Raw genomic sequence first — 144,179 nt, forward strand, 5'->3', positions numbered from 1 at the left:
CAGTGGCCACAGGACTGGAAAGTTCAGTTTTCATTCCAATTCCAAAGAAAGACAATGCCAAAGAATGCTCAAACTACTGCACAATTGCACTCAACTCAAACTCTAGTAAAGTGATGCTCAAAATTCTCCAAGCCAGGCTTCAGCAATACATGAACCATGAACTTCCAGATGTTCAAGCTGGTTTCAGAAAAGGAAGAGGAACCGGAGATCAAATTGCCAACATCCGATGGATCACCAAAAAAGCAAGGGAGTTCCAGAAAACATCTATTTCTGCTTTATTGACTATGTCAAATAATTTGGCTGTGTGGATTACAATAAACTGTGGAAAATTCTTAAAGATATGGGAATACCAGACCATCTGACCTGCATCTTGAGAAACCTATATGCAGGTCAAGAAGCAACAGTTAGAACTGGACATGAAACAGCAGACTGGTTCCAAACAGAAAAAGGGGTATGTCAAGGCTGTATATTGTCACCCTGATTATTTAACTTGTATGCAGAGTACATCATGAGAAAAGCTGGGCTGGAAGAAGCGCAAGCTGGAATCAAGACGGCTGGGAGAAATATCAATAACCTCAGATATGCAGATGACACCACCCTTATGGTAAAAATTGAAGAGGAACTAAATCCTCTTGATGCAAGTGAAAGAAGAGAGTGAAAATGTTGGCTTAAAGCTCAACATTCAGGAAACGAAGATCATGGCATCTGGTCCCATCACTTCATGGGAAATAGATGGGGAAACAGTGGAAACAGTGTCAGACTTTCTTTCTTTCTTCCTTTCTTTCTTTCTTTCTTTCTCTCTTTCTTTCTTTCTTTCTTTCTTTCTTTCTTTCTTTCTTTCTTTCTTTCTTTCTTTCTTTCTTTCTTTCTTTCTTTCTTTCTTTTTCTTTCTTTCTTTTTGGCTCCTTAAATCACTGCAGATGATGATTGAAGTCATTAAGTTAAAAGACCCTTACTCCTTGGAAGGAAAGTTATGACCAACTTAGATAGCATATTCAAAAGCAGAGACATTCGTTTGCCAACAAAGTTCGGTCTAGTCAAGGCTATGGTTTTACCAGTGGTCACGTATGGATGTGGGAGTTGGACTGTGAAGAAAGCTGAGTGCCGAAGAATTGATGCTTTTGAACTGTGGTGCTGGAGAAGACTCTTAAGAGTCCCTTGGTCTACAAGGAAATCTGACCAGTCCATTCTAAAGGAGATCAGTCCTGGGTGTTTATTGGAAGGACTGATGGTAAAGCTGAAACTCCAATACTTTGGCCACCTCATGGGAAGAGTTGACTCATTGGAAAAGACCCTGATGCTGGGATGGATTGGGCACAGGTGGAGAAGGGGATGACAGAGGATGAGATGGCTGGATGGCATCACCGACTTGATGGACACGAGTCTGAGTGAACTCCGGGAGTTGGTGATGGACAGGGAGGCCTGGTGTGCTGTAATTCATGGGGTTGCCAAGAGTAAGACTGGACTGAGGGACTGAACTGAATTGAATTGAACTGTTTGTATCCTGCCTGAGGACAGTTTCTCCTTAAAAACCTTCTGCCTAATCCTGTTATCTTAAAATGTAAATTGTGGGAGTGGATCTGGTAAAATTTCTACAACCTTGAAACATTCTTTTGATTTATTGTGATAACTATTTTAAAAGTATAGAGCTAACTTGCTGAAGACTAGCAAGTGCGACACTCTCCACCCTCTTTTGATATCTATGCCAGAAGCTTTCTCTTTTCATTTTCACTATAAAAAAACCTTCTGCCACAGAAGAGCTTTGAGTGGTCATGCCTGATCTCTAGTTCCAAAGGTAAATCTTCTTTGGAGATCAAGAATCAGATATCAACATCATTCTCCCTAAGTTATCAAGTGTACAAGGATAGCTTTGGCTGGGTGGACAGAGAGTGGAAATCTTCTCATTGCTCCTATTTTTATCCGGAAAGAGTAAATAAGCAAGATAAAAATAGAATGATTAAGAGAAAAGGAGAAAGGGCTGAATTTTTGAAGGGAAAGAAGTAATGCAATAATCTCCTCTAAAATAGTTCTTTGAAATTCTTACTTCAAACATTTTTAAGTTAACATTCATAATTCTTCACTGGAATTTTAAGAAGTTGTTTAAGATGCAATGTCTGATACATTGCAAATGTAGATATTTTAAGCAAATCTTTTATATTACTTTTTAAAATGGTTCTTTTTGCTTTTTCATACTGATCATGGGGTTCTCAAGGCAAGAATACTGAAATGGTTTGCCATTCCCTTCTCTCTTCCAAAAACACAAAAGAAGACTGTACACATGGATATTACTATATGGTCAATACTGAAATCAGATTGATTATACTCTTTGCAGTCAAAGATGGAGAAGATTTATAGAGTCAGCAAAAAAAAAAAAAAAAAAAAAAGACTAGGAGCTGACTGTGGCTCTGATCCTGAACTGCTTAATGCAAAATGCAAACAAATTGAAGAAAGTAGGGAAAACCACAGACCATTCACGTATGACCTAAATCAAATCCCTTGTGATTATACAGTGGAAGTGACAAACATATTCAAGGGGTTATATCTGATTGATAGAGTGCCTGAAGAACTATGCAAGGAGGTTCATGACATTGTACAGGAGACAGTGATCAAGACCATCCCCAAGAAAAAGAAATGCACAAAGGCAAAATGTCTGTCTTGTTGGTAAGGAAGTCTTACAAATAGCTGAGAAAAGAAGAGAAGCTTAAGGCAAAGGAAAAAAGGAAAGATATACCCATCTGAATGCAGAGTTTCAAAAAATAGCAAGGAGAGATAAGAAAGCCTTCCTCAGTAACCAATGCAAAAAAATAGAGGAAAACAATAAAATGGGAAAGACAAGAGATCTCTTCAAGAAAACTAGAGATATGAAGGAACATTTCATGCAAAGATGGACAAAATAAGGACAGAAATCATATGAACCTAAGAGAAGTTAAAGATGTTAAGAAGTGGCAAGGAAAAAGAATAGAAAAACCCCAAAATTAGTAGAAAGAAAGAAATTGTAAATATCCAAGCAGAAGTAAATGAAAAAAAAAAAAAAAACTAAAATAAAAGAAATAAACATTTGGAAAGATTAATACAACTAAAAGCAGTTTGTTTGAGAAGATAAACAAAATTGGCAAAACTTTTGCCAGATTCAAGACGAAAAGAGACAAGAATCAAATAAAAAAAAAATTAGAAATGAAAAAGAGATTACACCAGGCAATGCAGAAATACAAAGGATTATGAGACTATTATGGAAAACTATATGGCAATAAAACAGATAACCTGGAAGAAATAAAAATTGTGAACAACCCAATTACAAGCAGTGAAATTCAAGTTGTGACCAAAAATTCCCCCCAAAACAAAAGCCCAAGGCTAGATGGCTTCACAGGAGAATTCTGTCAAACATTTAGAGAAGAGCTAATGTGTATCCTTCTAAAATTCTTTCCAAAGATTGCAGAGGAAGGAACACTTCCAAACATGGAGAAATTCCTTAACAACTCTTAATAAATAGCAGTAATTTTGGGCCACCCCACGTGAGGAGATACCCCACATCCAACATAAGGAGCAGCAGCTTAGTTGGAGGAGCTGTGAAGAGATACCCCACGTCCAAGGTAACAGAAATCCCAGTAAGACAGTAAGCGCTGAGAGAGGGCATCAGAGGACAGGCAGACTGAAAACTCAATCACAGAAAACTAACCAACCTGATCATATGGACCATAGCCTTGTCTAACTCAATGAAACTATGCTATGTAGGGCCACCTAAGATGGATGGGTCAAGGTGGAGAGTTCTGACAAAACGTGGTCCACTGGAGAAGGGAATGACAAAGTACTTCAGTATTCTTGTCTTGAGAACCCCGTGAACAGTATGAAAAGGCACAAAGATAGGGCATTGAAAGAGGAACTCCCGAGGTCATTAGGTGCCCAATATGCTACTGGAGATCAGTGGAGAAATAACTCCAGAAAGAATGAAGGGATGGAGCCAAAGCAAAAACAACATCCTGCTGTGGACGATGATAGAAGCAAAGTTTGATGCTGTAAAGAGCAGTATTGCATAGGGACCTGGAATCAAGGCAAATTGGAAGTGGTCAAACGAGATGGCAAGAGAGAATGTTAGCATTCTAGGAATCAGTGACTAAAATGGACTGGAATGGGTGAATTTAAATCAGATGGCCATTATATCTACTGTTGTGGGCAAGAATCTCTTAGAAGAAAAGGAGTAACCATCATAGTCAACAAGAGTCTGAAATACAATACTTGGATGCAATGTCAAAAACGACAGAACGGTCTCTGTTCGTTTCCAAGGCAAACCATTCAATATCATGGTAATCCAAGTCTATGCTCCAAACAGTAAAACAGAAGAAGCTGAAGTTGAAAGGTTCCGTGAAGACATACAAGACCTTCTAGAACTAACACACACACACACACACACACACACACAAAAGTTATTTTCATTACAGGGGCTGGAATGCAAAAGTAGGAAGTCAAGAAACACCTGGAGTAACAGGCAAGTTTGACCTTGGGGTATGGAATGAAGCATGGCAAAGGCTAATAGAGTTCTGTCAAGAGGACACACTGGTCATAGCAAACACTCTCTTTCAACAACACAAGAGAACACTCTACACATGGACATTACAAGATGGTCAACAGTGAAATCAGACTGATTATATTCTTTGCAACCAAAGATGGAGAAGCTCTATATAGTCAGCATAAAGAAGACTGGGAGCTGACTGTGGCTCAGATCATGAACTCCTTATTGCCAAATTCAGACTTAAATTTAAGAACATGGGGAAAACCACTAGCCACTCAGGTATGGCCTAAATCAAATCCCTCATGATTATACAGAGGAGGTGAGAAATAGATTTAAGGGCCTAGATCTGAGAGACAGAGTGCCTGAAGAACTATGGACTGAGGTTTGTGAAATTGCCCAGGAAACATGGATCAAGACAATCCCCAACATAAAGAAATGCAGGAAAGCAAAATGGCTGTGTGAGGAGGCCTTGCAAATAACTGGAAAGAAGAGAAGCAAAAAGCAAAGGAGAAAAGGAAAGATATACCCATCTGAATGCAGAGTTCCAAAGAATAACAAGAAGAGATAAGAAAGCCTTCCTCAGTGATCAGTGCAAAGAAACAGAGTAAAATAACCAGAGATCTCTTCAGGAAAATTAGAGATACAAAGGGAACATTTCATGCAAAGATGGGCTCAGTAAAGGACAGAAATGGTATGGACCTAACAGAAGCAGAAGATAATGAGAAGAGGTGGCAAGAATACACAGAACTGTTCAGAGAAGATCTTCACGACCCAGGTTATCACGAACTTGTGATCATTCACCTAGAGCCAGACATCTTGGAATGTGAAGTCAAGTGAGCCTAGGAAACATCACTACAAACAAAGCTAGTGGAGGCGATGGAATTCCAGTTGAGCGGTTTCAAAACCTAAAGATGATGCTACGAAAGTGTTGTACTCAATATGCCAACAGTTCAGTTCAGTTCAGTTCAGTCGCTCAGTCGTGTCCGACTGTTTGAGACCCCATGAATCACAGCACGCCAGGCCTCCCTGTTCATCACCATCACCCGGAGTTCACTCAGACTCACATCCATTGAGTCTGTGATGCCATCCAGCCATCTCATCCTCTGTCGTCCCCTTCTTCTCCTGTCCCCAATCCCTCCCAGCGTCAGAGTCTTTTCCAATGAGTCAACTCTTCTCATGAGGTGGCCGAAGTACTGGAATTTCAGCTTTAGCAACAAGTTTGGCAAACTCAGCAGTGGCACAGGACTGGAAAACGTCAGTTTCCTTTCCAATCCCAAAGAAAGGCAATGCCAAAAAAAATGCTTAAATTACTGCTCAATTGCACACATCTCACACTCTAGCAAAGCAATGCTCAAATTTCTCCAAGCCAGGCTTCAGAAATACATAAACCATGAAATTCCAGATGTTCAAGCTGGTTTTTGAAAAGGCCAGAGATCAAATTTCTAACATCTGCTGGATCATCAAAAAAGCAAGAGAGTTGCAGAAAAATATCTACTTCTGCTTTATTGACTTTGCCAAAGCTTTTGACTGTGTGGATCACAATAAACTGTGCAGGATTCTGAAAGAGAGGGGAATACCAGACCACCTGACCTGCCTCTCGAGAAATCTATATGCAGGTGAGGAAGCAACAGTTAGAACTGGACAGGGAACAACAAACTTGTTCCAAATAGGAAAAGGAATATGGATGTGAATGTTGGACTGTAAGTAAGGCTGAGCACATAAGAATTGATGCTTTTGAACTGTGGTGTTGGAGAAGACTCTTGAGAGTCCCTTCAACTGCATGGAGATCCAACCAGTCCATTGTAGAGGAGATCAGTTCTTGGTGTTCATTGGAAGGACTGGTACTTTGGGCATCTGATGCTGGGAGCTAACTCATTTGAAAAGACCCCGATGCTGGGAAAGATTGAGGGCAGGAGGAGAAGGGGATTACAGAGGATGAGCTGGTTTGATGGTATCACTGACTCAATGGACATGAATTTGGGTAGTCTCCAAGAGTTGGTTATGGATAGGGAGGCCTGGCATGCTGCAGTCCATTGGGTCACAAATAGTCGGACACGACTGAGCAACTGAACCGAACAGAACTGGGCCACCCCCATCCTCCTTGCATTTGCCTTTACCCTGTTGCCACTCTATAGATACATCCATACTCATTTATTTGACGGTTGGTATTCCACATAAACAGGAACTATTTTTGTCTAATGTATCTTCTTTTCCTACCATAGTACTTAGTGTAGACTTAAGAGATCAATAAGGTTTTGTTAATTATTTAAACAAAAGAATATTTGCCTTAGTATTTGAACATGTATCTATTCTTTTTCAAACAGTCACACTCCACTGGTGTATGGAAGATATGGATGTGCCTTAATATATTTTACTAAGTCTCCAACCAAGAGATATTTAAGTTACAAAAGTATCTTTAAGTTACAAAAGTAACTTAAATATCATTCTTTTGTTAAAAAGACAATAATGAAAGTCACTCAGTTGTGTTAGACTCTTTGCAACCTCATGGACTGTAGTCTGCCTGGCTCCTCTGTCCGTAGAATATTCCAGGCCAGAATACTAAAGTGGGTAGCTCTTCCCTTCTCTATGGGTTCTTCCCAACCCAAGGATCGAACCTAAGTCTCCTGCATTGCAGGCAAATTCTTTACCATCTGAGCCACTAAGGAAACCCAAAAAGACAAAACTGCAAATAATAACTTTTTACATATATATTTTTTAAAAAACTACATTGCTAGTTTACTACAAAAGATTGTAATACAAGAACAGCTAGATGGAAGAAATGCATAGGGAAAGGTGTGGGGATAGGGCATGGGTCTATGTTTTCTGCGAGCCCATCTTTGTTCCCAAGCCTCCAAATGGTCACCAATCCAGAAACTCCATACATGCATCACTCAAAAATATGTAGATAATGTAGACTTATGGGATAATTTCCTTAAGCTAGAAATGCTAGGTCAAAGGGTTGTGTCTTTGTGACTTAATTAAATATTGCTAAATTGCCTTCCTTAGAGATTGTGTCAACATATAATTTTATTTGTCACAAACAAGAGTGTTTGTTTCTCCACACCTTCAACAATATCATGTTAAATTGTCCACATCTATTACATAAAACTTCTTTTCTAGGAAGACTTTCATATTATCAAAAGTTGAACAATTTCCGAGGGACATATGGAGAAATAGCATTTTCTAAATCAGCTCCTCAAGAAGTCGAAGAGACTAGAGAAAAGACAAACACCATGGCACATCAGATTAAAAAAAAAAAAAAAAGAAAAAAGTTGTTTATTGAGAAGATGATTATTAAGTGAAAAATTAATGAGAGAAATTATTGGAACCATGTATCAGCATAAACCTGACTCTAGTTAGTATAGAAAGAATGTGCAGAAATTAAAAAAAAAAAAAAAAAAAAACACCTTTTTACTTGTTATAAAAGTAAAATTCAGGTTAAGTTTTTCTACTGGTCTAGATATTCCTCCTAGTTTTCATCCTTCAAACCTGTCATAAATTTGAGGTAGACTTTCAGAGAGTGACAGCTTCTTTCTTGGATTATCATATTATTATTTTGCTTCAGTCAAATGGCAGGAAAATTTCTCAATGACATTCTGTGAAAGAATTAAACTAAATAACTAAGATGGAAGTCAACAAAACTTTTCTATAAAGGACCAGGTAGTAAAATATTTTTGGCCTTTAGGGTCGTGTGGTTTCTGGTATAACTATTCAATTCTACTATGGTAGCCCAAAATTAGCCATGGACAATACATAAATGAATATGATTATGTTACAATAAAGCTTCATTAACAAAAACAAGTTGGGTGACTGGGTTTTCCCTGTGTGATAGTAGTTTGTCAACACCTTCCCAAGAATCCCATTTCCCTAAGGCATTGATTAACATAAATAAATGAAACTCTCCAATGCAATCTCCCAACCATTGGGAAACTGAGAAAATAGTTACTGAAATAATTTTCTGTACTGTTAGTTCTCTCACGAATAACAGATAAGAAGGGCAATGGGATCTAGAGAACCACCTTGTATATTAATTGAAGTCAGCTAATCCCAGTGAAACCTAAAACCTGTGTTTCTGTCAATGGTCGGCAGCCGGTCCTTTTGATCCCTTTTTAGTGTCTTTGTTCAATGGCTCCTTTAATTCTTCCTTGCCCAGAGTTGAACTGAGGTTCAAAAATGCATGCTGCTGCATCCCATGTTCTCTAATTCCCTATTGCACCATAGCTTGATGTTCTCATACTTAATTGATGCCAACAGTATTTTAAAACAAACCTCTTATAGTTTATAGGAGCTATTTATGCTTGCTCCTCTAGTAGTTTTTGTTAGTTTTGTGCAGCGGGTGGAAAACTGATGGATAGAGCACTGGAGATATTTCTCATGCTAGGAGGCAGAGGGCACCATGTGGCTTCTGACAGAAAAATCACAAGCACAGTAGCATGAATATGGGGTCCAGATGGGCATGAGGGCTGGGTGAAGAGTTACCTTTGAATTATACAAGACAGTCTGAGACTGGGAAAAACACAGCTCACTTGCTTTTCACTTCTTCATTTCTATTTTTATTTTGTGCAAGCCTTCTAGCCTTTTCTTTGTACTTTTATATCTCTTCCAGAAGGATCTAGGCTTGAAAGAGGTAAAAGTTAAAACTTAAGCTAGTTGGTCTAGTTTGTGGTTAATCTTCAAATAATAGGTTAAGTTTGAGAGAAACTCAAAACCATTGAGTAAAGTTGGCTTTAGTATTATTTGTAAACTTTAGTAATTCTTTATTTACAGGTAGCACAAATAATGCATTGTTGGTTTTATTCTTAGAAACATTTACTTCAGTTTTCAAGTCAGTAGATAATGACTATTTTATTTGGGTGGATAAATGCAGAGGTAGCATTTAGGACCCATCTGTGTATTTTATCACTGCCATGAGTATCTGAAATTCAAAGACTTTCTTAAGAACAGAGTGACCCAGAATTCCTGTCCTTGGCCTTTCTTCCCAAATTCAGATAAAGAGAAATGAAATACTCTAGTCTTTGATCAGTCAAAATCCTGATAGTTGGGAAAACAACAAACAGTAGATTGATGTCTTACCCATCATGAAACGAAGCAAAATGTTTACCTATATGGGTCACTATATTGTCTTTAAGTCTCTCTATCTACTATCTTTCCTTCTTATTTTCTTGATGGACTCAGTCTCTTGCCTGAGCAAACATCTTTCTCTGTGTGGCTTCTATTCTCTGAGTGGACAGAACAGTGACCCATTAACTGCAGTGTGGGCTCTGACATTTTAAGGAGATGGAGTTTGAAATACTAGTCTTATCAATTCTCTCATCAAGAATCAACCATGGGAAGCTAGGAGAACAGGATTTCTTGAGAAGATACCAATACCTTTCAGTTTCTGCGAGACTCAGAAGAATGAATAACTCAATTTGTTATTTCTCTGGCTGTAAAACAGAAAGAAACAATAGAACCCTAAAAAACAAAACAAAAGACTACAACAATGAAACATTTGTTAAAACATTGAAAAAAAATTGTGCTTGATGAAGATAAAGCTTACAAAAATGCTATTTATCTGAGATAGTTTCTTTATCACTTTATGAAAACATGAAATGGCATACTTTCTATTTTTAGTGTAATGTCTCTGTTCTACAATAAAGGCAATGAGGGATAAGGCTGTTTCTGAAACACTTTGCATGGATTGGGTGGATTGATTATGCTCTAAATAACAAAATTATAGCCTGGGGGTACAGCAGTTACTCTATTGAGTGTTTTATTTCCTGTCTCTGCTTTGCCATCTGGCCTGAAATATTGCTGATTGATTGCTAAGCACTTTCCATTTCCAATCAATGCAATTAAGAAACCAAGTTCTGAGCTGGTGGCTCAGATGATAAATAATCTCCCTGCATTGCAGGAGGCCTGGGTTCGATCCCTGGGTTGGGAAGATCCTCTGGAAGAGGGCATGACAACTCACTCCAGTATTCTTGCCTGGAAAATCCCCATGGACAGAGGAACCTGGCAGATTATAGCCCATGGGATCACAGAGTCAGACATGACTAAGAACCCACAAAAAGACTTGAGGGAATATTTCTTTCTAATAATAGCAGATCAGTTCATTGAGAACTATCCAGGCACTGAATGGTCTTTTATCCATTCACCAAAGAGATAACTAGTAAAGACCTACTGTACAGCACATAGAACTCTACCCAGTACTCTGTAACAGCCTACAAGGGAAAATAATCTAAAAAAAGTATATAAACTGATCCACTTGGCTGTATAGCAGAAACTAACACAGCATTGTAAATCAACTATACTCCAATAAAGTGTTTTTTTTTTTTTAATCCAGCAAAGGAGATCTTTATTTTAATCTTCATTTTCCAGAGAGAATACCAAGGCTCAAAGAAATTAATTTCCTGAAAGATATGCAATAAGCAAAAGCTAGGACAATTTCAAATCTGGCTTTGTTAATCTTTAAGTACTTATTCTTTATGTGCCCCTTAATATTTTTAGTATTCTTACCTATGCTCTGGGTGACTGCTTGGGTAACTTTGCTAAACAGTTGTGCTAAGTTGCTTCAGTCATGTCTGACTCTTTGAGACTCTATGAACTGTAGCCCGCCAGGCTACTCTGTTCATGGAATTCTCCAGGCAAGAATACTGGAGTGGATTGCCATGCCCTCCTCCAGGGGATCTTCTCAACCCAGGAACTGAACCTGTATCTCTTATGTCTTCTGCATTGGCAGGTGGATTCTTTACTGATGAACCACAGGGAAAGCCCGCTAAACAGTATATTGATAGTAATATGCATATATATCTATGACATTCTCTTGAGAGTGAAGTATAGATGACAGGGACAAGTATGGATGAACTGGGCTTTTTACAAGACTGGAACTCACTAGCAAGAAGAAATGTAGACCTAAGCTATGATCTTTACCAGATGCAGGTTAGATATCTATGGTGGGCTTCCCTGGTGACTCAAATGGTAAAGAATCTCCCTCCAATGCAGGAGACCCAGGTTTAATCCCTGGGTTGGAAAGAAGGGAATGGTTATCCAGTCTAGTATTCTTGCCTGGACAATTCCATGGACAGAGGAGCCTGGGGAGCTATAGCCCATGAGGTTGCAAAGAGTCAGACACCACTGAAGCAATTTAGCATACATGCATGATAATTATGGAAATTTTAACTCTAGGGAAAAAATTAGACATGGAATGACATTTTTTCCTGGGTGTTTATACATTATAAATTTAAATTTAAATCATATTCTTTTGAAGAACTTAGACACTGGTGGTTTGAAACCCACTAAAGCAATAATATGAGCTTCCTCTGGTGGTTCAATAGTAAAGAATCCAGCTGTCAATGCAAGAGATGTGAGTTTGATCCTTGGGTTAGAAAGATCCCTTGGAGAAGGAAATGACAACCCACTGCGGTGTTCTTGCCTGGAAAATCCCATGGACAAAGAAGCCTGGGGGACTACAGTCCATGGGGTTGCAAAAGAGTCAGACATGACTTAGTGACTGAATACAACAAAAGCAATCTCAATATTTCCATTTTCTGTAAACACTTCAAATGTTCTGGTTTAAGGCTGTAAAAATGCATAGTTCCTTACCTTTCATGTTTATTTGATACGGAAACAGTATTACTGTCAATTATAGTTTTTCAACATCATGTGTTTGGAGAATTAAGGCCTATTGATTACTGTATGAGTCTTAAGTTTCTTTCTTTTTTTTTTTCTTTTCTTGGCAGATTTTAAATGTTTGGGCTCTTTTGGCCCTTTGTACTATGATATTACTATTTCTACTTCGGATATATTACTTTTTATAATTTGCTGCCCCTAGCATGATGCATTGCTCTTAATAAGTATAAGAAATTTTTTTTTCATAAAGCTGAGTCACAAAAATGTTACAGAATTATTTCCCCAGTATTCAGTTCATTAAAGGTTATGAGACCATCATGTCTAACAGTAAGTACATATTTTAATTTCCTTGATTTTCCCTTCATCTTTTTTTCTGTGGATAAGTGGCTCCCACAAGTCATTTCCTCCACATCCTCAGTAGGAAATATCTGTGGTTGTGGGATCAGGGGTGGCATCTCTCTTCTTCTTTCCAGACTTTTTTCTTTTATTTTCCTTTATTTGGTGTTCTTCCTCTATAGTTAAAAAAAAAAAAAAGAATTTAGGAAAAATAATTGAAAATTAACAATTTGGAAGAGCAGAAATTAATTTGGTTATGAAAGAACTTAGATACTCACTATCACAGCTTTTCCACTCTGCTGAAGAAAAGAATGACATCTAGAGAAAGAGGACAAAGCAAAGAGACAGCAGAAATCTGCCTACTGAGAAGAACTTACTGAGCCTTCATTTCTTCCCAAGTGATGTTCCTGTTCAATACCACAAAGGCTAATAATATCTTTTGTAAGATGTGAATTGTCTCTCAGATATATAAGCATTTACATTGATTTTTAAATTAACTTCATGTGAGAAACAGTCATCTATGAAAACAGAGGAGGCTATAGAGGGCTGGGTGCTTAAATCAATTGATGATGGGTTCCGGGATCCCACTGTGCTCTGATCCTGAGTCTGGGGTTCATTTGCATTTGTTCTGGTGGCTGGTCTCAGACTGTTGGGTGGGGGATCCTTGGAGCTGGTGTATGAGCTCTCAAGATGACATTTCTTTCGGCATTAGTCAACATATCTTGAGAGGAATAAGTTAAACACCATTTGAATATAATTATGACTGTCCTCCAGAGACTCAAGAAGTCTAGGTTAAGCTTAGAGGACAGCTAACAAAACCAGTGACGGACTGGGGAAGAGCACTAAACCAAAAAATCCAGAATTTTCTTATTCTTTGCCATAAACCAGCAGTATGATCTCTTTCATTTCTCTGGTGCTGTTTTCTAAATTTTGAAATGAGTTGTATTTTATAAACTTTAAAGCATCTTATGGTTCTGAAATTCTACTTCTATCACATTTGATCACTCATACTGTCCATTTTTATTATGTACAGCAGATGAGAATTAGCATTCCCTGGGGGCTCAGGTGGTAAAGAATCCACCTTCCAGTGCAAGAGATGCAAGAGACACAGGTTTAATCTCTAGATCAGGAAGATCCCCCAGAGAAAGGAATGGCTACCCACTCCAATATTCTTGCCTAGGAAATCCATGGACAGAGGAGACTGGTGGGCTACAGTCCATGGGGTTGCAAAGAGTCAGACACGACTGAATGAATAGCATTTTCAATATCTCATGAATTAGCATCACTGATCATTCATTCACTTACAGGAACGGAATGGCGCTCAGTTGTGTCTGACTCTTTGCTACCCCATGGACTGTAGCCTACCAGGCTCCTCTGTCCGTGGGATTTTCCAGGCAATAGTATTAGAGTGGATTGCCATTTCCTTCTCCAGTGGATCTTCCCCACCCAGGGATCAAACCCGGGTCTCTCGCATTGTAGACAGACGCTTTACTGTCTGAGCCACAGTTATTCAGTAGCCTTCATGCTTCAGACTCCGTTCTAGATACTTGGGATACATTAGTGAATAAAGTTCACAAGGACTCCTGCCCCTTTTCCCCATATCCCCTAAGGTCACATTCTTGTAAACAGAGAGAGACAAAATAACAATAAAAGATAATGACTTTTTAAAGAAATCTATGCTATATTATGGATTTCCCAGGTGGCTCAGATGGTAAAGAATATGGTTGCAATGCAGAAAACACAAGTTTGATCCCTGAGTTTGGAAGATCCCCTGGAGAAGGAAATGACAATCCACTTCAGTATTCTCGCCTGGAGAATTCTATGGACAGAGGAGCCTGGCAAGCTATAGTCCATGGGGTCACAAAGAGTTGGACATGATTGAGAAACTGACACTTTCACTTTCAGGCTATATTAAATATATATATATATATATATATATATATATATATATATATAGAGAGAGAGAGAGAGAGAGAGAGAGAGATAGAGATAGAGATAGAGATAGAGATAGAGATAGAGATAGAGATAGAGATATAGAGAGATATATATGGAAATTCCCCAGCCGTCCAGTGGTTAAGGCTCTGCCTTTCAACACAGGCAGTGTTGTTTCTGTCCCTGGTCGGGGGACTAAGATCCCACATGCCCTGGGGTATAGCCAAAAAGTAATTAAAACATAGTAGAACTTGGCCAAAAGGATCAGTAGTAGTGAGATGGAAGTCTAAAATTAAATGTGGCAGTTAGAATAAACCTTACTAAGAAGGTGACATTGAGAAAATACTTGAAGAAGGTGAAGGAGGGGGCCTTGTGGACATCAACTGTCAGACTGAATCAAGTAGAGAGAATGGCCAGTGGAAGGGCCCTGAGGCAGGTGCAAGCCCGTGTGTCACAAAAAGAGTCCAGATGGCTGTGTGGTCAGAAGGATCTGGGGAAACGAGGGGACAGGAGATCAAAGGCTGCAGGAAAGACTTTCAGCTCTGGAGCTCTAGGGGAGAGAGATAGCATAGGAGATCAAAGGCTGGTGATGGGGGTGGGGGTTCATTTAACTCTGTGACCTATGGCAGGAATGTTGGCTTTTACTGTGAATGAATTAGGGGTTTTCAGTAGAGAAGGACATCATCAGTTGTTGCAGTACTCCTGGTTAGAGAAGACAGTGGCTTAGGCCAGGGTGGTGGCAGTGGAAACTTAAAAAGATGTGACCAAATTCAGGTTATATTTTAAAGTTAGAGCCAACAGGCTTTACTGACCCTGTGTATGTGCAGACTGAGAGAAAGAGAGGTTTCTCTTGAGATACTGGAAAGATGGAGTTGCTGCTAACTTGGAAGGAAAGGTGACTGATGGAAGTAGGTTTGGGATCAATAACAGGAATTAGGTTTTGAAGTAGAGATGCTGAGCATAAACAAAGTCTATGAATATAAAGAGGATAGTTAAATAAACACTAGTATAGCTATATAATATAAGGTCATTCAGTAAAAAGTAAATTAAATAGAAGTATATGCTAGAAATATTTCTACAATCTTTGGTCTAAAAAAGCAATATAGACTTTAGCACAATCATATTATGGTAAATGAAAAACAAAAAATAAAGTAAATGAGTAAATAAATACAGAGAGGAAAAGAAAAAAAATATATATATATACATATGTATACATATACCTGAAAATATGCAGAATGAGCTATAGCTTCTTAACATAATAAACTCTAAAGAATGAAATTGGAAAAGGAGAACATTAATTTCTTCCCTTTTGTATATTGCAATGAGAAAATGAAATACTAATAAATCTCATTTCTATATTGAAAGTTCTAAATTCAGTTACCTGATTGTCCAAAACTTGTTACTGGAGGCAACGTGGTATCATGACTTCAAATTAGAAAGATCTAGTTTCAAGTCAAAGATTTGTTTTCTGACTCCTTGGATAAAATGCTCAATCTCCCTAAATCTCTGACTTTTCATCTATAAAAAGGAGCTGATGATAGTTACCATATAGTCTTGGATAGGAGAGCAAGTGCTTAATAAATAGGCTGCATTTTAATAAAGTCCATTAAATACATTCCTTCTGGTAGAGATGAAGTTGAAACTTTACAGTACATTGAAGACTTTGACTATGTGGATCACAAGAAACTCTGGAAAATTCTTCAAGAGATGGGAATACTAGACCACTTGACCTGCCTCTTGAGATATCCGTATGCAGTTCAGGAAGCAACAGTTAGAACTGGACGTGAAACAACAGACTGGTTCCAAATAGGAAAAGGAGTACGTCAAAGCTCTGTATTGCCACCCTGCTTATTTAACTTACATGCAGAGTTCATCATGCAAAAAGCTGGGCTGGATGAAACACAAGCTGAAATCAAGACTGCCGGGAATATCACTAGCCTCAGATATGCAGATGACACCACCCTTATGGCAGAAAGTGAAGAATAACTAAAGAGCTTCTTGATGAAAGTGAAAGAGGAGAGTGCAAAAGTTGGCTTAAAACTCAACATTCAGAAAACTAAGATCATGGCATCTGGTCCCATCACTTCATGTGAAACAGATGGGGAAACAGTGGAAAAAGTGTCAGACTTTATTTTTTGGGGCTCCAAAATCACTGCAGATGGTGACTGCAGCCATGAAATTAAAAGACGCTTACTTCTTGGAAGGAAAGTTATGACCAACCTAGATAGCATATTCAAAAGCAGAGACACTACTTTGCCAACAAAGGTCCATCTAGTCAAGGCTATGGTTTTTCCAGTGGTCATGTATGGATGTGAGAGCTGGACTGTGAAGAAAGCTGAGTGCCGAATAATTGATGCTTTTAAACTGTAGTGTTGGAGAAGACTCTTGAGTCCCTTAGACTTCAAGGGGATCCAACCAGTCCATTCTAAAGGAGATCAGTCCTGGGTTTTCTTTGGAAGGACTAATGCTAAAGCTGAAGCTCCAGTACTTCGGCCACCTCATGCGAAGAGTTGACTCTTTGGAAAAGACTCTGATGCTGGGAGGGATTGGGGGCAGGAGGAGAAGGGGACAACAAAGGATGCGGTGGCTGAATGGCATCACCGACTCTATGGACATGAGTTTGAGTGAACTGTGGGAGTTGGTGATAGACAGGGAGGCCTGGCATGCTGCGATTCATGGGGTCCCAAACAGCTGGACACGACTGAGCGGCCGAACTGAACTGATGACTACTGACATAATGAGTCGAACCTGATGCTTATTCACTTAATTTATAATCATAAGAATTCATAAATATTTGAGTGAAGTCACTGGAAGTGATTCGTATGTTGAAATTTATTGAATTACTCTAATAGGGTATTTGGAATCTGTAAAATAGGCAAATAACTCAATTTTCAGAGTTGTTTTAATACTTGAATGCAAAGCCATTTGTCAAGATCTTTAAAATACAGTGTCATTCAAACAAGTGATACCAGGTAAAGAAACTGCTTGGATTATAAGTTCTTCAAGTTTCCTCTTTAGGTGTTTTAGTCATAATAACTTAATTACTTAAAGAAAAAAAAATATTTACTTGATCACACTGGTTCTTAGTTGTGGCATACAGAATCTTTAGTTATGGCATGCATGTGGGATCTAGTTCCATGAAGAGATTAAATCCTGACCCCCTACATTGGGAGAGTGCAGTCTTAGCTACTGGACCACCAGGAAAGTCCCTCATACATATTTTCAAAAGTAAGAATTTTTCTTAGCGAAAAAGCCTACAAGAATCCTGATGCTGTATCAGCCTACTGACTGTTTCATGCTAATCTAACTGTCTTTTATATATTGTGAGACAGAAATAGTGTACCCTAAAGAAAAGGAAGCTGATGTAGTCTCCAAATGAGTGCATGGGAGATTCAGGGTCTTGAGTTCCCTTCTCAGTACAACAAGATGTTTTGTCTTTTGCTACATGTGAGGGAATATTCTGCATAAAAATGTTAGACTGGTCTGACACATCACAGAAACACTGAAGTAGGCACAGAGAATAAGGAACTTGGGAGAGAAACATGAACTTCAGTTTCATCAGAGAAGGATAAAAGATTAAAAATATAACTTGTTCTCAAGAATAACAACCATCTTCTCGCATTGCCTATCTTTGAGTTGCAGTAATGCTCTGTGAGGATGCAAACACATTGGTGAAAAAGCATCAGATTAATAAAGATTTAATTAAGCTCTTACATCTCTAGTAATGGCTATGAGGTAAAACTGATATACATTTGACTCTTTTTTAGTTATAAATCCTAAATATGTATGGTACTAAGACTCTATAAATACATATAAATATTTATATAAGTATAAATATGGATAAGACCAAGACAACTACAGACTGAGACCATCCTGCCACCCAATGATGTTTTATGCTTATGATAAGTTGTTCAGTCATGTCTGATTCTTTGTGACCCAGTGGACTGCAGCATGCCAGGGTTCCCTGTCCTTCACCATTTCCAAGACTTTACCCAAACTCATGTCCATTAAGTCACTGATGTCATCCAACCATCTCATCCTCTGTTGTCTCCTTCTCCTCCTACATTCAATCTCTCCTAGCATGAGGGTAGTTTTCAATAAGTCAGCTCTTCACATCAGGTGGCCAAAGTATTGGAACTTCAGTCTCAGCATCAGCCCTTCAAATGAATATTCGGGATTGATTTCCTTTAGGATTGACTGGTTTGATATCCTTGCTGTCTGAGGGACTCTCAAAAGTCATCGATAGCACAACAGTTAGAAGACATCAATTCTTCAGTGCTCAGCCTTCTTTAGGGTCTAGCTCTCACATCCCTACATGACTACTGGAGAAACCATAGCTTTGACTAGACGGATATTTGTAGCCAAAGTGATGTCTCTGTTTTTTAATAATACTGTTTAGATTTGCCATAGTTGCTCTTCCACGGAGTAAGGATCTTTTAATTTCATGGCTACAGTCACTGTTCACAGTGATTTTGGAGCCCAAGAAAATAAAGTCTGTCACTGTTTTCATTGTTTCCCCATCTATTTGCATGAAGTGATGAGACCAAATACCATGATGGGTAGTGTTTTGATTGTTGAGTTTTAAACCAGCTTTTTCACTCTTCTTTTTCACCTTCATCAAGAGGCACTTTAGTTCCTCTTCGCTATCTGCCATAAGGCTGGTGCTATCTGCATATCTGAGGTTATTGATATTTCTCCCCACAATCTTGATTCCTGCTTGTGATTCATCCAGCTTGGCATTTTGCATGATGTACTCTGCATATAAGTTATATAAGCAGGGTAACAAATACAGCCTTAATGTACTTCTTTCCCAATTTTGAGTCAGTCTGTTGTTCCATGTCTGGCTTTAACTGTTTCTTCTTGACCTGCATATCCAATGAAGTTTATTTTATTTAGAGTTGACAGATATTTTAGTAGATATGAATGCAAGTAAAATTATATAAAAAGTTTAGGATAAATAATAACATGACTTTTAAGTAAGGTCCAAATCATTAAGTTACTCCTTAATCTAATCCATGTAGATATTTGACAACATTGACTATGCCAAAGCCTTTGACTGTGTGGATCAAAATAAACTGTGGAAAACTCTGAAAGAGATGGGAATACCAGACCACCTAACCTGCCTCTTGAGAAATCTGTATGCAGGTCAGGAAGCAACAGTTAGAACTGGACATGGAACAACAGACTGGTTCCAAATAGGAAAAGGAGTATGTCAAGGCTGTATATTGTCACCCAGCTTATTTAACTTCTATGCAGAGTACATCATGAGAAACGCTGGACTGGAAGAAACACAAGCTGGAATCAAGATTGCTGGGAGAAATATCAATAAGCTCAGATATACAGATGACACCACCATTATGGCAGAAAGTTAAGAGGAGCTAAAAACCTCTTGATGAAAGTGAAAGAGGAGAGCAAAAAAGTTGGCTTAAAGCTCAACATTCAGAAAACGAAGATCATGGCATCTGGTCCCATCACTTCATGGGAAATAGATGGGAAAACAGTGGAAACAGTGTTAGACTTTATTTTTTGGGGCTCCAAAATCACTGCAGATAGTGACTGCAGCCATGAAATTAAAAGACGCTTACTCCTTGGAAGAAAAGTTATGAGTAACTTAGATAGTATATTCAAAAACAGAGATATTACTTTGCCGACTAAGGTCCGGCTAGTCAAGGCTATGGTTTTTCTTGTGGTCATGTATGGATGTGGGAGTTGGACTGTGAAGAAGGCTGAGCACTGAAGAATTGATGCTTTTGAACTGTAGTGTTGGAGACGACTCTTGAGAGTCCCTTGGACTGCAAGGAGATCCAACCAGTCCATCCTAAAGGAGATCAGTCCTGGGATTTCTTTGGAAGGAATAATGCTAAAGCTGAAGCTCCAGTGCTTTGGCCACCTCATGCGAAGAGTTGACTCATTGGAAAAGACTCTGATGCTGGGAGGGATTGGGGGCAGGAGGAGAAGGGGACGACTGAGGATGAGATGGCTGGATGGCATCACGGACTCGATGGACGTGAGTCTGAGTGAATTCCGGGAGATGGTGATGGACAGGGAGGCCTGGCGTGCTGCAATTCATGGAGTCACAAAGAGTCAGACATGATTGAGAGACTGAACTGAACTGAATAGAACTTAATACTGCATATGGAATGTTGGTATAGATAAAGAGAGAGAGTCCAGGTCTCTGCCTGAATGGATTTATCAAACTTCTGCTGCTTGAATCTCCTTCAACACCCTTAGAACTGATGCTCTGTTCTATACCGATGCACCTAGTTCTACATTTCAGAAACATCCAGTAACTCTGCCGATCCTGAGAATGTACAAACATTTGGAGGCTGCATTGAAGCTGCCTGAAAAACTCCTTATGATAAATTATTTTTAAATTCTTGCTGTCTACTTAAGGAAAAGAGTATCTAGGAATCATTTCTTTTGAGACATTTTGTAGGTCAATATAATTTTTCCACACAAGAACATCAGCATTGCACAAAAATTCAGGTTTTTTCGTTTGTTTTCTTTGCTTCCTAATTCTCAAGTTTCATGACTATCTCAGAACTTTCCAAATTTTCTGTTAAGACATAGTATCAAATGTTTTTGCTGTCAAAAAATGGTGAATTTTGTAAGATATAATTTAAGGCAAGGGTCCCCAGCCAGCAGGCCTCAGACTGGCCTGTTAAGCATCTGGCTGCAGAGTAGGAGGAAAATTGAGGGAGTGAGTGAAGGTTCATGTGTTCTCCATCACATTATCACTAGAACCATCCCCTTACCCCCATCCTTGGAAAAATTGTCTTCCATGAAACTGGTCCCTGGTGCTGAAAGGTTGGGGGCCACTTATCTAAGAACATTATAGAATACTATTTGAAAGTGTTTTCAAATTTCTGAAAAAGAGGGATTGAAATATTGTATGTGTTTCCTAAATATGGTTTAAGAAATGGACTTAATATCTTAGAAAAAAGGGATTTTATTGATTAAGACTGGACATTAGAAGTTAGTTGATTTAAAATATTTTTCCATCATTATTATTGCTAAGGTGCTAATTTCTGTGACTCTGTTTCTTTTTTTATACAATGGAAAATCTAATATTTTCCACAAATTTACCATATAGGAAAACAAAGAGCTGATATAAGATATTTGGGGAAAGGCCTTACTTATTTTTGTAAATAGTGTTACTTATCAGAAGAATAAGATCTAGTGAACCTGAACAGACAAGAGAGAGCAGTTATATTCAGTTCTCAATTATTTTTCTGAAGCATAAGTATTACACAGTATTGAAAAGCTCTGCCTAATCAGAACCAGTGGGTTAAATGAACACTGGCAATATTTGTATTACTTCTTAATAAAAGCAAGAAGTTGAAAAAACACCTGAAAGATATTTATGTCATCCTAAGTCTTTGTAATAGTACAAGAGTGAGGGTGGCAGGGAGAGTCTTTTAAAGGGATTGAACATGTGCTGCATGGTGCCTGAATTGGAGATGGTGTTATAGACCTGAAAAACTGCCCATGACAGATGCCCCAAACTCTTATGTATCACATAAATAACACTACCTAGGATTCTGAAGAACAAGTGTTGTTTAAACCAAAACTTGATGATATGTTCAAAGGCCATCTCTTAAATGTTGACTTAAGCACTAACAAGACTAGAATAGAGCAAGACCAAAAAAAAAAAAAACACAAAAAAAACAGATCTGTATTCTTGGGAAGCTAAGAATGTACATGTTTGCATAAAATGTATTTTTTCAATAGGCTGCAGTTTAAAAGTCAGGATTAAAAGTTCTAGAGTTTCTGTTATCCAAGTAAAGTGAGTTCTAGTTCATTAAAATTGAGAATCAATGTCAAGGAAAAAATAGTAAATATAACACTGGGTCGACTCAGACTTTATCCACTATTTTTGGCTTTTAAAAAGGGGGCCCAAAAACTTTTTTTTAATTTGGAATAAAAACAAATTATATAGAGGAAGAAAGTAAAAATGAGAGAGAAAGGAAGGAAAAAAGGAAACAAGGAGGGAAGAAAGAAAGGAAATTAAAACAACAGATAAATATTGAGTTGACTCATATCTGCAAGATTTTACAGAAAAATCTGAACAGATATTTGGCCTAGTCAATACTATGTTTATCCTCTGGAAAATATGCATTCCTTTCTCTAAATATCTTACAGAACTTTAGTATCTCCCCTCTTGTTGTTAAGGGATAATAACATTAAACCCAGTCAATATTTTATTTCTTAAAAAGTAGTTTTAAGAATTATTTAATGACAATTCTGAGACATAAATAAACAAACAACATTATAATATATTACACTTATCCCTGAAGATAGGATTTAATACCACTTCTTTTCCTTCATTTTCAGTCCTCAAAAGAAGAAAAAGAAAAAGAAAAACTCTCCCCAAAACAAACAAATGCTCAGGAGCAGTTGACAGTAGCAAAGATCTTTTTCTTCAAAGATACTCATAGCACTACATAAAATCAGCTGAATGAGACCAGCTGTGTGGCATATTCCTTTGAAATGGCCCCACAGTGATTCTTGTTTTGATTCTCAGGTGCATGAACAAGCTGCAGGATTCCCACACTAGACTTTTCTTATTTGCATCACAACATCTGAGAAAATAGACTGTTTGTGGATCTTACTTTTCCCAGCATCTTTTGTCCTCTCTTAAACAGGAGTAACAAACCGTATTCTTCAATTTATGAGTTTAGTGGGTTCCCATTCTTATGAAATTCATTAATGGAGTAGCGAATTCCACCTGTTTATAGTTATTGCAGCATCTTTTGGAAGTTTTTTCATACCCACCAAATATCATTTTATTCACTAGAAAATTAGTTTATCAATGTTAGCTGCAACTTCTGATATTAAAAATCAATGGCATCTAAAAGATTTATAACTGCAAATTCAACAGTTGTTTGTTTCAGAGTTCAAGCAGAGCTGTAGCTAGGCTAAGGACATCAGTCCACAATTCAAAGGCAGTCTTGGGAGTTGAGTATGGAATGTCTTTGTACTCTAATCATATATTTTACATCTCCCCAGGGAATGGTAAGGAAGAATTGATTTTCTCTTTCAGCTCCCACACTGTGTGTCTCATCTCCCAGAGGGGCTTCTGCCCTCATCTTTCTTCCCGCTTAACTCTACTTCAAATTTTTTATTTTTAGTGCCATCATTCTTAACTTTGCTTTTCAGCCAGTGGTGTGTGAACAGCAGAATTTATTTTGCCCAGGTCAGGGGAAATCATGCCTGGAATCCTGGTCATTTCCAAGTTCCTAAAATAATATTTTGCTTGTTAATTTTCTAAATGTTATGTTGCCAAAAGAGTAAATCTTAACAGTCCTCATCACAAGAAACATTTTTTTTTTCCTAACTATGAATGGTGGCAGATATTACTAATTTTTTTTATGGTGTTCATTTTGCAATGTGTACAAATAGTGAATCATTATATTGTGTACCTGGAACGAATATGCTATGTCAACTATAACTCAATTAAAAAATATATATGCATCATAAAGAAAATTGCTTCTCTAGTTAACATTTTCTAAGATTTTTCTGTATAAATAGCTATAGAGAAATTAATTCAAGTGAAGTGAAAATGGTTGTAGAGATCAAAAATTAATTACTTTTAATCTTTTTCTATAAAAATGTGAGGAATATACTTTTCTGTATTGATAATTTCTATTCAGAATTAATTCAAAGTAGCCAATAAATTCATTTGTTGAAATTACTGTAAGCAAATGATTATAATGTCTTTCAAAATTATCCTATATGAATCTCAGAGGGCAACATAACAACAAAAACAACAACAACAACACAGAATGTGTGCCTAACTACAACTACTTGTGGGGAAGCAGCTCAGACACTCGCCTCTGCCAGCAGTGAGTGGGGACACTGCAGGGAGATGCAGGCTACATCACTAGTCCTTAGGGTAGGGACTAGGCTTGAATGCCCTGAGGACAATCTGAGGGGGCTAACGTGAGATAGCAACGCCGCCCCCCCCCCCCCCCCCCCCCCCCCCCCCCCCCCCAACCCCCCCCCCCCGCCCACACACACAAAAAGCACTTTTCCCACAAAAGGTTCTTGCACTGCATGTTGACCCCTGGTGGGTTCACAGAGCAAAGGATTGTGCCCTAGCAAATACCAAAAGAGAGCAAGCTGTCTGCCATTTAGGGCCCTGACTCCCTGGAGACAGAGAGTCAGGTGTGTAACAGCCAGAGCTAGAAGTCAAGGGGCTGCTGCAATCATGGCCCCAGAGACCACATCTTCCACCAAACTGTGAGAAGGCTGCCAGTTGATAACTACATCTTCCTGAGATCCTGAACAGATCACATCTACCAGAGTGTTACAGCCTGAAATCAGCTCGCCAGAGGAGACACTCAGAACACCTAGGACTGTACCATCACAGCACATTTAGGAAACCAAGTTTCCTGGGACTGGGGAAGAGCAAAGGACACATGGCCTACCTGAGACAGTGCTCTCATCAAGCCCCCAGTTTCCTGAGTGGCATGGACCTGGGAAGGGGACAAAACAACACAGCCCATCTGGGTCTGTGCCCTTGCAGAGCACCTGAGAACCTGAGCAGCTTAGACCTGGGAAGTGCATGAAACACAGGGTCCTCTTGGGACAATACCCTGATGGAGCACCCTGGAGCCTGAGCAGTGTGGACCCAGGAAGTACACATCACTTTGGTCTGTGGCAAACCCAGTGTGGTCCATCCACTGCAAGGAATCCCCACACAGGCCAGTGGCATTTGTTTGCAGTATCCCTCCTTCCCCACAGCAAAACTGAACAAGTGAGCCTAAATAAGTGGCAACCTTCACCCCTTGTGTCAGGGCAGAAATTAGACACTGAAGAGAGTTGCAAACAAAGGAAGCCAAAGTAAACAAAGAAACGTTAACTGCCCCAGAAGTGACAAGTGCAACAGATTAAAACCCTGCAGTTCATGCTGAGACTATGTATTTGAGAGGCAACTATAGAACAAGCACAAACTGAAACAAGGGACAATCTGACATTGAACTGATGCCACACTGACCACAACAGCTCCAGAAACATTCCTAAGTATATATATCTTTTACTACTATAACTTTTAATTTTTTTAATTAGTTCTTTATTACTCCATTAACTTTCATTTTTATACCCTACTATTACCTTTCTACTGAGAAGGCAATGGCAACCCATTCCAGTACTCTTGCCTGGAAAGTCCCATGGACAGAGGAGCCTGGTGGGCTGCAGTCCATGCGGTCGCAAAGAGTCCGATGCGACTGAATGACTTCCCTTTCACTTTTCACTTTCATGCATTGGAGAAGTAAATGGCAACCCACTCCAGTGTTCTTGCCTGGAGAAACCCAGGGACGGTGGAGCCTGGTGGGCTGCTGTCTATGGCGTCGTACAGAGTCAGACACGACTGAAGCAACTTGGCAGCAGCAGCAGCATTACCTTTCTAAAAACAAAAACAAAACAAAAAAAAAAAACCCTATTTTTCTAAAGCAAATTCCATATATTTAAAAAAAAATTGTGATTGATTTTGTTTTATATTTTTTATATTGTATTTTTGAGAGTCTAAGCTCTGTCCTAGGTTTTTAATATTTGCTTTTTTATATTTGATATCAATTTTGTACCTTTAAGAGTCTAATCTTCAGTATCCATTTTCACTCAGGGATTTGATTACTGGCTAGATTGCTCTCCCCACTTTTGACTTTCCCTATTGCCCTCTGGGTCAGCTCTGTCTCCTTCCTTGATCTTCTCTATATATCTCTGTGACTCTCTGGGTGTTCCTGGCTGAGGAGAGCACTTAGGGATTTGATTACTGACTTGATTGCTCTCTCCCTCTTTGACTCTCACTTTTCTCCTCCTGGTCATGTCTATCTCTCTCCTCCCTCTTCTCTTCTCTATATAACTCTGTGAATCTCTCTGAGTGTTCCTGGGTATGGAGAATGATTTCACCATTAACCTAGTGGTTTTATCTTCTGTGCTGTATGGATGAAGGAGTCTTGAAGCGACTGTAAGAGGAGGACTGAAATCCAGAGAAGGAGGCTCAATTCCAGAACTTTATAACATTAGAGAACTCCAGACTCCAGGGAACATTAATAGACAAGAGCACACCCAAAAGTCTCCATACATACCCTGAAACCAAGCTCCCCACAAAAGCCAACAAATTTCAGTACAAGACAAACCATGCTAATTCTCCAGCAAAACAGGAACACAACCCTAACATTAAAAGATAGCCTTTGTCCAAAGCCATAAAAAACCCATAGAGACTTCACTGCACTACAGAGGGAAGAGATACAGCTAGAGCCACCATAACACAGACAGAAGTTTCCCCAACCAGAAAACCTTGAAAAGCCACTGCAAACACACCCACTGAGAGCAGAATTCACAATTAAGAGGAATCATGACCTTCCAGCCTGCAGAAAGGGCATCCCAAACACAGCAACCTAAACAAAATGAAAAGTCAGATAAATACTCAGCAGGTTACCAAACCCAACAAAAGAGGAGTAGATAGCGAGTCTACCCAAAAAAGAATTCATAAAAATGATAGTAAATAATATCCAAAATCTTGAAAACAAAATGGAGTTACAGATAAATAGACCAGAGACAAGGACTAAGAAGATGCAAGAAATGTTTAACAAGGACCTAGAAGAGATACAGAAAAGTTAAACAATAATGAACAATGCAATAACTTGGATTAGAAAAACTCTGGAGAGAACCAACAGTAGGATAACTGAGGCAGATGAGAGAGGATAAGTGAGGTGGAAGATAGAATGGTGGAAATAAATGAAAGAGAGAGGAAAAAAGAATTAAAAGAAATGAAGACAACCTCAGATACCTCTGGGCCAATGTTAAATGCCTCAAGACACATAGGTGTCCCAGAAGAAGACAAAAAGAAAGGCATGAGAAAATACTTGAGGAGATAATAGTTGAAAACTCTCATAAAATGGGGAAAGAAATAGCTCCCTGAGTCCAAGAAACCCAGAGTCCCAAACAGGATAAACCCAAGGCACATACTAATCAAATTAACAAAAGTTAAACACAAAGAGCAAATATTAAAATCAGCAAGGGAAAAGCAACAAATAACACACAAGGGGACCTCTATAATGATAACAACTGACCTTTCAGGTCAACTCTTTCAGATCATAAGGAAAACAGCTGATCTTTCAGGTCAACTCTTCAGGCCAGAAGGGAATGGCAGGAAATACTTAAAGTGATGAAAGAGAAAAACCTACAACCAAGATTATTCTACCCAGTAAGGATCTCATTTAGATATGAAAGAGAAATCAAAAGCTTTACAGAGAAACAAAAGCTAACAGAATTCAGTACAAGCAAACCAGCACTTCAACAAATCCTAAAGGAATTTCTCTAGACAGGAAACACAGAAAAGATTTATAAAAATGAGCTCAAAACAAGAAAGTAAATGGTAAGGATCATACTTAATAATTACTTTAAATGTACATGGGTTAGATGCTCCAGCCAAAAGATTAAGACTGGCTGAATGGACACAAAAATAAGACCTCCATATATCCTGTCTACAAGAGACCCACCTCAAACGTAGAGACACATGCAGACTAAAAGTGAAGGGCTGGAGAAAGACATGTAAATGGAGACCAAAAAAAAAAAAAAAAAAGCAGGAGTTGCAATACTCATATCAGATAAAATAGACTTTGAAAAGACGACCATGATAAGAGACAAAGAAGGACACTACGTAATGATCAAGGGATCAATCCAAGAGGAAGATATAACAATTATAAATATACGTGCATCCAACATAAGAACACTCCAACATGGAAGCCAAATGCTAACAAGTATGAAAGGAGAAATTAACAGTAACACAATATCAGTGTGGGCCTTTATGAATAGATCAACCAGACAGAAAATTAGCAAGGAAACACAGCTTTAAATGATACAATGGACCAGTTAGACCAAATAGGGCTCTTCACCCCAAACACAGGGCTTTTCACCCCAAAACAATGGATTTCACCTTTTGTTCAAGTGTGCCAAGAACATTCGACAGGATAAATCATATCCTGCACCACAAATCTAGCCTTGGTAAATTGAACCATGAAGAAACAGAAAATCTAAACAAACCAATCACAATTACAGAAATCAAAACTGTAATAAAAAATCTTCCAACAGACAAAAGCCCAGGACCAGATGGCTTCTTAGGTGAATTCTACCAAAAATTTAGAGAAGATTTAATATCTATAAAACTCAAGCTCTTCCAGAAAATTGCAGAGGAAGGTAAACTCCTAAACTCATTCTATGAGGCTACCATCACTCTAATACTAAAATCATACAAAGATGTCACACACACACACACACACACACACACACACACACACACAAACTACAGGCCAATATTACTGATGAATATAGATGCAAAAATCCTCAACAAAATTCTAGCAAATAGAATCCAACAACATATTAAATATATTATACATCATGATCAAGTGGACTTTATCCCAAGAGTGCAAGGATTCTTCAATATTTGCAAATCAATCAGTGTGATACACCATATTAACAAATTGAAAGATAAAAACCATATGATTATCTCAATAGATGCAGAGAAACCCTTTGATTAAATTCAACACCCATTTATGACAAACACTCTCCAGAAGCAGGCATAGAAGGAAAATATCTCAACATAACAAAAGTCATATATGACAAACCCGTAAAAAGCATTATACTCAATGGCGAAAACTAAAAGCATTTCCTCTAAAATTAGGAACAAGATAAGGGTGCCCACTGTCACCACTACTATTCAACATAGTTTGGAATTCTTGGCCACAGTAATTGGAGAAGAAAAAGAAATAACAGTTTGAAAAAGAAAAAGTAAAACTCTCACTGTTTGCAGATGATCTGAACCTTTACATAGAAAACCCTAAAGATATAGCCAGAAAGTTACTAGAGCTAATCAATGAATATAGTAAAGTTTCAAGATATAAAATTAATACACAGAAATCCCTTGCATTCCTAAACACTACCAACAGAAAACAGGAAGAGAAATTAAGAAAACAATTCCTTTCACCATTGCAACAAAAATAATAAAATAATTAGGGATAAATTTATGTAAAAAAACAAAAGACCTATATATAGAAAACTATAAGACACTGCTCAGTCATGTCCAACTCTTTGTGACCCCATGGACTGTAGCCTGCCAGGCTCCTCCATCCATGGGATTTTCCAGGCAAGGATACTGGAGTGGGTTGCCATTTTCTTTCTCCAGGTGATCTTCCCAACCAAGGGATCCAAGCCAGGTCTCCCGCATTGTAGGCAGATGCTTTTACCGTCTTAGCCACAAGGGGAGGCCTATAAGACACTGATGAAATAAGTCAAAGCACAAATAGATGGAGAAATATACCATGTTTGTGGATTGGAAGAATTTATATGAAAAATTAGTATACTACCTAAAGGAATCTATAGATTCAATGCAATTCCTATCAAGCTATCAATGGTATTTTTCACCAAACTAGAACAAGTAGTTTCACAATGTGCATGGAAACATGAAAAAAAAAAAAAAAAAAACTAAACTAAAATAGCCAAAATAGTGTTGAGAAAGAATAATGTACCTAGAGGAATCAACCTTCCTGACTTCAGACTGTACTACAAAGCTACAGTCATCAAGACAATTTGGTCCTGGCACATAGGCAGAAATATAGATCAATGGAACAAAATATAAAGTCCAGAGATAAATCCATACACCTATGGACACCTTATCTTTGAAAAAGGAGGCAAGAATATACAATGGAGAAAAGACAATCTCTTTAACAAGTGGTGGTAGCAAAACTGGTCAACCAGCTGTAAAAGAATGAAACTAGAACAGTTTCTAACACACTATACAAAAATAAACTAAAAATGGATTAAAGATCTAAATGTAAGACCAGAAACTATAAAACTCTTAGAGGAAAATATAAGAAGAACACTCTCTGACAAAAATCACAGCAAGATCCTCTATGATCCACCTCCCAGAGTAATGGAAATAAAAATAAGCAAATGAGACCTAATTAAACTTAAAAGCTTTTGCACAATGACAGAAACTATACTAATAATTTCTAACTCCCCAAAAGAATTTGCCTTTAGTAAGTCTAAAACATCTCATGCCTCTCAGATTGGGAGGCTGTAAACAATCACATGTGGCCGGACGAACCCATTCAGGTGGGCTAGATAACCTTCAGAGGAGTCCGTAAGCTGAAACATTCTTGTCACGCCCATTATACACAGTGAAGTTAAATCAGAAAGAGAAACACTAGTACAGTATATTAATGCATATATATGGAATTTAGAAAGATGGTAATCATGACCCTATATGCAAGGCAGCAAAAGAGACACAGGTGTGAAGAACAGACTTTTGGACTATGTGGGTAAAAATGAGGAAGGGATAATTTGAGAGACTAGCACTGAAACATGTATATCACCATATGTAAAATAGATGACCAGTGCAAGTTCAATGCATGAAGCAGGGCACTGAAAGCTGATACCCTGGGACAACCCAGAGGGATGGGGTGGAGAGGGAGGGGGTGGGGGTGCAGGATAGGAAGCCACATGTGCACCTGTGACTGATCATGTCAATGTATGGCAAAAACCACCACAATATTGTAAAGTAATTATCCTCCAATTAAAATAAATTAATTAACAAAAAAGAATAAAACACTCACACACGCAAAAAGAATCAGGGCATCCCCTGATACCAAAAATGACTACATCTCACTCAAGTCTCCCAGGAAAATGCTTTGCTAAGCCTGTCGAGAGTGCCAGCCAGCCCCTAGTCCCTCCAAAGCCAGTCACACACCCACCACACTTCAAGTGCTAATCTATCAATCGAGTTTCCTGGGGAAAGCCAGGTTTCCTGGGGAAACAGAACTCATTCTTAAACTCTCTTTCACCCAGAATTGATTTGAATGAATCAGTCTAATGCTCTCTCTGCAATGGAACCAACTGTAAAAGAAAAAAGAACAACTTTATTTGCTCAGTTCTGAAAGTAGTTGGAGCTTTCTTCTTCCCATTCCAGGGCTGATGGAAGAAAAGGAAGCACACATAATAAATTTGACAAAGGAGGAGTCCTCAAAAGGTGAGGACCCTCCCAGGATTCCCAGGCAAGGGCGTCCCCTAGGCCAGAGATGACTAATTGGGGTTTAACTGCTCCTGATGCCAATGTCTTTACAGGACACCTGCTGTGCTCAGCCAGAGGCTTGAGGAAGCAAGTCTTCCCTGAAAGCTCCTATTTTCCTGGCTCTTCTGATTTCTCCTGTCTCGGAAAAGACACAGAAGAGCTAACCTCCACTGAGTCCTGCCAACGTGCCTGGCACTGCATCAAATCTCAAAGGCATGTTCAGTTCAGGGATCCCGGTGATAATATCAGGCTTTCTTTCTATTCTACAAGTGCACCCAAAGTCTTGTCTTCCTCAGGTGGCTGCATCAGTTTATTTTGCATTCACCCCAGTAGCATGTGAATATTCCAGATATTCTGCTTTTTTGGTATTTTTATTGTTTGTTTCAATTTAGTCATTTTAGTATCTCATTGCGGCTTTCAGTTTGTCTGGTGAATTTTTAGAATTTTATAATCCAGTTCACATTTTTGAACTTACTAAAATCATGTTATATAAATGAAGTATTGATTAACTAGAACAAAGATTTTGCTGCCCATGGACCTTCACTCTGTTCTTCCTCACTTTAGAACTGCTGGTCCTTTTACAGCTTCTATTGTAAGAGAGATCAGTTTTACAATGTTAGGGTACTCTGTAGAGCCTTGAGCAAAAAAAAAAAGAAGCGAAAAGTCATGCCCTTTTTATGTATAACTAAGGAATTATCTGTCTGAATGGATGTCTTCCTCAGAGTTCACTGGGAAAAGGAAAGCTCAGTGTTCCTCAGTATCTCCCACAGTCTGGCGGGAAGTGAATTCCACAGAAGCAGTACCTGACAATAGAGCAGACTCTTTTTCTTAAATGCAAGTGTCTGTAAAACATTTCCCTCTACTGACTGGCTACTGAAAGTACTTCTAAGAAATTATAGAGGAAAAAATTTGCTATCTGCTCTTATTCCCCGGAGAAGGCAATGGCACCCCACTCCAGTACTCTTGCCTGGAGAATCTCATGGATGGAGGAGCCTGGTAGGCTGCAGTCCATGGGGTCACAAAGAGTCGGACATGACTAAGCGACTTCACTTTCACTTTTCACTTTCATGCATTGGAGAAGGAAATGGAAACCCACTCCAGTATTCTTGCCTGGAGACTCCCAGGGACAGAGGAGCCTGGTGGGCTGCCGTCTATGGGGTCGCACAGAGTCGGACACAATTGATGCGACTTAGCAGCAGCAGCTCTTATTCCCACTTCTAATGACTCACTATTAAATGCTTGCTTGCATCTTGTCCTTTTCAAATATCCCTTTGATCAAATATTAAATCGGTTCCCCTATTTCCCTGATTTAGGTGTGTCAGGAGTATCGATGCAGAGAGGATGCTATGATTTCATTTACAATGAATTTGAAATTTTCCCTCAGTGATAAGCAGCTGTAGTCCTAAATCGTCCCAGTCAGGCACTTGGCTTCCAGGTGGGAGAAACAGAGAGCATGACCCCCATTCTTGCCTTGGTCATGCCGTCTTAACCTGGAATGTGTGGTTCATAAGAGCACAAGATGCCCAATGGGAACAGAAAGATTGCAGAAAATTAGTCCTGAATCTATGTGCAAAAACAGTGAATCTACAGCCTGGCCAGCAGTCTTAAGTGGCCTATTATCAACAGCAACTTTTCTCATTTTTATAAAGTAAAATCAGAGGGGTCCAATTCGGGATCCAGGCATTTTACTTTAAACAATTCAACTGGAAACTTTGATGCCTTTGGCACCCGCAGTACCACTGTGAATATTGGTTCAGAATGTCCAGCAGTTCACCCACATGGCATGGAAATAGTCCAGGATGATCAACATGCCAATCCGACCTGAATTCCTAGAGAATCAGAAAGGAGCTCACACAGTCTTCACAAGCATTAGACATTCTTTAGGACCTCACTGCTATCCTAATGCTGAAATTCCCTGGGGCCAAAGGATGTTGTATTTACATTCCAATTTAAGCAATTTATTTTCAAGCATAGGTAATTGGAAACAAGACTTCAGAGGAACCAAAGAAGATGTAGTCAGTAAACTGGCTTTCCATTTGTATCATTTGTTTTCAATACTATTTTATATTTTTCCAGGGTGGGTTGGAAGCTACTGTTTATTTACAAAAAGTTTACTACTATAGTAAGTAATGGTTGTTGGTCTTTGCTCATGGAATTTAGGTGTGAGAGTTAATTTGACAACTCACCCTCAGACCCACAAGATCTGAATCAGTCTCACTTTCCACATTCATGTCTGACTCCCCTGTGCTGATTAAAAACAACAACCTGCAATCATGCACCAAACCAAGACATCACATCTCCTTAGCTGGGGCCTTGGGCATGCTGCTCCAGGGAGTTTTGTTTCCTTGTCTTTGAAGCAGAGATGATGATCCACATTTACTTTAAAACATGGTCATGAGTCTCAAATGAGGAATAAACATGTAAGCAAACACTCAAAATAGTGTTATTTGCTCTGCAGATATCATCAGTTCTTATTTTACAAACAACTCATATTCTGTATGAAAGATAAAAAAAGTTTTGTATCAAGTTATCAACTATAACTTGCTGAACGTGTTTTGGTACTTTCAGATTAACATAGTAATATTTGATGAATATGTCTATCATGCAACTGGAGTTGTTAATGCTTTGTGTTTCTTTGTTGTGGTTTTTGGAAAAAACTGTAGTGCTATTGTACCCTCCTGGTCACAATTACATGAGTAAAACCTGCATTCTCCCTGCACTGGTTTTGCCTCACTGCTCTTGAGCTCTAAGGTTTATGCCTTTGGGCTATTTGTTGACCCTGATTTGTAAGCCATGTCTAGAAAAAATGTACAGACTGTTTAATGATAAATGATCTTGGTGCTTGATTAGCATGGAATAATTGGGTGATTTTCCTTTACAAATAAATAAATTTAAATCAAACCTTCTTTATTGGCAGACTGATACAACTTGCAAAGCAGAGAAATTTTTTCAAAGATAAGAAATCTATTAACTTTGTGCTCATCTGACTTCATGGTTTTTGAAATTATTCTTTTGTTATTTCTATTTTTCATGAAATTGCTTTCAAAATTCCAGTAGTAAGTGGAAACACATCCATTGTCCCTTCCTTACCTAGTCTACTTCAGGCCAGCATTGTTTTTCCACTGTGGTCTCAATGACCTTTTAAAATGTATATCTAATCATATCTTCCCACCTCTCCACTTAAAATCATTAACTGTTGTACCCTTGCTTCATGGATAAAATCAGAAATCCTGAACTTGGGTTCCAGTTCCTTTGTCTCCCTTGTCCCAGACACCCTGATGACCCTCTATTGTCAAACCACACTAGACATCCTGTTAGTTCTCTGTGCCCCTTTCCACTGAATGGCCTGTCTGTTCAGTGACTTCAAATACAGAATGTTTTTCTTTTTCCTCCTTCTCTCCTCTTGCCTTACACTAAACTCCATCAACCCACAGCTTAAATGTCATTTGTTCAGAGGTGTTTTTCTGGATCTCTTCTGTCTAGTCAAATTTCCATATTATACACGCTTTGCCACCTTTTATTTCTTCTTAGCACAATGGTACCCCACTCCAGTACTCTTGCCTGGAAAATCCCATGGATGGAGGAGCCGGGTAGGCTGCAGTCCATGGGGTCGCTAAGAGTCAGACATGACTGAGCGACTTCATTTTCACTGTTCACTTATATGTAATAAAATAGTTACCTGGTTAAATATTTAGCGTCAAAGCTTAGAAATACTGTGCATGTACGTTTATGAGGGCAATTTTATTGATTGAAAGAGTCAATATCTGCCTAAATCAAATATTAGTGAACACAGGCTAAACTTTCAATCAATACTTGCCAAATGCATGATAGAATGGCATATTCAATACCATATTGTCAATGTCTAGAATACAGCAGATGTTCAATGAATATTTGTTAAATGACTGAATGAAAATGTTGTCTGTTCAGAAGGGAGCTATAGCAGTGTGGAACCAGCTGCAGGGAGTTACAGTGAGGAAGCCTCTGACATGAGGGCCAGAGATCTTGTCAGGGTGAGCATGAGTTCACAGGGTTTTTCAGGAGGAGATGTTTGCTTACTTGGAAGTATAGAGGTCATTGCATTTGTGTCAGGATATATGATCTGCTGCTTACTGGATGTGTAACTTCAGAAATCACATGTCTACTGTCCCAGCTCAGGAAGGACACAAGGCTCTTCCTGCCTCCCCAGGACTCAACGTCACAGGTTTATGCGAGTCCAGTGAAGAATGTGAAAGTACTTTGTAAATTTGAAGCAGCTCTATATGATTATTGAGCTGTGAAACATTTATAACATGCCAGGAGGAAAATCATCAACATTCAATCAGTTTAAAAGGGTCTGAAGCCCCTTCCTCCAACTCCTCTGTCCAGAGTTACTCTTGCCAGTTTTAGTGTGGCCTTATCATTGTCAATATGGTCAACGGATTGATTTACCTGTATTAACCTACAGATAAGCATAATACATCCTGGGAGAAGGAAGTGGCAACTCACTCCAGTATTCTTGCCTGGAAAATCCTATGGACAGAAGAGCTTGGTGAGCTACAGCCCATAAGGATGCAAAAGAGTCAGACATGACTGAGCACACACGCACTACACTGCAAACATATACATATGTATATATGCATGTTTGCAGTTACGTGCATACTCAGTTGTGTCTGTGTCTATGTGACCCCATGACTGTAGTCAGCCAGGCTCCTCTGTCCATGGAATTATCCAGGCAAGAATACTGGATGGGTTGCCATTTCCTCCTCCAGGCAAGCTTCCCAACCTGGGAATCTACTGCATTGGCAAGTGGATTCTTTACCACTATATATGCATATACCTCTTTGTATATGCATATATATATATATACATATACATATTTGTATATATACATATATACTTTTGTGTAGATATATACATATATGTATATTTGTATGTATATAAAAGCAGACTTACACACAAATACCTACATAAACCTAAAAGTGCAAGCCAGATCTTATCCCATTCAGCAGCATTCTGCTTCACTTAGTGAACTTCTGGGTATTTCAGTGACAGTGCATGTGGAAATTCCCCAGCTACTACACAGTATTCCTCTGTGCACTTGCTATGATTTGTCATGTTTTCACTTTCCATTACAATAACATGGCTTTATTGAACATCCTTGTCCGATTTGATTTCTTATCTTCTCTGTTTAAAATGATTGAATGCTTCCTACTTTTACAATCCACATTTAAATATTTGTCCATGTGGCAGAAGCCTGGTGCTTATTTATGGTATAGCTGTAGAACCAAGGTCTTCCCAGGAGGTTCAGTGGTAAAGAATCTGCCTGCCAATGCAAGAGACTAAGATTTGATCCCTTGATTGGGAAGATTCCCTGGAGGAATAAATGACAAACCAACCACACAGTATTCTTGCCTAGAAAATTCCATGGACAGAGAAGCCTCAGCAAATCTTTCCAGATTAAAGGAGGTATCTTTTCTTCTTTTGAGAACAGGTCATGTCTGCCACAGAGCTGAGAAGAAGGTTCTCAGCATATACTTTTATCTACTAGGGTCACCAAGAAAATCAAACCAAAACAAACAAACAAACAAGCAAAAAACACCAAAAGAACAAAATATATTATAGAAAAAAGACTAATTTCAACATAATTGTACTATGGAGCAAATGAGTGATTTGTAATAGGAGAAATGCCAAAAGAGTATTCTAGTAACAACAGCAAGCCATCAGCTTAGCAGACAGCAAGCTCCCTAACCATAGCAGGTTGGTGGTTACAAAGTCACTTGAACAACCTCACCCTACAAGCAGCAGATTACAGACTCAAAACAAAGAACAGTTTGAACAAGAAGAATAAGAATGAAATAATGAAAGCACTAGTTATGATTTCATTCTTAAAATATATAAGTGTGTTTTTTTAAAGTACTTTGTCATATTTTAAATTTTACAGCAGTTTTGTGCAGATAATTATTATTATATAGGTGAAGTGAGCCTTGGAGTATTTATGAAGTTTGTTCAAGTTACTGCAAGTGAGTAATAGGGTCAGGAGTCAATTCATTTCTCTCTGATGCTAACACATATATTCTAGCTGTTGCTTTCTAATGACCCTCCATCTAGTCTTTTCAAGTAGGAAGCATGGGAAAGATACACACTGACACTGTTGTATAACAGCAGCTGAAACATCTGGAGAAATTCTTAACAGAAAATGTTTTAGAATCTTACTAAGAGGTTTCAAAATAATCTGAAATTTATCTTTATGAGGAAGAGAGCTACCAGTGTTGGACTTAATATCTTTCAAACCCCATGCATCACTGTAGAGTCACAGGGCTCTCACCAGGTAGCTCCCACAGGGTCTGGTGTGGTGAGGGAGTGGTGAAGAGTTGGAAGCCCCTGTTTGTCAGGAGGCTGGACACTCCTTTGATGAAGGACCATTTCCTACCAAGGATACCCTTAAAATTCCCTGTTGGGTCACTTACATTTTACAGTTCCTATTGGTCATTAGAGCAGGCAGTTTTCAAAGACAAGGCCTGGTGCAGGTGGACAATATAATCCAGACAGGATATAGGCTGCATCACACCAAAGTCTTCTCTAAAGGTATGAGGAGGCAGTCACACTAAACTCTTCTAAAGCTGATACTGCAGCTTCACATCTTTCAACTTGAAAGCTAAAGAACAATAAAACTGGTAAAAATAAAACTCATTTTACTATTATAAACTTAATAAAACTTAATTCTCCATATTTCAAGGAAATAAGAGGAACCAGAAGTCTGAATGATATAAAAAAAATGGATATCCATAAAAATTTTTATATTTGACTTTGCCATGCACTAATAATTTCTTTTGTCCAGCAGGCATATGCATCCTTGTTATGTTTTGATTAAGGTTAAAATATATTTCTCCATTTATGGGTATATCAAATCTGAACATTATAAGAAATGATCCAATGTACATGGAGCACATGGAGAGCCTCTCTGTATTGAGTTCTGTTTTCTGAGGTCATTTGTGAAGTATATCAGTGAGTTTTCAAGAATGAGCCTTATAAATAGTTCACATCCTGTCTCTGTACATAAACCAGCTTCATCATGGCAGTTCTGTTCATTCAGAAGCTCATGGGTTAGGATCCTGTTTATAAATAGTATTCTAAGTTGCATTCTTTTGGTTTTTAGATACAGTACAGTGGAAATATCTACCTCAGAAGTTCAATATGGGGGTTAAATGATGAATATACATAAAACAGAGACATCCATGATGGCTCAGATGGTAAAGAATCTGCCTACAGTGCAGGAGACACAGGTTCGAGTCCTTGGTCAGGAAGATACCCTGGAGAAGGGAATGGATACTCACTCCAGTATTTTTGCCTGGAGAATTCCATGGACAGAGGAGCTTGGTGGGCTAAGAGTTGGACATGACTAAGCAACTAACACTTTCACTTTTTTCACACACATAAAACAATATCAGCTACTAGTAGTAGCAGTAGGAAAAGTTAGGGAATGAGTGAGATGATGTATTCTGCTTATAATATTTGGAGTTCATGTTAAACCTGTCTAAATAAACACTCTATGGGTATTTACTGATTTGGGACTTTCCTGGTGGTTCAGTGGTAAAGAATCAAGCCAGGAGACACAGGTTTGAACCCTGGGCTGGGAAGATCCCCTGGAGAAGGAAATGGCAAGCCACTCCAATATTCTTTCCTGGGAAATCTCATAGACAGAGGAGCCTGGCAGGCTACAGTCCATAGGGTCACAAAAGAGTAAGGCATGATTTAGCAACAAATAACAACAACATATTTATTAATTTACTCAGTATTTAATCATTGAAAAACAACTATGTCCCAAGTAGTGTTTGAAGTGCTGGAATGAAGCAGTGACTAAGATAGATCCAGTCTCTGCGTTACAAGATGATATACCAAGGGAATGCAAAGTGGCTTTTCTTTTCCTTTAAAACATTGTTTTTGGTGATTTACTATCATATTTTTCCTTTAATTTTTCAGGGAAAATTCATAAAAAGATAAAGGTATGTGTGCAAGAATTACTATTTTGTGCTTTTCTCTATCTACTTTATTTCTCTTATAAGTCTACAAAGTTTAAGGGTGTGACTGGAGACTGGAAAATTGTTTATTGACACTCCATGCCTAGTAGTGTCTTTCTGTACACAGAATGAAATAAAAATATATTTTTCTGAATAGTCAAGCAATTTCAGTAACAAGTTATGGAATTCTTATTATTTTGTAGCTGTATTTCCAATAAACAAAACAATTATATGTATATATATATGTGTGTGTGTATATATATATGTATATGTATATGTATATGTATATATATATACATACATACATAATTTTATTTTCTCCTCCAGGCACCAGATTTGGTTTACTGGTTTTCACCTTTAGACATTGAAATCTCTCCCTAGAAAATCAAAACTAGCTCTGTTTCTTAGTCTACTTGTGTTGAGTGTCATAGAAGAGGCAAAGATGGGCATGTGGCATTACTCCCTACAGGGCGATGCCTTCCTCAAATACACAAGAAAGAGGATTCTTCTTGCTTGACCATGTGACCCAGGGACTGGGAAGCAGTTCTTAGGGCCAGGCAAGGGGGGCACAAGGTGATAAAGATCAGTGTCATGTTAATAATATATAAAAGTTCCACAAGGAGAGTTCATTTTAGTTTGAGTGATTACAGAAGGAGAAAATGAATTTAAGTTTAAAAAATAAAATTCAGATAGAAGAGAAGGAGGAGAGCATTATTAGTAGGTAAAAGGAAAATTCCCACTTGGAAGAAACCAGGAGCCTTGGGAATTTTTACTTTGTTCTCTAGACAATGGTAAGTTAAACAAAGGTTTCTGCCTGGAAGATTGACTTGTACCTTGTGAAAATGGTTATGTACATTTACATTTCATTTGTGCATATACATTGCTATACTTGATGCTATTGCTGAATTTAGAATTGGGACGATTAAAATTTAATGGAATTTTATAGAACTTAATTGAAATTTAATATATCATGTGGTCTATTAGATGGATTGATGTCAGCTTTAAAAAGAAAGATAAAGTATTAAAAAGTATTATGCAAAGTACTATACAAAGTACTAAACTGTATTGCTTGCAGTGAGATTAAATATTGTCTTATGAAACTTTCAGTTGTGCACATGTAGGTAAGTGTGTAGGCGGCGAATCTGGAAGTGGTTTTCAGACAAAAAAAACGTTTAAAACCAACAAGTTAGAGTCTCTTATGAGATTCTTTACTAGTGAACGCATCTTTCTTTCCTTGATACTAGAAATAGTCATATTTCAATTAGCAACTATAGTTGCTAAAATATAGCATTATATTTTGTAGCTAAAATATAATTGCTAAAAATATATAGTATTTTTATCATATACATATCAGATTATCCTATTTAGGAAGGCAAAAACCAAAATAGGAATGATTTTGATTTTATTCAGAATCTTGTAATAGAGAAGTCACCCAAGGTCTGAGATCACTATGCCTCATCAGCTGGTTTCTCCTTAGCTTCATAGGGAGTAGTGAAGACATTCCAGGTGGTATGCTTTATTTTTTCTCATTGTTCTGTCATCAGTGGAGTTCCCCTTCAGTTAGCTGTGCAGGAAAAGTTTATCTTTGTGTGTTAGCTAATTCAGAGGGGGAAGGGACAAACGACTCTAATCTCAGCCAAGCCATCCATGAGACAAAGAACAAGGAGCTTTCTGTCCTCACCAACAGGTTCAGGTAAAAGGGGAAAGGTCTGTGTTTGTCCCAGCCCTAGGTAAACAACAGAGCCCTCAAGAATCTCTAGGCGTCAAGAGAAAGAATGGACAGCAAGTCCTTCCCACATTGTATGGAAAAAAATCTTCTTTGCAATGTTCCTGGAACACAAGAGGGAGGAGATTTTGGAAAACAAAAGCTTGGGGAATTTCCTAACTATAATTGCACAGGGCTCAGGTAAATATTGTCAGTTTCCTCCTCTGGTTTGGCTTTAAAGAAAGCATAGGACGAAATTTCACACCCACTTCCTACAAGTGGGAAGATTTAAGAGCATTCATCCAGCATGCTTGGATAAAAACTACTGACTGTATAATTCCATAACAGGAAACTTCTTTTCAATGATAGTAATAAATACTGGAAATGATTTGAAGTGAATCTCCTTCCAGGATAAAATTTAAGATAAGACAGCAAAAAAAAAAAAAAAAAAAAAAGTGAATGGACCTTTATCTTGAAAAATAAAACAAAACAGTAAAAATAAATGTATCATATCACTCATTTAATAAAAGGAAATTTGTAGTTGCAGCTATAAGCTAATTTTAACATAAAGAATGGAGGAGACATTGGTTTGGGGGACCGTAACTTCATACAACACTCTTTACTTGTGGTTTCCATAGCACAATTTTATGGAGGATACCTTTTGCAAAAAATATTCAAGGTTTCATTAGTTTTCTTAGATTTGTTTCTATCTTTTGATAGTCAGTTTATTTTTGAGGCTTCTGTACATCTTTCTTTTCCTCATCTGGTAGGCAGTATAACTCTATTAAATGTTCATTTGTGAATGGCTTTGTCTGAATGACTCCAAGAGTCTTTACCTTTCCCTGACATCATGTTTTTATCTTTTATATGTGATTTCATCTTGTAGTTGATGGGTATTGAATAAGTTATATTGATATATACTATATTTAAAACAAATATCTTGACCCAGTGCATGGGTTGCCTGAGGTAAATTTTCTTGGTTCTGTAGTAAATATTTTCCTTTAATTTATAATGACTCTAATTGCTCTGTTAAAATTCCTAATCATGAAGACTTCAAAAGAGAAAACTTCAATAGCAGCCACCCTTCTGCATTTCCATGCTTTAGTTCATGTACGTCTCACTTCAACTCTATGAGGCAAGTGTCATTTTGTATCTGTCACATGACAAACAAAGGCTTTGGGAACTTGGGCAATCTTCTGAAGTCACAGAGTAACCAATGGCAAAACCAGAACAGGAACACAGGCATCTTTAGTGACACAGTCTGTACTTTTCACTGAAATGGGATGCTAGTCTTCTCCTCGCCAAGACTATTCATTTCTATTTTCCTCACCTTTATTTTTCCCTTTGCTTGGATTTCTTTATCTACTTACTGAAAATTTAGCTTTATCTTATTATACATATTTTAGCCAATTTAAGTTCTTTGTAGGAAAAAAGAGAGGTACATGCACTTTTTTAAAAAGCAAATACCTTTTTCAAGGAAATCTGGAGAGAAAATGCACCAGGTTCTGGATCCTGTCTACTAGGGTCCCACCTGTACGCTTCACTCATTAGCCCAGTAGTCTGAAGTGAAAGCTAAAGCTTCAAAGTCCTCACTTGTAAACAATGAGGTTACTATTACCTTTATCATAAGGTTATTTTAAGATTAAACACATTAACAAAGTAATCTAAAGTGCTTGGCATCTTGCCTTTTACATGGAAGGCACCTAATAAACATTTCTGTCATTGTTGCTTTTATTCTGACAATGAGATAGGGAGTCCAGTAAACAATGTTCTGGGCTGGGAAAAAGTAGTCCTGCATTATTCTGGTTTCACTACCTTTATGACTAATTTTTCTCAATTTTTAAGTCATCAAGATAAGATAACCATTTTTTTTTTTCAGGTTGAGTGGATTCTTAAAACTTTTTTTGGAAATGCACAATCCAAGTTAATTCTATAATTATCAAGTGACAAATATTTTATTTTGTTACTTTGAAGATAGACAATATGACATTGAAATAAGCACATATGAATCTCAAAGGACATCAATAACGATCTGGGATGACTAATTCTGAGTGCTTGTGTAATGCAAGAATCTGTTGGTGTGATTAGAAAGTCCATGGGAGACAATACTTTTCATCACAGTGGTGGTAGGTGAAGCTTCCTTGCCCAGACAAGATTTCTTTTGGGCTACATGGTTTTCTACAGTGACTGAATTCTGCTTTTACTGGACTCAGATTTGCAAACAAGCACTATGTTAAGTTTCGACTTTAAATTTTAAAACATATCTTATGGTCTAGAAAAAAAGCAACATTCTTAATTACCTCTGAATATTCAAATGTAACCAAACTTCTTCCAAGAAGAAGAGTTGAATTGACAGTCTTTGAAAAACTTTTTCTGGAGACTTCTTACAATAATGGGGAAAAATGTGGGTTCTTGGTCAGTTTCTCAAAAAGTAAAATTTTCTGAAATGTCTCAGGGCTTTGTCATACCTTATACCCTCTTTCAATAAGAAAATTATCTTAACTATTCTCTTATAGAAGGACATAGAGTAAGAGAATTGAGAATGTTAATTACAAATGAGATAGTGGAGATGTACAAACTATTAAGAGTTTTAGAAATCTTACAATGCTAAAATTTTCTGATTTTTTTAAAGAATGACTCTCATAACCGGGACATATTGTATAGAACAGGGAACTATACTCAGTATTTTATCTGAGTATATAAGGGAAAATAATCTGAAAAAGTAGACCTATATAGCTGAATCACTGTGCTGTACTCCTGAAACTAACATAGCATTGTAAATCAATTGATTATGATTTTTTTTCCTAAAAAATAATTAAGAATGATTTTCAATGGTTCTCACATCTTCTAAAGACATAAAATATTTTTCTTAAATGTGAATTTACCCACTCTTGACGTGTTAGGACTTGAGACAAGACTGTACTGGAAGCTGAGACCATTTCCTCCTGTTCTAGGTGCCCTGTGCCATGTAACACCTTGATTGTTGGAACGCGGACAACCAGCCACATAGCCAAGCTCCCTCCTCCCCTGCTGCACACAGATGAGTCTGACTTCCTGAGGTCTGGGAGTGTCACATCTGTGGCTTGGTTAGTCTTCTGGATGATGACTATCACCTGGAAGCCTGTTAGAAATGCAGAAATGCCCCACCCAGACCTACTGAATGTAGTCTACTTTTTCATAAAATCTGTATATGATTTGCAGGCAAGTTAGAGCTTGATAGTCTCTGACCTCACATGGGAGGTTGAGGCATATGCTCACTTCTTTTAGGTTTAAGAAATACCTTATTAAAAAGTGTGGTTCCTCTTTTGACTTCTGAAGGGCTTCAGAAGATACTGGTCAATGATCAGTTCCATTCAATTCCTTTCTTGACTTGAGATGCATTCAATATAGCTAATTTTTAATCTCATATATTTAACTGTTCATTTCAGTAGCTTTCTTATTTGGAATTCACCCCATCCATCTTACTTTGTCAATATCAACTGCACCAGGGTGGTCATCTCTTCTATAAATCCCTCAATTCCCCTGAGGAAGAACTTCCATTATGATCTCATCGTCCTTAGTCAAAACCTCTGGTCAAACATTTACTGAGACTGGTCTGGTTATAGAACTGAATCCTGCATGAGACTATGCCAGTTCCTGACATAGGAACTGAGTCTCTTCAGCTTTAGATTCACCGTTACTCATAGCAGAACCTATTAGATCTTTAATAAACATGTGAAATTAAATGACTCTCAACTTTATTTTTAATGGCTCCTGTAATTCACTGCTTGTGCCATAAAGGAAATTAAAAGAGATCTGTTATTTTAATAAAAGTGTATTTTACTCATGGATCTTATGACATTTAAGAAAGCATATACATTTTGTACTTTCATGCAAAATTGTGCTTGTAACTGACCTGGTGGTTATGAAGGAAAGCAAGAGTGTTCTTTAATGGGAATCCTTGACCAGAATTCTAGTTCTGTTAGTGTAACAGTATTTAAAGGGAGGAATTGCTTTAGCTTAGAAAATAAACATCATATATAGGAGAAACAGAATTGAAGAAAAAGGAAATTATGAAAAATGGAGTATAAAAGTGTAATAGAAAGGTAAATTTCTATGACTGGCTCATACCATGGGTCAAAACTAGAGAGTCACAGGGGTCCAGACAGTGGACAGGAACTTGGGATTGTGAGCCTGTGCTCTAGTTTTAGCTTTTTTACTAACTGAACACTTGAGAAACTTGCTAAACATTTGTGGGTCTTGGATGTTGTCACATCTGAAAGTGCTTCTTAACCAAAGATGAAAGCTAGAAAAATCGGGAGTGGAGGAGGCTTTTTTTTTTTTTTTTTTTTAAGACACAGCCAAGTATAACATCCAGAGACACACATTTGATTGGCTTGTGATGGGTGCCAAGCATGATGCATCTTTCTGATATTTATTTCTTGTTAGGCATCAGTAAATTAGATGCTCTCTTAACATTCCTTCTAGCTCAAATGTTCCCTATTTAATGACTACCAGCCCTAGAGTGAATATGTGGTTATAAGTTTACATGTCTGGCAGACACTGCTGGTTGTACTCCTCCTCCTTTAGGAACAAACCCAAAGGTTTTGCTCAGTACATGACTTCTAAAATAGCTATTACATTTCCCAGTTTTCCTGTGGGTATGGCCATGGACTAAATTCTGGCCAAAGGGATGTGGTATATGTAGCTTCTGGCAGTGTCCTTAATATAGATTACCCTTCTTCCTTCCTACTGACTGACATCCAATGATACATTGGCCAGACTTAGGAGTTGTAGCAGAAGATTGGAGAGAACCAAGACAGTGTGGCCTGGGTCCAGGATGCCAGGGAGTGCATGTTGTCAGCAGGGAACTTACTACTCCCAGGTTTTCTTTATGTGTGAGAGAAAGACACTACTATTTAGTTAAAGTAATTGTTCAAATTACCACACAACCTCACATACTAGCAAAGTAATGCTCAAAATTCTCCAAATTAAGCTTTAATAGTACATGAACCATGAACTTCCAGATGTTCAAGCTGGATTTAAAAAAGGCAGAGGAATAAGAGATCAAATTGTCAACATCTGTTAAATCATCAAAAAAGCAAGAAAGTTCCAGAAAAATATCTACTTCTGCTTTATTGAGTATGTTAAAGCCTTTGACTGTGTGGATCACAGAAAACTGTGGAAAATACTTTAAGAGATGAGAATACCTGACCACCTGATCTGCCTCTTTAGAAATCTATATGCAGGTTAAGAAGCAATAGCTAGAACTGGACATGGAACAACAGACTGGTTCCAAATAAGGAAAGGAGTACATCAAGGCTGTATATTGTCACCTGCTTATTTAACTTTTATGCAGAATATATCCTGAGAAATGCTGGACTGGATGAAGCACAAGATGGAATCAAGATTGCTGGGAGAAATATTAATAACCTCAGATATGCAGATGATACCACCCTTATAGCAGAAAGTAAAACTAGAGAGCCTCTTGATGAAAGTGCAAGAGGAGAGTGCAAAAGCTGGCTTAAAACTCAACTTTCTGAAAACTAAGATCATGGCATCTGGTCCCATCACTTCATGGGAAATAAATGGGGAAACAATGGAAACAGTGACAGACTTAATTTTCTTAGGCTCCAAAATCATTGCAGATAGTGACTGTAGCCATGAAAGTAAAAGATGTTTGCTCCTTGGAGGAAACATTATGATCAAAAATTAAAAGGATACTAAACCACATATTAAAAAGCAGAGACATTACTTTGCCAGCAAATGTCCATCTAGTCAAGGCTATGGTTTTTTCAGTAGTCATGTATGAATGTGAAAGTTGGACTATAAAGAAAGCTGAGCACTGAAGGATTGATGCTTTTGAACTGCGGTGTTGGAGAAGAATCTTGAGAGTTCCTTGGACTGCAAGGAGATCCAACCAGTCCATTCTAAAGGAGATCAGTTCTGGGTGTCCATTTGAAGGACTGATGCTGAAGCTGAAACGCCAATACTTTGGCCACATGATTCAAAGAACTGACTTATTGGAAAAGACTCTGATGCTGGCAAAGGTTGAAGGCAGGAGAAGAAGGGGACGACAGAGGATGAGATGGTTGTATGGTATCACTAACTCAATGGAAATGAGTTTAAGTAAACTCCGAGAGTTGGTGATGAACAGGGAGGCCTGGCGTGCTGCAGTCCATGGTGTCACAAATAGTTGGACACCTCTGAATGACTGAACGGAACTGAACTGAACTGGTATTCTGGTTTTACTCTTTCTTTCAATCAAACCCATTAAACTAAAACAATATGGAGCATGAGAAATACTTTATAAACTTCAATTAATTGTCCTAATCTTCATGTCAACACAAAATGGAATGTCTATTTACAATGTTTTTTGTTTCTTTGTTTGTTTCCTACAAGTGTTGTATGTCTATAAGATAAAGAATAATAATGTGTTTAACAGACAGCACTTCGTTCATAGCCAGAAGCTAATAAAGAGATATCACAATTTTAAGAAACACAGTTTTCTTTTTGCAATTTTGTCTTATTCTCCTAAATTTTGTGTTATTTTCTTGGCATATATTATACATATATAAGTATACACATACACATACATATACACACACATTAAAATTTTTGACCTCAAAAATGGTCAGTTACCATTAATTTTCTATAAAACATGGTGAGCCCTGAACTATAGTAAAGTAACAGCCATTTCAATTATACGTTTAAATTATACTTGTTATTTTTGGCAATAAGGAAACATGGTGCTGAGTTATTTAAATACTTCCACGTATTTTTTTGAAAGATATTTGGGCTTTACAAGAGCTCATTAGTTAAAAACAAAACAAAACAAAACAAAACAAAAAACAACTTTAATTCTTTTTCCTATGTAGAGCTGAACAAAAATGCACACCCCACACACATGGTATACTTACAAAATAATGGAATTTGTTTCTTGTGAAAAATTACCTCTAAAGACTTTGAAAGACATTGGACTTTCTTGCACATTTTAAGTTTCTAATGGGCAACAGGGATGAGAGGCAGGAACAAAGGATGGTGAAAGAAAGATTTTATATATATATAAAATTTAGGGCATTAAGATCCATCAAATTCTGAGATTAAAAGTCATGTGAATAGTTGTTACCATTTCCAAATATTTCTTAATAAATAGGGACAAAATATTATAGTAGATATTTCAGGCTATTAAACAAGCAAACTCTCTCTCTCTCTCTCTCTCTCTCTCTCTCTCTCTCTCTCTCTCTCACACACACACACACACACACACCCTCAAACATACAATTAGAAACTGAATCAAATCAAATCATAGAGAAAGAAGATTGGGTGGGGAAAGGAAATTGAGACTATTATGAAGAGCTCTCTCTCCTTACCTTCATTCCTCTCATTGGGATTAGTGTAGATGGAAGCCAGGGTAAAAAAAGAAAAGATAACAAAAGCTAATAAAATGAATGCCATTTCCAGGTTGGTAAATGGAAGTTCCATGAAAGACCACAAACTTCTTTACCTGCAATAGAAAGCAGACACTCACATAATAAACTCTGGTCCATAGAGCGCTTGAGAAACTATTTATTTTGTATTGAGATTTACTGAAACTTAAGATATTTCTGTATACTTGGCGATAGCAAAAATGGAGTGTGGTCCCTCTTTTGGAAATTTGGCCTCACCATCTGTGTAATTTACTGTGTGGATTGGAAGAGAATGTGAGACTGTGAATGACAGTCAGTTTATGTTTTGTGAGTTTTAGGGACTCTGGCAGCAAAGATAGGATATATTTCATTTCATGAAGAAAAAAAATAATATGTTTTGGTTTCTGTCTCACAGATCACACCCAGGTTCATAGTAAGTCCTTGTTCTGGAAATTACCCAGCATTTGCCAACCAGGTGATAAATATACCATTGAAGCAATTTTTAGTGAAGAAACCAGAGTCTTCAGAGTTACTGATCTAACCTAACCCAGATAAGGATAAATGTGTTAACAAGTCAACCATAAGAAAGTCCAATCTCAGACTCAAAAAAGGAGAGCTCCTATATTTAGAAAGGAAATCATAGTTCCACTGGGGGAAATTATAACATTACCTAGTTGGAAGTAACCTCTTTTTGTATGTCTTTCAATATTCGCTATATAATGTAAAATATTTGAACCATTGTGGACATGTGTGGGAATGTTATAATTTTAAGGCACGGAGAAAGAGATTTTACACCCTTCTACTGCAACTCCTCTTAAATTTTTTATTTACCGCCTATTTTAGGAAGCAATTTATTGAAGTCTTTCATTTAAGTTCTCAGGTTCCTTTGAATGTATTTTTTAAATGAGTTCATTATACCCTGTAATTCCAACCACAGGACTGGAAGAGGTCAGTTTTCATTTCAATCCCCAAAAAGGGAAATGCCAAAGAATGCTCAAACTAGTGCACACTTGCACTTACTTCACATTCTGGCAAGGTAATGTTACAAATCCTTCAAGCTAGGCTTCAAATGTACGAGAATTTCCAGATGTACAGTCTGGATTTAGAAGAAGCAGAGGAATCAGAGATCAAATTGCCAACATTCATTGAATCATAGAAAAAGCAAGGGAATTCCAGAAAAATATCCACTTGTGTTTTATTGACCAGACTAAAGTCTTTGACTATGTGGATCACAACAAACTGTGGGAAATTCATAAAGAGATGGAAATACCAGACCAACTTACCTGTCTCCTGATAAAGCTGTATGCAGGACAAGAAGCAACAGCTAGAACTGAACATGGAACAATGGACTGGTTCAAAATTGAGAAAAGAGTATGTGAAGGCTGTATAGTATCACTGATATTTAACTTATATGCAGAGTTGTTGCTGTTCAGTTTCCCAGTCGTGTCTATGTGACCCTGCGGACCCCAGGAAGCATGCCTGCCCTCCCTGTCCCTCACCATCTCCCACATTTTACCCAAGTTCATGTTCATGTCTAGCCATCCCATCCTCTGATGCCCTCTTCTCTTTCTGCCATTGATCTTTCCCAGCATCAGGGACTTTTCCAAAGAGCCATCTGTACACATCAGATGACCAACATACTGGAGTTTCATCTTCAGCATCAGTCCTTCCAGTGAATGTTCAGGGTTGATCTCCCTTAAGATTGACTGGTTTGATCTCCTTGCTGTCCAAAGGACCTTCAGTAGTCTTCTCCAACACCACAGTTCGAAGGCATCAGTTCTTTGGCATTCTGCCTTCTTTATGGTCCACCTCTCACAACAGTATGTGAACACTGGGAAGACCATAGCCTTGGATATATGGCCCTTTGTCGGCAGAGTAATATCTCTGCTTTTCAACACACTGTCTAGGTTTGTTATCGCTTTCCATATGCAGAGTACATTGTGTGAAATGCTGGGCTGCATCAACTCACAAGCTGGAATCAAGATTTCCAGGTTGTTATTAATAATCTCAGATATGCAGATGATACCACTTTAATGGCAAAAAGCAGAGAGGAACTAAAAGCCTCTTGATGAAGGTGAAAGAGGAGTGTGAAAAAGCTAGGTTAAAGCTCAACATTCAAAAATGGAGATCATGACATCCTGTCCCATCACTTCATGGCAAAAATACGGGGAAACAACAGAAACAATGACAGACTTTATTTTATTGGGTTCCAAAATCACTGTAGATGGTGACTGCAGCCATGAAATTAAAAGATGTTTGCTTCTTGGAAGAAAAGCTATGACGAATCTAGACTATTTTCAAAAGCAGAGACATCACTTGGCCTACAAAGGTCCATATAGTCAAAGCTATGGTTTTTCCAGTAGTCATGTATGGATGTGAGAGTTGGACCCTAAAGAGGGCTAGGGACCAAAGAATTGATGGTTTTAAACTGTGGTGCTGGAGAAGATTCTTCTGAGTCCCTTGGACTGCAAGGAGATCAAACCAGTCAATCCCAAAGGACATCAACCCTGAGTATTCATTGGAAGGACTGATGCTGAAACTGAAACTTCAGTATTTTGGCCACCTGATGCAAGAGCTGACTCATTGGAAAAGATTCTGAGGCTGGAAAAGATTGAGGACAAGAGGAAAATGGGGCGACAGAGGATGGAATTGTTGTATGGCATCACTGACTCAAACAGGATGAGTTTGACAAAACCCCAGGAGATGGTGAAGGACAGGGAAACCTTGTGTGCTGCAGTCCATGGGGTCATGAAGAGTCAGACACTGCTGAGTGACTGAACTGAACTGGGCTGAACTGAATATCCTATAATTGACAGATAAGATTTGAGGTGGGAGTTAGCTTTGCTCTTTCTTACATGCAATCTTCTAGTCGTTGCCATAGCAGAAGAGAAGTGGGTGAGCAGACAACAAGCTCTTAAAAATCTGCTGTTTTTGAACATATTTCAGATTTTTTGAACATATTTCTTACAATTGACTGTATAGTTTGTGAGATATTGATCAGAAGTCTGTAGCTTTTTGTAGTTTTGTTGGACAGAAAATTGGACATGGAATTTATGTATCATAGGTATGCATATTTTAAAATAGATGAGTACTACCAAGTGGAGTGGTAAGATGTATCTTGGAATTTTTTACATCCATGAACACTGGTCGAGCTTATTTTGGTTACTTATTCTGAAGCTGAGTATTATTGAATATGGCTCCACTGTCACTTGTTTAACCATTTGTATTGTTGAGAATTTGGATTCCCTCTAATATTTTGTCATTGCTAACAATGCAGTAGAAAATATTTTTTGTACATACAACTTTGCACACTGGTATAGATTTCTCTAGGAAAGATTTACAGAAGCAAAACTGCTGGATCCATAAAATATTGAAATACTTCTTCACAAATTTCCCTGGATTTTACAACCATACCAATGCTATATGTAGATAACTGTTTTGCTATCCTTCCCAAACACTCCCTCTTTAGGATTCCCTCTCCCAATTTGAGTTTTAAAATACCATCTTGTGTTTAAATGAACTTTTTCCTGATTTCTGGTTAGATTAAACAGCTTTCCTATAATAATGCCTAGGTTCTTAAAAACAAAAAACAAAACTGTGTATTCATTTGGCTGTGCCAAGTCTTAGTTGAAGCATGTGAGGCCAGTTCCCTGACCAGATATTGAACCTGGGCCCCCTTCATTGGGAGCACAGAGTCTTAGCCACTGGGCCACTAGGGAAATTCCCTTCCCAGACTCTTAAAATCACCATGATTTGACAGATTCTGTCTCTACTGACAAACATACTCTTGGGTTTTGGAAACATGACAGTGATGAAAAAAATCAGGACATTTATAGAGAAATAGTACAATCTGTTCATTTTTATAAAATTATGGCTGTACCACAATAATAACATAATCACATTTTCCTACACTGATTTCCCTGAACCATCTAGAACACTCAGTTCCATTTTCTTAATCACTGTGTTGGACAACTCCTCCTCCTGTCATCTCCATCTGAATGTGTAAGTTAGCCAGGTTTCAGTAGGGCAGGGGATGGATGACAGAAGGCAAAAATAATGAGGTTGGATGTATAGGTATCATAGAGATTTTAACTATACACTGGCAGTCATAAGTAACAGCTAATCTCAAATCCCTACCTCAGGCATGACAAGATCACAGAAAGAACAAAGAATAGGCCCATAGATGGGCAAGGGTTTTCCAGTTAAGGTAGATTTAATTCTGTTAAAAATAAAATTTGAAAATATGAATAACAGAAAAGACCATAAATAAAGAGAAGAGGTAGATTTAATGACAATAGAATCTTTAATCCAAAGTATATAATGAGAGTCTACAAATTAGTGAGAAAATTACAAATGCCCAGTTTAAAAGTTAATGAAGGTTTCAGACAAGTTGTTCACAGAGCAAGCTATATAAGTAATTAATCAGCATATGATAAGACTCTTAGTGTCAACATGATTCCTATAATTCTGCTCACAAGCTAATAGTATATCACCTTAGCATAAATAAGCAGAACTTGATGGGATCTATTCAAATGCACAAATCTTTAAAATAAGTAATATACTAAAATAAGTAATATAGTTGTAAATAAGTTTATAATTTTTATAGTAAGTCAACATGTTATTGGCTGCCACCAAAATCACATATACTTTTTCGTTCTTCAGTTCAGTTCAGTTCAATCACTCAGTCATGTCCACCTTTTTGTGACTGCATGGACTACAGCACACTAGACTTCCCTGTCCACCACCAATTCCAAGAAATGCTCAAACTAATGTCTATGGATTAGATGATGCCACCCAACCATCTTATCCTCTATGATCCCCTTCTTCTTCTGCCTTCAATCTTTCCCAACATCAGGTTTTTTTCCATTGAGTCAGTTTTTCACATCAGCAGGCCAAAAACATGGATTTTCAGCATTAGCATCAGTCTTTTGAAATGAATATTCAGGACTGATTTCCCTTAAGATGGTTTGATCTCCTTACAGTCCAAGAGACTCGAATCTTCTCTCCAACACCACAGTTCAAAACCATTAATTCTTCAGCACTTAACTTTCTTTATAGTCCAACCGTCACATCCATACATGACTACAGGAAAAATCATAGCTTTGACTAGATGGACTTTTGCTGGCAAAGTAATGTCTCTGCTTTTTGATATGTTGTCTAGGTGAGTCATAACTTTTCTTCCAAGGAGCAAGCATCTTTTAATTTCAGGGCTGCAATCACCATCTGCAATAATTTTGGAGACCCCAAAAATCATTGTTTTCCCATCAATTTGCCAAGAAGTGATGGGACCAAATGCCATGATCTTGGTTTTCTGAATGTTGAGTTTTAAACCACATTTTCATTCTCCTCTTTCACTTTCATCAAGAGGCTCTTTAGTTCTTCTTCGCTTTCTGCCATAAGGATGGTGTCATCTGCATATCTGAGGTTATTGATATTTCTCCCAGCAATCTTGATTCCACCTTGTGCTTCATCCAGTTTGGCATTTCCCGTGATGTACTCAGGATATAAGTTAAATAGTCAGGGTGACAATATATCTTAACAAAATATATTGATGTACTCCTTTTCCTACTTGGAACCAGTCTGTTGTTTTATGTCCAGTTCAAACTGTTGCTTCTTAACCTGTATACAGATTTCTCAGGAAGCAGGTCAGATGGTCTGGTATTCCCATCTCCTGAATAATTTTCCACAGTTTGTTGTGAACCACACAGTCAAAGGCTTTGGCATTGTTAATAAAGCAGAAGTAGATATTTTCCTGGTACTCGCTTGCTTTTTCAAAGATCTGAAGGGTATAAGCAATTTGATCTCTGGTTCTTCTGTCTTTTCTAAATCCAGGTCTAACATGTGGAAGTTCATGGTTCACATACTGTTGAAACCTGACTTGGAGAATTTTGAGTATTACTTTGCTAGCGTGTGAGGTGAGTACAATTGTGTGGTAGTTTGAGCATTCTTTGGCATTGCCTTTCTTCGGGATTGGAATGAAAACTGACCTTTTCCAATCCTGTGGCCAATGCTGAGTTTTCCACATTTGCTGGCATATTGAGTGCAGCACTTTCATAGCATCATCTTTTAGGATTTGAAATAGTTAACTGTATTTCCATCACCTCCGCTATCTTAGTGTGTTGTGATGTTTCCTAAGGTCCACTTGACTTTGCACTCCAGGATGTCTGGCTCTACATGAGTAATCACACCACTGTGGTTATCTGGGTCATGAAAGTATTTTTTTGTATACTTCTTCTGTATATTCTTGCCACCTCTTCTTAACATATTCTGCTTCTGTTAGGTCCATACCATTTCTGTCTTTTATTAAGCACATCTTTACAAGAAATGTCCCCTTGGTATCTCTTATTTTCTTGAAGAGATCTCTAGTCTTTCCAATTCTATTGTTTCCTCTATGTCTTTACACTGATCACTGAAGAAGGCTTTCTTATCTCTCCTTGCTATTCTTTGGACCTCTGCATTCAGATGGGTATATCTTTCCCTTATTACTTTGCCTTTAATTTCTCTTCTTTTCTCAGTTATTTATAAGGTCTCCTCAGACAACCATTTTGCCTTTTACATTTCTTTATCTTGGAGATAGGGGCAGTCCTAAGATAGCAGAGGAATAGAACGGGGAGACCACTTTCTCCCCTACAAATTCATCAAAAGAACGTTTGAACGCTGAGGAAATTCCACAAAACAACTTCTGAATGCCGGCAGAGGACATCAGGCACCCAGAAAAGCAGCCCATTGTCTTTGAAAGGAGGTAGGAAAAAATATAAAAGATAAAAAGAGAGACAAAAGAGGTAGGGACAGAGATCCGTCCCAGGAAGGGAGTCTTAAAAACAGAGAGAGAGAAGTTTCCAAACACCAGGAAACACTGTCACTAATGAGTCTGTGGCAAGCCTTGGAATCTCAGAGGGCAACACAACCAGGAGGAAAAATAAATAAATAATTAAAACCTACAGATTACATGCCCAATGATAACTCCCAGAGGAGAAGCAGCGCAGACGCCTGCATCCAGCACTAGGAAGCGGGGCCTGGGCAGGGAAGCATCGGCTGCATTGCTTAGGATAAGACGGGGCCTGAATGCTCTGAGGGCAATCTGAGGGAAGCAACTTGAGATAGCAAACCAGACCATGGGATAGCTACCTTGTGAAAAGCCATAAACTAAAACACCACCAGACCCGCTCACAGACAAAGGACTGACCAGAGCTAGTCGGCTGAGGACTGGCCCATCCCCTGCAGGAGATAGGCAGGTGAGGGCAGCCAGAGCCAGAATGGGGCAATGCCCTAGAGAGGCCTCATCTACCAAACTGCAAGCAGGTTTCATTGCTAACCAAGAATTCTTGTGATTCTGGATGGTCAACATCCGCCTGAGAAGGTGCACTGGTTGTATACCTAGAAAACCGATTGGCAGGGAGGAGGGAGGCAGTAAGTTGCAGCTACCACGCTTGCCAAACACCTGGTCACCTGAGCGGCTCAGACCTGGGAAGGGCACAAAACACAGGCCCAACAGAGTCTGCACATTTGTGGAGTACCCGAGTACCTGAACCTGAGTGGCTTAGACCTTGGAAGTGCATACAACCCAAGGCCCATCTCAGAGAGTTCTTGGCAGAGCAACCTAGAGCCTGACCAGTGTAGACTGGGAAAGCACACACACCGTGAGCGGGGGCAAACCTAGTGTGGCTGAAACACTGTGAGCACTCTCGACACATGCCAGTGATATTTGTTTGCAGTTTTCCTCCTTCCCCACAGCACGACTGAACAAATGAGCCTAAAAAAGTGTCTGCACCCCCTGGGTCAGGTCGGAAATTAGACACTGAAGATACCAGCAAACAGAAGCTAAAAGAGAGGGAACCGCCCTGGAAGTGATAGGTGCAATAGATTAAAACCCTGTAGTTAACACTGACTATATAGGAAGGGGCCTATAGATCTTGAGAAGTATAAGCCAGATCAAGGAACTATCTGAAAATGAACTGACCCCACACTGTCTCTTTCTTAGGGATAGTCTTGATCACTGCCTCCTGTACAATGTCATGAACCTCCGTCCATAGTTCTTCACAAACTCAGTCTATCAGATTTAATCCCTTGAACCTATTTTTCACTTCCACTGTATAATCATAAGAGATTTAATTTAGGTCATACCTGAGTGGTCTATAGTTTTCCCTACTTTCTTCAATTAAGTCTGTATTTGGCAGTAAGGAGTTAACGATTTGAGCCACAGTTGGCTCCTGGTCTTGTTTTTGCTGACTGTATAGCACTTCTCCATCTTTGCCTGTAAAGAATATAATCAGTCTGATTTTGTTATTGACCTTCTGATGATGTCCACATGTCTTCTCTTGTGCTGTTGGAAGAGGGTGTTTGCTATGACCAGTGCATTCACTTGGCAAAACTCTGTTAGCCTTTGCTCTGCTTCATTTTGTACTCCAAGGCCAAACATGAGCTCTCCAGCTGTCTCTTCACTTTTTACTTTTGCATTCCAGTCCCCTAAGATAGAAAAGGACATCTTTTTTTGGTGTTAGTTCTAAAAGTTCTTGTAGCTCTTCATGGAACCATTCAACTTTTCTTCTTTAGCACTAGTGGTTGGGGGCAGAGACTTGGATTATTGTGATGTTGAACGGTTTGCCTTGGAAATGAACAGAGATCATTCTGTCATTTTTGAGATTGCATCCAATACTCTATTTCAGACTCTTTTTGTTTACTATGTGGACTATTCCATTTCTTTTTTTTTTTATTTTTAGTTTTTTATTTTTTAAATTTTAAAATCTTTAATTCTTACATGCATTCCCAAACATGAACCCCCTCCCACCTCCCTCCCCATAACATCTTTCTGGGTCGTCCCCATGCACCAGCCCCAAGCATGCTGCATCCTGCGTCAGACAGACTGGCGATTCAATTCACATGATAGTATACATGTTAGAATGTCATTCTCCCAAATCATCCCACCCTCTCCCTCTCCCTCTGAGTCCAAAAGTCCGTTATACACATCTGTGTCTCTTTCCCTGTCTTGCATACAGGGTCGTCATTGCCATCTTCCTAAATTCCATATATATGTGTTAGTATACTGTATTGGTGTTTTTCTTTCTGGCTTACTTCACTCTGTATAATCGGCTCCAGTTTCATCCATCTCATCAGAACTGATTCAAATGAATTCTTTTTAACCGCTGAGTAATACTCCATTGTGTATATGTACCACAGCTTTCTTATCCATTCATCTGCTGATGGACATCTAGGTTGTTTCCATGTCCTGGCTATTATAAACAGTGCTGCGATGAACATTGGGGTACATGTGTCTCTTTCAATTCTGGTTTCCTCGGTGTGTATGCCCAGAAGTGGGATTGCTAGGGGATTCCTGTTCACAGTAGTAGATATAATTGTTATCTGATTTAAATTCACCCATTCCAGTCCATTTTAGTTCACTGATTCCTAGAATGTAGATAGATGTTCACTCTTGCCATCTCCTGTTTGACCATTTCCAGTTTGCCTTGATTCATGGACCTAATATTAAAGTTTCCTATGCAATATTGTTCTTTACAGCATCACACATTACTTCCATCCTTAATAATCTCCACCATGACCTGTTCTTATTGGGTGACACTACATGGCATAGATCAGTCTCATTGAGTTAGACAAGGCGGTGGTCCATGTGATCAATTTGATTAGTTTCTGTGGTTGTGGTTTTCAGTTTGTCTGCCCTCAGATAAGGATAAGTGGCTTCTGAAGCTTCCTGACTGAGTGAGGGGGAAACTGGGTCTTATTCTGTTGGGTAGCTCCATACTCAGTAAATCTTTAATCCCTTTCTGCTGATGGATGGGGCTGTGTTCCCTCTTTGTTGTTTGACTTGAGGCTAAACTATGGTGGAAGTAATGAAGATAATGGTTCAGTTCAGTTCAGTTCAGTTGCTCCGTCGTGTTGGACTCTTTGCGACCCCATGAATCGCAGCATGCCAGGCCTCCCTGTCCATCACCAACTACTGGAATTCAATCAGAATCATGTCCATTGAGTCAGTGATGCCATCCAGCCATCATATCCTCTGTTTCACCCCTTCCCTTCCTGACCCCAATCCCTCCCAGCATCAGAGTCTTTTCCAATGAGTCAACCCTTCACCTAAGGTGGCCAAAGTACTGGAGTTTCAGCTTTAGCATCATTCCTTCCAAAGAAATCCCAGGGCTGATCTCCTTCCGAATGGACTGGTTGGATCTCCTTGCAGTCCAAGGGACTCTCAAGAGTCTTCTCCAACACCACAGTTCAGAAGCATCAATTCTTCGGTGCTCTGCTTTCTTCACAGTCCAACTCTCACATCCATGCATGACCACTGGAAAAACCATAGCCTTGACTAGACAGACATTTGTTGGCAAAGTAATGTCTCTGCTTTTCAATATGCTATCTAGGTTGGTCATAATTTTTCTTCCAAGGAGTAACCGTCTTTTAATTTCATGGCTGCAATCACCATCTGCAGTGATTTCGGAGGCCCCCTCTCCCCAAAAAAATAGAGTCTGACACTGTTTCCACCATTTTCCCATCTATTTCCCATGAAGAGATGAGACCAGATGCCATGATCTTCGTTTTCTGAATGTTGAGCTTTAAGCCAACTTTTTCACTCTCCTCTTTCACTTTCATCAAGAGGCTTTTTATCTCCTCTTCACTTTCTGCCATAAGGGTGATGTCTGCATATCTAAGGCTATTGGTATTTCTCCTGGAAATCTTGATTCCAGCTGTGTCTCTTCCAGCCCAGCATTTCTCATAATGTACTCTGCATAGAAGTTAAATAAGCAGGGTGACAATATACAGCCTTGACATACTCCTTTTCCTATTTGGAACCAGTCTGTTGTTCCATGTCCAGTCCTAACTTGCTTCCTGACCTGCATACAGGTTTCTCAAGAGGAAGGTCGGGTGGTCTGTTATTCTCTTCTCTTTCACAATTTTCCATAGTTTACTGTGATCCACACAATCAAAGGCTTTGGCATAGTCAATAAAGCAGAAATAGATGGTTTTCTTTTTTCTTTTTTCTTTCTGGATCTCTCTTGCTTTTTCCATGATCCAGCAGATGTTGGCAATTTGATCTCTGGTTGCTCTGCCTTTTCTAAATCCAGCTTGAACATCTGGAAGTTCATGGTTCACGTATTGCTGAAGGCTGTCTTGGAGAATTTTGAGCATCACTTTAATAGCGTGTGAGATGATTGCAATTGTGAGGTAATTTGAGCATTCTTTGGCATTGCCTTTCTTTGGGATGGGAATGAAAACTGACGTTTTCCAGTCCTGTGGCCACTGCTGAGTTTTTCAAATTTTCTGGCATATTAAGTGCAGCACTTTCACAGCATCATCTTTTAGGATTTCAAATTGCTCAACTGAAATTCCACCACCACCACTAGCTTTGTTCATAGTGATGCTTTCTAAGGCCCACTTGACTTCACATTCCAGGATGTCTGGCTCTAGGTGAGTGATCACACCATCATGATTATCTTGGTTGTGAAGATCTTTTTTCTACAGTTCTTCTGTGTATTCCTGCCACCTCTTCTTAATATCTTCTGCCTCTGTTAGGTCCAGACAATTTCTGTCCTTTATCGAGCCCATCTTTGCATGAAATGTTCCCTTGGTGTCTCTCATTTTCTTGAAGAAATCTCTAGTCTTTCCCATTCTGTTCTTTTCCTCTATTTCTTTGCATTGATCGCTGAGGAAGGCTTTCTTATCTCTCCTTGCCTTTCTTTGGAAGTCTGCATTCATATGCTTATATCTTTCCTTTTCTCCTTTACTTTTCACTTCTCTTCTTTTCACAGCTATTTGTAAGCTCTCCTCAGACAGCCATTTTGCCTTTTTGCATTTCTTTTCCATGGGGATGGTCTTGATCCCTGTCTCCTGTACAATGTCACAAACCTCAGTCCATAGTTCATTATGTACTTTGTCTCTCAGATCTCTTCCCTTAAATCTATTTCTCACTTCCTCTGTAAAATCATAAGGGGTTTGATTTAGGTCATACCTGAATGGTCTAGTGGTTTTCCCTTCTTTCTTTAATTTAAGTCTGAATTTGGCAATAAGGAGTTCATGATCTGAGCCACAGTCAGCTCCCGGTCTTGTTTTTTGTGACTGTATAGAGCTTCTCCATCTTTGGCTGCAAAGAATATAATCAGTCTGATTTTGGTGTTGACCATCTGGTGATGTCCATGTGTAGAGTCTTCTCTTGTGTTGTTGGAAGAGGGTGTTTGCTATGACCAGTGCATTCTCTTGCCAAAACTCTATTAGCCTTTGCACTGCTTCATTCCATATACCAAGGCCAAATTTGCCTGTTACTCCAGGTGTTTCTTGACTTCCTACTTTTGCATTCCAGTCCCCTCTAATGAAAAGTTTATCTTTTTGGGGTGCTTATTTAACTTATATGCAGAGTACATCATGAGAGACTCTGGGCTGGTTGAAGCACAAGCTGGAATAAAGATTGCCGGAAGAAATATCAATAACCTCATTAATGCAGATGACATCACCCTTATGGCAGAAAGTGAAGAGAAACTAAAAAGCCTATTGATGAAGGTTAAATAGGAGAATGAAACATTTGGATTAAAGCTCAACATTCAGAAAACGAAGATCATGGCATCTGGCCCCATTACTTCATGGGGAATAGATTTTGTGGGGGGGGCTCCAAATCACTGCAGATGGTGACTGAAGCCATGAAATTATAAGACGCTTACACCTTGGAAGAAAATTTATGACCAACCTAGATAGCATATTGAAAAGCAAAGACATCACTTTGCCAACATGGTCCGTCTAGTCAAGGCTACAGTTTTTCCAGTGGTCGTGTGTGGATCTGAGAGTTGGACTGCGAAGAAAGCTGAGCACCAAACAATTGCTGCTTTTGAACTGTGGTGTTGGAGAAGACTCTTAAGAGTCCCTTGGACTGCAGCGAGATCCACTCAGTCCATTCTGAAGGAGATCAGCCCTGGGATTTCTTTGGAAGGAATGATGCTAAAGCTGAAACTCCAGTACTTTGGCTACCTCATGAGAAGAGTTGACTCATTGGAAAAGACTCTGATGCTGGGAGGGATTGGGGGCAGGAAGGGAAGGGGTGAGACAGAGGATATGATGGCTTGATGGCATCACTGACTTGATGGACGTGAGTCTGAGTGAACTCCGGCAGTTGGTGATGGACAGGGAGGCGTAGTGTGCTGCGATTCAAGGTGTCGCGAAGAGTTGGACAGGACTGAGAGACTGAACTGACTGACTGAACTACCTGAGATGAAAATAATTGGTGCCATCTAGTGGTGATAACGTGCTCTAGGTTGGAGTAAGAAATGAGGAATTATCCAAAGTGGGCAATTTTTCATTATACTGTATGGTATCTAACCTGAGAAGGCGATGGCACCCCACTCCAGTTCGCTTGCCTGGAAAATCATTAGCCTGGTAGGCTGCAGTCCATGAGGTTGCTAGGAGTCGGACACGACTGAGCGACTTCACTTTCACTTTTCACTTTCATGCATTGGAAAAAGAAATGGCAAACCACTCCAGTGTTCTTGCCTGGAGAATCCCAGGGATGGGGGCGCCTGGTGGGCTGCTGTCTATGGGGTCGCACAGAGTCGGACACGACTGAAGCAACTTAGCACCAGGTGCAAAACATTCTCCCAGTCTTCAGCCGTGCCCCATGCATAGAATAGTCACTGGCTTTAAAGTAATTGTTTCTAGAAGAAGGCATCCATTCGAGCTCTGATTAGTGTGCATGATATATGGACATATACTGTGGTAATTTTATGGTAATATTATGGTAATTATATGGTATAATTACAATACACTGTGATATTTTATAGCTCTGCATACTGGATGCCTGCTGAGGTTTTTTTTTTTTTTTTTTTTCCTAAAAGATGATGCTATTAAACTGCTCCACTCAATATTTCAGCAAATTTGGAAAACTCAGCAGTCGCCACAGGACTGGAAAACGTAAGTTTTCGTTCCAATACCGAGGAAGAATGAGGCCAAAGAATGTACAAACACTCACTTCACATGCTAGCAAAGTAATCCTCAAAATTCTCCAAGCTGGGCTTCAACAGTATGTGAACCAAGAACTTCCAGATGTTCAAGCTGGACTTAGAAAAGGTAGAGGAACAAGAGATCAAATTTCCAACATTCATTGGATTGTAGGAAAAGCAAGAGAATTCCAGAAAAAATATCTGCTTTATTGACTATGCCAAAACCTTTGACTATGTGGATCACAACAAACTGGAAATTTCTGAAAGAGATGGGAATACCAGTCCACCTGACCTGCCTCCTGAGAAATCTGTATGCAGGTCAAGAAGCATCATTTAGAACTGGACATGGAACAACAGATTGGTTCCAAATAGGGAAAGGAGTACATCAAGGCTGCATATTGTCACTCTGCTTATTTACCTTATATGCAGAGTATATCGTGTGAAATGCTGGGCTGGATGAAGCACAAGGTGGAATCAAGATTGTCAGGAGAAATATAAATAACCTCAGATATGCAGATTATACCACCCTTATGGCAATAAGTGATGAACTAAAGAGCCTCTTGATAAAAGTGAAAAGAGAGTGAAAAAGTTGGCTTAAAACTCATCATTCAGAAAACTAAGATCATGTCACCAGTTCCATCATTTCATGCAAATGGATGGGGAAACAATGGAAACAGTGACAGATTTAATTTTTTTTTGGGGGGGGGAGCTCCAAAATCACTGCAGATGGTGCTTGCAGCCATGAAATTAAAAGACGCTTAGTCTTTGGATGAAATGCTATGACGCATCTAGACAACATGTTGAAAATCAAAGACATTACTTTCTCAACAAAGGTCCATCTAATCAAGGCTATGATTTTTCCAGTAGTCATGCATGGATATGAGAGTTGGACCATAAGGAAAGCTGAGCGCCCGAGAACTGGTGCTTTTGAACTGTGGTGTTGGAGAAGGCTCTTGAGAGTCCCTTGGACTACAAGGAGATCCAAGGAGTCAATCCCAAAGGAAATAAGTTCTTAATATTCATTGGAAAGCCTGATGCTGAAGCTGAAGCTCTAATACTTTGGCAACCTTATGTGAAGAACTGAGTAACTGGAAAATACTCTGATGCTGAGAAAGATTGATGGAAGGAGAAGAAGGGGACAACAGAAGACGAGATGTTTGAATGGTATAATTGACTCGAATAAAATGAGTCTGAGAAAACTCCAGGAGGTGGTAAAGGACAGGGAAGCCTGGTATGGTGTAGTCCATGTGGTCACAAAGTGTTGGCCATGACTGAATGACTATATCATTATTCTAGACATAACACAAGGTAATGACTTTTGGATTTTCAGTAGAAATTGAAAGGATGTGATGCAGTTATACATATTGTTATACATCTGTAAAACTGAGTACCCCTAAAACAGAGTCACTTATCGAGTTTATGATTAACTCTATCCAAAACTTCATTTTCTTTCTTGTCCCCTGACCCTGTGTGGACAAGCGTGACAGTGACTATGGGAACAGTATTCTGTTAACTGAACACCAATCAACCAGAGTCAAGTGACTAAAGCTGATGCTGTCAATAACAGTTGATGTAGTAATATTGCTCTTTTTAGGTCAGGCTGTTTCTCCAGGGTAAGATGAGCTCCTAGACCCTGAGCCATGGACCACTTGACCAGAGAATCATAAACCAGAGACATCCTGACTCCTGAAACTAGATTTAAAAGTGTCAGAGTAATGTCACAAGATGACGATTAATCCTTGCTTAAAAAAAAAAAAATCAAAGACCAAATAGAGGTGGATTTGAGGCTTGTCATTTCCCCCTCCTCCCAACACTTGCTTCATGACTACAATAGAATCTTACTTTACTGCAATCTCCTGCTGCCAGAGTCTGGCTTTCTGTGCTATGGGCAAACAGGCTCAGTGATATCTGTGGCTCTTGAACATGGAACCTAATTACTTCCTTGTTGACTGCTGGGGCAGAAAGCCCTTAACCTGGACCCTTCCACTATCACATGCTCAATTCTAGAAAATGTGGCTCCATAGGTATCTTTTTGGTCTCAAAATCAAACCTTTATTGTCTAAAGGCGAAGATGCTGACTTCAGAAGATGAAGCTCTTGGTTCTCTTCCCACCCTCAAGGATTTTTCGTGGGAGTGCCTGAAACACAGATGGTTGTACAACTTGCATTTCCTCCTGGGCTTTGTACCCACAGTCTAATCTCTGGATACTTGTCGATCTCAGGTTACTACATGTATAAGTGAATCATATGTCCCCTGGAGTAGGATTAACAGCAATTTTTAATTAATAGAAAACTTCACAGAAATCATATATATTTTACATAATAAAATGAATCTTACTCCTATTATCATATTGTATATATAGTGCATCTAACCTTCAGTTCAGTTCAGTCACCGTCATATCCAACTCTTTGCAACACCATGGACTTTAGCATGCCAGGTATCCCAGATCATCACCAACTCCTGGAGCTTGGTCAAACTCATGTTATTCGAGTCAGTTATGCCGTTCAACCATCTCATCTTCTGTTATCCCCTTCTTCTCCTGCCTTCAATCTTTCTCAACATCAGAGTCTTTTCCAGTGGCTCAGTTCTTCACATAAGGTAGCCAAAGTATTAGAGCTTCAGCTTCAGCATCAGGCTCTCTAATGAATATTCAGGATTGATTTCCTTTAGGATGGACTCATTGGATCTCCTTGCAGTCCAAGGGACTTGCAAGAGTCTTCTTCAACACCACAGTTCATAAGTATCAGTTCTTTCGTGCTCAGGTTTCTTTATAGCCCAACTCTCAAATCCACTACTGGAAACACCATAGCTTTGATTAGACGGACCTTGGTTGCCAAAGAAATGTCTCTGCTTTTTAATATGCTGTCTAGGTATGTCATAGCTTTTCTTCTAAGGAGCAAGCATCTTTTAATTTCATGGCTGCAATCACCATCTGCAGTGATTTTGGAGTCCAAGAAAAAAAAGTTTGTCATGGTTTCCATTCTTTCCCTGTCTATTTGCCATGAAGTGATGGACAGGAAGCCATGTTCTTAGTTTTCTGAATGTTAAGTTTTAAGTCAGCTTCTTCACCCTCCTCTTTCACTTTCATCAAGAGGCTCTTTAGTTCCGCTTTGATTTCTACCATAAAGGTGATGTAATTTGCATATCCAAATTATTGATATTTTTCCCAGTAATCTTGAACTAGCTTGTGAGTTGATTTAGCCCAGCATTTTACATGCTGTATTCTGCACATAAGTTAAACAAGCAAAGTGACAATATACAAACTTGAAGTACCACTTTCCCAATTTGGATCCAGTCTGTAGTTCCATGTTCAGTTCTAACTGATGCTTCCTAACCTGTATACAGATTTCTCAGGAGGCAGGTAAGGTGATATGGTATTCCCATCTCTTGAATAATTTTCCACAGTTTGTTGTAACCCACAGAGTTGAAAGTTTTGCATAATCAATAAACAGGAGTATATTATTTTGGGGAACTCTTTTGTTTTTCTATGATCTAAGGTACGTTGGAAATTGATCTCTGGTTTCCTCTGACTTTTCTAAATCCAGGTTCAGCATCTGGAAGTTCTCAATACATGTACTGTCAGAAACTTACTTGGAGAATTTTAAGCTTTACTTTGCTAGAGTGTGATATGAGTGCAACTGTGCAGTAGTTTGAGCATTCTTTGGTGTTGCCTTTCTTTGGGATTGGAATGAAAACTGAACTTTTCCAGTCCTGTGGCCACTACTGAGTTTTCCAAATTTGCTGGCATATTGAGTGCAGCACTTTAATAGCATCGTATTTTAGGATTTGAAATAGTTCAGTTCGATTCAGTGGCTCAGTCGTGTCCGACTCCTTGCGACCCCATGAGTCAGCACACCAGGCGTCCCTGTCCATCACCAACTTCCGGAGTTCACTCAAACTCATGTCCATAGAGTCGGTGATGCCATCCAGCCATCTCATCCTCTGTCGACCCCTTCTTCTCCTGCCCCCAATCCCTCCCAGCATCAGGGTCTTTTTCCAATGAGTCAACTCTTCGCATGAGGTGGCAAAAGTACTGGAGTTTCAGCTTCAGCATCATTCCTTCCAAAGAACACCCAGGGCTGATCTCCTTTAGAATGGACTAGTTGGATCTCCTTGCAGTCTGAGGGACTCACAAGAGTCTTCTCCAACACCACAGTTCAAAAGCATCAATTCTATGGCACTCAGCTTTCTTCACAGTCCAACTCTCACATCTATGCATGACCATTGGAAAAACTTGACTAGATGGACCTTTGTTGGCAAACTAATGTTTCTGCTTCTTAATATGCTGTCTAAGTTGGTCATAACTTTCCTTCCAAGCTGTAAGCATCTTTTAATTTCATGGCTGAAATCACCATCTGCAGTGATTTTGGAGCCCCCCAAAATAAAGTTTGACACTGTTACTACTGTTTCCCCATCTATTTCTCATGAAGTGATGGGACCAGATGCCATAATCTTCGTTTTCTGAAGGTTGAGCTCTAAGTCAACTTTTCCACTCTCCTCTCTCACTTTCATCAAGAGGCTTTTAGTTCCTCTTCATTTTCTGCCATAACGGTGGTGTCATCTGCATATCTGAGGTTATGAATATTTTCCCTGGCAGTCTTGATTCCAGCTTGTGCTTCTTCCAGCCCAGCATTTCTTATGATGTACTCTGCATATAAGTTAAATAACCAGGATGACAATATACAGCCTTGATGTACTCCTTTTCCTATTTGGAACCAGTCTGTTGTTTCATGTCCAGTTCTAACTGCTGCTTCCTCACCTGCACATAGGTTTCTCAAGGGGCAGGTCAGGTGGTCTGTTATTCCCATCTCTCTCAGAATTTTCCACAGTTTATTGTGATCCACATAGTCAAAGGCTTTGGCATAGTCAATAAAGCAGAAATAGATGTTTTTAATGGAAGGAACTCTCTTACTTTTTCGATAACCCAGCAGATGTTGGCAATTTGATCTCTGATTCCTCTACCTTTTCTGAAACCAGCTTGAACATTCGTTCATGGTTATGTACTGCTGAAGCCTGGCTTGGAGAACTTTAAGCATCACTTTACTAGTGTTTGGGATGAGTGCAATTCTGAGGTGGTTTGAGAATTCTTTGTCACTGCATTTCTTTGGGATTGGAATGAAAACTGACATTTTCTGGCCCTGTGGCCACTGCTGAGTTTTCCAAATTTGCTGGCATATTGTGTGAAGCACTTTCACAGCATCATCTTTCAGGATTTGAAATAGCTTAACTGGAAATCCATCAGTTCCACTAGCTTTGTTCATAGTAATGCTTTCTAAGGCCCACTTGACTTCACATTCCAGGATGTCTGGCTCTAGGTGAGTGATCACACCATCGTGATTATCTGGGTTGTAAAGCTCTTTTTTGTACAGTTCTTCTGTATTCTTGCCACCTCTTCTTAATATCTTCTGCTTCTGTTAGGTCCATAAAATTTCTGTCCTTTATCGAGCCCATCTTTGCATGTAATGTTCCCTTGGTATCTCTAATTTTCTTGAAGAGATCTCTAGTCTTTCCCATTCTCTTGTTTTCCTCTATTTCTTTGCATTGATCGCTGAAGAAGGCTTTCTTATCTCTCCTTGCCTTTCTTTGGAAGTCTGCATTCAGATGCTTATATCTTCCCTTTTCTCCTTTGCTTTTCACTTCTCTTCTTTCACAGCTCTTTGTAAGGCCTCCCCAGGCAGCCATTTTGCCTTTTTGCATTTCTTTTCCATGGGGATGGTCTTGATCCCTGTCTCCTGTACAATGTCACGAACCTCTGTCCATAGTTCATCAGGCACTCTGTCTCTCAGATCTAGTCCTTTAGATCTATTTCTCACTTCCACTCTATGATCATAAAGGATTTGATTTAAGTCATACATGAATGGTCTAGTGGTTTTCCCTTCTTTTTTCAATTTAAGTGTGAATTTGGCAATAAGGAGTTCATGATCTGAGCCACAGTCAGCTCCTGGTCTTGTTTTTGTTGACTGCATAGAGCTTCTCCATCTTTGGCTACAAAGAATATCATCAATCTGATTTCAGTGTTGACTATCTGGTGATGTCCATGTGTAGAGTCTTCTCTTGTGTTGTTGGAAGAGGGTGTTTGCTATGACCAGTGCATTTTCTTGCCAAAACTCTATTCGCCTTTGCCCTGCTTCATTCCGTACTTCAAGGTCAAACTTGCCTGTTACTCCAGGTGTTTCTTGACTTCCTACTTTTATATTCCAGTCCCTTATCATGAAAAAGACATTTTTTCAGGGTGGTAGTTCTAAAAGGTCTTGTAGGTCTTCATAGAACCCTTCAACTTCAGGTTCTTCACCTTTCCTGGTTGGGGCATAGGCTTGGATTACTGTGATATTGAATGGTTTGCCTTGGAAATGAACAGAGATCACTCTGTTGTTTTTGAGATTGCATCCAAATACTGAATTTCAGACTCTTTTGTTGACCATGATGGCTACTGCATTTCTTCTAAGGGATTCCTGCCTGCAGTAGTAGATATAATGGTCATCTGAGTTAAATTCACCCATTCCAGTCCATTTTAGTTCCCTGATTCCTGGAATGTAGACATTCACTCTTGCCATCTCCTGTTTGACCACTTCCAATTTGCCTTGATTCATGGACCTGACATTACAGGTTCCTATGCAATATTGCTCTTACAGCATCAGACCTTGTTTCTATCACCAGTCACATCCACAACTGGGTATTATTTTTGCTTTGGCTCCATCCATTCATTCTTTCTGGAGTTATTTCTCCACTGATCTTCAGTAGCATATTGGGCACTTACTGACCTGGGGAGTTCCCCTTTCAGTACCCTATCATTTTGCCTTTTCATACTGTTCATTGGGTTCTCAAGGTAAGAAAACTGAAGTGGTTTGCCATTCTCCTCTCCAGAGGACCACATTCTGTCAGACCTCTCCACCATGACCTTCCCGTCTTGGATGGCCCCACAGGGCATGGCTTAGTTTCACTGAGTTAGACAAGGTTGTGGTCCATGTGATCAGATCGGCTAGTTTTCTGTGATTATGGTTTCAGTGTGTCTGCCTTCTGATGCCCTCTTGCAATACCTACCATCTTACTTGAGTTTCTGTTACCTTGGACGTGGGGTATCTCTTCATGGCTGCTCCAGCAAAGTGAAGCTGCTGTCCCTTACCTTGGACGAGGGGTATCTCCTCACAGCCATCCCTCCTGGCCTTGAACGTGGAGTAGCTCTTCTCAGCCCTGCTGCACCTGCTCAGCCACCACTTTTTGGACGTGGTGTAGCTCCTCTCAGCCGCTGCCCCTGACCTCAGGTATGTGGTAGCTCCTCTAGGCCACTGCGCTTGACCTCGAGTGTGCAGTAGCTCGTTTGGGCCACTGCCCTTGACCTCAGACATGGGGTAGCTCTTCTTGGTTGCTCTTGTGTGGATGCAGTCTGGCATTCTCGGTCGCCACCCCTGACCTTCAGCGAAGGGTAGCTCCACTCGGCCACGCTTCTGCTTGGTCTGTCACAGCCGGTGAGCTTCTGCACGGTCCGTCGCATCCTGGAATTCTATCACCTCTGCTACCCTTGTTTGTAGTGATGCTTGTTAAGGCCCACTTGACTTCACATCCAGGATGTATGGCTTTAGGTAAGTGATCACACACCATCGTGGTTATCTGGGTCATGAAGATCTTTTTTAGCATAGTTCTTCTGGGTTTTCTTGCTACTTCTTCTTAATATCTTCCACTTCTGTTAGGTCCATACCATTTCTGTCCTTTATTGTGCCTACCTTTTTTTTAAATGAAATATTCCCTGGTAACTCTAATTTTCTTGACGAGATCTCCAGTCTTTCCCATTCTATTGTTTTCCTCTAGTTCTTTGCGTTGTTTTCTTAAGAAGGCCTTTTTTTTTTTTTTTTAATCTTTCCTTGCTATTCTTTGGAACTCTACATTCAAATGGGTATATCTATCCTTTACTCTTTTGCATTTAGCTTCTCTTCTTTTCTCATGTATTTGTAAGGCCTCCTCAGACAATCATTTTGCCTTTTTGCATTTATTTTTCTTGGGGATGGTCTTGATCTCTGCCACCTGTACAATGTCACAGACCTCCATCCATCGTTCTTCAAGCACTCTGTCTATCAGACATAACTCCTTGAATCTATTTTTCACTTCCACTGTATTATCTCAAGGGATTTGATCTAGTTCATACCTGAATGGTCTAGTGATTTTCCCTACTTTCTTCAATTTAAGTCTGCATTTGGCAATAAGGAGTTCATTATTTGAGCCACAGTCAGCTCCCAATCTTGGTTTTGCTGACTGTATAGAGCTTCTCCATCTTTGGTTGCAAATAATAGAACCAATCTTATTTTGATATTGACCGTCTGGTGATGTACATGTGTAGTCTTTTCTTGTGTTGTTGGAAGAGGGTGTTTGCTATGCCCAGCTCATTCTCTTGGCAAAACTCCAATTAGATTTTGCCCTGCTTTTTTTGTACTTCAAGGCCAATCTTGTCTGTTACTCCAGGTATCTCTTGACTTTCTACTTTTGCACTCCAGTCCCTTATGATGAAAAATACATTTTTTTTTTGGTAATAGTTCTAGAAGTTCTTGTAGGTCATCTTAAAACTGTTCAACTTCAATTTCTTTGGCATTAGTGGTTGGGGCATAGACTAGGATTACTGTGATATTGAATGTTTTGCCTTGGAAATGAACCAAGATCATTATATCGTTTTTGAGATTGCACCAAGTTAGTTCATTTCAGACCCTTTTGTTGACTATGAGAATTTCACAAGTTGGTGGAGTAGAAGTATATGTGCTCATCTTCTCCAGCTAGAACTCCAAAATTGCAACTTGCTACTGAACAAACATCAACAGTAGAATGCTGGATCCCATTAAAAAAAAAAAAAAAAAAAGATGCCCCACATCCAAGAGCAAAGAAGAAGTCCAAACAAAATGGTAGAGGGGTGAAACTGCATTTAGAATCAAACACCTTACCCCCCAGATACCCTCAGAGGGCTCAAACAAAACCTTTTGTGCACCAGGATTCAGAGACCCAAAAGAGACTGAGCTAGACCTGACTTCATGTGCTTGTTCCCTGGTGGCTCACAGGTTAAAGCATCTGCCTGGATTGTGGGACACCTGGGTTCGATCCCTGGGTTGAGAAGATCCCCTGGAGAAGGAAATGGCAACCCACCCCAGTACTCTTGCCTGGAGAATTCCATGGAGGGAGGAGCCTGGTAGGCTACAGTCCATGGGGTCGCAGAGTTGGACATGACTGAGCGACTTCACATTCACACTCATCATGGGAACAAGAGGTCTGGCTGCAGCAGATCTGGGATACACAGCATGTGGCATAAGGCGTCTTGGAGGAGGTTGTCATTAGCCTCACCATAAAGCCACTGAGCAGACAAACCACAAACTGCATAACTATTATACAAAACAAACAAACAAACAAACAAACAAAAAAAAACAAACCAACACTGTTAAAGTTCTAGGACCCATAGCAGATTTGCCAACTTGGGGATCTGACAAAGGGACTGAGAACCCTCAGGGAATTTGACTTTGGAGGCTAGTGGAATTTGATTATAGAACTTCCACAGGACTGGGTAGACAGACTCTTGGAAGGCACAGACAAAACCATGTGTGCACCAGCAGCTAGAAGAACGGAGTGGTGTCCCCACAAGAGACTGAGCCAGAGTTGCCTGTGAATGCCCAGGAGTCTCTGGTCGAGGCCTGGGTCGACAGTGATCTGTTGTGGGGTCAGGGACACTGAATACAAAAGTGCAAGTGCAAATCTTTTTGAAAGAGGTCACCATTAGTGTTATTACCCCCTACAATAGTTTGACCACAGGCCAAACAACAGGGAGGGAATAAATCCCCACTAATCAATAGGAAATTGAATTAAAGATTTACTGAGCATGGCCCCAACTCATTAGAACAAGACAGATTTCCCTGTAGTCAGTCTCTCCCATCAGGAAGCTTCCAGAAGCCTCTTACCCTATCCATCAGAGGGGAGACAGAATGAAAATGACAGTTACAGAAAACTAACCAATCTGATCACAAGGATCACAGCCTTATCTAACTCAATAAAACAATGAACCATAATATTTAGGGCCACCCAAGATGGATGGATCATGGTGGAGAGTTCTGGCAAAACATGGTCCACTGGAAAAGGGAATGGCAAAGCACCTCAGTATTCTTGCCTTGAGAACCCCATGAACAGTATGAAAAGGCAAAAAGAAAGGACACTGAAGGATGAACTTCCCAGGTCAGCAGGTGTCCAGTATGCTACTGGAGAAGAGTGAAGAAATAACTCCAGAAAGAATGAAGAGATAGAGCCAAAGCAAAAACCACACCCAGTTGTGGATATGACTGGTGATGGAAGTAAAGTCTGATGCTGTGAAGAATAATATTGCATAGGAAACTGGAATATTAAGTCCATGAATCAAAGTAAATCTAAAGTGGTCAAACAGGAGATGGCAAGAGTGAACATCAACATTTTAGGAATCAGTGAACTAAAATGGACCTGAAAGGGCATATAAGCTTATTTAAGTTGTAGTCACTTACAAATAACTATAGCACAGCCACCTTGATTTTTCATTATTGCTGAGATATTTTATTGTTACTTAGATAATCCCCAGAAAGCAGAGCTCAGATGTTATTTTTTTTGACTTGGAGAGGGAAATGAGTCATTAGATTAGTCTTATCTTACCATCCCCCACTCTAGCTGTCCTTCATCAACTAGAATGATCTTTCCAAGTGCAAGTCTGATCATGTCACTCTTCTGCTTAATTCACAAATGGCTTCCCTTAGAATAAAATCCCAATCCCCAGCCCTTCCCTTCAAGGCCCTGCATCACTTTCCCCTCATCCTCTTTGGTGCTCACAACTTTGACCAATCATGTGTTCCCATGTGCTGACCTTGACTGTATCCCTTGTTGCAGAGAGCTGATGCCTGTTTAGTCCTACACAGCTCCTCCAGGCCAGGGCTAGGTATGTTCTCTCCATTTCCCTGTGTCTAGTTTCTGTCCCAATACCACCTCCCCAGGAAATTCTGTCCTGATCTCTAGGTTAACCCATGCCCTGACCTCTCTTCATTGTCTTGTTTTCTGTTCATCACAATGTTTCTCTGTTGCATATCTCGTTTGTTTCTCCCCATTAAAGCAAATGCTTCTATAGTTTGCCTCTGCATTCACAGGTTTAAAAAATGACTGGTATAGAATAAATATTTATATTAATATTCATGGAATGAATATATGAAGATTGAACTGAACAAAAGCAGCACATGGACAAGCAAGTTGATGTCGTGATCATAATTTCATGGATGTGGATGGAGAATCTTGATTGAAGGTATATTCAGAAATCTTGATGATGGATAGCACACGCTTACTTGAGTAAAGTAAAGTAAAGTAAAGTAAAGTAAAGTAAAGGACTCTCTTACTTGTTCTACCTAGAGGATATGAAGGATACTTAGAAAATGGTCTTAAGACCTCAAGTAAATAGGTAGCCTAGGGACTTTCCTGGTAGTCAAGCCTTCACCTTCCAATGCAGTGGGTGTAGGGATCTGAGGGCCTTCATGTCTCATGGCCAAAAAAAAAAAAAAAAAAAGGCAACATTGCAATGTATTATTCAAAAAAAGACTTTAAAAATGACCCACATAAAACAAATCTTTAAAAAAATATTCATAGCCTATATGGGACTTCTAGATGTGATGGTTCTACTTGCCTCTGTTATTGCCAGCCCTAAAGAAGATGAGTTCCTGTACCTCTGTTGCTTTATTTTTCTCCTTGGTGGTTCCTTGCTACTCTTTTTGTGTTCTAACCATTTATGTTGTAGATACAGGAATAAACACTTGAATGTTATTGTGATTGCTTGGGGACCATGTGGGCTATTATCTTTTTGTTGAATCTGCTTATTAATATGAATTCTGTGTATATACTCCAAGGGTCAAATGATCTGGGTAAAATGATTTCCTTCATCTGGAGGAAGACCTGACATGTCGATACAAAGGGCACATTCACAGGAAGTATACCCTTCTGAGCATCAGGAAATTTTTTTTAGTATTTTAATTCTTAAAGCCAACTTATCAGAAAGGTACACTGAAAAAAAATTCCGTAGAATATTGCAATTCTTCCTGCTATTCTCAGAGGAAACAAGACAAGGAAATATTCACATGGTCTCGTGTTAAATCACAGACTCTAGTCACTAAACCCACATCCCTGCCATTTCTCTCATCTGCTAGATTTGTCTGCCCTTTGTTTTTTTCCCCAAGAGCAAGTATTTCTGATTCTTTTAAGCATTATGAACAAGACTTAACTGTTGTATGCAGTGATTTCTACCCTTACACAGTCTGGAACCATGAGCACCTCTTTGGGTTCTGCCTGTGGGATATAGATAGTGGCATATGTTTCTGTCATGTTGTAAATATCATCCACCAAACAAGGCCTTGGGCTGTAATCTCTTCCATCTCTGAGACAAGAGCAGCTCAGTAGCCTCATATTTATGTTTCTAAATTCTCTATTTATCACAGGTGCTCACTGTTAAGGACTGAATGTATTTGCCAGAATTTACATTCAGAAACCCCAATGTATGGACCCTTTGGGAAATGATTAGGTTATTCAGGTGAAGCTCTCAGGAGTAAGATAAGTGCCATTACAATGGCCCACAGAGTTCCCTCATCCCTTCCACCACATAAGGACACCATGAGAAGATAGACCTCTGGGATCCAGGAAGCAGGCCCTCAGTGGGCGTAGAATGCTAGTGTCTTACTCACAAGCCTTGAGAACTGTGAATGATAAATACTTGTTGTTCAAGCACACCAGTCTGTGGTGTTTTTGTTAGAGAAACTCAAACGGACAAAAACATTCATTGTAGAAAATGGTCTTCTTGGTTACACTGGCTGCACTTGCTGAATGACAAGTGATATATCCCCAGCTCCTGTCACCCTGTATATTGTTACCCTGTTTATTTAACTTATGTGCACGGTACATCATGAGAAACGCTGGACTGGAAGAAGCGCAAGCTGGAATCAAGATTGCCGGGAGAAATATCAATAACCTCAGATATGCAGATGACACCACCTTTATGGCAGAAAGTGAAGAGGAACTAAAAAGCCTCTTGATGAAAGTGAAAGAGGAGAGTAAAAAAGTTGGCTTATAGCTCAACATTCAGAAAATGAAGATCAAGGCATCCGGTCCCATCACTTCATGGGAAATAGATGGGGAAACAGTGAAAACAGTGTCAGACTTATTTTGGGGGGCTCCAAAATTACTGCAAATGGTGATTAGACAACTCCATATTTCAAGCCATCTTTTCTCCTAACTTTGACTAAAAAGTCATCCCTTCCTTAAGAATTTTCTCCTAAATCATATTTCAAGTTTTAAAGGAAATAATCACCTTGTATATATACCATGCAATGATGGATTTTCCCTAAACTGTTTTGATGGAATAGAAATTCAGCCTAAGTTTGAATTCCTCTAGTGACTGGGTCTCACTACTTTTGGAAGCAACCTATTTAACCTCTGATTAGAATAGCTCTTCTCATTAGAAAAGTTCTTTTTTTTTTCAGATGAAATGAATTTCTTGCTCTTTTGTCCATTACCACTCAGTTCCTAAATGCAGAACTAACAAATTCCTCTCCATGTGAGTGCTCATCAAACGTTTGAAAGCAATGAATGTATAGGTGTAGCTTTTACTCCCCTTTTGTCTAAATAAATATTTCTCCTATGATATAGTTCTGTGTCCCTTTTCCCTGTGGTTTTTCTCCTTTTTTTCCTCCCCAAATCCTTCTGAAATAGAGTGGAGTACCAAGTTGAAGACGGAGATCTTGGTGAGACAGTCAAGGGAGTCAGGGCCTCAGCAGCACCCACTATATTTCAGCTCTTCTCAGACGCCAATTACCTGGTTATAGTCAGGCCTAATTTTTAAAAATATTATATTTCCTGTCAAAATATACCCCCTATCTTTTGATTGGATTGTTACCAAATTTTTTTATTTGATACTTTTGTAGTTGGCTACTTGGTCCTTGTAGTGAAAATTACTAATAATGTACTTTTGCAGAAATACTTGAGAAATTTCACAGAAATAGCACCTGAAAAAACAACATAAAGTAAGAAACTGTGTTGATGATTATTTTTCATGTCTTTATTAGAGTAATACCCTTGTTATAAACCCCAAGGCCAGATCCAGAAGGGAGTATGATGGGATCATAAAAACATGGACCTTGAATGCTGGGTTACTGTCAGGAAAGAATGATGCCTACACAATTGCTAATTGTTCCCGAGAAGAATCCAGAAGGGAATGATCTCATATAAACACAAGGAGATCTGGACTATGTAAGTGTTCAGTTCAGTTCAGTCGGTTAGTCATGTCCGACTGTTTGCAACCCCATGAACTGCATCACACCAGGCCTCCCTGTCCATCACCAAATCTTAGAGTTTACCCAAATTCATGTCCATTGAGTTGGTGATGCCATACAAACATCTCAACTTCTGTCATCCCCTTCTCCTCCTGCCCCCAATCCCTCCCAGAATCAGGGTGTTTTCAAATAAGTCAGCTCTTCGCATCAGCTGGCCAAACTATTGGAGTTTCAGCTTCAACATCAGTCCTTCCAATGAACACCCAGGACTGATCTCCTTTAGGATGGACTGGTTGGATCTCCTTGCAGTCCAAGGGACTCTCAAGAGTCTTCTCCAACACTACAGTTCAAAAGCATCAATTGTTCGGTGCTCAGCTTTCTTCACTGTCCAACTTTCACATCCATACATGACTACTGGAAAAACCATAGCCTTGACTAGACGGACATTTGTTGGCAAACTAATGTCTCTGTTTTTTAATATGCTGTCTAGGTTGGTCATAACTTTCTTTTCAAGGAGTAAGTGTCTATTAATTTCATGGCTGCAACCATCTGCAGTGATTTTGGAGCCCCAAAAAATTAAGTCAGCTCCTGTTTCCACTGTTTCCCCATCTATTTGCCATGAAGTGATGGGACCAGATGCCATGATCTTCGTTTTCTGAATGTTGCGACTTAAGTTAACTTTTGCACTCTCCACTTTCACTTTCATCAAGAGGCTCTTTAGTTCTTCTTCACTTTCTGCCATAAGGGTGGTGTCATCTGCATATCTGAGCTTATTGTATTTCTCCCGGCAATCTTGATTCCAGATTGTGCTTCCTCCAGCCAGTCGTTTCTCATGATGTACTGTGCACATAAATTAAATAAGCAGGGTAACAATATACAGCTGTGACGTACTGCTTTTCCTATTTGGAACCAGTCTGTTTTTCCATGTCCAGTTCTAACTTTTGCTTCCTCACCTGCATACAGATTTCTCAAGAGGAAAGTCAGATGGTCTGGTATTTCCATCTCTTTCAGAATTTTCCACAGTTTATTGTGATCCATACAGTCAAAGGCTTTGGCAGAGTCAATAAAGCAGAAATAGATGTTTTGCTGAAACTCTCTTGCTTTTCCCATGATCCAGCGGATGTTGGCAATTTGATCTCTGGTTCCTCTGACTTTTCTAAAACCAGCTTGAACATCAGGAAGTTCATGGTTCACATATTGCTGAAGCCTGACTTGGAGAATTTTGAGCATTACTTTACTAGCGTGTGAGATGAGTGCAATTGTGTGGTAGTTTGAGCACTCTTTGGCATTGCCTTTCTTTAGGATTGGAATGAAAACTGAACTTTTCTGGTCCTGTGGCCACTGCTGAGTTTTCCAAACTTGCTGGCATATTAAGCGCAGCACTTTCACAGCATCATCTTTCAGGATTTGAAATAGCTCAACTGGAATTCCATCACCTATATTAGCTTTGTTGGTTGTGATGCTTCCTTAGGCCCACTTGACTTTCCATTCCAGGATGTCTGGCTCTAGGTGAGTGATCACCCTATCGAGATTATCTGAGTCATGAAGATCTTTTTTTGTACAATACTTCTGTGTATTCTTGCCACCTCTTCTTAATATCTTCTGCTTCTGTTAGGTTCATATCTTTTCTGTTCTTTATCGAGCCCATCTTTGCATGAAATGTTCCCTTGGTATCTCTAATTTTCTTGAAGAGATCTCTATTATTTCCTATTCTGTTGTTTTCCTCTATTTCTTTGCATTGGTCACTGAGGAACGCTTTCTTATCTCTCCTTGCTATTCTTTGGAACTCTGCCTTCAAATGGGTATATCTTTCCTTTTCTCCTTTGCTTTTCACTTCTATTCTTTTCACAGCTACTTGTAAGGCCTCCTCAGACATCCATTTTGCTTTTTTCCATTTCTTCCTCTTGGGGATGGTCTTGATCCCTGTCTTCTGTACAATGTCACGAACCTCCATTCATAGTTCATCAGGCACTCTGTCTCTCAGATCTAGTCCCTTAAATCTATTTCTCACTTCCACTGTATAATCATAAAGGATTTGATTTAGGTCATATCTCAATGGTCTTGTGGTTTTCCTCATGTTTTTCAATTTAAGTCTGAATTTGGCAATAAGGAGTTCGTGATCTGAGCCACAGTCATCTCCTGGTCTTGTTTTTGCTGATTGCATAGAGCTTCTCCATCTTTGGCTGCAAAGGATATAATCAATTTGATTTTGATATTTACTAGTGATGTCCATGTTTAGAGTCTTCCCTTGTATTGTTGGAAGAGGGTGTTTGCTATGACCAGTTTGCTATGTCAGTGTAGTCCAAGACATTTAGGGTTTGTGATTAACACAGGATGTGTCTTGAGAAAGACAAGATCTGAGAAAGTCTTGTAGTCTGCAATTAGGAATAAAAGCTGGTCTCAACGTGTACTCTGCACCTCAGTCCCATAGAGGCTGCAGGTTCCCTGACCCATTGCATCAGATTTTGTGTTCTTTCTTCTTTCTCCTCAGTGGCTCCAGGACCATTAGGGCAACAGGTCCTCAATATTTTACCCACTATGAAAGTGAAGTGAATGTCACTCAGTCGTGTCTGACTCTTTGCAACCCCATGAACTATACTGTCCATGGAATTTTCCAGGCCAGAATACTGGAGTGGGTAGCTTTTCCCTTCTCCAGGGGATCTTCCCACCATATTTCATATTATTAGATTAAATTCATCTGTCCTACCTGTCTAAGGCTTTTTTGGATCCTTCTTTTACCATCACACCTAGTTGCAGATTCTTTCAGCTTTATGTCACCTACAAGTTCAATGAGTGGGTATTTTATGCCTGTACTTAAATCTTTGGTGAAAACACTGATTGGAGAAAAGTTCTTTACTCCATAAGAGCAAACTGTTACTATTGGATTTGGTTAATCTATAGATTTAGGTATCCATATTTTTCGAGTTTTATGCAGGATTGTATGAGATACATCACCTTGAATAATTCCTTGTGTTTGGTGGGTGCTCAATAAATTAGTCATTAAAATATGTTCCCCTTGCTGAAATTAATTTGCCTTTTCAATTGTATTCTTTACAAAAAATAATGCCTTCAATTTTAATCCATGTCTCTATTTGGTCCATCTTTTTAAATTCCCAACTTTTAGCTACATATTTAAAAGAGATTGTTCTCATCCCTTCTCATGTATTTACCGGTTTTTAAATTTACATAATATTGCTCTCTGGGTTTTTAAAGACTGATTTGAAAAAAACATTTAATTTTTGTGAAAGTCAAATTTATATTTGAGAAGTTGGAAAATAAAAATAAGGAGAAAGAAAAATCATGGAAGGGGATGTGTTCTTAGTTTTATATTCTCAGTGAATTATTTAGACTTTATACTGTTAAAAGCAATATTACCAAATTTGTATTTCTCTAAGGTGTGGATTTCTTAAGGTTTCTTTTTCCCATCTAAGAGTATATATACTGTATTCAACTCAAGTTCAAACTAAAAATATTAACTTTCTTTCTTTTTTTTTTTTTTTTTTTTTGCCCTTTTATGTCTAGCTGGATATTCATCCCCTAAGCAGAACTGATCAGAATCCTTTTCTGATTGAAAAATCATAGATCTCTAAAGTCTTTTCAGCTCAAGGACATTTGAACTCTGTTTTTGCCTAAGAGCATGAATGTAGATATATTTAGCTTTTCTTCTTTCCCTATTTTTCAAAGTACTTCACTCTTCTAGGCAGTGCAGAAATGAAACTACCCACAACTGAGTAAGTTTCAACCTGATAGGGTTTAGATGCATTGTTCACTACATATAAGCAAATATTTTATATCTTGTTTTAGGGCAGTATTGTGAGCTCTGATCAGGTGCTGTTGAATAGTTTCAATCTTTTTGGTTGAATTTGACATTTGTTCAATTATTTTGGTTGTATTGTATATTTGTTAAAGTAGGAAAAGGTTTTATTTAGAACACCATACCTATACTTCCAATGCCTTGTATTCAGGTTGTTATTTGATGTGTATTATCAGTCTTTGGATTCCCTAAAACTTTCCAGGGGCTATCCTGTTTTTGCATGCTTATTGATATTTTAAGGCAGACATATTTACAACCACTTCACAAACCTAAGTTTCACACTGGGAAATTTCTGTTTAAAGTCAGATATGGTTTCCCATTTCATGACTCCTCAGCCTTGCAGAGTGTGTGCTGTGAAAGTGTCAAGAATGAGGAAACCTGGGTCAGGTAGCATGGCTCTCTCACATATTCTCCTCCTTCATTTTAGCACTTCTTATTACCCTGGAAGTGAAAGACTAGACTAAGCACATGGTATTTCATTAAATTGAATCTACTATCCAGGGTAGAAGTTGCCTGTCACATCTCAGATAGAACTGTGATGGGCTAAAGATAACAACATAATCTTACCCACCTCACTCTCTGCAACTGGAGATCCTAATATCAGCATGAGTAATTGACCTTTTTTTTTTTTTTTTTTTTTTTGGTATGAATCAAAGCTATGATGTCTAGAGTGCTATATTCCAAAGGGCAGAAATTTTTCCTATCTTCATAATTACCTTTGTAAAACTACATGATACTTTGAAAAGCTCAAACGTAGTTTATAAATAATTTGTGATAAGGATGATGGCTTAACAATAAAGATAAGATGATCATGTGAAGAATGAAAGTTAAGGAAACCATTTAATTTGTCACATGGACCTCATAAACTGATATTTTTAGTTTATTTCTCTGTATTAGTAACAGTCACAATATTTCTCTGATAAAGTTATACTATGACATGAAGCTCAGTTACTAGCAAATTCTGCAACTTTTTATGAAGAGTTGTACATGAAAATATGATGTATCTTTAAATGCACAGGAAAGTAACCGAGACATTTTAACCCTTTGGCTTAAGATAATGATAAAAACTTATCATAACTGAACAATTGCATTTAGACCAAATATGTAATAACAATACTTCTAAGTTGTGAGGAACTTAAATTCTGTTCATTCAATCATTATATTCTCATTCAATCTTGACGTTTTGTATACCATTTCTCAAATATAACATGTTCAAAACTGAATTTCAGTTTCATCTTACTCCTAACATTTCCATTCTTAATATTTCCTTTCTCACTTTATAACAACTCATCCTCTGGTCACTCTTAACTAAATTCTTGATGTCATCTTAATTTTCTTCCATCAAGAAATCTTGTTGGATTTATCTTGAAAGTATTTTTTGAATTCTGTCATTTCTGTTGCAACCACTCTGATTTGAGGCACTCTTAGCTCTTATTTAGTTAAAAAAATAGTCTTCTAACTGATCTCTCACATTCTTCCCTTATTTTTCTTAAGTCTTTTCTGAAAACAGTGTTAAAAATGTGTCATACTACACTTATCTGCTCAAAATTCTACTATAACTTCCTACTCCACTCAGACTGAAAACTAATATTCTTAAAATGGCCTCTTAGAAGACTTTACACAATCTGATTCCCCTTGGGTCTGTGACTTTTTCTCCCACTTCTTTTTCCTTCACTTATTTCATTCCACTTATGTTAATGACTAGATCAAATCATAAAAAAAATCAAGGAAATAGAAACCTTAAATAAATTACTAGACCAGAGGATTTAATAAAAATGTAGAGAGCATCCCATTCAAATACAGCAGAACACACATTCTTCTGAAATGCATATGGAACTTTCTTAAGGATAGACCATTTTGAAACAGAAAACAAATCTTGATGTATTTAAGGAGATTTAAATCACATCAAGCATATTTCTGATCACAATGTATGAGTTTAGAAACCAACTACAATAATAAAACTGGAAAAAACACAAACATGTGAAGGCTAAACAATATGTTACTGAACAACTATTGGGTCAATGAAGAAATTACAGGAGACATGAAAAGTTACCTAAAGACAAATCAAAATACATCATACCAAAATCTATAGGCTATAGCAAAAGAAGGACTGAGAGAGAAGTTTAAAGCAATACAAGCCTACCTCAAGAAACAAGAAGCATTTCAAACAAACACCTAAAGGAACTAGAATGATAAGAAAAAATAAAGCCCAAAGGGAATAATAAAAATCAGACTGCAAATAAATAAAAGAGAGACTAAGAAGACAATATAAAAAAATCAATGAAGCTAAGAACTAGTTCTTTGAAAAGACATACAAAATTGACACCCTTAGCTAGACTAATTAAGAAAAAAAGAGAAGGTTCTAATAAATTAAAGAGGATAAATAACAATGGATACTACAGAAATACAATAAAATAGAGAAATCAGAAGAAATGGACAAATTCTCAGAATATTACAACCTTCTAAGAATGAATCATGAAGAAACAGAAAACTTAAATAGATTGATCACTATTGAGATTGAAACAGTAATAAAACCAAAAGATCTCAAGAAACAAAAGTCCAGGACCAGAAATCTTCATAGATGAATTTTACCAAGCATTCAGAGAAGATTTAAAACCTATTTGCCTCAAGCCAATTCCAAAAATTGAATAGAAAGGAACACTTAACATATCTATGAGGCTAACATCAACCTAACATCAAAACCAGACGAAGAAAGCACAAACACACAAAAGAAAATTAAAAGCCAATAGTTTTGACAAACAAATTATTAGCGAACCAAATACAATGATATATTAAAAGATCGCTAAAACATGATCAAGCAGGATTTATTCCAGGGATGCAGGAATGGTTTAACAACCACAAAACAATCATTGTGATACATAACATTGATAAACTGAAGGATGAAAATCACATGATAATCTCAACAGGTGAAAAAAAAAAGCATTTGACAAGATTCAGCACTGATTTATGATAAAATTTCTCAATTAAGTGAGTATGGAAATAACCATATCTTGACATAATAGAGGTCACATATGACAAACTCACAACTAACAGCATATTCAATAGTAAAAAGCTGAAAATATTAGTTCTACAGTTATGAACTTATGAGAAATAAGAAAGCCTTCCTCAATGATCAATGCAAAGAAATAGAAAAAAATAATAGAATGGCAAAGACTAGAGAGATAAAATAGAAAGACTAGAAAATTAGAGATACCAAGGGAATATTTCATGTAAAGATGGGCTTGATAAAGGGCAGAAATGGCATGGACCTAACAGAAGCAGAAGCTATTAAGAAGAGGTGGCAAGAATACTTAGAAGAACTGTACAAAAAAGATCTTCACAACCCAGATATTAACGATGGTGTTATCACTCATTTAGAGCCAGAAATCTTGGAATGTGAAGTCAAGTGGGCCTTAGGAAGCATCACTACGAACACAGCTAGTATAGGTGATGGAATTCCAGTTGAGCTATTTCAAATCCTGAAAGATGATGCTGTGAAAGTGCTGCACCCAATATGCCAGCAAATTTGGAAAACTCAGCAATGGCCATAGGACTGGAAAATTTCAGTTTTTATTCCAATCCTGAAGAAAGGCAATGCCAAAGAGTGCTCAAACTACCACACAATTGCACTCATCTCACACGCTAGTAAAGTAATGCTCAAAATTCTCCAAGCTAGGCTTCAACAATATGTGAACTGTGAACTCCCTGATGTTCAAGCTGGTTTTAGAAAAGTCAGAGGAACCAGAGATTAATTGCCAACATCCACTAGATCATCAAAAAAGCAAGAGAGTTCCAGAAAAACATCTATTTCTGCTTTGTTGACTATGCCAAAGCCTTTGACTGTGTATCACAATAAACTGTGGAAAATTCTGAAAGAGATGGAAATACCAGACCACCTGAACTGCCTTTTGAGAAACCTGTATGCAGGTGAGGAAGCAACAGTTAGAACTGGACATGGAACAACAGACTGGTTCCAAATAGGAAAAGGAGTACGTCAAGGCTGTATATTGTCACCTGCTTATTTAATTTATATGAAGAGTACATCATGAGAAATGCTTGGCTGGAGGAAGCAAAAGCTGAGAGAAGTATTAGCAACCATAGATATGCAGATGAAACCACCTTTATGACAAAGTGAAAAAGAACCTCTTGATGAAAGTGAAAGAGGAGAGTGAAAAAGTTGGCTTAAAGCTCAACATTCAGAAAACTAAGATCATGGCATTCTGGTCCCATCACTTCATGGTAAATAGATGGGGAAACAGTGGCTGACTTTATTTTTTGTAGCTCCAAAATCACTGCAGATGGTGATTGCAGCCATGAAATTAAAAGATACTTACTCCTTGGAAGAAAAATTATGATCAAACTAGATAGCATATTAAAAAGCAAAGACATTACTTTGTCAACAAAGATCCATCTACTCAAGGCTATCGTTTTTCCAGTGGTCATATATGGTGGTGAGAGTTGGACTATAAAGAAAGCTGAGCACTGAAGAAGTGATGCTTTTGAACTGTGATGTTGGAGAAGATTCTTAAGAGTCCCTTGGGCTGCAAGGAGATCCAACCAGTCCATCCTAAAGGAGATCAGTCCTGAGTGTTCATTGGAAGGGCTGATGTTGAGGCTGAAACTCTAATACTTTGGCCAGCTGATGCGAAGAGTTGACTCATTGGAAAAGACCATGATGTTGGCAAAGATTGAGGGTAGGAGGAGAAGGGGACCACAGAAGATGAGATGGTTGCAGGGCATCACTGACTCAATGGACATGGTTTTGGGTGGACTCTGGGAGTTGGTGATATACAGGGAGTCCTGACGTGCTGAAGTTCATGGGGTCGCAAAGAGTCAGACATGACTGAGCGAATGAACTGAACTACAGTCATGAATAAGACAAGGATATAATTTTTTGCTACTCCTATTTAACATAGTATTGGAAATCCTAGCCAGAGCAATTAGGCAAGGAAAAGAAGTGAAAGGTGTCCAATATGGAAAAGAAGAAGTAAGTTTCAAGATGCAAAACTTTGCACTAACAATGAACTAAGAAAAAGAGAAATAAGGGGACAAACTTACAATTGTAACAGAAAGAATAAAATGCCAAGGAATAAATCTATCCAAGGAAATGAAAGACCTATATGCTGAGAATTATAAGACATTGCTGAAAGACATTGAAGACACAAGTAAATGGAAAGATACACATGTATATCTCATAATCATGAATTGAAACTTCCCAGGAGGCACTAGTGGTAAAAAAACTGCCTGCCAATACAGGAGACATAAGAGACATAGGTTTGATTCCTGAATTGGGAAGATCCCCCAGAGGAGCACATTGAAACCCACTCCAGTATTCTTGCCTAGAGAATCCCATGGGCAGAGGAGCCTGGTGGGCTACAGTTATAGGTTTGCAAAGAGTCAGACACTACTGAAGTGACTTAGCATGCAAACCCACACTCATTAATCAGAAAAATTAGTGTTGTTAAAATGTCTGTATTACCTAAAGCTATCGATTGATTCAATACAATCCTTTTCAAAATTGCAATGGCATTTTTCACAGAAAAAGAACAAGAAATTCTAAAATTTTTATGGAATAATAAACGACTGATTAGCCAAAGCACTCCTGAGCTGGGGGGGAAACAAAGCTGGAGGTATCACAGTCCTTTATTTCAAACTATATCACAAAATAACATTAATAACAAATTATACAATATATAGTTATCTAATATTATTAATAATAAATTTAATAAATAATATTAAAATAACATCACTTTGGCAGAAAAACAGATACATAGATCAGTGGAACAGAATTGAGAGCCAGAAATAAACCCATGTGTTTACAGGTAATTAATTTTTCACAAAGGAGAAAAGATAGTCCTTGGTAAAAAGACAATCCTTCAATAAATGGTATTAGGAAAACAAGAGCCACATGCCAAAAAAAAAAAAAAAAAGAAAGAAAGAAAGAAATCAGATCACTCACTATCTCACACCATACACAAAAGTCAACTCAAAATGGATTAAAGATTTGAAGCTAAGACTTGAATCCAGAAAGTGAAATCTCTCAGTCATGTTCAACTCTTTGTGACCACTTGGACTGTAGGCTGCCAGGCTCCTCTGTCCATGGGATTTTCCAGGCAAGAATACTGGAGTGGACTGCCATTTCCTTCTTCAGAAACCAGAAAACTCCTAGAAGAAAACTTGGACAACATTCTCTTTGACACCAGTCTTAGCAATGTCTTTCTAGATGCATGTCCTCAGGCAAGGGAAGCAAAAGTAAAAATAAACTAATGGGACTACATCAAACTAAAAAGCTTTTGTACATCAAAAAATGCCATCAACAGCAGCAGCAAAATAATGTATGAAATGGGAGAAGATACTTTCAAACAGTATATATGTTAAGAAATTAAAATCCAAAATATACAAGAACTCATTCAACAACAAAAAATTCAACCCAATTTGAATCAATTCCAATGAGGTGGGTGAAATTGGAGCCTATTATACAGAGTGAAGCAAGCCACAAAGAAAAAAAAAAAAAAACACCAATATAGTATACTAATGCATATATATGGAATTTAGAAAGATGGTAACGATAACCCTGTATCAGAGACAACAAAAGAGACACAGATGTATAGAACAGTCTTTTGGACTCTGTGGGAGAGGGAGAGGGTGGGATAATTTGGGAGAATGGCATTGAAACACGTATAATATCATATAGGAAACGAATCGCCAGTCCAGGCTCGATGCGTGATATGGGATGCTTGGGGCTTGTGCACTGAGATGACCCAGAGGGATGGTATGGGGAGGGAGGAGGGAGAGGGGTTCAGGAGGGGGAACACGTGTATACCTGTGGCAGATTCATGTTTATGTATGGCAAAATCAATACAATAATGTAAAGTAATTAACCTCCAATTAAAATAAATAAATTTGTTTTAAAAAGAGAGAAAAAAAAATAGGCAGAGACACTGAATAGATGTTTTTCCAAAAGAGACATGCAGATGACAAATAGATACATGAGAAGGTTTTCAATAGCAGGGAAATTCAAATCAAAACCATAATGAGATAGAATCTCATCCCTGTTAGAATGTCTACTATCAAAAAGATAAGAACAGGTGCTGATAAGGATGTGGAGAAAAGGGAATTCTTGTGAACTGTTTGTGGCATTGTAAATCAGTGTAGTAACTGTGGAGAATCATATGGAAATGACTCAAAGAAAAAAAAGAACTACTATATGATCCAGTTACCTCACTTCCAGTTATTTATACAGTAATGTGAAAGTGCTAATTCAAAAAGATACATGCACCCCAATGTTCATAGTAGTATTATTGCCAAGATATGGAAAGTTAATTGTCCATCAACAGATGAATGGATAAAGAAGATATTTTATATATATATATATACATATATATATATATATATGCACAGAATGGAATATTATTCAGCCATAAAAAGATGAAATCTTGATATTTGTTACAACATAGATGGACCTTCCTCTGATGGAGGAAGACAAACAGTGTATGATTTCATGCATATATGGAATTAAACAAACAAACCAAAATAAATGAACCAAGCAAAAACAAACACAGTAGTAGTTACCAAAGGGGTAGACGGAGGGGGGATCTAAAGGGCCAAAAGTTTCACTTTATGGTGACAGATGGAAATTAAATTTATGGTGGTAAACACACTGTGGGATATGCAGAAGTAGAAATATAATACTATACACATGAAATGTATAATGATATAAACTGATGCTACCTCAATAAAAATAAATCTAAAAAGTAAAATTATAAGGCTTCTAAGGGGAGAAAAGATAGACCAGTGCCTTGGAAACATGGGAATTAAATATATATATATATATATATATATATATATATATATATATATATATATCTCACATGGTAGCAATAACCATACAAAATATAGGTAATGAGGCTTCAGTCAGTTCAGTTCAGTCACTCAGTCGTGTCCGCCTCTTTGAAATTCCATGAACCGCAGCATGTCTGGGCAAAGACTAAAAGAAAATGCACTGGTCATAGCAAACACCCACTTCCAACAACACAGGAGAAGACTCTACACATGGACATCACCAGATGGTCAACACCAAAATCAGATTGATTATATTCTTTGCAGCCAAAGATGGAGAAGCTCTATACAGTCAACAAAAACAAGACCAGGAGCTGACTGTGGCTCAGATCATGAGCTGCTTGTTACCAAATTCAGACTCAAATTGAAGAAAGTAGGGAAAATCGCTAAACCATTCAGGTATGATGTAAATCAAATCCCTTATGATTATACAGTGGAAGTGAGAAATAGATTTAAGGGCCTAAATCTGATAGATAGAGTGCCTGATGAACTATGGACAGAGGTTCGTGACAGAAGAACTGTAGAAAAAAGATCTTCACGACCCAGATAATCATGATGGTGTGATCACTCACCTAGAGCCAGACAAGAGGGCCATGGAAAGCATCGCTACGAACAAAGCTAGTGGAGGTGATGGAATTCCACTTGAGCTATTTTAAATCCTGAAAGATGATGCTGTGAAAGTGCTGCACTCAATATGCCAGCAAATTTGGAAAACTCAGTAATGGCCACAGGACTGGAAAAGTTCAGTTTTCACTCCAATCCCAAAGAAAGGCAATGCCAAAGAATGTTCAAACTACTGCACAATTGCACTCCATCTCACACGCTAGTAAAGTAATGCTCAAAATTCTCCAAGCTAGGCTTCAGCAATACATGAACCGTGAACTTCCTGATGTTCAAGTTGGTTTTAGAAAAGGCAGAGGAACCAGAGATCAAATTGCCAACATCTGCTGGATCATGGAAAAAGCAAGAGAGTTCCAGAAAAACATCTATTTCTGCTTTATTGACTGTGCCAAAGCCTTTGACTGTGTGGATCACAATAAACTGTGAAAAATTCTGAAAGAGATGGGAATACCAGACCACCTGACCTACTTCTTGAGAAATCTGTATGCAGGTCAGGAAGCAGCAGTTAGAAGTGGACATGGAACAACAGATTGGTTCCAATTAGGAAAGGGAGTACGTCAAGGCTGTATATTGTCACCCTGCTTATTTAACTTATATGTAGAGTACATCTTGAGAAACACTGGACTGGAAGAAACACAAGCTGGAATCAAGATTGCCAGGGGAAATATCAATAACCTCAGATATGCAGATGACACCACCCTTATGGCAGAAAGTGAAGAGGAACTAAGTAGCCTCTTGATGAAAGTGAAAGTGGAGAGTGAACAAGTTCGCCTAAACCTCAACATTCAGAAAACGAAGATCATGGCATCTGGTCCCATCACTTCATGGGAAATAGATGAGGAAACAGTGGAAACATTGTCAGATTTTATTTTTGGGGGGCTCCAAAATTACTGCAGATGGTGATTGCAGCCATGAAATTAAAAGACACTTACTCCTTGGCAGAAAAGTTATGACCAAACTAGATAGTATATTCAAAAGCAGAGACATTACTTTGCCTACTAAGGTCCATGTAGTCAAGGCTATGGTTTTTCCTGTGGTCAGTATGGATGTGAGAGTTGGACTGTGAAGAAAGCTGAGTGCCATAGAATTGATGCTTTTGAACAGTGGTGTTGAAGAAGACTCTTGAGAGTCCCTTGGACTGCAAGGAGATCCAACCAGTCCATTCTGAAAGAGATCAGCCCTGGGATTTCTTTGTAAGTAACAATGCCAAAGCTGAAACTCCAGTACGTTGGCCACCTCATGCGAAGTGTTGACTCATTTGAAAAGTCTCTGATGCTGGGAGGGATTGGGGGCAGGAGGAGAAGGGTACCACAGAGGATGAGATGGATGGATGGCATCAGTGACCCGATGGATGTTAGTCTGAATGAACTCCAGGAGTTGGTGATGGACAAGGAGGCTTGGCGTGCTGCGATTCATGGGTTTGCAAAGAGTGGGACACGACTGAGTGACTGAACTAAACTCAACTATGGCCTCCCTGTCCATCACCAATTCCTGGTGTTCATTCAGACTCACATCCACCAAATCAGTGATGCCATCCAACCATCTCATCCTCTGTCGTCCCTATCTCCTCCTGCCTCCAATCCCCTCCAGCATCAAAGTCTTTTCCAATGGGTCAACTCTTCGCATGAGGTCACCAAACTATTGGAGTTTCAACTTCAACATCAGTCCTTCCAAAGAACATCCACGACTGATCTCCTTTAGAATGGACTAGTTGGACCTCCTTGCGGTCCAAGGGACTCTCAAGAGTCTTCTCCAACACCACAGTTCAAAAGCATCAATTCTTTGGCACTCAGCTTTCTTCATAATCCAACTCTCACGTCCATATATGGCCACTGTAAAAAACATAGCCTTGACTAGATCTTTGTTGGAATTAGGCTTCAACCAAATTTAAAACTAGTGCTCATCAAGCTACACATTTAAGAAAATTAATAAGCAAGCCACAGACTGGGAGAAAATATCTGCATAGTAATAACTGACCCAGAACTTGCAGCTGGAATATATACTTAAAAGAATTCCTCCAACTCAATCATAAAAGACAAGCTACCATATATATATATATATATATATGTGTGTGTGTGTGTGTGTGTATAATAAGTCAAATATTGAAATAGACATTCAATAAAGGAATATGTACAAATGACCACTCAAAAAAAGAATATGTACAAATGACCACTAATCCCCAGAAAATGTTTACAACATTATTTATCAGGTAAATGCAAATAAAACCACAATGAGAGCATTATATAAACACACGAATAACAAAAATTGAAAAGACTGACCACCTCAAAATTAGCAAGGATGTCACATAACTGAAGTGAGGGAGATGAGATGATGTAATCATTTCAGAAAAGTTCTGATAGTGTCTCATAAAGCTAAAGTTCTTAGTACATTATGACTCAGCAATTTTATTCCTCGTTGTTAACACATGAGGCTAAAAATATATGTTCAGTGAAATATACATCTAAGAATGTCCATAAAGATACATCTATGAATGTCCAGGCTTTTTTATAATAGCTCCAAACTGGATAAAGTTCAACAAAAAGAATAGAAAAACAAGACATGGACATACATTGAAATACATTTGGGATACTATTCACATTAAAGTAATAAATGACTTACTAATACACTCAAAAACATAAATGAATCTAAATAGAATCATGGGTGTATACTACATGAAGGGAGCGAAGTGTATTTGACTCTAGGATGGGGTAAGGGACTGACTGAGCAGGGGGAGGAAGAATTTTTATAGATCTGGAGTGATGGTGATCTTCTATATATTGACAGGGACTTGGATTACATGGATGTATGTATTTATCAAAACTCATCAAATGGCATACTAAAGATTTGTGCATTATACTTGCACATGAATTTTACCTCAAGGAAAAAGTTAAATTGAAATTTACAATCCATCAAAAAGTAAAGTAGGTAAGTTGATGGATAGATAGTGGATATTGGATAGTATGTGCAGAAGCCAATATAGGAAAATGTTTTTATTTTTATCATTTTATTATATATACATTTTCTTTTTTACCACATGGCATGTGGGATCTTAGTTCCCCAACCAGGTATTGAACCCATGCCTGTGAAATGAAAGCTTGCAGTCTTAACATTTGGACCACCAGGAAATCCTAGGGGAATATTAACTAGTATTTGCATGGTAGGTATTTGGATATTCAAGGTATAATTGTTTCATTTTTCCTTTATGTTTGAAAATTTTCATAATAAAGAGACTTTGCTGCTAAGTCCTAGAAAAAAATGACTCTAGGTTGGGATTGTAGATATGAAAAGCAGCATTTTTTGTGTGTTTGTATGATTTTAAATATTGCATCCAAGAGAAAATTTGTTTTTAACTGTTGATAATGTAATGTAATAGCCTGGATGAATTTTCTGTACTTTGTCACACAACACACAGGCAATAACATAAGTTTGATCCAACCTGAATTTTGAGACATATACCATAACATTTTATCCCTGATTGCTGTTTGAATATCTTAAGCAAAATTATGTTGGTCACAAATTTCTATAACAGAAATTATATCACAAAAAGCCTTTTGAAATATTCAGGAGGAAACGTTATTTATCTGTTTTATTTTAAATTAAAAATGAATCATTATTTAACTATTTTCCTCAGAAATATTTTTCTTAAAATCATTTTTTATTTTCAACAAAATATAGCATCATATTTTAACACAGGGAAAGTATGAGAACTGAACAAAGTCTTGTGACTCCATTTAATTTACTTAATTCCACCTCGGAACTAAGTGAAAATAGATATCTTCTAATTTGAGGGGAAAAGCCTAGCACAAAGAAACCAAATAAGAAAAAACAAAAAATCCGAAGGGGCATTCTACAAAGTGGAGATTTCTCCCCTACCTTTTAAGCCATATTTCTTTCACTTAAATAAGAAATCTCCAGAAAAGAACACGAATGAATCTAAAGACCAATGGAATCTGATAATTATGGGGATGAAATATACTACTTGTAAATATGGACTAACAAAAAAGTTTCATTTTGTCATGAAAACATACGAGGATTTTATAAAAACTTACCAGAAGCACTCCAGTTCCTGAGAGAGGCTAGGAAGAAACTCATGAGCCTGGTTCAGACAGAGGCCTCAGTGTCTTGGGGTCAGGACGGGATAAGCCAAGTCTATTAATAAACAGTTCGCTGAACTCAGCCAGGACGTGAAAACACAGGCATGTCTGGGTGGCACTTCATTAAGCAAAGTTTAGTAATCTGCTAGCTGAAATTTTGATTAGGATTTGTCCAAGGAGAATCTGTACCTCCTCTATACCAAGGGGTGGGGGGACCCTATGATGTATCAAAAAGGAAACAGGCAGGATATAGTATGTATGCAATTCAGTTATTTACTTTTTCTCTCACACCCTTCTGCAAATACCACTGCATATATAGCTCTGAGCAGGAAGAGACAGCCCTCAGCTGACAGGAACTGGAGGTTCAGCAGGTGGTTTATAGGAGTGACACGCCTGAACACAGGTCAGTTTCTACAGCCTTCTTTACTGATAAGCCAGGCTGAAAAAATATGAGTGTGGCAAACAATTAACTTGACAACCACTGTTTATCATAGGACTTTACAGCTAGTTGTCAGCTTGTCTTGGATTTTATCATCACATTTAAATTAGCCGTTTTGCTGTTTACTTCACCAGGAAGTCTCTTTCCTTTATTTTCCCTTACTCATTTTGTATATATATATATATATATATATATATATATATATATATATATATATATATATTTACCTTAAAAGCATTCATGAATGAATGAATTAAAGAGTAAGAGCAACACTTCTGAAAAGACTAGTAATTTTGAATGTTCCCACACTGAGGCCTTTGAATGAAGGAATTTATTATAAGGAGTTGCTACATTCATATGCCCAGTGAATGAGAGTCTGTGATCTTTCCCAAAACACCAGATATATCACACTGATGTCTGAAAAAGCAGGAGAAATGTGAGGCCCTCTCACAGACCATATTCCATGCATTTCTATTCAGTCTCTTCACTCCTCAACAATACTTCCATGACCTAAGTCCCCAGCAAGTTAGGAGTGGAAGGCATCTTCCTCAAGCTGATAAAAGGCATAAAAACCTAGAGCAATCATTAGAAGTTAAAGACTGAATGCTTTTCTCCCAAGGCAATCCAGCCACTTTAGACATACTGGAACTTCTAGCCAGTGCAAAGACATGCCCTTCTTAACACTTCCACATAGGAATTTTCTTATTTTGCTTGAGCTTTCCAGCATCCAACATACAATTTCTGGAGATAGCCCATTCCACTTTTTGAGTTCTGACTGCTAGAAAAGATCAAATTATATTCAATCAAATTTCACTTTCCATGTGATCACTAATCTAGAGTCAGACATCTTGGAATGTGAAGTCAAGTGGGCCTTAGAAAGCATCACTACGAAAAAAGCTAGTGGAGGTGATGGAATTCCAGTTGAGCTGTTTCCAATCCTGAAAGATGATGCTCTGAAAGTGCTGCACTCAATATGTCAGCACGTTTGGAAAATTCAGCAGTGGCCACAGGACTGGAAAAGGTCCGTTTTCATTCCAATTCCAAAGAAAAGCAATGCCAAAGAATTCTCAAACTACCACACAATTGCACTCATCTCACATGCTAGTACAGTAATGCTCAAAATTCTCCAAGCTAGGTTTCAGCAACACGTGAACCATGAACTCCCTGATGTTCAAGCTGGTTTTTAAAAAGGCAGAGGAACCAGTGATCAAATTGCTAACATCTGCGGGATCATGGAAAAAGCAAGAGAGTTCCAGCAAAACATATATTTCTGCTTTATTGACTATGCCAAAGCCTTTGACTGTGTGGATCACAATAAACTGTGGAAAATTCTGAGAGAGATGGGAATACCAGACCACCTAACCTGCCTCTTGAGAAATCTGTATGCAGGTCAGGAAGCAGCAGTTAGAAGTGGACATGGAACAACAGACTGGTTCCAAATAGGAAAAGGAGTACGTCAAGGCTGTATATTGTCACCCTGCTTATTTAACTTATATGTAGAGTACATCGTGAGAAACGCTGGACTGGAAGAAACACAAGCTGGAATCAAGATTGCCTGGACAAATATCAATAACCTCAGATATGCAGACGACACCACCCTTATGGCAGAAAGTGAAGAGGAGCTAAAAAGCTTCTTGATGAAACTGAAAGTGGAGAGTGAAAAAGTTGGCATAAAGCTCAACAATCAGAAAATGAAGATCATGGCATCCGATCCCATCATTTCATGGGAAATAGATGGAGAAACAGTTGAAACAGTGTCAGAGTGACAGAACTGAACTGAACTGAAGATTTCTTCCAATGGATTTTAATTTTAATTTTTACTTTATTTCACTTTGCAATACTGTATTGGTTTTGCTGTACATTGACATGAATCCACCACGTGTGTACATGCGTTCCCAACATGAACCCCCCTCCCACATCCCTCCCCATAACATCTCTCTGGGTCATCCCCGTGCACCAGCCCCAAGCATCCTGTATCCTCCATTGGACATGGACTGGTGATTAGTTTCTTACACAATGGAGTTTATTTTTATCCTTTAACATTTCTGCTTGTTCTTTGACCTGAAGCAACTGGAATATTTGAGAATAGCTACCATTCCATCTGAGAATTTAGTTTGCTACTCATTTTCCCTGCTTTTGCTCTCTGTCATCAATTTAAATCCCCCTCAGAATTATGGTTGTGTTCATTTAAATCACTTTTAGTTTGTCAAGCTTCTATCTAGGAAGTGTGGTGTCTAGGGGCTTTGTATCTGTAGGCTTTTTGCTCTACACAGAGTAGAATAGGAATACTGCCTCTGAATCCTAGATAATGATCATAAACAGAAACTTCATCTTTACTATAAGCTAACATTCCCAACTCTATTTTGTACCTGTTGCAGATAGATCAGACTTTCTGTATCTTGCACCAGTGAAGATATATATATATATCTATATATATATATAGATATATATATATATATAGATATATAGATAGATAGATAGATAAATAGATAGATATAGATATAGATATAGATATATAGATATATAGATTTTTTTTCTTGAAAATAGGTCTGTCTTTACATTTCTTTCTCTAAAATTCCATTGTTTTGGTTTTCATACAATATCAGGGCCATCATCTACTTTTGTTGTATAATGTATATATTACCCTTCACAGCTTTGTGTCTTTCACAAATTTGATAAGCATATTGTTTTCTCTGTATAGTTGTTGGCAAAACCCTTGAAAATTATGGGCTGGAAGACTGCACTGCAAAATGATTTAAATCTATTAATCAGTATTTTTTGGTTATGTTGTTCAACTATTAATCCTCATACAGACATTGCCATCCACTCAAGTTTCTCTATTTATTAAAACTTTTTATTTTATGCAGCAGTATAGTTGATTAACAATGTTATGATAGTTTCAAGTGCACAGCAAAGTGACACACTGCTATACTTTAAAAAGGTAACCAATAAGGACATACTGTATAGCACAGGGAACTCTGCTCAATTTTATGTGGTGGCCTGCATGGAAGGTGTGTTTGAAGAAGAATGGATATATATATATATCCATATATATATATGACTGAGTCACTTTGCTAAGCTTCTCTATTTAATTAGAGATTCTTATTAGGACTCTGTCAAAGACTTGATGACAGACAGTTTTGCTCTTTTGTTGACTATTCTCAGTTAACTCTGGGGAGTAAGGTGGGTCTAGGATCATTGTCCTTAATGCACTATGGTCTCAATGACCAGAACTTTCTCCTTCAAGGTTTGATACTTGCTCCCTTTGATAGTGAACCCTCTCTCAAGATGAGATACTGCTGGCCTCTGATTAGGGATCTGGAAAACTTTGATCTCTTAAACTGTGATGAGAATTTAGGATGGAAAGCAAACTATTACGTTTTTGGAGTAGAGAGCTTCTGGTAGTTTTGTTTTTCTCAGGGTGTTTAATTTGTGCTCTGGACTTGAACCTAAAGAGATTATTTGTTCTGTGAACCTCTGAGTTTTATGTCAAGGAAAATCCTACTTTAACATGTGATGCAGATAAGATATATAAAGATTAGGGACATGTTTATAACATCATTTCTCTGGAAGAGACACAGAGCAAATTTTCCTTAGGTATGGACTTTATTTTTAATTTGCATTTTATATTAAGGTTTAAAATTCTAAAGTTAAAAAAGGTACATACACAGAAGTCTTCCTCTCATCCCTAGTTTTTAGCCATTTACTCATATTCACTAAAGACAACCAATTTCACTGGGAAGTGAGTGTGATTCCAGAGACATTTTATGCACGTACAATCAAATATGTAAAAACTGTTTATGTTTAGTACAAGTGATAGACTACTATACATATGTTCTTATATTTTAATTTTTAAATTTTATTATATCTTGGGGGATTATTCTAAGATATAAATTTTTTAAAAAAATTACATTATTTAAAATTCTTAATTATTGAGAAATTAAAACTTGTACATAGGGTCTTCCCTGGTGGCTCAGTGGTAAAGAATCCATCTACTAATGCAGGAGACATGGGTTTGATAGCTCACCTGGGAAATTTTCACTTGTCACAGAGTAACAAAGGCTGTGCACCATAGCTATTGAGCCTGTTCTAGAGCCCAGGAGCTGCAACTACTGATTCTATGTGCCACAACTACTGAAGTCCACATGCCCTAGAACCCGTGCTCCACAACAGAAAAAGCCGCCACAATGAAAAGCCTGTGTTCCCCAACTGGAGAGAGTAGGCATAGCTCAACACAACTACAGAAAGGCCCATGCAGCAATGAAGACCCAGCAAAGCCAAAAATAAAAAACACAAATTTTAAAAAGGAAAACTAAATGATATCTTTTTTTTTTTTTAAAAAAAGCAAGACCTGTACACAAACAGATTCCAAAGTACCCATTATCCAGCTTCAACAATATCCAACTCAAAGTCAGTTGTCAATTCAAACCAATTATCAACTAAAGCCTGACAATCCCTTGTCATATTTTTTTACATTAAGTTATAATTAATATACTGTATTCTTTTAGTTTTAAATAAAGGTTTAATTACAACACAGTGATTCAATATTTTTATACTTTATGAAGTATTCATACAAAATCCAATTACCATTTATCTGTCACCATACAAAGTTGTTAAAATATTATTGCTTATATTTCCTACGTGTACATTACATCCCCATGATGTAGTTATTATATAACTGGAGACTTTTTTTTGTTGTTGTTGTTTCTGGATTCATTATTCTTTTTTTTTTTTTTTTAACTGGAGACTTTTAATCTTTAAATCCTTATTCATCTATCCTATTCATCTATTTTGGCTGTCCCCATCCAACTCCTCTAGCAACCACTCATTTATTCTCTATATCTATGTGTCTGCTTATGTTTTGTTGTTTGTTTGTTTTTCAGATTCCACATATAAGTGAAATCATAGGGCATTTATCTTTGTCTGACATTTCATTTTTCATAATAGAGGGCTTGTTATTTTAAAATGTTATTTTAAACGTAAGTTTTGGAGATCAAATCAAGATGGTAAAGTAGAAGGGCTTGCCTTCATCTCCTTCTGCAAGAGCAGTGAAATTGCAACTTGCTGTTGAATAACATTAGACAGGAGGATGCTGGAAAACACCCCCCCCCCCAAAAAAAAAAAAAAAAAAAAAAGATATCCTGCAACAAAAGACAAAGGTGAAACCACAATGAGAGGGTAGGAGGGGCACAATCATGATAAAATCAAACCCCATATCCACCTCCTGGGAAAACCACAAACTGGAGAACAATAATACCTAAGATTTCCCACTGTTGTGATGGTTCTGAGCCCTACGTCAGTCTTCCCAGTTTGGGGATCCAGCAAAGGACTAGGAATGCCCCGGGAATCTGACTTTGAAGGCCAATGGAATTTGATTACAGAACTTCCACAGGACTTGGGGAAACAGAGACTCTACATTTGCAGGGGACAGATGAAATCTTGCATGCACCAGGACCCAGGGGAAAGGAGCAGTGACCCTACAGGAGACGAAACCAGACATATCTGCTAGTGTGTAAGTGTCTCCTGTGAAGGTGTGAGTCAGTAGTGGCTTGCTGCAGGGACAGGGTCACTGGCAGAAGCAGTCTTGAGAGATGCCCCTTGGAAAGTTAGCTCTCTTGCAGCCCTCTTAACCTACCATAGAAACTGTAGACTCAGGACTGGGTTGCATCAGGCCAAACAACTAACAGAGAGGGAGTGCAGCACCATCTATCAGCAGATAATTGGATGAAAGTCTTACTAACCATGACCCTGCCCACCAGAACAAGACCCTCCCATCAGTCCCTCCCATCAGATTCATCCCTTAGAGGGAAGACAGAAGAAGCAAGAAGAACTACAATTCCACAGTCTCCAGAACAAAAACCACAATCACAGAAAGTTAATTTAAATGAAAGAGTAGGGGATTTTCTCCCAAATGAAAGAATAAGATCAAATAAACAACAACAACAAAAATGAAGTGAAGATAGGAAACATTCCAGAAAAAGAATTCAAAAGAGTGAAAGGGCAGATGATGCAGGATCTTGGGAAAGGAATGAAGAAGATACTATGCAAGAAATGTTTACCAAAACCTAAAAGAACTAAAGGACAAACAGAGATGAACAATACACTAGAAGGGATCAATAGCAGAATAACTGAGGCAGAAGAATGGTTAAATGACCATGAATGGTGGAAATCTTGTGTTGCCCCACAGGCTGAGCCATAATTCTATACCATCTTCTTAATTGTTTTTGGGTTCTTTCTTTGTAGGTCTCTTCCTTCTCTTGTGTTTCCAACTTATTGAAGTTTCTTTAACATTTACTGTAAAACTGGTTTGGCAGTATGGTGGAAGACAGAATGGTGGAAATCTTGGCAGTAAAACAGAATATTAAAAAAAAAAAAAAAGACAGCCTGAGTTCGCTGGGATAGCATTGAACACACTGACATTTGCATGATAGGGGTCCCATGAGAAGAAAGAGAAAGGACCTGAGAAAATATTTGAAAAGGCTGAAAACTTCGCTAATATGGGAAAAGATATAGTCAACCAAGTTCAGGAAGCCCAGAGAGTCCTAGGCAGGATAAACCCAAGGAAGAACACACTAAGACACGTAGTGATCAAACTGGGGCGTGGGGGGGGGGGATAAAATAGTAAAAGTAACAAGAGAAAAATGACAAATATCATACAAAGGAACTCTCACAAATTTATCAGCTAATTTCTGAACAGAAAATCTACAAGTCAGAAGGGAATGCCATATTATGTTTAAGGTGATGAAAGGGAAGAAACTACAACCAAGAATACTCTACCCAGCAAGACCCTATTTCTTAAGTTGGCAGAGAAGTCAAAAGCTTTACAAACAAGCAAATGTTAAGAGAATTCAGCACAGCCAAACCAGTTTTACAGTAAATGTTAAAGAAACTTCAATAAGGTGGAAACACAAGAGAAGAAAGAGACCTACAAAGAAAGAACCCCAAACAATTAAGAAGATGGTAATAGAATTATGGCTCCACCTGTGGGGCAACCCAAGATGGGCAGGTCATGGTGGAGAGGCCTGACAGAATGTGGTCCACTGGAGAAGGGAATGGCAAGCCACTTCAGTATTCTTGCCTTGAGAAACCCATGAACAGTATGAAAAGGCAAAATGATAGGATACCAAAAAAGGAACTCCCCAGGTCATTAGGTGCCCAATATGCTACTGGAGATCTGTAGAGAAATAACTCCAGAAAGAATGAAGGGATGGAGCCAAAGCAAAAACAATACCCAGCTGTGGATGTGACTGGTGATAGAAGCAAGATCCGATGCTGTAAAGAGCAATATTGCATAGGAACCTGGAATGTCAGGTCCATGAATCAAGGCAAACTGGAAGTGGTCAAACAAGAGATGGCAAGGGTGAACGTTGACATTCTAGGAATCAGTGAACTAAAATGGACTGGAATAGGTAAATTTAACTCAGATGATCATTACATGTACTACTGCGGGCAGGAATCCTTCAGAAGAAATGGAGTAGCCATCATGGTCAACAAAAGAGTCTGAAATGCAGTTCTTGGATGCAGTCTCAAAAATGACAGAATGATCTCTATGCGTCTCCAAGGCAAACCATTCAATATCACAGTTATCCAAGTCTATGCCCCAACCAGTAACGCCGAAGAAACTGAAGTTGAACGGTTTTATGAAGACCTACAAGACCCTTTAGAACTAACACACCCAAAAGATGCCTTTTTCATTACAGGGGACTGGAATGCAGAAGTAGGAAGTCAAGAAACACCTGGAGTAACAGGCAAATTTGGCCTTGGAATGCGGAATAAAGCAGGACAAAGACTAACAGAGTTTTGCAAAAAAAAAAAAAAAAAAAAAAATGCACTGGTCATAGCAAATACCCTCTTCCAACAAACAAGAGAAGACTCTACACATGGACATCACCAGATGGTCAACACCAAAATCAGATTGATTATATTCTTTAGAGCCAAAGATGGAGAAGCTCTCTATACAGTCAACAAAAACAAGACCAGGAGCTGACTATGGCTCAGATCATGAACTTCTTATTGCCAAATTCAGACTTAAATTGAAGAAAGTAGGGAAAACCGCTAGGCCATTCAGGTATAACCTAAATCAAATCCCTTATGATTATACAGTGGAAGTGAGAAATACATTTAAGGGTCTAGATCTGATAGATAGAGTGCCTGATGAACTATGGAATTAGGTTTGTGACATTGTACTGGAGACAGGGATCAAGACCATCCCCATGGAAAAGAAATGCAAAAAGGCAAAATGGCTGTCTGGGGAGGCCTTACAAATAGCTGTGAAAAGAAGAGAGGTGAAAAGGAAAGAGGAAAAGGAAAGATATAAGCATCTGAATGCAGAGTTCCGAAGAATAGCAAGATGAGATAAGAAAGCCTTCTTCAGCTATCAATGCAAAGAAATAGAGGAAAACAACAGAATGGGGAAGACTAGAGATCTCTTCAAGAAAATGAGAGATATCAAGGGAACATTTCATGAAAAGATGGGGTCGATAAAGGACATGGACCTATGATATGGACCTAACAGAAGTAGAAGATATTAAGAAGAGGTAGCAAGAACACATGGAAGAACTGTACAAAAACGATCTTCACGATCCAGATAATCATGATGATGTGATCACTAATCTAGAGCCAGACATCTTGGAACGTGAAGTCAAGTGGGCCTTAGAAAGCATCACTACGAACAAAGCTAGTGGAGGTGATGGAATTCCAGTTAAGCTGTTTCCAATCCTGAAAGATGATGCTCTAAAAGTGCTGCACTCAATATGCAAGCAAGTTTGAAAAACTCAGCAGTGGCCACAGGACTGGAACAGGTCAGTTTTCATTCCAGTTCCAAAGAAAGGCAATGCCAAAGAATGCTTAAACTACCACACAATTGCACTCATCTCACATGCTAGTACAGTAATGCTCAAAATTCTCCAAGCTAGGCTTCAGCAATACATGAACCGTGAACTCCCTGATGTTCAAGCTGGTCTTAGGATAGGCAGAGGAACCAGAGATCAAATTGCCAACATCCACTGGATCATGGGAAAAGCAAGAGAGTTCCAGCAAAACATATATTTCTGCTTTATTGACTATGCCAAAGCCTTTGACTGTGTGGATCACAATAAACTGTGGAAAATTCTGAGAGAGATGAGAATACCAGACCACCTAACCTGCCTCTTGAGAAATCTGTATGCAGGTCAGGAAGCAGCAGTTAGAAGTGGACATGGAACAACAGACTGGTTTCAAATAGAGAAAGGAGTACGTCAAGGCTGTATATCGTCACCTGGCTTATTTAACTTATATGCAGAGTACATCATGAGAAACGTTGCACTGGATAAAACACAAGCTGGAATCAAGATTGCCAAGAGAAATATCAATAACCTCAGATATGCAGATGACACCACCCTTATGACAGAAAGTGAAGAGGAGCTAAAAAGCCTCTTGATGAAAGTGACACAGGAGAGTGAAAGGATTGGCTTAAAACTCAACATTGAGAAAATGAAGATCATGGCATCTGGTCTCATCACTTCATGGGAAATAGATGGGGAAACAGTAGAAACAGTGTCAGACTTTATTTTTTTGGACTCCAAAATCACTGCAGATGGTGACTGCAGCCATGGAATTAAAAGACGCTTACTCCTTGGAAGAAAAGTTATGACCAACCTAGATAGCATATTCAAAAGCAGAGACATCACTTTGCCAACTAAGGTCCGTCGAGTCAAGGCTATGGTTTTTCCTGTGGTCATGTATGGATGTGAGAGTTGGACTGTGAAGAAAGCTGAGCGCTGAAGAATTGATGCGTTTGAACTGTTGTGTTGGAGAAGACTCTTGAGAGTCCCTTGGACTGCAAGGAGTTCCAAACAGTCCATTCTGAAGGAGATGAACTCTGGGATTTCTTTGGAAGGAATGATGTCAAAGCTGAGACTCCAGTACTTTGGCCACCTCATGAGAAGAGTTGACTCATTGGAAAAGACTCTGATGCTCGGAGGGATTAGGGGCAGGCAGTGAAGCGAACGACCCAGGATGAGATGGCTGAATGGCATCACGTGCTCCATGGATGTGAGTCTGAGTGAACTCCGGGAGATGGTGATGGACAGGGAGGCCTGGCGTGATGCTGTTCATGGGGTCGCAAAGAGTCAGACATGACTGAGCGAGTGAACTGAACTGAACTGAATAGAATTATACATATAAATAATCTCCTTAAATGTAAATGGTTTAAATACATCAGCCAAAAGACAGACTGGCTGGGTGGGTGAAATCATGTGCGTGTATGCACTTTCACTTGCCACATTATGCTATTCAACTCATCAAATCATATGTAATTATTTTATACTGTTAGGTTAATCATGTTTCCATTATTACTTGCAATTATAATTACGTTTTATATTTTTATCTGGCTATCAATTGTGAAAACTAATAAATATATTTTTAAAAAAATATTTTAATTAAAGAGTAATTACTTTACAATATTGTGGTGGTTTTTGCAATACATCAACATGAATCACCATAGGTATACATGTGTCTCCCCAACCTTGAGTCGCCCCAATCTCCCTCCCTAACATGTTCCTCTGGGTTTTCCCAGAGTACCAGCTTTGGGTGCTCAGCTTCATGTATGGAACTATACTGGTCATCTATTTTACCTATGGTAATATACATGTTTCAATGCTATTATCTCAAGTCATCCCACCCTTACCTTCTCCCACTGAGTCCAGAAGTCTGTTTTTTACATCTGTGTCTTCTTTGTTGCCATGCATGTAGGATCATCAGTAACATCTTTTCAAATTCCATATTTATGCATTCAGTTCAGTTCAGCCACATAGTCGTGTCCAACTCTTTGCAACTCCATCAATTGCAGCACTCCAGGCCTCCCTGTCTATCACCATCTCCCAGAGTTCACTCAAACTCACATCCATTGAGTCGTTGATGCCATCCAGCCATCTCATCCTCTGTTGTCCCCTTCTCCTCCTGCCCCCAATCCCTCCCAGCATTAGAGTCTTTTCCAATAAGTCAACCCTTCACATGAGGTGACCAAAGTATTGGAGTTTTAGGTTTAGCATCAGTCCTTCAAAAAAACACCCAGGACTGATCTCCTTTAGAATGGACTAGTTGGATCTCCTTGCAGGCCAAGGGACTCTCAAGAGTCTTCTCCAACACCATAGTTCAAAAGCATCAATTCTTCAGCACTCAGCTTTCTTCACAGTCCAACTCTCACATCCATACACGACCACTGGAAAAACCATAGCCTTGACTAGACAGACCTTTGTTGGCAAAGTAATATCTCTGATTTTCAATATGCTGTCTAGGTTGGTCATAACTTTTCTTCCAAGGAGTAAGCGTCTTTTAATTTCATGGCTATAGTCACCATCTATTTTGGAGCCCCCCAAAATAAAGTCTGACACTGTTTCCACTGTTTCCGCATCTATTTCCAATGAACATAAAGCATTTGGCTTTCTCCTGACTTGCTTCACTCTGTATAATAGCCTCCAGAGTCATCCACCTTATTAGAACTGATTAAAATGTATTCATTTTTATAGCTGAGCAACATTCCATTGTGATTGTACCACAACTTACTTATCCATTTATCTTCCAATGGACATCTAGGTTGTTTCCACATTCTACATACTGTAAATAGTGCTGCAATGATCACTGGGGCACAAAATATCTTTTCCTATTGTGATTATGTAACTCATATTCATGTTAATTCCATTGTATCATGATGGCCAACAGAAAATGACAGAATTATGTCTCTAAACTTACCATCTAATAGAAAAAACCCATAATAACTTTTAAAAATTAATTAATTTACTTTAATTGGTGGATAATTACTTTATAATATTATAGTGGTTTTTGCTATACATCAACATGAATCAGCCACAGGTATAATACTTGTTTTCTCCCCATCCTGAAACCCCTCCTACCTCCCTCCCCACCTTATCCCCTTGGGTTGTCCCAAAGCACCAATTTTGGGTGCCCTGCTTTATGCATTGAATTTGCACTAGTCATCTATTTTACATATTTCAATGCTATTCTTTCAAATCATCCCACCCTCACCTTCTTCCACTGAGTCCAAAAGTCTATTCTCACATCTGCATCTCTTTTGCTGCCCTGAATGTAGGATCATTGGTAATGTCCTTCTAAATTAGAAAATTTCAATCCGGGACCAAAGATGAGGCTTCTTATTACTCAGAGCTTTTGTGTAGCAAAGTTTTATTAAAATAACAGGGATAGAGAAAGGTTCCAGCAAGAGGCAATGAAAAGGGGCAGTCTTTAACAAGGCATTATCAACTTGTTAATGAATCACAGATAAAAGAAAGACCTCAAGGTTGAGAGAACTGCTCTGGGCTTCTCTCCCACACCATACATTCTGAGATAGCATTGGCAGGAGGGGAGCCATCTTGGGGAGAGGAGTTGTCTCTGGGCAAGATATGTTATATCATAATGCAACTGACATGAGTTTTTGAAGAAAAGCAGGTTTCTAAGCAAGATGCATTATTTCATTAACATAGCTTAAGGACATTCCCATGAGGAAGATACATTGTTTTGCTGGGCAATTAGCAGCTCAGGGTTTGAAAAAGTTAGTTTCAGATAGCCATAGAAACACAGGATTTGAAAAACCTCCTTCAGAGCGAAGGAACCTGAGGAAATAAAATGTGTCCACTTGCCACTTGCCATTTGCCTCCTTCTCAGAAATCTTGGCCTCCCTGTCTTACATTTAACCTTTTCGTGTGTGTGTATATATATATATACATATATATATATATATATATATATATATATATATATCCTACGACTTCTTTATCCATTCTTCTGCCAATGGACATCTATGTTGCTTCCATGTCTTAGCTACTGTAAATAGTGCTGCAATGAATATTGGGGTACATGTGTCTCTTACAATTCTGGTTTCATCAGGGTATATGATAAGCAGTGGACTTGCTGAGTCATATGGTAGTTCTTTTCCCAGTCTTTTTATTTTAAGGAATGTCCACACTGTCCTTCATAGTGACTGCACCAGTTTCCATTCCCACCAACAGTATAAGATGGATCTGTTTTATCCACATCCTCACCAGCAATTTTTGTTTGTAGACTTTCTGATGGTGGGCATTCTGACCAGTGTGAGATGATACCTCATTGTGGTTTTTATTTGTATTTCTCTATTAATGAGTGATGTTGAGCATATTTTCATGTCTTTATTAGCCATCTACATGTTTTTGGAGAAATGTCTACTTAGGTCTTCTGCCCACTTTTTGACTGGGTTGTTTCTTTTTCCAGTATTGAGCTGCATGAACTCCTTGTATATTTTGGAGAACAATTCTTTGTCAGTTGTCTCATTTGCTATTATTTTCTCCCATTCTGAGGGATGTTTTTTCACCTTGGTTGTAGTTTCCTTCATTGTGCAAAAACTTTTAAGCTTAATTAGGTCCATTTGTTTATTGTTATTTCCATTAATCTGGGAGGTAAGTCATAGAGGATCATGCTGTGATTTATGTCAGAGTGTCTTCTGACTATGTTTTCCTTTAGGAGTTTTATAGTTTCTGATCTTACATTTAGATTTAATCCGTTTTGAGTTTATTTTTTATACAGTGTTAGAAATAGTTCTAGTTTCATTGTCTCACATGTAGTTGACTTGTTTTCACAGCAACATTTGTTGAAGAGACTTTTTTTCCTCCATTGTATATTTTTAGGTCTTTTGTCAAATATAATGTGTCCATAGGTGCTCTGATTTATCTCTGGGCTTTCTATTTTGTTCCACTGATCTATATTTCTGTCTTTGTGTCAGTACCATACTGTCTTGATGACTGTAGCTTTGTTGTATAATCTGAGTTAAGAAGATTGATTCCTCCAGTTTACCTCTTCTTTCTCAAGATTGCTTTGCATATTCAGGGTCCTTTGTGTTTCCATATAAAATTTGAAGTTATTTGTTCTAGTTCTGTGAAATATACTGTTGGTAGTTTGATAGGGATTGCATTGAATCTATACATTCCTTTGAGTAGGATACTCATTGTCACTATATTGATTCTTCCAGTCCACAAACATGGTATATTTCCCCACCTATTTGTGTCATCTTTGATTTCTTTTATCAGTGTTTTATAGTTTTCTGTATACAGGTCTTTTGTTTCTTTAGGTAAATTTATTCCAAAATATTTTATTATTTTTGTTGCAATGGTGAATGGGATTGTTTCCTCAATTTCTTTTTCTGATTTGTGTTGTTAGTGTATAGGAATGCAAAGAATTTTTGTGTATTAATTTTATATCCTGTGACTTTATTGTATTCATTGATTAGCTCTAGTAATTTTCGGGTGGCATTTTTAGGGTTTTCTATGCAGAAGATCATATCATCTTCAAACAGTGAGAGTTTTACTTTTTTTCCAATCTGGATTCCTGATATGTCATTTTCTTCTCTGATTGCTGTGGCTAGGACTTCCAAAACTACACTGAATAGTAGTGGTGAGAATGGGTACCTGTGTCTTGCTCCTGATTTTAGAGGAAATGCCTTCAATTTTTTGCCATTAAGGATAATGTTTGCTGTGGGTTTGTCATATATGACTTTTGCTACGTTTAGGTATATCTCTTCTATGCCTAATTTCTGGAGAGTTTTTATCATCAATGGGTGTTGAAATTTGTCGAAGACTTTCTCTGTGTCTATTGATATAATCATATGGTTTTTATCTTTCAATTTATCACATTGATTGACATGTGAATATTGAAAAATCCTAGCATCCCTGGAATAAAGCCAACTTGGCAATGATGTATGGTCTTTTTAATATGTTCCTGGATTCTGTTTGCTGAAATTCTGTTGAGGATTTTTGCATCTATGTTCATCAGTGATATTGGCCTGTAGTTTTCTTTTTTTATGTGGTATCTGTGTTTGGTTTTGATGGCCTTGTGGAATGAATTATGGAGTTTACATTCCTCTGCAATTTTCTGGAAGAGTTTGAGTGGAACAAGTGTTAGCTCTTCTATATATTTGGGTAGAATTTACATAAGAAGCCATCAGGTCTTGGACTTTTGTTTTTTTGGAAGATTTTTTGCTGTAGTGCAGCTCCAGCAGCCAGGGATTCAACCTAAAAAGATGGACGGTGTCAGCGGTGATGTAGCTTCTGACTCATAGTATGGGAGCTCCATCAGCGGACGATGATGTAACCTCTGACTCATAGTATGGGACTACATATTGATGTAGCCTCTGCCTCGAAGTACGGGACTACATGTTTATTTCAAGCTTCAGGTTCTCTTTTATACTTTGACAAGAGCATTACATCAGAGGTTTGACACTCCCAGTTTCTCCCACCCAGATTTATCACTGTTGCCCTACAAACAGAGTTCCTGCTTCAGCTGATTCTCTCAGAATCAGCTTAACTATTGATTATCTTCTTTCTCTTATGTGTCCTATACTTAACTTGTGATTACATTGTAACTCATGCCACATTTCTCAGTTTATTTCTTATCTTTCTAGATCCTGTTTGCCCCTAGCATCTTAAGATCATTATCTCCTAAAATGTTTTCTAGCTATTCTTAATTAACCCTAAACCCTAAACTCAGGAAACTTCTTTTGCCATAAACATTTCCTTCACAAACAGGTCTCAGACAATAATCTTTCTCATGGCCTCAAGCTCATCCTGGGACATTCTTTGTAAAGATAACAAATGTCAATGGTTTTTTTATAGATTATTTTCTGGGCACAAATGTAGAAGGTTTTGTGCTTTCTCATGCTTCTCTCAAGCACCTTAACATTCTTTCAAGCCAACTCAACCAAAGAAAAGAAAGAGCAAGTCAGAATCACAAGGCCTAACTCCTTCATCCTGGGACTGTGCCTGCGAGATGAGGAGAGGCAGTTTGGGCCGTGCCTCCATTTTGTCAGTAATGCCTAATGTGGCTCCGGGACAATTTTTGTTATAGTTTCAATTTCCATGCCTATGTTTGGTCTGTTCAGATTTTCTATTTCTTACTGGCTCAGTTTTGGAAAGCAATACTTTTCTAAATATTTGTTCATTTCTTCCAAGTTATCCATTTTATTGGCATATAGTTGCTCTCTTAAGAATTTTTTATTTCTGTGTTGTCTGTTGTGATTTCTCCATTTTCATTTCTAACTTTACCAATTTTATTATTTTCTCTTTTTTCATTATGTGTCTGGCTAACAGTCTTTTTATTTTATTTATCTTATCATAGAACCAGTTTTTTGGGCTGGTTCCAAATTAGGAAAGGAGTATGTCAAAGAATGTATATTGTCACCCTGCTTATTTAAATTTACATGCAAAGTACATCATGCAAAATGCAGAGCTAGATGAAGTGGAAGCTGGAATCAAGATTGCCAGGAGAAATATCAATAACTTCAGATATGAAGATGACATCACTCTTATGGCAGAAAGGAAAGAGGAACTAAAGAGACACTTGATGAAGGTGAAAGAAGAGAGTGAAAACTTGGCTTAAAACTCAACATTCAAAAAACTAAAATCATGGCATCTATTCCCACTACTTCATGGCAAATAGATGGGGAAACAAAGTAAAAAGTGACAGACTTAATTTTCTTGGGCTCCAAAATCACTGAAGATGGTGACTTCAGCCATAAAATAAAAATATACTTTCTCCTTGGAAGAAAAGCTATGATCAATCTAGATAGCGTATTAAAAAGCAGAGATGTTACTTTGCTGACAAAGGTCCATATAGTCCCAAGATACGGTTTAACCAGTAGTGATGTATGGATGTGAGAGTTGGAGTCTAAAGAAAGCTGAGCACAGAAGAATTGATGCTTTTGAACTGTGGTGTTGGATAAGATTCTTGAGAGTTCCTTGGACAGCAAGGAGATCAATCCACTCCATCCTAAAGGAAATCAATCCTGAATGTTCATGGAAGGACTGATGCTAGCTGAGGCTCCAATACTTTGGCCACTTCTGCAAAGAACTGACTCATTGGAAAAGACTCTGAAGCTGGGACAGATTGAAGGCAGGAGAAGAAGGGGATGCCAGAGGATGACATGTTTGGATGGCATCATGAACTCAATAGGCATAAGTTTGAACAAGCTCCAGGAGTTTGTGATGGACAGAGAGGCTTGGCCTGATGCAGCCCACAGGGTCATAAAGACCTGGACATGAATGAGTGACTGAACTGAACTGAACTGGAGTGTTTAACCTTGGGTTTATCCTGTCTGGGACTCCCTGGGTTTCTTGGACTTTTTCTTTTCCATTTTATGGAAGTTTTCAACTATTACCTCCTCAAATATTTTCTCCAGTCCTTTCTTTTTGCTTTTTTCTGGAGCATCTATGATTCAAATGTTTCAGCCTTTGATATTATGCCAGAAGTCTCTGAGGCTGCCCTCATTTCTTCTTCTTATTTTTCCTTTTTTCCACTCTTTTTCATTTATTTCCAAATTTATCTTCCTGCTCACTTACCCTTTCTTCTGCCTCAGTTACTCTGCTGTTGATCCCTCCAAAATATTTTTAATCTCAGTTATTACATTGTTCATTATGGATTGACTATTCTTTATTTCTTCTAGGTCCTAGCTAAACATTTATTTCATTTTCTTAATTTATAACTCTAGTCTATTTATCTGTAACTCCATTTTGTTTTCAAGTCTTAATCATCTTTACTATCATTATTCTGAATTGTTTTCCAGTAGACTCTCTGTGTCCCCCTCTTTTTTTTTTTTTTTTTTTTGTTTGGTGAATTTTTTTTATCATATTACTTCACCTGCTGGATATTTCTCTGCCTTTTCATGTTGTTAGTTTGCTGTGTTTGGGGTCTCCTTTCTTCAGGCTGGAGAGTCATGGTTCCACTTAATTGTGGAGTCTGCTCCCTGTGGGTGGAGTTGGACCAGTGTCTTGTAAAGGCTTCTTGGTTGGGGGAACCTGTGTCTGTGTTCTGGTGCATGGAACTTGATCTCATTTCTGTGTAAGCCAGTGCAGTGTCCAATAGTGAGTTTTGGGTTTCAATCAGTTTGGTATGGCTTTGGGTATCTTATCTCTTAATGTTCAGAGTCGTGTTCCTATTTTACTGGATGATTAGCATGGACCCTTGTTCACTCTTGGTTGGAGTTTGGCCTCAGTGGAGGTATGGAGACTTTTGGGGTGGGCTCACATCTATTAATGTTCCCTGAGGTCAGGAGTTTTATGATAGTCCAAAGTTCTGGAGTTGAGCTTTCTGCTTGTGGGTTTCTGTCCTGAGCTCTTACAGTAGCATCAAGACTTCTGTAGCATCAAGACTTCTGTGTCCACACAGCACAGAAGATAAAACCTCTAGGTTAATGGTGAAACAACTCTCCATATCCAAGAATAAAGAGATTCACAAAATTATATGGAGAAGAGAAGAGGGAGGAAGGAGATAGAGGTGACCAGGAGGAGAAAAGAGAATCTAAAGGGAAGACAGCAATCAAATCAGTAATCAAATCCCTAAGTGAAAATTGATATTAAAAATTTAACTTTTAAAAGTACAAACAATAGCAAAACATCGAAAAGCAAAAATTTTTAAAAAAGACTAAAAATTAACCTCTCTAAAGTACAATATAAAAAACTAAATTGAACATGGTGAAGATTTACTTGTTAAGTTATGTCTAACTCTTGCAATCACATGGGCTGTGGCCTGCCAGGCTCCTCTGTCCATGGGATTCTCCAGGCAAGAAAACTGAAATGTGTTTTCATATCCTTTTCCAGGGGATCTTCCCAACCAGGGAAATTAACTAGGGTCTCCTGAATTGCAGGCCGATGATTTACCAACTGAACTATGAGGGAAGCCCTAAATTGAACACAAAGAACCATATTAGGACAATATGAGGGAAAAAAGAAAGAGGATGGTGAAGAAAGTTAAAAAAAAAAAAGAGAAGAAAAAATTAAAAGAAATTAAATAATAAAACATAAAATTAATAAAAACATAGAAAAATATATCTAGGTATTTATCTGGAGCTGTTGTGGGCAATGTGGGTCATTTCAAGTCAGATGATCCCTTGTTCTGGCTTGTACTTGTTCTCAAATTCTATAGTTGTCCCTCAAATGCACAGTCTCAGCTTAACTCGAGGATTTTAATCTGCTGTACCTTTCACTTAAGAGGCTGTTCTCCCTTCTCTTCTTTGGTTAGGTTGGCCTCCTCTGCTTGCAAGTCTCTTCTGTGTCTAATCTCCACCCTGACATGAGGGGGCAAAAGCAGCTACTTATTTGGGCTCACTTGCTCAGTTGTATTGTGGAGAGGGAGGGACATGAAAATAAACACCACTGAAATGTGTGGGGTGTGTTCACAGTAAATGGACCACATTGGGGTTGCCGCAGCAGAAGGCAGCATGTACTTCCCAAGTCCATGCTCTCATGCTTTCAAGTGTTCTGTGAGGGCTCAATCCCAGATGAGTCATACATCTCCTCAAGGGAGCTGGACTCAGGCTATGACACTCCTGGCAGATATGAACTGTCCAGTATCCCAGTAAGATATGGTTAGCAACCAGCAACCTGCTCACAGATTAGCAGGAGATGTGGTCTCTGGGACCAAGATTACAGAGGCCCTTAGTCTTCCACCTCTAGCTGTCACGCATCTACCTCTCTGGCTCTGGGACAGGCCATAAACAGCAGCCAGCTTGGTCTCCTTCAGTATTCCCTAGAATGTTATCCTTTGTTCTGTGGGTGCACCAGGGGTCACAATGTGGCATTAGAGACTTCTCACAGGAAAAGTTTTTTGTTTTTCTTTGTCTCTCTGGTGCTCCTGTGCTTTGTGTTTCTATGTCACATTCGTCCCCTCAGAGGGCCCTCAGGGCACTCAATCGTGGTCGTTTCCACAAGGACTGATGTTACAGCCTATGGCTCCACACCCAGACCCCACTTGGTGCAGGCAGACACAAGCATGTGAGCTGCTTCTCAGCTGGTAATTGCCATTCAGCATGGATTCTGTGTTTTTTTTTGTTGTTGTTGTTGTTGTTTTTGTTTTTTTTTTTTTCTGTTTATGCTGCACTCTGAGATTCCAAAACTCCCCACTGACCCACCTATGAGAGTGTTACCTATTGTGTGGAAAATTCTCCTTCATGACTCCTTCTCCAGGATGGGTCTCCATTCCTAAATCCTTTGTCTGGCTTTTCATCTTTATTTTTTGTCCCGCTGCTAAGTCTCTTCAGTCATGTCCGACTCTGTGTGACCCCATAGACGGCAGCCCACCAGGCTTCTCTGTCCCTGGGATTCTCCAGGCAAGAACACTGGAGTGGGTTGCCATTTCCTTCTCCAATGTATCAAAGTGAAAAGTGAAAAGGAAGTCACTCAGTCATGTCCAACTCTTAGCAACCCCATGGACTGCAGCCTACCAGGCTCCTCCATCCATGGGATTTTCCAGGCAAGAGTACTGAAGTGGGTTGCCATTGCCTTCTCCTTCTTCTTCTTCTTCTTCTTTTTTTTTTTTTTTTTTTTTTTCTGTCCTACCTCATTTCAAAGAGATTGGTTTGGCCTTCTGAGTATCTGGGGTCCTCTGCAGCATTCAGAAGTTTTTTTGTGGAAGTGGCTCCACATTCAGATGACCTTTATACATATTTGTGGGGAGAAAGTGGTCTTCCTGTCCTATTTCTCTGCCATCTTGGAATTTCCCCTGTAATCACTTTTTAAAACCCAGATACACTTAAGAATTATCTTAGAATTGTTGGAAAAATACAAATGCCCAGGTGTTTCTTTTGTCTGCAAAGATCCAGATGTGATGCTAATGAGCTACAATGGTTAAAAACAACTGGACGACATGATGACCTTTTATTTTATTTAGTTTGTTTCACTTTTTCTATTTCATATTCAGAGATCCCATTTCATTTAGTTTATGTTTTCAAATTTCTCCGTCTCTTTTTTGTTTTTCTTTCTCAAGCTTTTATCAAGTGTAGTAGAAATGCTTGTGTGTGTGTGTGTGCATGTGTGTGTGTGTGTGCATAGTTGTCAGTCCCTCAGTCATATCTGACTCTTTGAGACCCGATTGATGGCATCACACCAGGCTTCCCTGTCCTTACTATTTCCCAAAGTTTGTGCAAATTCATATCTATTGAGTCAATGATGCCATCCAACTGAAAAGTTGTTGCTGAACGGTGAAAGAGTCCAGAATTATTGGCCTCCAGAGATGAATTCAATCTAGGGCTAGTGATGAGGCTTGATCACTCAGAGCTTTTATGTCATAAAGTTTTATTAAAGTATAAAAGAGATAGAGGAAGCTTCTGACAGACATCAGAAGGGGGTGGAAACAGTGCCCCCTCTGCTAGCCTTTAGCAGTATGTTATATACCTATCAGCAAGCCATTAATTAGATAAAGGAAATATCTTAAAACCCAGAGTGGTACCAGGTCCCTCACCCACAATATATATTTTGAGATAACATTGGCACAAGGTGAGTCACCCAGGGCCATAAAACAATTGACATGAATCTTGAAGATAGGCAGGTTTCCAAGTAAATATATAGTTTAATTAACGTAGATTAGGAGAACAATGAATGAGTAAAACATACTGGTTTGTTGAGCCTTCATCTGTTCTGGATCTTAAGCAGTGGAACCAACTTGAAGAAAGAAAGAGTCTAGGGTAAGTCAGTTCAGTTGCGCAGTCATGTCCAACTCTTTGGGACACCATGAATCGCAGCACGCCAGGATTCCCTGTCCATCACCATATCCCAGAGTTCACTCAAACTCACGTCCATTGAGTCAGTGATGCCATCCAGCCATCTCATCCTCTGTCGTCCCCTTTTCCTTCTGCCCCCAAACCCTCCCAGCTTCAGAGTCTTTTCCAAAGAGTCAGCCCTTTGCATGAGATGGCCAAAGTACTGGAGTTTCAGCTTTAGCGCCATTTTTCCAAAGAAATCCCAGACCTGACCTCCTTCAGAATGGAATGTTTGGATCTCCTTGCAATCCAAGGGACTCTCAAGAGTCTTCTCCAATACCACAGTTCAAAAGCATCAATTCTTCAGTGCTCAGCTTTCTTCACAGTCCAACTCTCATATCCATACATGACCACTGGAAAAACCATAGTTGTTAATATTTTATTATGAAATATGTATTTCATCATGCATTCTAAATAAAAGTCCTTTGATGTATGTATCATGAATATTTTCTCCTAGATTGTGGCTTGTAAAAGAGTGAAACTAGAGCACTTTCTAACATTATACACAAATATAAATTCAAAATGGATTAAAGGTCTAAAAGTAAGACAAGAAGCTATAAATCTCCTAGAGGAAAACATAGGCAAAACACTCTCTGACACAAATCACAGCAGGATTCTCTATGACCCACCTCCCAGAATACTGGAAATAAACGCAAAAATAAACAAATGAGACCTAATTAAAATTAAAAGCTTCTGCACAACGGAGAAAGCTATAAGCAAGGTGAAAAGACAGCCTTCAGAATGGGATAAAATAATAGCAAATAAAGCAACTGAGAAACAACTAATATCAAAATATACAAGCAACACCTGCAGCTAAGTGCCAGAAAAATTAACGACCCAATCAAAACAATGGGCCAAAGACCTAAATAGACATTTCTCCAAAGAAGACATACAGATGGCTAATAGACACATGAAAAGATGCTCAACATCACTCATTATCTGAGAAATCCAAATCAAAAGCACAATGAGGTACCATTTCACACCAGTGAGAATGGTTGGGATCCAAAAGTCTATAAGCAATAAATGCTGGAGAGGGTGTGGAGAAAAAGGAATCCTCTTACACTGTTGGTGGGAATGCAAACTAATACAGCCACTATAGAGAAAAGTATGGAAATTCCTTTAAAAACTGGAAATACAAGTGCATTATGACCCAGAAATCCCAGTGCTGGGCATACACACTGAGGAAACCAGAATTGAAAGAGACACGTGTACCCCAACATTCATCGCAGCACTGTTTATAATAGCCAGGACATGGAAGCAACCTAGATGTCCATCAGCAGATGAATGGATAAGAAAGCTGTGGTACATATACACAATGGAGTATTACTCAGCAATTAAAAAGAACACATTTGAATCAGTTCTAATGAGGTGGATGAAACTGGAGCCTACTTTACAGAGTAAAGTATGCCAGAAAGAAAAATACCAATACAGTATATTAACGCATATATATGGAGTTTAGAAAGATGGTAATGATAACCCTGTATGTGAGACCACAAAAGAGACATAGATGTATAGAACAGTCTTTTGGACTCTGTGGGAGAGGGAAAAGGTGGGATGATTTGGGAGAATGGCATTGAAACATGTATAATATCATATATGAAACAAATCACCAGTCCAGGTTCGATGCATGATACTGGATGCTTGGGGCTAGTGCACTGAGACGACCCAGAGGGATGGTACATGGAGGGAGGAGCGAGGAGGGTTCAGGATGGGGAAAACTTGTATACCTGTGGCAGATTCAGTTTATGTATGGCAAAACCAATACAATATTGAAAAGTAATTAACCTCCAATTAAAATAAACAAATTTGTAATTTAAAAAATACCGAAAAAAAAAAAAGAAGAAGAAGAAGTCTTGTCCAACACCGCAATTCAAAAGCATCAATTCTTCGGCACACAGCCTTCTTCACAGTCCAACTCTCACATCCACACATGACCGCTGGAAAAACCATAGCCTTAATGAGATGGACCTTTGTTGGCAAAGTAATGTCTCTGCTTTTCAATATGCTATCTAGGTTGGTTATAACTTTTCTTCCAAGGAGTAAGCGTCTTTTAATTTCATGGCTGCAATCACCATCTGCAGTGATTTCGGACCCCCAAAAATAAAGTGTAACACTCTTTCCACTGTTTCCCCATCTATTTCCCATGGAGTGATGGGACCAGATGCCATGATCTTCATTTTCTGAATGTTGAGCATTGTCAACTTTTTCACTCTCCTCTTTCACTTTCATCAAGAGGCTTTTAGTTCCTCTTCACTTTTTGCCATAAGGGTAGTGTCATCTGCATATCTGAAGTTATTGATATTTCTCCCGGCAATCTTGATTCCAGCTTGTGCTTCCTCCAGCCCAGTGTTTCTCATGATGTAACCTGCATATAAGTTAAATAAGCAGGGTGACAATATACAGCCTTGACGTACTGCTTTTCCTATTTGGATCCAGTCTGATTGTCCATGTCCAGTTCTAACTTTTGCTTCCTTACCTGCATATAGATTTTACAAGAGTCAAGTCAGGTGATCTGGTATTCCCATCTTTCAGAATTCTCCACAGTTTATTGTGATCCACACAGTCAAAGGCTTTGGCATAGTCAATAAAGAAGAAATAGATGTTTTGCTGGAACTCTCTTGCTTTTTCCATGATCCAGTGGATGTTGGCAAATTGATCTCTGGTTCCTCTGCCTTTTCTAAAACCAGCTCGAACATCAGGAAGTTCACGGTTCACATATTGCTGAAGCCTGCCTTGGAGAATTTTGACCATAGTTTTACAACTGTGTGAGATGAGTGCAATTGTGTGGTAGTTTGAGCATTCTTTGGCATTTCCTTTCTTTGGGATTGGAATGAAACTGACCTTTTCCAGTCCTGTGGCCACTGCTGAATTTTCCAAATTTCCTGTCATATTGAGTGCAGCACTTTCATAGCATCATCTTTCAGGATTTGAAAGAGCTCAACTGGAATTCCATCATCTCCACTAGTTTTATTCGTACTGATGCTTTCTAAGGCCCACTTGACTTCACATTCCAGGATGTCTGGCTCAAGGTGAGTGATCATACCATCGTGATTATCTGGGTGATGAAGATCTTTTTTGTACTGTTCCTCTGTGTATTCTTGCCACCTCTTCTTAATATGTTCTGCTTCTCTTGGGTCCATATCATTTCTGTCCTTTATCAAGCCCATTTTGCATGAAATGTTCCCTTGGTATCTCTAATTTTCTTGAAGAGATCTCTAGTCTTTCCCATTCTGTTCTTTTCCTCTATTTCTTTGCACTGATCTCTGAGGAATGCTTTCTTATCTCTTCTTTTTATTCTTTGGAACTCTATATTCAGATGCTTATAGCTTTCATTTTCTCCTTTGCTTTTCACTTCTTTTCTTTTCACAGCTACTTGTAAGGCCTATGCAGACAGCCATTTTGTCTTTTTTCATTTTCTTTCCATGGGGATGATCTCGATCCCTGTCTCCTGTACAATGTCATGAACCTCACTCCGTAGTACATCAGGCACTGTATCTATCATATCTAATCCATTATATCTATTTCTCATGTCCACTGTATAATAATCAGGGATTTGATTTTGGTCATACCTGAATTGTCTAGTCCATTTTAGTTCGCTGATTCCTAGAATGTTGACGTTCACTCTTTCCATCTCCTGTTTGACCACTTCCAATTTGCCTTGATTCATGGACCTGACATTCCAGGTTCCTATGCAATATTGCTCTTTACAGTGTTGGACCTTGCTTCTGTCACCAGTCACATCCACAGCAGGGTACTGTATTTGCTTTGGCTCCATCCCTTCACTCTTTCTGGAGTTATTTCTCTACTGACATCCAGTAGCATATTGGGCACCTAATGACCTGCGGAGTACCTCTTTCAGTATCCTACCATTTTGCCTTTTCATACTATTCATGGGGTTCTCAAGGCAAGAATACTGAAGTGGTTTGCCATTCCCTTCTCCAGTGGACCACATTCTGTCAGACCTCTCCACCATGACCCGCCCATCCTGGGTTGCCCCCTGGGTATGGCTTAGTTTCATTGAGTTAGACAAGGCTGTGTTCCTAGTATGATTAGAATGACTAGTTTTCTGTGAGTATGTTTTCAGTATATCTGCCTTCTGATGCCCTCTTGCAACACCTAGCATCTTACTTGGGTTTCTCTTACCTTAGGCATGGGGTATCTCTTCATGGCTGCTCCAGCAAAGCACAGCTGCTGCTCCTTACCTTGGATGAGGGGTATCTCCTCCCACCGCCCTTCCTGACCTTCAACGTGGGATGGCTCCTCTAGGCCCTCCTGTGCGCCCACAGCCACCACACCTTGGGAGTGGGGTTGCTCCTCCCGGTTGCCGCTCTTGGTGTCGGGCGCCGCCCCTGGCCTCGGACGTAGGTTGGCTCCCCTCGGCCTTTGCCCTTGACCTCAGATGCTGGGTAGCTCCTCCAGACATGGGGTATCTCCTCTTGGCCATCATCCCTGGCCTCAGATTCGGGGTAGCTCTCAGCCACACTTAGTGCGCTGGCCACCGCTGCCACCGCCTGTGCTTAGGTGCCACCAAATACTGTTTGATTTCATTTATATGAGGTGCCTAGCATAGTCAAATCTATTATAAAAATTATAATTTATATCTATCATTTATATAATTATAAATTATATCTACTACTGTGGGCAGGAATCCCTCAGGAGAAATGGAGAAGTCATCATGGTCAAAAAAAGAGTCTGAAATGCAGTACCTGGATGCAATCTCAAAACCGACAGAATGATCTTTGTTCATTTCCAAGGCAAACCATTCATATCACAGTAATCCAAGTCAATGCCTCAACCAGTAATGCTGAGGAAGCTGAAGTTGAACGGTTCTATGAAGACCTACAAGACCTTTTAAATTAACACCCAAAAAAGATGTCCTTTTCATTATAGGGGACTGGAATGCAAAAGTAGGAAGTTAAAAAACACCTGGAGTAAGAAGCAAATTTGGCCTTGGAATGCGGAATGAAGCAGGGGAAAGACTAATAGAGTTTTGCCAAGAAAATGGACTGGTCATAGCAAACACCCTCTTCCAACAACACAAGAGAAGATTCTACACATGGACATCACCAGATGGTCAACACCAAAATCACGTTGATTATATTCTATGCAGCAAAAGATGGAGAAGCTCTATACAGTCAACAAAAACAAGACCAGGAGCTGACTATGGCTCAGATCATGAACTCCTTATTACCAAATTAAGACTGAAATTGAAGAAAGCAGGCAAAAATGCTAGACCATAGAGGTATGACCTAAATTAAATCCCTTATGATTATACAGTGGAAGTGAGAAACAGATTTAAAGGCCTAGATCTAATATATAGAGTGCCTGATGAACTATGGAATGAAGTTCGTGACATTGTAGAGGAGACAGGGATCAAGACCATCTCCATGGAAAAGAAATGCAAAAAAAACAAAATGGCTGTCTGGGGGAGCTTTAAAAATAGCTGTGAAAAGAAGAGAAGTGAACAGCCAAGGAGAAGAGGAAAGATATAAGCATCTGAATGCAGAGTTCCAGAGAATAGCAAGAAGAGATAAGAAAGCCTTCTTCAGTGATCAATGCAAAGAAATAGAGGAAAACAACAGAATGGGAAAGACTAGAGATCTCTTCAAAAAAATTAGAGATACCAAGGGAACATTTCATGCAAAGATGGACTCGATAAAGGACATAAATTTTCTGGACCTAACAAAAGCAGAAGATATTAAGAAGATGTGGCAAGAATACACAGAAGAACAGTACAAAAACGATCTTCACCACCCAGATAATCCCGATGGTGTGATCACTCATCTAGAGCCAGACATCCTGGAATGTGAAGTCAAGTGGGCCTTAGAAAGCATCATTACGAACAAAGCTAGTGGAGGTGAGGGAATTCCAGTTGAACTATTTCAAATCCTGAAAGATGATGCTGTGAAAGTGCTGCACTCAGTATGCCAGTAAGTTTGGAAAACTCAGCAGTGGTCACAGGACTGGAAAAGGTCAGTTTCATTCCAATCCCCAAAAAAGGTAATGCCAAATAAGGCTCAAACTACCACACAATTGCACTCATCTCACATGCTAGTAAAGTAATGCTCAAAATTCTCCAAGGCAGGCTTCAGCAATATGTGAACCGTGAAATTCCTAATGTTCAAGCTGGTGTTAGAAAAGGCAGAGGAACCAGAGATCAATTTGCCAACATCCGCTGGATCATGGAAAAAGCAAGAGAGTTCCAGAAAAACACCTATTTCTTCTTTATTGACTATGCCAAAGCCTTTGACTGTGTGGATCACAATAAACTGTGGTAAATTCTGAGAGAGATGGGAATACCAGACCACCCGACCTGCCTCTTGAGAAATCTGTATGCAGGTCAGGAAGCAACAGTTAGAAGTGGACATGGAACAACAGACGGGTTCCAAATAGGAAAAGGAGTACGTCAAGGCTGTTATTGTCACCCTGGTTATTTAACTTATGTGAAGAGTGCATCATGAGAAACGCTGGCATGGAAGAAACACAAGTTAGAATCTAGATGGCCAGGAGAAATATCAATAACCTCAGATATGCAGATGACACCACCCTTATGGCAGAAAGTGAAGAGGAACTAAAAAGCCTCTTGATGAAAGTAAAACAGGAGAGTGAAAAAGTTGGCTTAAAGCTCAACATTCAGAAAACCGAGATCAGGGCATCTGGTCCCATCACTTCGTGGGAAATAGATGGGGAAACAGTGGGAAAAGTGTCAGACTTTATATTTTGGAGGTGCAAAATCACTGCAGATGGTGATTGCAACCATGAAATTAAAAGACACTTGCTCCTTGGAAGGAAAGTTATGAGTAACCTAGATAGTATATTCAAAAGCATAGACATTACTTTGCCGACTAAGGTCCATCTAGTCAAGGCTATGGTATTTCCAGTAGTCATGTATGGATATGAGATTTGGACTGTGAAGAAGGCTGAGCACCAAAGAATTGATGCTTTTGAACTGTGGTGTTGGAGAAGACTCTTGAGAGTTCCTTGGACTGCATGAGATCCAACCAGTCCATTCTGAAGGAGATCAGCCCTGGGATTTCTTTGGAAGGAATGATGCTAAAGCTGAAACTCCAGTACTTTGGCCACCTCATGCTAAGTGTTGACTCATTGGAAAAGACTTCGATGCTTTGAGGGTTTGGGGCCAGGAGAAGAGGGGACGACAGACGATGAAATGGCTGGATGACATCACAGACTCGATGGATGTGAATCTGAGTGAACTCAGGGAGTTGGTGATGGACAGGGAGGCCTGGGGTGCTTCGATTCATGCGGTCGCAAAAAGTCGGACATGACTGAGCGTCTGAACTGAACTGAACTGAATGGTCTAGTGGTTTTCCCTACTTTCTTCAATTTAAGTCTGAATTTGGCAATAAAGAGCTCATGATCTAAGCCGCAATCAGCTCCCAGTCTTGTTTTTGCTGACTGTATAGAGCTTCTCCATCTTTGGCTGCAAAGATTATAATAAATCTGATTTCAGTGTTGACCATCTGGTGATGTCCATGTGTAGAGTCTTTTGTGTTGTTGGAAGAGGGTATTTACTATGACCAGCGTGTTCTCTTGGCAAAATTCTCTTAGCCTTTGCCCTGCTTCATTCTGTATTCCAAGGCCAAATTTGTCTGTTATCCAGGTGTTTCTTGACTTCCTACTTTTGCATTCCAGTCCCCTTTAATGAAAAGGACATCTTTTTTGTGTGTTAGTTCTAAAAGGTCTTGTGGTTCTTCATAGAGACGTTCAACTTCATCTTCTTCAGCATTACTGGTTGGGGCATAGACTTGGATTACTGTGATATTGAATGGTTTGCTTTGGAGACGAACAGAGATCATTCTGTCGTTTTTGAGATTGCATCCAAGTACTGCATTTCAGACTCTTTTGTTGACCATGATGGCTACTTCATTTCTTCTGAGGGATTCCTGCCCGCTGTAGTAGATATAATGGTCATCTGATTTAAATTTATCCATTCCAGTCCATTTTACTTCACTGATTTCTAGAATGTTGGTGTTCACTCTTGCCATCTCCTATTTGACCACTTCCAATTTGCCTTGATTCATGGACCTGACAATCCAGGTTCCTATGCAATATTGCTCTTTACAGCATTGGACATTGCTTCTATCATGAGTCACATCCACAAGTGGGTATTGTTTTTGCTTTGGCTCCATCCTTTCATTCTTTCTGGAGTTATTTCTCCACTGAACTCCAGTAGCATACTGGGCACCTGCTGATAACTTAAGAGAAACTTTTCTGTAACCAAAACACATTGGTTAGCTCGAGATTTGAGAAAAGTTAAGCTCAGGTGGAACCAGATGTCATCATGTCAACAAAGAATTTTAAGAGAAACTTTTTTAAATTTTGTATAGATAAGGGGGAAAAAAATCTGACACTTATAGTTTGTTTCCTCCTGCTGTTTAAGAGAGAGATAAGAAATGTCTGATACTTGCAGCCTATTTCCTCCGTTTGGAGATCCCTGGACTCCCTGCCTGTTACCCTCTCACAACCATCTCATCCTCAATCTTTCCCAGTATCAAGATCTTTTCAATGAGTTGACTCATTGAACTTCAGCTTTAGCATCAGTTCTTCCAATGATTATTCAGGATTGACTTCCTTTAGGATTGACTGATTTGATATTCTGCCATCCAAGGGACTCTCAAGAATCTTTCCAGCACCACAGTTCAAAAGCATCAATTCAGTACTCAGCGTTCTTTATTGTCTAACTCTCACATCTGTACGTGACTACTGGAAAACCCATATCTTGGACTACCCATATCTTGGTCAACCCATATCTTGACCTTTGTCAGCAAAGTGATGTCTCTGCGTTTTAATACACTGTCATAGCATTCCTTCCAAGGAGCAAGTGTCTTTTAATCTTATGGCTGCAGACAATGTCCGTAGTGATTTTGGAGCCCAAGAAAATAGTCTGTCACTGTTTCCATTGTTTTCCCATTTCTTTGCCATGAGGTGATGGGACAGGATGCCATGATCTTAGCTTTTTTTTTTTTTTTTGAATGTTGAATTTTAAGCCAGCTTTTTCACTCTCTTTCACCTTCATCAAGAGGCTCTTTAGTTCCTCTCTGCTTTCTGACATTAAGGTGGTAACATCTGCATACCTGAGGTTATTTATATTTCTCCCAGCAATCTTGCTTGCAGCTTGAACATTATCTAGCCCTGCCTTTCACATGATATATTCTGCATGTAAAGTTAAATAAGCTGGGTGATAATATACATCCTTGACATACTCCTTTCCCAGTTTGAACTAGTTCATTGCCCCACGTCCAGTTATAGTTGTTGCTTCTTGTCCTCCATGCAGGTTTCTCAGGAGGCAGGTAATGTGGTCTTGTATTTCCAACTCTTTAAGAATTTTCTAGTTTGTTGTGATCCACATGGCCAAAAGGCTTTAGCATAGTTAACAAAACAGAAGTTTTTTCTGTAATTCATTTGCTTTTCCTATGATCTATGGTCATTGGCAATTTGATTTCTGGTTCATTTGTCTTTTCTAGAACTAGATTGTGCATCTGGAAGTTCTCAGTTCACATACTGCTGAAGCCTAGCTTGAAGGGTTTTGAGCATAACCTTGCAACATGTGAAATGAGTGCAATTGTTTGGTAGCTTGAACATTTTTTGTTATTGCTCTTCTTTGGGATTGGAGTGAAAACTGACCTTTTCCAGTCCTGTGGCTGAGTTTTCCAAATTTGCTGACATATTGAGTGCAGTACTTTCACAGTATCATTTTTTAAGATTTGCAATAGCTCAGCAGAATTCCATTACCTCCACTAGCTTTGTTTGTAGTGATGCTTCCTAAGGCCCATTTGACATCACACTTCAGGATTTCTGGCTCTAGTGAGTGAGCACACAATCGTGGTTGTGTGGGTCATTAAGATCTTCTTTGTATAGTTCTTCTGTGTATTCTAGCCACCTCTTATTAATATCTTTTACTTCTGATTAGTCCATGCTGTTTCTGTCCTTTATTGTGCCCTTCTTTGCATGAAATGTTCCCTTGTTGGGTCTAATTTTCTTGATGAGATCTCTAGTTATTCCCATTCTGTTGTTTTCCTCTATTTCTTTACATTGTTCACTTAAGAAGGGTTTCTTATCTCTCCTTACTATTCATTGGAACTCTGCATTCAGATGGATACATCTTTTCTTTTTTTGCTTCTCATCTTTCCTCAGCTATTTGTAAGGTCTTCTCAGACTACCATTTTGCCTTGTCATATTCCTTTTTCTTGGGAAGGATTTTTATCATTGCCTCCTGTAAAATGTTATGAACTTCTGTCCATAGTTCTCCAGCCACTTTATCTATCCAATCTAATTCATTCTATCCAACCTAATTTATTGAATCTCTTTGTTACTTCTACTGTATAATCATAAGGGACTTTCTTTAGGTCATACCTTAATGGCTTAGTGGTTTTCCCTACTTTCTTTAATTTAAGTCTGAATTTTTCAATAAGGAGCTCATGACCAGATCCACAGTCAGATTCTCAGTCTTGTGTTTGCTCACTGCATGGTGCTTCTCCATGTTCAGTTGCAAAGAATATAATCAATCTGATTTTGGTATTGACCATCTGGTGATATCCATGTGTAGAGTAGTGTCTTGTCTTTTCGGAAAATAGTGTTTGCTATGTTCAGTGCATTCTCTTGCCAGAATTCTGTTAGCCTTTGCCCTGCTTCATTTTGACAAGCCAAACTTGCCTGTTCCTCCAGGTATCTCTTGACTACCTACTTTTGCATTCCAGTCCCGTATGGTGAGAAGGAGATCTTTTATTGTTTTTTCTTTTTGGCTTAGTTCTAGAAGTCCTTGTAGGTCTTCATAGAACCATTCAATTTCAGCTTCTTCAGCATTAGTGGTTGGGGCATAGACTTGGATTACTGTGATACTGGATTTGCCTTGAAAACGAACTGAGATCATTCTGTCATTATTGAGATTTTACCCAAGTACTGCATTTCAGACTCGTTTGTTGACTATGAGGACTACTCCATTTCTTCTAAAGGGTTCTGTCCACAATAGTAGATAAAATGGTCATCTGAATTAAATTCACCCACTCCCATCCATTTTAATTCATTGATTCCTGAAATGTCAATGTTCATTCTTCCATCTCATGTTTGACTACCTCCACTTTACCTTGATTCATGGACCTAACATTCCAGGTTCCTATGCAATATTGTTCTTTACAGCATTGGACTTTACTTTCACCATCAGACACATTAAAAACTGGCCTTCTTTTCTACTTTGGCTAAACCTCTTCATTCTTTCTGGAGTTTTTATCCACTCTTCTCCAGTAGCATACTGGGAACCTACCAATCTTGGAGGTTCATCTTTCAGTGTCACGTCTTTTAACTGTTTCAAACTGTTCATAGCATTCTTAACGCAAGAATGCTGAAGTTGTTTCCCATTTCCTTCTCCAGTGGACCGTGTTTTATCAGAAGTCTCATATATATATATATATATATATATATATATATATAAACTTACAAATATTTGCTTAATTAAAATATTTGTGACTTTTTGGTTCCAATTGTTTGACTAAGTATGAGAGGAATGCTAGATTTCTAATTTGTATTCACAAAATTTTGATATAATTCTATTTATTCTGGCACCTACTATTACTACTAAAAGCCTAGAAACATTATTTTATTGATTTAAAAAACTGAATGAGTCTTAAGACCTCTTATCCAATCCTGAAAATATAAGGAAATACTATGTTGTAAAAATAAAGCAACAGGAGATTAACATGTCATACTATATTATTAACTCTAGTATAGATTTTGTTCAAAATTTATGCTAGTGTCTGTTATTTATTTTCATACATTTTCAAGATTCCACATTGTTTAATTGCATTGAGCAACTGCATGCAACAAAAAAATCCTGATAAATTCTTGTTTCATCTTTATTCTTTTACAAATGTTTTCTAATTTTCCATGTTATGGCTTCTTAGATATATTCATCATTTAAAAGTGAATATTTAATTTCCAAAATATCTGGATTTTTAAAGTATCCTTGATGTTAATTTCTCATTTTTATATTAATTTCTCATTTAAATGCTTTTTTCTCTGCGATCACGCTCTGTTTTTTTTTTTTTCAGTCTTTTAAACTTTATGAGATATTCAATGGTTAAGTCAAAGATCTATCTTGGTAAATATTACATTGCAGTTGAAAATATGTGGGTTATTTTTAAATATCTCTTGGTATTGATTTCTAACATAATTTCACAGTGAAAAGAGAACAGACTCTGTGTGATTTCAATACCTTTAGTTTGTAAAGTTTTTTGCACCTTGTTTTATGTCCCTGGATGTATTCCAGTGTCTCCTGATTTATAGTCTATGGGAACTTGAATTGGATTTATACCCCACTGTTATGTGAAAATTCTGTAAATCTTTATTATGTTGAATTGGTTCATAGTGCTTTTCAGGTCTATTATATCCTTCTGCTTTTCTGTCTCTTCGTTCTATTAATTTTTTTATTCTATTAATTTTTAAAACTTCAGCTTATCCTCTTAAAAATAATTGTAATATATAATGGAACTATATGTAACTTTGTTCTGTATTTTCCAAGTCTCTTGTAAATGATAACTTGTAAAAGTTATCATACTTTCATAACTTAAAAAATAAAACAAATATTTTAAAAATATGTGTTTTCCTGACATTAAAATAGTATTAAGTATTACATTAGGGCTTCCCTGGTGTATCAGATGGTAGAGAATCTGCCTACAATGAAGGAGACCTGTGTCTGATCTCTGAGTTGGGAAGATCCACAGGAGGAGGATGGCATGGCAACCCACGCCAGTATTCTTGCCTGGAGAATCCCCATGGACAGATGTGCCTGGTGGGCTACAGTCCATGGAGTTGCAAAGAAATGGACATGACTGAGCAACTAAGAATAAGCATTCAGTTCAGTTCAGTCACTCAATCATATCTGATTCTTTGCGACCCCATGAAATGCAGCATGCCAAGCCACCAAATCCTGAAGCTTGCTCAAACTCACGTCCATTGAGTTGGTGATGCCATTCAACCATCTCAGCCTCTATCTTTCCTTTCTCCTCTTGCCCTCATTCTTTCCAGCTTCAGGATCTTTTCCAATCAGTCAGATTCTTAGCATCAGGTGGTCAGAGTATTGGAGCTTCAGCTTCAGCATCAGTCCTTCCAGTGAATATTCAGGACTGACATTCAGCACAATATTCAGCCCAAGTATTGCATTATTTTAAAGTTAATTTTTTTTCAGTTTTATTTATTTATTTTACTTTACAATATTGTATTGGTTTTGCCATACATTGACATGAATCCACCATGGGTGTACATGTGTTCCCTATCCTGAACCTCCCTCCCACATCCTTCCCTATCCCATCCCTCTGTGTCATCCCAGTGCAGCAACCCTGATAACCCTGTATCATGCATCAAACCTGGACTGGAAATTCATTTCACATGTGATAATTTACATGTTTCAATGCCATTCTCCCATATCATCCTGCCCTCACCCTTTCCCATAGAGTCCAAAAGTCCGTTCTATACATCTGTATCTCTTTTGCAGTCTCACATACAGAATTATCATTACCATCTTTCTAAATTCCATATATATGTGTGTTAGTATACTGTATTGGTGTTTTTCTTTCTGGCTTACTTCACTCTGTATAATAGGCTTCAGTTTCATCCACCTCATTAGAACTAATTCAAATGTATTCTTTTTAATGGCTGAGTACTCCATTGTGTATATGTACCACAGCTTTCTTATCCATTTGTCTCCTGATGGACATCTAGGTTGCTTCCATGTCCTGGCTATTATGAACAGTGCTGTGGTGAACATTGGGGTACATGTGTCTCTTTCAACTCTGGTTTCCTCGGTGTGTATGCCCAGCAGTGGGATTTCTGGGTCATATGGTAGTTCTATCTCCAGTTTTTAAAGTGGCTGTACTAGTTTGTATTCCCACCAACAGTGTAAAAGTGTTCCCTTTTCTCCACACCCTGTCCAGTATTTATTGCTTGTAGACTTTTGGATAGCAGCCATTCTCACTGCCGTGAAATGGTACCTTATTGTGGATTTGATTTGCATTGCTCCGATAATGAGTGATGTTGAGCATCTTTTAATATGTTTGTTAGCCATCTGTATGTCTTCTTTGGAGAAGTGTCTATTTAGTTCTTTGGCCCACTTTTCGATCGGATCGTTTATTTTTCTGGAATTAAGCTGTGGGTGTTCCTTGTATATTAAAATATTTTGAAAGTTAACATAAACCACTAGATGGTGCTGTTATCACAAAGAAATCAAAAATATACACAATTTAAAAAGTAATTTGCACATTGTAGAAAAAATCCAACTACTATACAACTGTACAAACCAAAAAGTGTAGGCTACACTTTTAAGCACTGTTCCCCAAAGGCAGTCACTGATAACATGGAGAATTTTCTCTTTTCAGTTACTTTATTCATATTTATATTTCTATGTATTAATTTATCTACCTATATATTCTCTAATAAAAAAATCTAATGCATACATTGCTATTTTGAAGTTTACTTTTTCAAAATACCTAATAATATTGAAGTTCTTTCCATGCCAGTACATATAATTAATTTCATTCTTCAATAAAATGTGTCAAATAAATTGTTTCAAATGGTCAAAAAATTATAAAATGTGATAATATTTTATTTATATAATTATTATACTTATTTAATGCTATATTTATTTGTTATATTTTGTTTCGGTGCTAATAATAGATATTAAGATATTTAATAAATATTTGCTTATGCAAACAATAGTGCGGAAATCACCTGTGCATTTATCCTGAGGCGCTGGCTACAGAATATTGACATCATTTTATCTTAGAACCTTAGAAGCATGATCTCCTATGACTTAAAACTTCCAGCATAGCTGTGAGCAATTTAATGTGCCATCCTTATTCCTAAGTCCATTTAAAAACTTTGAATCCCATCTGTTTTCTCTCTTCCCATCCCATCCCACTTCTCTGCTTTAGGGACTATATCTCTGGACACTCTTGAAAATGTCCCTGGCTGCCTTCTTTTCTTCCAATATTGTTTTGGGCACTCAGTGAGCCCTTTCAGTCTTTCTATTCTAGAACATGTTCTTGTTTAGTTCTTTGATAATTTCCCTTTCTCTTTTATTTTTACTTTTTCTCTTTTAAGAATATCTTTTATTCACAATAGTAATCTTATTAGACATATTTTCCATTTTTAATTTTTTTCTCTTTTATTTTTAATCTTCATTTGTTCTACACCCTCTTTACATTCTCAACTTTATTTTTTAATCCTCTGGTTTCTAATTTCTGCTGTCATAACTCTTTTAAAATGTATTGATTCTTATGTGTCACATTATAAATGAGATTGTGGATGAAAATGAGATGAATCATGCCACAGTTATAAAATAAAGTTCAAATAATGTTTTAGTCATTTGTTGTACTTTATCAGTGTCATAATAGAGAGAGTGCTGACTTCCAGGTTGGGAGCTCTATGTTCCTATGCCAGATATGCCAGTCAATAGTGGAGTCATTGCATTTCTGGATCTTATTTCTCATTCATTTGTTAATTTATTTAGCAAAGGTATTGTACTCTACTATTTCTGTGAATCAAGCATGAGGTAGTATGAAGAAAGGGTTGAGTCAGATGGTCTCTGAGGTGTTTTCTTCCCTCTGAAATTCTAAAGCCCTTGGATTCTACTTCTTTGAATTCTACCTCTTAGTTATCTCATCACCTGGCTCCTTCCTTTCTTTTTCTACTTTCACTACCTGAGGTCAGGACTTGATCATCTATTTAATGAACTTATGCATCATCCCTTAGCTGGTTTTCTGGTGTCAAAACAAGAAAGACTTGGAAGGAAGAGAAGAAATCAGGCACATAAAGTGATTCAGTGAGTCTGTGGGATTATGAAGTTTCCAGTCTCACTTCATATTGCTGCTATCATATTTTTAATAGAGCTTTTTTCCTTTTATAGTGTGGTCAGCAACCACCCTGCTCTCCCTGGGACTGTAGGTTTCCTGGGCTGGGGAACATTCTGTGCTAAACTGGAGGCAGTCCTAGACAAATCAGAATGGTGGTCGCCCTACATCTGGATATTCTTTTTTGATAGCAGCTTGTTCTATCATAGTTACAATAACTTTTTTTTTCCCTCTGAGAATATTAATTATAGGTTTTTGAAAGGTCTTTTTGTTTGTTTGTTTTTACCCACAGTACTAGGGTAAAAACTCCACTCTCCGCTCTCCACTTCCTTTGAGCTGTTTTGATTTACTTATTTTAGTCTCTCCCTTGTGTTGGAAAATTTTCGCAAATAACTTGTAACTGGCTGATCACATTTGCATTGACTTGATGTTCTAGCAGAGCTGTGGGGTCTGTCGTGGGGATCGGGGAAAGACCTAGCACATCACTGCAAGATTGCCAAATGTCAGCCCGGGGCTCTTTTTTTATTAGGCGAGTCAGTTTTCCCAAACAGAAATCTTCCATATGTTGCTGGGTGGCCACCGTTGTTCTGGGGGAGCAGGGTTGGAGCAGAGGATGTGGTGAGCAGAAATTCCTGGTAAGTGTGCTTTCAGTATTCCCCTGCTCTCAAGTCAGGGCTCTGCTCTATTGGTTGTGTCTTTGGGACTAAATGCTCTGTGGTTCAAACTTTTCAAGAATGCAAACCTCTTATCTTCCATTGTTGCTGTGTTCGAAGAGGAACAGTTTCTGGGAGTCAGACTGCTCTTTTAACATGATTTTCAGTTTATTCTCCAGATTTCAGCTTCAGATACTCCAAAGTCTCCTGGTCTTATTCCAAAAACCTTACATAAATGTCAGATTTTTCCTATCTCCTAATGCCTATTCTTAACACTCTCTCCCTAAACTAGTCCCCACAAGCCAGGCACAGTTCCAATTCAGGCATTTATATTTGCTCTACTGTCTTTGACCATATCCTCATGTAATTAGCCCCTCAATACCTTCAGTTTTTGCTCAAATGGCACGTTTTCAGCAATGGATTTCCTGATAATCATACTTGAAAACATACTCCTCCTCCTACCTGTGTTCTGATTTTTTTTTCCACAAAACATGACTTTATGTGTGTGTGTGTGTGTGTGTGTGTGTGTGTGTGTGTGTGGTGTGATGTGAATTAAAATGTATGCTCCCTATTAGAAGAATTAAATGAACTTCATGAAGATAAGCATTTTGGCCTTCTTATCTTACACTATTTTCCAGACAGTTATGCTTGGTAAATAGGATGGTTTTCATTTCATGTCTGCCCTGCATTTCCACTTTTAGCAGCACCTGGTGCCTCACCTCTTGAGTCTTTCCAGGGCAAAGCAAATAAGCTTGATTCCTCTTTATTGCCTCAACTCCACCTGCTGCTTCCAATAAGTACTGAATTTTTAGATGTCTCAAATCTAACTCAGTGACCATTTTCCTGTCTGCATTCTCGGTTCTAAAATTTTGTGAATTCTGTGGTCTTTTGTGTTCTCATTTCATGGTCCCTTTGGCTTTACAAATGTATGCCTTCATGAAAAACTCCCCAAGGCAATTTTAGTAGGAATTTGGGGAAGGATGAAGAAAATGATATGTCTTCAGCCGAGGAAAATTAAGCAAAAGTCCTGGAGCTTTGCTTTACCTATTTTGGCTATTTGTTTGACTACTTGTTTGGCTAGTTTTGTGAAACACCTGTTTATGAATTTTGCTTAATTTTCTTTATTACTGCTATTATTTTACAGTTTGATTGTGATTTATCTTTTAAATTAAAATTGGGGCTCCCTGTCATTTGTGCTGCAAAAATTTTCCTCAGAAAACTGTTGATTTTAGACTGTGTGCTTTGCTGCTTCATGAAATTTTATTTAATCAAAAATTTCCCCACGTATCAATAGTTTATTCTTTGATTCCATTTTTAATTCTCTGGTATGCTTGATCTGCTTGTGTCTTTGTTTTGTGTATAGTTATGCATTTTGTAATAATCTCAGACTTAAAGTTCACAAAAATAGTACAAAAACTCCCTAAATGTTTGTATTGTACCATATTTGCTTTATCTATTATTGTTATTATTTCTGAAACATTTAAGAGTAAGTTGTACACATAAAGACCCTTTACTCCTAAATACGTCATTGTGTATTCCCTCATAGGGATACATGAAAGAAGCCTTCATGGATCAGGGGTTCCCTCATAGCTCAGTTGGTAAATCATCTGCCTGCAATGCAAGAGCACTGGGTTCAATTCTCAGGTCGGGAAGATTACCTGGAAAAGGAAATGGCAACCAACTCCGGTGTTCTTACCTGGAGAATGCCATAGCCCAAGGATCCTGGTGGACTACAGTCCATGGGTTCACAAGAGTTGGACACTACTTAGCGGCTAAACCACCACCACCACATCACTGTGGATTTCCTATATCTTGAATAGCCACAGTATGATTACAAAAAGTAGAAAACTAACATTGATTCAATGCGTCCATCTTAAGTAAAGGCATTATTAAAATTTTGCTTATTTTGTAATAATTTACCTTATAGGAATAGAAAAAAAGAAAAAAGAAAAAGAAGTCCCTTGCCCAGGATTCATTCAGGAACATGTTTTGTTAGTTGTCATCCCTCCTTAGTCCATAAGCTGGAGCAGTCCCTTAGCTATTTTTGTGTTTTATAATTTGACACTTTGAAGAGCACATTTCTTAGCTGAGGTTTTTTTGATATTTCTTCAATATTAGACAAAGGTTGTCTTCCCTGGTGACTCAGTGGTAAAGAATCCACCTGCCAATGCAGGAAGATCCCATATGCCATGGAGCAACTAAGCCTGTGCACCACAACTATTGAGGCTGTGGTCTAGAGCTGGGGAACCTCAACCAGTGACCCCATGTATTGCAACTACTGAAGCCTGTGTGCCCTTGAGCCTGTGCTCCATAACAAGAGAAGCCACTGCACCGACAGAGTAGCTCCCACTCATCACAACTAGAGAAAAACAATGAACACCCAGCACAGCCAAAAATAAATAAATAAAATCATTTAAAAATATTAGACAGAGTCTATGCTTTTTGAGTTGGAACATGAAGTAATGTTGAATACTTCATAGTGATATTAACGGTGATCATTTGGTTAAGGTAGTGGCTCATGTGTTTTTCCCACTGGAGGGAGATTTTGAGACTATATACCTTGTGTTTGTCATTATGATAAAGAGTCTAAAGGTAACCACCATCAATTATCCCTGCACAAACTGCATGCTTCTCCTCACATCCAGAGATGGAAACTAATTTTCTTCACTTAAATCTGAGCTGATGTTGGTGAGCTGCTTGACCAATAGAATGAGGTAGAAAAGGTGTTCTGCAGCTTCTGAGTCTAAGTCACAAATAGCTTTACAGGCTCCATATTGACCTTCTGAAAGGCTTGCTGTCTTGATGTAGCCTCTCAGAACTCAACTGGAGCTACATCTGAGTTCTATAGTAGTAGTAGTATAGGATAGAAGTCTGTATAACTACTCTCTATGAAGTCTTTCTCAATATTATACATTGAAATATGACTTGATATTCACCAGAGATAAATCAGATGTGCTAAGCATTCCCTGTGGGCTCCTGCTGGAGACAGAAATGGTGCCACTTGAGATGGATCCAAGAAATCATCTTTGGAGCAGGATCTGGGTGAGTTGGAGGAGATGGAGAATAAGTAAGGGGTTCAAGCAAGATGTGAACAAATCTTAAATAGTTAAGTAAGAGGGTCTTAAGTACTTTTTAGGTACCACTGAGCATCTGAAAGTCCAGAGGAAGGCTAGAGCAGGGTTTAGGGGGGCCTTGCTGTCTCAATTCCAAAACGCAGGGAGTATGAAGTCTTGTGATATCTGACCCCAATTCTAATAGGGCTACACACTCATTTACTTGAAGTAGAATATAAAGCAATGTATAATTTCATCTCCCTTATTTATCTCTCCATACTCAGTGAGGAGAAAATATGCATATAATGACAGAGCCCAGGCATCCAGCCCCCCAAATGGAATGTCTGGTTGTGATCCATCATGATGACATTTCAGCTCTAGCAAAGATGGTTGTTCACTGGGGCACACAATACAGGAGTAAAATTGAAGAAAGCAAGATATTAAGAGTCATACATCTGTAAGAGAACAGGTAGGGAAGGGTACAGATGGAATACAATCTTTACCAGTTAGCAGCACCATCATTTCACTTCAAACTCAATCAGAACTCTTTTATATTGTTCTTTTTTCTTTTAGAATGGATATCCAAAGATCATATATTTTTGTCATTTGGGAGCTTATCATTTCAGTTCAGTTCAGTAACTCAGTCGTTTCCCACTCTCTACGACCTCATGAATCACAGCACGCCATGCCTCTCTGTCCATCACCAACTCCTGGAGTTCACCCAAACGCATGTCCATCGAGTTGGTGATGCAATCCAGCCACCTCATCCTCTGTCGTCCCCCTTTCCTCCTGGCCCTAATCCCTCCCAGCATCAGAGTCTTTTCCAATGAGTCAATACTTCGCATGACGTGGCCAAAGTACTGGAGCTTCAGCTTTAGCATCATTCCCTCCAAAGAACACCCAGGGCTGATCTCCTTAAGACTGGACTGGTTGGATCTCCTTGCAGTCCAAGGGACTCTCAAGAGTTTTCTCCAACACCACAGTTCAAAAGCATCAATTCTTCGGCGCTCAGCTTTCTTCACAGTCCAACTCTCATATCCATGTATGACCACTGGAAAAACTTACGTGGAGATTTTTAAATCAGATAAGATCTAAGTTAGTTGTTGTTTCACCAAGGCAGCTAAATCCTCCTTGGAAGATAAATCAGAGAAAGGGTACATAGAGACTTTAATTTGATTGATTGTTTGTAAAATCAAACAGAATTTCTTTTAATTTTTTTTGATGTTGCTTTGAATTTTTATCATATGTTGGATTATCATTGGATCAAATTTAGAGGGAAGCCATGCAAAGAACATTGCATGCATGCATGCCGGGTCATTTCAGTTGTGTCTGGCTCTTTGCAACCATATGAACTGTAGTTTGCCAGGCTCCTCTGTCCATGGGGATTCTCCAGGAAAGTATATTCTGAAGTGGGTTGGCATGCCCTCCTCCAGTAGACCTTCCCAACCCAGGGATCAAACCTATGTCTCTTATATCACTTGCATTGGCAAGTGGGTTCTTAAACACTAGGGCCACCTGGAAGCCTACAAAGAACATTAATTGTCATATAATATTATTAATATAATTAATTAACATAAATTACATCAATGATATATTAAACAAATCAATATTAATATAAATACTATATAATTAATATATTTTATGTGTGTAATATATATTAATATGTTAGTTATATTATTAAGGGAGTTATTACAAAATTTTGCTGTTTAAGAAAATATGAAAGGATTCAAGTTTAGGTCATCTGGAAAGTATTTATTTAAATAGATATATGTTAGAGAATTATGACAAATACTTAAAATTAGAAAGAGAAAAAAGATGCATCAAAGATAAGAGGGAATAGAAAGTAATTGGAGAAGGCACTTATGATATTTACTCTTAGATGGGATCCTAATTGCCAAGTGTGATGAGTTTGGGTGTACAATTACTCTAACACTCAACATCCCAATCTATGTTCAGTCTTCCAAGTTTTTAGCTTGAGTTGCTTAGATGATCCCTGAACCCTCTAGGATGCTTGAGGTAGGCAAGAGAGTCAAACGTGAATCCAGTGCTAGTGGAATTTCCTGGTTATGAGTTCAAGAGCTGGTGAGAAAGGTTCCAGTTAGAGAATCATTAATGCTTATGAAAGAACCCTGGGCTAAAGAGGCACAGAGAGTCCCATACAGGATGAACCCAAGGAGAAACACACCAAGAAACATACTAATCAAACTAACAAAAACTAAACACAAAGAAATAATTTTAAAAGCAGCAAGGCAGAAGCAACATTTAACATACGAGGGAAATGACATATGTTTAAGAGCTGATCTTTCAGCAGAAACTCTGCACGCCAGAAGGGAATGGCAGGCTATAAAGTACTGAAAGGGAAAAATCATCAACCAAGATTACTGTACATGGCAAGTACTCATTCAAAATTGATGGAGAAATAAAAAGCTTTTCAGACATGTACAAGTTAAGAGAATTCAGTACTACCAAACTCTTTATAACACATGTTAAAGAGATTTATATAATCAAGAAAAAAAAAGATCCATGAACATGGTATATTTCTCCATCTGTTAGTGTCCTCTTTGATTTCTTTCACCAGTATTTTATAGTTTTCTATATACAGGTCTTTAGTTTCCTTAGGTAGATATATTCCTAAGTATTTTATTCCTTTCATTGCAATGGTGAATGAAATTGTTTCCTTAATTTTCCTTTCTATTTTCTCTATATATTCACTATATATACTATATAATTAATATATTTTATGTGTGTAATATATATTAATATGTTAGTTATATTATTAAGGGAGTTATTACAAAATTTTGCTATTTAAGAAAATATGAAGGGATTAGGAAGTGTATAGGAATGAAAGGGATTTCTGTGTGTTGGTTTTATATCCTGCAACTTTACTATATTCACTGATTAGTTCTAGTAATTTTCTGGTGGAGTTTTTAGGGTTTTCTATGTAGAGGATCATGTCATCTGAAAACAGTGAGAGTTTTACTTCTTATTTTCCAATTTGGATTCCTTTTATTTCTTTGTGTGGTGACTCCTTAAAAAACAAGAAATAGAACTGCCTTATGACCCAAAAATCCAACTGCTGGGCATACACACTGAGGAAACCAGAATTGAAAGAGACACATGTACCCCAATGTTCATTGCAGCACTGTTTACAATAGCCAGGACATGGAAGCAACCTAGATGTCCATCAGCAGATGAATGGATAAGAAAGCTGTGGTACATATACACAATGGAGTATTACTCAGCCATTTAAAAGAATACATTTGAATCAGTTCTAATGAGGCAGATGAAACTGGAGCCTATTATACAAAGTGAAGTAAGCCAGAAAGAAAAACACCATTACAGTATACTAACACATATATGGATTCATGGATCTTTTATTTATTGATTATATAAGTCCCGTTAACATTTGTTAAAGCTGGTTTGATGGTACTGAGTTCTCTTAACTTTCACCTGTCTTAAAAGCTTTTTATTTCTCCATCAATTTTTAATGAGACACTTGTGAGGTACAGTAATCTTGGTTGATGATTTTTCCCTTTCAGTACTTTACAGTCTGCCATTCCCTCTGGCATGCAGAGTTTCTGCTGAAAGATGAGCTCTTAAACATATGTAGTACACATTAGTATACTGTTTTGGTGTTTTCCAGAAAAAAAAAGAAACAAACATCTATTTCTGCTTTATTGACTATGCCAAAGCCTTTGACTGTGTGGATCAAAATAAACTGTGGAAAATTCTGAAAAGATGGGAATACCAGACCACCTGACCTGCCTCCTGAGAAGTCTGTATGCAGGTCAGGAAGCAACAGTTAGAACTGGACATGGAACAACAGACTGGTTCCAAATAGAAAAAGTAGTACGTGAAGGCTGTATATCGTCACCCTGGTTATTTAACTTATATGCAGAGTACATCATGAGAAACGCTGCACTGGAAGAAACACAAGCTGGAATCAAGATTGCTGGGAGAAATATCAATAACCTCAGATATGCAGATGACACCACCCTTATGGCAGAAAGTGAAGAGGAACTAAAAAGCCTCTTGATGAAAGTGAAAGAGGAGAGTGAAAAAGTTGGCTTAAAGCTCAATATGCAGAAAATGAAGATCATGGCATCTGGTCCCATCACTTCATGGGAAACAGATGGGGAAACAGTGTCAGACTTTATTTTTTTGGGCTCCAAAATCACTGCAGATGGTGACTGCAGCCATGAAATTAAGAGATGCTTACTCCTTGGAAGGAGGGTTATGACCAACCTATACAGCATATTCAAAAGCAGTGATATTACTTTGCCGACTAAGGTCTGTCTAGTCAAGGCTATGGTTTTTCCTGTGGTCATGTGTGGATGTGAGAGTTGGACTGTGAAGAAGGCTGAGTGCCAAAGAATTGATGCTTTTGAACTGTGGTGTTGGAGAAGACTCTTGAAAGTCTCTTGGACTGCAAGGAGATCCAACCAGTCCATTCTGAAGGAGATCAGCCCTGGGTGTTCTTTTGGAAGGAATGATGCTAAAGCTGAAACTCCAATACTTTGGCCACCTCATGCGAAGAGTTGACTCATTGGAAAAACTCTGATGCTTGGCGGGATTGGGAAAAGGAGGAGAAGGGGACGACTGAGGATGAGATAGCTGGATGGCATCACTGACTCAATGGACGTGAGTCTGAGTGAACTCTGGGTGTTGGTGATAGACAGGGAGGCCTGGTGTGCTGTGATTCATGGGGTCACAAAGAGTCGGACACGACTGAGCAACTAAACTGAACTGAATGCATATATATGGAATTTAGAAAGATGGTAATGATAACCCTGTGAGACAACAAAAGAGACACAGATGTATAGAATAGTCTTTTGGACTCTGTGGGAGAGAGAGAGAGTGGGATGATTTGGGAGAATAACGTTGAAAAATGTATAGTATCATATATGAAACGAATCGCCAGTCCAGTTTTGATGCTTGATACAGGATGCTTGGGGCTGGTGCACTGGGATGACCCAGAGGGATGTTACAGGGAGGGAGGTGGGAGGGAGGTTCAGGATGGTGAACACGTGTATACACATGGCAGATTCATGTTGTTATATGGCAAAACCAATACAATATTGTAAAGTAATTAGCCTTCAATTACAATAAATGAATTTATATTAAAAAAGAAATACAAGAGAAGGAAAAAATCTACAAAATCAATCCTAAACAATTAAAACTATTGCAATAGGAACACATATATCAATAATTAGTTTAAATGTAAATGGACTAAATGCTCCAACCAAAAGACACAAACTGGCTGTGTGGATAAAAAAACAAGACCCATATATATGCTGTATACAGGAAACCCGCTTCAGATCTCAAGACACATATAGACTGAAAGTGAAAAGATGGTAAAACATATTCCATGCAAAATAGAAGCAAAAGAAAGCTGGAGTAGCAACACTCTTATCAGATAATGTAGACCATAAAATAAAGAAGATTACAAAAGAAAAGGAAAGACAATACATAATGATCAAGAGAACAATCCAAGAGAAAGGCATAACAATTATAAATATCTTTGCACCCAACATAGGGGAACCTCGATACACAAGACAAACACTAACCGACATAAAAGGAGAAATTGACAGTAACACAATAATAGTAAGAGACTTTAACACAGCACTCACACCAATTGACAGATCTTCAAAACAGAAAATTAATAAAGAAACAGGTCTTAAATGAAACATTAGATAAGATGGATCTCATGATATCTTCAAGACATTTCATTCAAATGCAGAAGAATACACCTTCTAAGTGCACATGGAACATTCTCCAGGATAGACCACATCTTGGGCCACAAATCAAACCTCGGTAAATTTAAGAAAATTTAAATTGTATCAAGCATTTTCTCTGACCACAATGCTATCAGACTAGATATAAATTACAAGACAAAAACTGTAACAAACACAAACACATGGAGATAAAACAAGTTTCTAAATAACCAACAGGTTACTGAAGAAAAAAAAAAAAAATCCTGGAATAAGTGACGATAAAAACACTACAACTCAAAACCTATGTGATGTAGCAAAAGCAGTTCTAAGAGGGAAGTTTATAGCAATACAATCCTACCTCAAGAAACAAGAAAAGCTTTGAACAGACAACCTATCTATATATAAAGGAACTGGAAAAGGAAGAGCAAAATCCCCCAAAGTTAGTAGAAGGAAAGCAATGATAAAGATCTGAGCAGAAATAAATGAAAAAGAAATGAAAAAAAAATAGTAAAGATGAATAACAGTAAAACCTGGTTCTTTGAGAAGATAACAGAATTGACAAACCTTTAGACAGATTAATCAAGAACAAAAGAGAGAAGAATCAAAGCAACAAAACTAGAAATGAAAGAAGAAAGGTTAAAATAGACAATGCAAAAATACAAAGGATTATGGGAGACTATTATGAACAACTATATGGCAAAAAAAAAAAAAAAAAAAACCTGAAGAAATGGATAGATTCTTAGAAAAGTTCAATCTTCCAGGGCTGAACCAGGAAGAAATATAAATTATGAACAATCCAATTAAAAGCACTGAAATTGAAGCTGTGATCAAAAATATCTCGAAAAACAAAAGCCGGACCAGATGGCTTCACAGGGGAATTCTATCAAACATTTAAAAAAGAGCTAATGCCTATCCTTCTAAAACTCTTTCAAAAAATTGTAGAGGAAGGAACACTTCCAAACTCATTCTATGAGGCCATCATCACCCTGATAGCAAAACCAGAGAAAGACAACATTAAAAAAAAATAATACTACAGGCCAATGTCATTGATGAACATAGATGCAAAATCCTCAACGAAATTTTAGCAAACAAAATTCAGCAGCACATCAAAAACCTCATACACCATGATCAAGTTGGGTTTACTCCAGTGATGCAAGGATTCTTCAATATAGAGAAATTAATCAATTTGATTCACCATATTAACAAATTTAAAGATAAAAACCATATGATCACCTCAATAGATGCTGAAAAAGCCTTTGACAAAATTCAGCACCCATTTATGATTAAAACTTTTTAAAAATTTGGCATAGAAGGAACCTCCCTCAACATAGTAAAGACCATAAGCCTACAGCAAACATTATTCTCAATGTTGAAAAACAGAAAGCAATACCCCTAAGATCATGAATAATATAAGATTGTCCACCTTCACCACTATTACTCAGCATATTTATGAAAGTCCTAGCCACAGCAATCAGAGAAGAAAAAGAAATAGAAGAAATCCATATCAGAAAAGAAGAATTAAAGCTCTCACTGTTTGCATATGACATGATACTGTACATAGAAAACCCTAAAGATAGTATCAGAAAATTACTAAAGCTATTCAGTGAATTTAGTAAAGTTGCAGGATACAATATCAATACACAGAAATTACTTGCAGTTCTCTATACTAACAATGAAATATCAGAAAGAGAAATTAAGGAACCAATCCCATTCACCATTGTAACAAAAATAATTAAATATCTAGGATTTAATTTTCTAAGGAGACAAAAGGACTGTACACAGAAAATAATAAGACACTAATGAAAGAAATCAAAGATGACATAAACGGATGGAGAGATATTCCATATTCCTGAGTAGGAAGAGTCAATATTGTGAAAATAAGTATACAACCAAAAGCAATCTTCAGATTCAATGCGATCGCTATCAAATTATCAATGGCGTTTTTCACAGAACTTCAACAAACGTTTCACAGTTCATATGGAAACACACCTGATTAGCCAAAGCAGTCTTGAGAAAGAAGATTGGAGCTGGAGGAATAAATATTCCTGACTTTAGATTATGCTACAAGGCTACAGTCATCAGGACACTATGGTACTGACACAAAAACAGAAATATAGACCGATGGAACAAGGTAGAAAGCCCAGAAATAAACCCATGCACTTATGGGTGCCTTCGTTTTGACAAAGGAGGCTAAAATATATCATGGGGCAAAGACAGCATTTTCAGTAAATGGTGCTGGGAAAACTGGACTGTTACATGTAAAAGGATAAAATTAGAACACTTCCTAACTCCATACACAAAGATAAACTCAAAATGGATTAAACCTCTACATGTAAGACCAGAAACTATAAAACTCTTAGAGGAAAACATAGGCAGAACACTCGATGACAAATCAAAGCAAAATCCACCCTGACCCGTCTCCTGGAGTAATGAAAATAAAAACGAAACTAAACAAGTGTGACCTGATTAAACTTAAAAACTTTTGCACAGCAAAGGAAACTGTAATCAAGTTGAAAAGTCAACATTCAGAACGGGAGAAAATAATCACAAATGAAACAACTGACAAACGATTAATTTCCAAAATACATACATTACTCATAGAACTCAAAACTAGAAAAACAACCTAATCAAAAAGTGGGAAAATGACCTAAACAGACACGTCTCCAAAAATACATACAGATGGCTAATGAACATATGAAAAGATGCTCAACATCACTCATTATTAGAGAAATACATATCAAAACTACAATGAGATATCACCTCACACTGGTCAGAATTGTCCTCATCAAAAAGTACAAAGAATAAATGCTGGAGAGGGTGTGGATAAAAGGGAACACTCTTGCACAGATGGTCGGAATGTAAATTGATACAGCCACTATGGAAGATGGTATGGAGATTCCTTAAAAAACTAGGAATAAATAGCCAACATATGACTCAGCAATCCCACTACTAGGCATATATCTTGAGGAGACCAAAATTGAAAGAGATCTATGTATCCCATTATTCAGTTCAGTTCAGTTCAGTTCAGTTGCTCAGAAGTGTCCAACTTTTTGTAACACCATGAACTGCAACATGCCAGGCCTCCTTGTCCATCACCAAGTCCAGAAGTCTCCCCAAACTCATGGCCATAGAGTAGGTGATGCCATGCAACTGTCTCATCCTCTGTCATCCTCTTTTCCTCCTGTCCTCAATCTTTCCCAGAATCAGGGTATTTTCAAATGAGTCAGCTCTTCTCATCAGGTGAACAAAGTATTGGAGTCTCAGCTTTAACATCAGTCCTTCCAATGAACACCCAGGACTGATCTCTTTAGGATGGATTGGTTGGATCTCCTTGCAGTCCAAGGGACTCTCAAGAGTCTTCTGCAACACCATAGTTCAAAAGCATCAATTCTTCAGCACTCAGCTTTCTTTATAGTCAAGCTGTCACAGCCATATATGACTACTGGAAAAAATCATAGCCTTGACCTTTGTTGGCAAAGTAATGTCTCTGCTTTTTAATATGCTGTCTAGGTTGGTCATAACTTTCCTTTCAAGGAGTAAGTATATTTTAATTTCATGGCTGCAATCACCTTCTGCAGTTATTTTGCAACCCGAAGAATAAAGTCAGCCACTGTTTCCCCATCTATTTCCCATGAAGTGATGGAACCAGATGCCATGATCTTCATTTTCTGCATGTTGAGCTTTAAGCCAACTTTTTCACTCTCCTCTTTCACTTTCATCAAGAGGCTCTTTAGTTCTTCACTTTCTGCCATAAAGGTGGTGTCATCTGTATATCTGAGCTT

At 38.4% G+C, this 144,179-nt stretch overlaps 1 long non-coding RNA gene across 1 annotated transcript; it reads right to left on the reverse strand.

The window, feature by feature from the left end:
- Positions 1 to 12,196: 12,196 nt before the first annotated feature.
- On the reverse strand, positions 12,197 to 93,349 carry LOC105613737 (uncharacterized). Its single transcript, XR_006060085.2, has 3 exons — positions 93,084 to 93,349; positions 48,512 to 48,645; positions 12,197 to 12,630 (listed from the first exon to the last, which is right to left on the reverse strand). It is a non-coding gene; the product is annotated as an uncharacterized LOC105613737 (long non-coding RNA).
- Between the last annotated feature and the right edge of the window lie 50,830 nt (positions 93,350 to 144,179).

This window comes from Ovis aries, chromosome 6 (genome assembly GCF_016772045.2).
Source record: "Ovis aries strain OAR_USU_Benz2616 breed Rambouillet chromosome 6, ARS-UI_Ramb_v3.0, whole genome shotgun sequence".
Lineage (NCBI taxonomy): Eukaryota > Metazoa > Chordata > Mammalia > Artiodactyla > Bovidae > Ovis > Ovis aries.